Source organism: Melospiza georgiana, chromosome 2, assembly GCF_028018845.1.
Source record: "Melospiza georgiana isolate bMelGeo1 chromosome 2, bMelGeo1.pri, whole genome shotgun sequence".
Taxonomy (NCBI): Eukaryota; Metazoa; Chordata; class Aves; order Passeriformes; family Passerellidae; genus Melospiza; species Melospiza georgiana.
In genome coordinates this window covers 53,205,321-53,349,499 of record NC_080431.1, presented here as the reverse complement: position 1 = coordinate 53,349,499, position 144,179 = coordinate 53,205,321, and the positions used below count along the sequence as shown (strand labels likewise).

The following is a 144,179-nucleotide window of genomic DNA, read 5'->3' as shown; positions in this document are numbered from 1 at the left end:
TGAAATATTGGATACCCTCCTCTGTTGATGTTGAAGCCAATCTAGTTTGTTGCCCTGCCCAGCTGATGGCAGACTCCCCTGACCTGAGCTCTTGCTCTAGTCTTGGTGCCTGTGTTGGGATTCTGCAAGCAGCCTGAATGGCTCTGACTGTATGTAAATGTAACCTGGCCCAGGATCGGTCTCAGCTTCTGAGCTCTCCTTACAAGACAGATGCTTCTTCTTCCATCTTGGTTACGTTTTCACTTCCACTTTTATGTGGTACCCTTTCCAGTGGTGACATTTGAATGCAACGTCTCTTTTGCCAGATTTCTAAAAGCAAGGAAAAATCAAAAAATGCCATATGGATTGACTGTGGTATCCACGCTAGAGAATGGATTTCTCCTGCTTTTTGCCTGTGGTTCATAGGTCATGTGAGTACACAATCACATCTGATTACTGTTTTCAAAGCAAAGCAAAAAATCTTGATGCCATTTACCTTTGTCCAATTGCATCCATAAAGCCTTAATCCATTTACTCCAACACATGATATTTATGTCTAAGCTGCAAGCATAGCAGTGTGTGTGTGTGTGTGTGTGTGTGCGTGTGTGTGCCAGTAGATAAGGGCATGTGTGTGTGAGAGAAACAGAAAGTCATGGGGAGCAAATGCAAAGCAGCTCAAACATATTATCAAGCAAGAAAGAAACCTCAAAGTATGTGCAGCAAATTCAGCAGAGACATTTATTGCTGTGAGTGGTCAGGGATGGAGAAGGCATGCCAGGAAAAGCACGTGTTTGGTAATCTGCGAGGGCCATGTCTGTGCTGCCCTGTGGATTGCAGCAGTGCTCTTGTCTCTGAGTCACGCAGCACATGGTGACTTGTGTCCATGTTACTGCAACTGGCACTGCCTGGGCACTCAGAAGACACACAGGGTGAGCTCAAGCTGTCCTACAACCCTTGGCTCTGCTCTACATGCCTTCCTAGAGCAATAGGTACCCCACACCTGCCTGCTCCAGACATGGCACAGCTCCACAGCAGCAATCCACTGGCTGTGATGCATCACCTACTCCTGTGTCTGCTGCCACTGCTCCTCCTGACTCCATGCTTTTCATTTGTGCTCCTGCTTTTTTTCTGGATCTGCAGAGAAAAAGGCCACATAAGCCACGTTCTTCTACAGGTATTATCCCTAGTGACAGCCTCATGTCAGACCTCCAGAACACGACCAACCACATCCAGCTGTAGTACCAGTTCATGGATACTAGAAAATCACTGATGGGTTGAGCTGGTAGATTAAACACTGATGGGATGGGCTTAGATCAACCAGCCTTGATGTGGCTGGTTTTGTCGGCATTTGTCTGTGAGCCACAGACAAATAGGCACATCTATCTTTAGTATCTACAAAATACTAAAGATATTTATTATTATCTTTATAATCTACAAGGATTATAAGGTCTATTACATCTACACTGCTCAGGAGACAGAACAAAGCTGCACCAAAAGAAACAACATCCACAGTTTACAACTGCATTTTAAAATACATTGCCTTGGTCTTTTTGAACTTAAGGCATCTTTACTCAACTCCTTATGCTGAGCTGCTGACCCAGTCCCTGGGATGGACCAGGAAAAGGCTCCTGAGCCTTTCTGGCCCAGACAAGGTTGCCCATTTTTCTCAGTTAATGTTCTGAGATATAATTTATTATTACTTTTTCACAAAAGCAAAGTTCACAGTAAAAATAAATTAGATGACACTGAGACTTCACAGTCACCAGTACTGTAATCAGAGGAACAACATAGATGAGTCCTTGAAGCATGAATTATGATTTGGCCATGATGGAGCTAAATAATGTGGATGATGATGATAACAATAATAACAATAAAAATATAATAAATTTATTTATTTTTGTTATCAATCACAACTATAAAATCTCAATGCCTAAAATATTTGAAAGGATATTGCAGGAGTTAGGGACAAATACAGCTGAATGTACCTTGTGACCCACTGATAGTCCCAGCTTGCAAGGTTCCACTGGATATAAATGCATTTGCCCTTTTCATGCTGCTCCCAATAATTACCAGCTGTGCTGTCATTTTGCCAGTGACATGTCCCTGCAGCATTTTTCAGAGGTAACAAGCCGAATATTTAGGTTCTCCATTCCTTTGATCTAATTTACGTGGTTTAAATTCAAATTTTGTTTCTGTATCTCTTCATGAAGCAATGTTTTTAAATCTGACATTAATACACATCTACAAACAGGCACTAAAATCATCAGTTCTCCCTAGCAAATCCTAGGCATTTTTTATAATAGTTCCACTTTTTATAATTTAATTTTGTCGTTAAGATTGTAGAAAGATTGACATTTCTCATTTAGTCAAAGGAAGCCCATTGCCTGAGGATAACTAGGAAGGATTTAAAATGAAAAAAGGTGATCTAAGTAAGGCATGAAGAAAAAACAAGGATGATGAAGGACTTAGTCTATTCTAATAGTAACAAACCCACTCATCTAGATTAAAATTTATTTCTTTGTCAAGGACCAACAACCAGGTTCAGCATCACTAAAGCCTTCAAAATAAGCTGTGAGGCAAAATTAGCAATGTACATCATACTGACTCTTGTCACATAGTTGCATTAAACTCACAATGCAACCAGAATAAATAATATAATTTATGGCAGCCGTTTGAAGTATTACTTGTTATTTTGGAGCTTGCTGTATTTTGGACAGGAGGGAGGGTTTCTATTACTTACACAGGCAGCAAAAGCTCAAACCCTCCTATTAATAGGCTTCATTTCTGTCTCATGACCACCCACTAACACTAAAGAACTGCAGTGTCTCTGACTGACTGTGTCAATTTTTCCCCGTGGCACTTCTGAGCAGAGAGCTACTTTGCTATTTAACCATTTCCATGATGAGCCTTATCAGACTCAGGTAGTCTGCTCTGATAATTGCACAATTATTTTACACCTGCCACCAGGTACCTTTGCAGGAAGGTAAGAAAAATAACAATTAAAAATGCTCTTAATATGGTTCCCCTGTGCTTTACAGGCAATCCATGTGCGTGAGAGAGATCGGACCATGACAACGCTTCTGGAGCACTTTGATTTCTACGTCATGCCTGTGATAAACGTGGATGGCTATGCGTACACATGGAGCCACCCCTCTGTATGTAGCCCTTTTTTGAAAGGTTGTTCAAGGTACTGATTTGCTACTTATGGGGATTATCATTGTGCATGGTTAGGGCATAGTTATCATCCTGAAACTGCACACCCCAAACTCTTCTTCTGTGCTTGGAATTTCTGCATCTTTCCCCACAGAAGGTTTGATTTATGCTCCTAAACTCACATGCCTGGCCAAACAGTATGTCTTCTGCCCTCCTTCCACAGTCCAAATTCCATTGAAATCAGAATGTGATCATTTCAGATCCTTCCCAACATTTCCTTTTATCACCCAGCCTTGCTGGCGAGCAGACTGGTTTTAGAATCTTCCTCGGTCCTCACTAGCACAGGACTGCAGAGGCCCACGTGGGAAGTCACACAACTAATCAGTGAGGTGGTGCATTGACTTTTCCAGCATTTTCCTCTGAACATGTGTTGTGTGTCTCTTTCCACAGAATCGACTGTGGAGGAAAAGCCGCTCCTCACATGGTAACAGCAAGTGCATCGGTACTGACATGAACAGGAATTTTGATGCACACTGGTGTGGTAGGACATCATTTTCTTCCTATTGTACCCCTGCCTCACTTTTGGCCATGAAAATTTTTGATTTTGAAAACCTTTTCATGTACTGTTCCATGAAGTTAGTACAAAGACAAATGCAGCTATCTGTTATGAACCAGTGACAACTTTCCCAGCTTTAGATAATTGTTTCTGGGACTCAGGATTTTTCATCCTCAGATGACACCATGGAATAACCTCTTCCCAGCCCAACAGAGCTCCTTGCATCACACCGTGACACACCTTGAGGAGGAGGCTGTTTGTAGGTAGAAAGAAAAAGAGAAGAGGTGGCCCTTGCCATGTCACCCAAGGCCTATTGCACCATCCAGCTGCTCCACTGTGGTGCACAAACTAATCAGCTCAGTCATCCTTCCATAATGCCTAGCTGACCAAGACTTTTTAGCCCTTTGTGATTCTTATGAAGATTATATCATATTTAATTACTGCAGGCACTTTAGTACTTGACAAGTTTTTTTCAGCCTGCAGAATAGCTGTCTTAAAATGTTACCCTATAGATCAGATCTAAGTTCACTCAGGGCTGACACTAAAGTCCTATAATGGATTTCAGTCATTGTAGCCCATTGCTAAACCATCCATGGCAGTTATATCAAGAAAAACGCACATTTTTTTCCCTAAAGATCCTGAGTGCTTCCAGAAAGTTATTTGGTCTTATTGTGAAGACAGAAGTGGTGAATCCTATTTGTCTTCTTGATAATTTGTTTCAGCGTCAATTTTTCTTAAAAATTTTCATTTTTATTTGTTTCTTCAGCTTCCCATTGGGAGTTTGCTTTCCCACAAGATTAAATAATCATGTAGAATTGCCTTTTTCTGTAGTATTCTAGATTTTAAGATGAGATCTCACAATCATGTGATCATTTTAAATGAAGCATATTCATCCTCTCCTCTAGGACTTCTTATCCAGTCATTGAATACTTTTTTTTTTTACATCTTCTTCTTGGTTGTTTGTAAGAGCACAATAGGTGAGAAATCCTGGAAGGCTTGCAGAGATTTCTACAAGCATGAGAGTTCTTTCCATAGCATGGTGGAATCCACGATTTCTTGTGTATTAGCACCTTACTCTGCTCTTTCATTTCATACTCTTGCAGTTTTCATGAACAGAAATGCAGAAGTGAAGAAGAAAAGGAGTAAAACTGTGCACTTTTATTTTTTTGGTTAAAGGTCCAGGAGCATCTCACTTTGAATGCCACGAGACATACTGTGGACCCTACCCAGAGTCTGAGCCTGAAGTGAAAGCAGTGGCTCGCTTTATCAGAGACCACAAGGACACCATTAAAGCCTACATCACCATGCACTCCTACTCCCAGCTGGTGCTGTTTCCATATTCTTACACTACGAACAAAAGCAAGGACCACGAAGAGCTGGTAAGTCCTCCCACCTCCTGAAGTTTCACACTTATTCCAGAACTATTCACCCAGCTTGGTCAGTCTTGTAATGAAGGAGTCACCGTGCTGGGAAGATCAAGAATTAGGAAATGACATTTTTCTTGATGTTCTTAACAAATTTTAAAAGTCTGGGCTGGTCTAGTAGTGTGCAAGTCAGCAAGCTGCTTCTGAAAGCTACAGAAAAATGAAAATATTTATTCCAGATTGATTATACATCAACAACACCTAAGATATTGATGGTGCTGCTAGAAGAGCAGAGTCCTGTTGTTCTGGACATCTTGAAAAGATATATATGTGCAAATTCTTCATTATGTTTTATGGTTTATATAAACTCTGAAATTAATTGGGAGTGTGACTCTCGAAAACACCTTTTACATACCTAAGCAATGAGGTATTCTGGTGGACACTGGCTACTTTTATTAAGGCTTTTGTTTAAGGGATATTTATACAAAATTACTGGTAGGATGGAAAATATATCCTGCATATGTAGAATTTTACTTTCTTGAGCCACCAAATGACACAGCACAAACTCTCATTGAAAACAGTGGAGTTCAAAACAGAACAGTTGCTCTTTCCCTGTAAAGCAGAGAGAGGTGCACTGATTCTGGGCATTTCAGTCTTCTTCATGGCTTAACAGTAGGGTTCTCACAATTAAAACATTTTCCTGACACATTTGTCAATATTACTTAAATAAAGAGTGACTTAAGTACTGTGGCAGAAAAGAAAAAATATGAGATGAATGAGAACAAATGGTTTGACAACAGTTTACTGCCAGAAGTGGGAATAAGGTCCCATCTATACTTTTTATCTGTCTACAGCAGAAATACAATCTGCAGCATGGGCATATGCTGAAAACTTTTACCACATTCAGTGGGTTTTCTGGAACCTTTTATATGATTATTTAACTAGTGTGAAATCCTGAGCACACTGTAAGTAAATTCTAACTGCGTACATTTTATCTATTGTCACACAGCCTTAAAGATAATAATGTTTTGTTTAATTTCAGGAAAGTCTGGCACAGAAAGCAGCTAAAGCTATAAAGAGGACAACTTGGAAAACTTACAGACCTGGTGCTGGTGCACAAACAATCTGTAAGTATGACTTTATGGCAATGAAAGTCATGACAATATATCCTCTCTAGGATCAGAAGACAGCTTTTGAACAGAAAAAGTTTTGCTTTCAGGCAATTTTTCTATTTTCCTTTCCTCACACAGATTTAGCTCCTGGAGGATCTGACGACTGGGCTTATGATCTTGGCATTAAATATTCTTTTACCTTTGAGCTTCGTGACACAGGAACTTACGGATTTTTGCTTCCTCCTCGAGAAATCAAGCCAACTTGCTTAGAGGCCCTTTCTGCTGTCAAAGAGATAGCTCAACACGTTCTACAAAATTTGTGATGTTGAATATAATTTATTCCAGCACGACTGCACTTAGTTACTCTCAAAAATGCAATAAAAAAAAAAAGCTTGCTCCTTTATTAAAATTATTTGTACATAGGCAAAACCCCAGAATGACTGCACCCCTTGTATTTTAGAACACATCAGTTTTTTTCAGCCATACTTATATACCTGTCTCTATAAGAGTAGCTCACTGCACCACAAGTATAAGAGAGTAGTGTAAGCGGGAAAAAGCACACATATCCCACTAGATGGTGGGAATTCCAGGTGAAAGGGTCTCTGACTCCCTCCACAGAAGAGATTGCCTCATTTAGGTCATTTGTGTTATTACAGGATTTGGTTACAACAGAACAGCCCCATTTGCACAGCAAGGTGGGGACACACGAGTGGCCAAACCAGCGAGCGGCAGTGCCCAGAGGCTGCTCCACTACAGCCGGCCCAGCCCTGCAGCCAAGCACTGGCCTGAAGACTCTGAAAAGTGGATTCAAACCAAAACTGGGCAGGTTTAGATTAAGAAAGAAGGAGTTTTTACAATAAAGGTGGCGTGGCACTGGCACAGGTTATCCAGAGGGGTGGTGGATGCCCCATCCCTGGAAATATTTATGGACAGGTTGGACGGGGCTCTGAGCAGCCTGTTCTAGTTGAAGATCAAGGAAACACAGATTCATTGAGGTTGGAAAAGACCTCAGAGACCATTATGTCCAAGCTACAATCCAACACCACCCTGTCAATTACACCAGGGCACTGAGTAGTGTGCAGTACACTCATGTACGTACATAAAATACAATACAATACATGTACAGTATTTCCTTAAACACCTCCTGCTACAGTGATTCCACCATCTCCCTAGGCATCCATTCCAATGTTTAACCATCCTTTCTGCGAAGAAATTTATTCGTAATGCGCCACTTGAATCTCTATTGGTGCAGCTTAATACCAGGCCTTCTCGTCTTGTTACTTGCTGCCAGGGAGAAGACCTGGCTAACTTTCCCTTCAGGCGGTGGTAGGGAGCGGTCAGGTCACCCCCGAGCCCCCTCCAGGCCGAGCACCGCGAGCTCCCTCAGCTCCTCCTCCCCTCACTCTGCCCCAGCGCCCCGCCCGCCCATTGCCCCCCCGGGGGCGGAGCCGGGAACCCGCCCCGCCCTCCCAAGATGGCGGCGCTGCCGCTTCCGCCCTTCTCGCCACCGCCCTCCCAGCTGCGACGTCACGGCCGTCGTCACCGCCGTCATCATCGGCGGCGGCGCGGGCGGCGCGAAGGCCGCCGGGAAGGGCGCGCGGAGGCGGTGGCGGCGGCGGCGCTCCCCCGACGGCTGTCCCGGCGCGCGGGGCGGGAGCGGCGGGTCCGCGGGGGCGCGCGCCGCTCCGCGCGCTCCTCCCCCTCCTGCCCGCGCCGCTCCGCGCTCAGGCCCGGGAGGACGGACCCCCCCCTCGCCCCCTCCCACCCTCTCCGCCCCGGGCGGCGGCGGAGGAGGCGGCGGGGAGCGGCGCGGCAGCGCAAGGAGCAGGTGAGTGCGGCGGGGCGGCCGCGGGCGCGGAGGGTGGGGCGGAGAGGCGGGGCGGGCCCCCCGCGTTCCCTTCCCCCCGCCCGGCCCCGGCCCGAGCCTGGGCCCCGACCCATGGCTGCCGGGCCTCGGGCGCGCTCGGCCTGCGGAGCCAGCGGCGGGGAAGGGCCGCGCTCTCGCCCGGCTTGGTGCGGGGCCGCGGGCGGACGCGGGGCTCCCCGAGGAGGGGCGGAGGGAACGCCCGGAGGCGCCGTCCCGCCGTGTGCCCGGGATGCCCTTCCGTCAGTCGGTGGTCGTGCTGGAGTCTGCTTCCCGTGTAGTCGGACATTCCCTGATCGTGGGGGGGTTTGGTTGAATTTTGGTTTTGTTTGGGTTTTTTTCTTCCACTTCAGTAGTGCTCTTCTCCCACTTTCTGGCAGTAAAATAGTTTCTGCTCTATGTGCTCAAGAGGGGCTACTGATTTCGCTTGTAGGAATTGACGCACCACCATCCTTTCAGGTAGCGCCTACAGCTGACTCCCATCCCTTCCAGAGCTCGTAGCCGGGCACGCTGGGTTAGTGTGTTGTGGGTGCCCTACTCAGGGCCTCGCCTTTGGCTTCTCGATGGGGTCTCGCTCCTCCATTGATTTCTTGTCAACCTTCTGCGAGAGTGCTTGAAGGTCAGGTGTTGGGCTCTCAGTGAGTTAGCAGCCAGCGCTTTGAGGGATCTTGGGCTGGTGATGGAACACTCACGGTTCCTCTGTGCACGTAGGGGACTCAGCCAATGCACCTGAGAACTGAAGAAGTGTGGCTTTATGTGGCTGTGCCCGAGATAACACACCCTGCTTCTCGGCGTGTGTGCTGAGAGTGACGGCACGGCAGTGTGCTGATCCAGCTCACAGATGGGAGGTGATGTCAGTTCACTAAGGCAGTGAGCTTGGTCCACTCCAGTCTTCACAGACTGTCTCTTAGTCTGGGGAAACATCTTCTTTGAGTGTGAAGACTTTGTTAGACAAGACAGGGAATACTCTGTATTTCCTGATACGGTACTGGGGCCCCATGTTTTTATTTGCCTGTGGAAAGCCAACCATGATTTTATACCTGTGCAAACATAATTAGCAGTTGCTTGTTGCTACTAATGGAGAATATCCTATGTGAGGTTAGAGGAATAGGTTCAGGTTACTGTGGTGATGGGTTACCAGCAAGGAGTTTTTCAATTTGGATTAGTTTATAGTTTTCTGTCAAACAGGCTTCTCTGTGTGAGTATTTGACTGCTCTTTTGGAAGGTTCATTATGAATGCATGTTACCATTTTTAGTAATATTTTTAGGTAGTAAACCCATGGAGCTTCTTCAAATATTGCTATTTTATTAGCGATGTGACACAGAAATGTTAACATGGTAATAGCGCCCGAAATATTTTCAGGTAAAAGCTCTTAATTTTAAAAAGTGCAGGGAACCATTCTCAAAGCTGTTATTTAGTTTTCAACACGTATTTAGTTTATCAAGGAGTGTTAATAATGAGTTTGTATCTGAATATCTATAGGACTGAAGTAATTTCACTTGTTATTTGAAATGGCATATTGTTTATCCCTTCACAGGTAGGATTTTCTGGAGTGATGTTGTGCATAGCTTGTGTGTGGTGTGGTGTGCATGTGCAGACATTGACATGCTTATGAGTGATGTCTTGGACTTCCTAAACAGATTTTTATCTCCTTAAATGTTTTCTTGGTTTTGAACTTTGCTTTTGTTCTGTTACATCTCAGTTTCAAGGTTTCCTGTAGAATCCTTCAGGATTCATTTTTTGGGGGGGCTGGATTAGGTTTTTCTAACAGAAAATGAGGTGTTTCAGATATCTCTTGATTATGACTTAAGTAGTATCACACTGATTTTGAAGAAAAATGTTAAGCATGCTTGACACCAAAATTTAAGAATGTTGGTAATAAAAATTACAGAATTTCAGTGAATGCTGTCAATTATATCATGCCTCATGGATTTCAGTTCATTGGTCAGTGCTCAATAGGTGCACTCTTCTCAAGTCTGTCACATTTTAGATGATTCATGTAAATAACACTGTGATATATTCTCCTTCAAGTGCTAGTGTAATTAATGTCATTAACAGATTGTGAAAGGTTCTGTTTTCAGTTTTTCTGCAACTGAAATAACTGGGAAAGTTATTTCTATTAAAGAATTACATAGATGCATCCGTGAATGAGTTATCCTAGTGTTATGGTATTTCTAATTTATTTTAATGGTTGTCATGGATCTTATTTATGCATGGAAAAGTGATAATTTACGGGTAAAATTTTAGGTATAGAATTTATTTTAAGAAAGATAAAGTTAACTTTGCTTAGTTTCAGAAACTTCATTCTGTTTTGGAAGTAGCAGAAAGTTCAGTGCCCCTAAGAGTCAGCAGTGCAATGTCATGTGCCCGAAATAGTGTATAATATTTTACTTAAAAATTTTTTAATTTTTTTTTTAAATCCTGGTAGTAATGATTTGAAATGTTGAGAGTGCTTAAGGCTCAGTCCACACTGGTGCTCACAGCTAATCCCACATTAGTGTTTGATAAGGAGATGGCAATTCAGAGGCACAGACGTGTGATGGGAAGTCCCTGCACTGGTCATCAGCGTGGGATTGATAGCAGGGCTGTGATCATCAGTGGCAAAACAGCACAAGGTGAAAATGCTTCAGAAGGGGAACCTATGTGGGATGTTCCATTTAAATTGTTCGTGGTTGTCCATAAATGTGCAGTCTGAGAAATTTGGAAATTAAACACATAATTTTTTCAACTTACAGTACTTGTTTATGAGCAAGGAACCTTCTCAGAAACAAAAAAACTGTCGTTATCCATCCGAGATTTTCAGTATTGTTTTAATAATCTCTCTATTTTTCCAACTCACTTGGTTCTCAAAGAATGAAAATGGGACTGACTGCGTTTGCAAGCACAGTCTCTGAAATGCATAGTTTGACAAAGTGAAATTCCTCAGTTTGCCTCAGAGTAATGTGTCGGGGCTCTAATCCTGCAGCCTTTGATAACATCTGTATTCACTGAGCAGTGGAATTGCAGTTCTTGTTACACGAGGGAGGCCCTCATGTGATAGCATGTGCATACAAAAAATAATATGCTGTGCACTCACAGCATGCTGGATTTGTTTCTTTAGAGTAATCTATCATGAAATACCTCTTCTGTTAATAAAGGATCTGTTGTTAATTGCAAACTGGTAGATATGGACCAGACTATGAGGTTAGAATTGACAGATTGCTACCCAAAATAGCACAGGCTTTTGTTTCTCATTTTTAGTTGTTTTGATTTTTTTAAATAGGGGGTTTTACAAACCTTAGAAGATTTAGGGTTGAATGGTATTCCTCCTAATTTCCATCTGCAAAAATGCAGGAAAAAAGGTGGTTGGAAAATTATCCGTTCAGTTAGGATGATGGTGCCTCTTCATCCTCTCCGTGTTTGTACTATCTTTTTAAGCCTAGTCATCATCATAACTTCCTATACAGGCTAATTCCAAAAAGGTACTAAATGCTGGGTAAAAATTAACATTTAAAGTGAAAGTTTTGCCTCTGTTTCTATGAGAACAAAAGTACATTGGAATTGAGGCAAAATTAATGTGATTTTTCTGTATGCTGCTACGATGTCAGTGTGTACTTGTGTATTAGACTCATCTGTCCTTCATGTGTTGAACCTTCTCCCAATGCCATTGCCAGTGTCATTTATCTAACTCTTTTAATTTCAGATATGGCTCTTTTAACTGTAAATATTGGATCCAAATTAGGCATTTGTTATATGATTGTCTTATTAAAAATGCTTTTGCATGTGTCAGTTGATTTTTATATCTTCTATTAAAAGAATGTGACTGCGTGAAGCTGTAGAAATTTAGTAGTTTTTTTCTGAGATTCTGTGAGAATCCTGAAATGGAAGGATGCTCAGCTAGGTGAGATGTGGTATTGTTTTGCTTTCTAACTTTAATGGTTTATCCTGTCAGACTTTTTAACTATTGCTGCACATTGAGCTGTCCACAATGACCCCTAATTATTTTTCTCAGAAGACTGGACTAATTTGGTCTCATCAACTATTTAGACAAAGTCATTTCTCCTTGTGTGCATTGCATTATATTTATTTGCATTTCATCTGCTGTTGTATTACTCAATTCTCTAACTCAGTTAGATCTTTCTGGAAATCTCTGTTCTCCACAGTTCTTACTAACCCAAATAATTTCATACTACTGGAAATTCTAATGTTTGACTGTCTGCTTCCACTAATTGATGTTAACCATTGTTTTTAATGTTTGGTATACACCGTATGGTTAACTTCTACCCTCCCTGAACATCTTGGTTAATGTCTTGATTATCTGAACCTTTTTTGTGAGATAAAATTCTTCAGATAATCAGAGGCTTGGAGAAGGAGTCAGTAGAGCAGAGGTCTACTGAGAAATCTGAAATACACAGTGTAAGCTTTCTTTCTTCCATTGTTTATAAAGGAGCTAAAGTGCTTCAAGAGCTTCAACACAGCATTCTGCTTGTAGAAAATGCACAGGTGTCAGACTCCTAGGGAAATCTTGTCATGGAAATAACTGTAGGGTTCAGATAATGAAGTGTCCACGTTTTGACATGATAATATTTTGTTTCTCTGAAATATAACCTTACTGTATGGAAACTGTGGGAACATACTGCTGATCAGATGGTGAAAATGTGTATTAATCCTCTCTGGTGGATGCTAGTTTAAACGTGTATTACTCTGGCTGTATGGATGCAGTTTGTCATTTGTAACCTGTTTGTGTATGAGGTAGTTGGTGTGTGTGCGTGTGTTCTAGATGTGGTGATGCGTGCAGCGCCTCGAAGCAGAAGGGTAGGAGAGTAGTGTTTGGCTAATAATGAGGGTGGTGGCACATTGCAGCACAACAAAGAGGTGTGCTTTTGAGCGGTATATAAATTGATGAGTACCTGGCAGATGTTCCTAAATCGATTTTATTTTTGTTTTCATCAAGTAGAATGTAAAGAATAGAGATTAGTTTTTGAGGCCCTTTTTGTACAATCTGTCTGTAGCGCTAAAAATATATGTTCCTTTTCTTTAAATATGGTTGGGTTTTTTTCACTATAACTCCTTCCTTTCTCAGGTAAGATAAATTGTGGCTTCTTGTTTATCAAAGTTATGTTGTATTTCCTTTAAAATCTGTTTTTCTTAATGAGGAGGAGCTACTTTTTGAGCAGATTAAGAAGTGCATCATCATTATGGAGTTGTCTTTTTGTTTTTTTCCTAAACTCATGTAATTCCAAATAGTTGTAGAAATCAGACTGACAACAAACACAGGCTGTGGATGATAGCAAGATGGCTTTCAGCAGGTTGTCATACACAACAAGGGGGGAAAAAATAAAACTCTCATTTTTCAAAATTTGTTTCAAAACTGGGAGGTGTTTTTAGTGGTTGAAATTGGTTTCTGAGAGGCTGGTGAAATAACATTAAAGGTTCTATTCACTTTAAGTCACTTGAGTTCGTGCACCAAAAATACACAACGAAAGAAAGCATCTGTCCTGTGTGGTGTTTGCTGCCTAAATGAATAACATGTCATATGATCTTTCCCAAGGGGAAGCTGAAGAATCCAAAGCAGGTCATGAAATGAAATGAAAAATTATCATTACTGGTGTTCAGCTGACTAGTTCAAGTCAGAAACATTCCGTGTTATTAGATACATTTCACTCATTTATGACTTCTTTTTCTTTCTTCATCACCTCTGCAGCAACTCTTGCAACGTATTTCATACTATTTTATTCATGTAAGTTCAGTGTCAAAGCCCCAAACTGAAGGATTTTACAGTTTTGCTTTTTTTTTTGGTTGAAGTAGTACAAAATGTCAAAAATTAGAAGGAAGGTCACAGTGGAAAATACCAAGACCATATCCGATAGCACATCCCGAAGACCCAGTGTGTTTGAAAGGCTTGGACCCAGCACTGGAAGTACTGCAGAGGTGAGTTGTAAAAGTGTTCTTCTTTTCCTCCCCACCCCAGCATCTTCTTTTCCAGGATTTATATGGTGGGAAAGAGTAGCTCACAAGCAGCAAAAACTCAGATGTTACTGAGGTTAAGTAAAGGTGAAAAGAACTCCTTAACATATGGATGTTGAACATGCCAATACAAGAATTTTCAAATAGCGTGTGTTGTGCCAGCTTCTGGATGGAGCAGTAGTACTGTGCATATTAATAGTGTTTCCACCAACCTAAATTTTTCTCTGCCAGACCTGATGCTCTTTGTTGATTATTTAAAAAAAAATCAATTATATTACTGATGGGCAGAAATTACAGCTAAATGGGACTTAATGTGGAGTCATTTGTTTGTTCTGCCACACTCACACCAATGGTATTTCCAGAAAGGAGTGTGAAATTCACCCAGTAATGTCTGTCTCTTAGACACAGTGCCGTAACTGGCTGAAGACTGGCAACTGCCTCTATGGGAACACATGTAGATTCGTACATGGCCCTTCACCACGAGGTAAAGGCTATAGCAGCAGTTATAGAAGGTAAATCAAGAACTCACTTTGAATTCTTCACATGCTGTAGGAAAATAGCTTTTGCAACTCTGTCTTTTGTTTTGTTGGTCTTTTTTTTTTTTTAAGTGAAATGCTGTGGTGTGCCTAATTGTGTGTTATATCAATAACCAATTGCCTTATGAAGCTGCTTAAAACAATTATTTTGGCAATGTGCAGGATTTTTGTGTGTATACAGCTTTAAAAAATGAATAGTCAACTGGATGCAAATTAACTATATATTACTTGAAATGGGAAGTTCAGGTACCTTAGTACTTATTTGTTTTGGCATAGTGTCGCTGCAGCTTTCTGGTATACTTTTCTGTCCTGTACTAAAATGCTGGTTTGCAATTACTTACAGCAGTGCTTACACTCACAGCCCTCCTGCCTTTGCTATGTTACATGATGAATGTCTATTGTTTCTCTCATGTTGTGAGAAGACACTTCTCTTCAAAACATGGCTTTGTGACTGTATCTATCAGATATTGGAAAATGTCCTGTAGGGGGAGATCAAAAAAGTTACCTAATTTTTCAAAAAAGAATATTTTTTGTTATATGTCTCTTCATATGTTTCTAAAATTTAATTGTTTTTTCAACTGTCCTTTGTGTGGTGTAACACCTAACTGAAGCCAAGTAAGGCAGCAAGCTTGTAGTGTTCTTTCTATAAAGGACAAAAAGATGAAAAGATGATTTTAGTTCTTTCTGTGAAGGCGTCACAATTTACAAACAGCTGTCCTTTATAATGCCAATATTACCTGTAGATTATGGATGGGCACACTGAAGCATTAAAGAGTAAAGCAACAAAAGGAAGGTTGGCCTGATGTTAGGGTTCTGTCTTTGGTTCTTTTTCCTATTCATGTGGCTTGCTCTTAGGATGATCTTGACTTTGCTTGTTTGATCTTCCATTGCTTCCAAGGTGCTAGCAGCTGGGATACGAAATGCATAATACTGAGTTTAATGTTTCTTTTGGTGTGTAAAAAATTTTACTGTGTTCTGTGCTGAATGTTCCAAATGAATAAAGTAAGCGATTTGCTGGTAGGGATTAAATTTTAAAACAGTTAAAATGTCACTTTCTCCTTGCTTTTAGTGTTTGGAACACTCAGTGTGTAGTTCTGCTTGGTCATTTGAAGAAAAGTGACATTTCTTTTAATGATTAAAGCTGTGTTTCTGCTTCACTGTCACCAGTGACATTTAAGAAAAACGTTGATTTCCTTCTTCCTATTGCTAACTTTTTTACTAGGACTATTTGAAAAGTCAAAGGACAAACCTTCCTGCTTATTTGCTTGGCATATTCAGCATTTAATAAAGATGTTCTTAAAAGTAAAAAGGGGGAGGAAGCCCCCCCCCCCCAACCAGACAAATGAAAGAGTTGTGCCTGTCTTCAAAATTTTCCACTAATAGCTCTTGGCCAGGCATAGAAAAAGCTGGTACATAATATATACATAATAAAATGGTGGCATTTTCATGCCATTTAACATTAGAGAGATTTTCACAAATGTTATCCAGGCATTTCAAATGCAATTTTATTGGCTTCAGGCAAGCCAAACTAATGCTGCTTCTGCATCAGTTCAGTTAAAGCAATATTCTTGTTCAAGTATCTGGGATAGCAAAGTGGCAGTGTGTCTGCCTGTGTTCAGTCAGCCTGCCAGGGAGCTCTCATCTGCTTTGCAAGGAGTTGGCTGGGACAGAGCATCTCTTGCTGCCTTTCTGTCTTCATACCTTCTGCCTCAAGTTCCATACCTGTATGCAGTCAGTCCTTTTGCTAATGGTTTTATCTGACCATAATGCCTCCCATAGTTCAAAACATGGGAGGAAAACTTGATTCTGAAGTATGAAAAGATTGATTTTAGCGCCAATGCTGCCTTTCACAGCATGAATTTTAATCTTGCTATAAAAATAAATCCTAACGTGTTTTTACATGAAGCATATCTGATGATAGTATTGAGAATTCAGTATTAGACTGCCAGTCTTCCCAACATCAGAATTTAGGTGAAGCTAAGAGCTGTGTGTAAACATGCTGTCCCATGAGGAATTTTGCTCTTTCTGCACTTGTAGATTGTTGGTTAGTTGCTTGGCAACTTCCTGGCTGGCTCCTTTATACGATTGTTGGGATCTATGCCATTGCTGGGCCCTTTTCTTAGTCTGACTGATCCTCTTTATTTGGGATCATCACACTGCTTTTAAAAACCAAACCAAGCCAGCAGTCATACTAGGAAAGAATGTATGGATTTTGAAAGTTTCAAATATGGGAAACTGGAAACAGAGCGGTGTTTCTTGAGCAGTCATAACGTGTACATAATACACAAATATTGTCATCTGCCTCTATGCACAAGTGTGCTCTCACACAGGCACACAGAAATATCTTCAGGTAGGTGTGTTGCAAGGTCTGCCTGTTGCTGGGTACCTGTTCCTGACACTGTAAGAAGTACAGGAGCAAATCAAGTCACTGTTACAAATGTGCATTTCCTAAATGCTGTTGAACATGGAGAACTGAACTGTTGCAGGAAGTAATGCTGTTTGAAATCACTTAACTACCTTAGAACTTGAAACGAGGAAATTCTTCATTTCAGGCCTTATGTAAAAGATAGGCCCAGCTCAAAATATTAGAAAGAAATTGCATAATGCCTTTTGTGTGAAAGGTTCTGTTTTCAGTTTTTCTGCAACTGAAAGTTGCAGTCTCGCTACATTGTCTTAAGCTGCAGAGATAATTTGTCATGAACTGTTGAAGCTCAACAGTGAGCAGGACCTGGAATAACCAAAGATCCCTTTTGGAGGGAGCTGGGGGAAAGTTATGTAGAATTGAGGCTGTGGCACACATAAAAGAAAATCAGCTAGTAGACCAGCTTGTTTTTCTGTGCATTCAGCCAAAGCATCTGAAAACAGTCATGGCTTCGTGAGTAATTATTTCTTAAAGTTTGACTAATTGTCAGTCTTATTTTATATTAGAGTTTTTGGAGGGTTATGATGTCTTTGGGGAAGGAGAGATAGGGTGATTACCATGACTTTCTGGTGTTCTCCTAAAGCTGAAAAAAGCTTACCCAGTGACAGCAAAACCAAAGAAAAAATTGTCCAGCAAACCCCAGCCCTGAATGTGTACCTTTTAACTTTGTGGGTTTTTTTCATAGCTTTTATAATATTTAAGTAGATTTGAATAATGCTTTAGCACAATACCTTTTTTTCGGCATGGGAGGGAAAAAAATTTTTTTAATTGGCGGTAAAATTGGATACTTTGTATCCAAGTGGTTTGGATACTTTGTTTTGTACCCCAGCTTGTAACTTTAAATAAAAGTGTTAAAATGTCAGATGTGACTCTCTAAGGTACATGAGCTGCACTCAGTGCATGTTCTCTTGCTTTCTCCTTCAGCTAATGGGATTTTTTCCTGAAGGTATTCCTCTTGAGGAACAATATTACAAATACATTATTGATAGTCGTTCTGCTCCTTAGCTTAATTTTCAGTTTCACTAATCCAAATCCTTTGCATTTGTGGCTTAAATATTATTAAAAATTAAGGTGTTGAATTACACTTTAATGCTGAAAGACAGTTTATTTGTTGAGATAGCTGATGGTTGGAATGCTTCGGAGAGTTTTGGTAATGCAAATAATTACCTTTTTAATATGGAGGGAGGGGAAAAATACTTTGAATCATAACCTTTACTAAATCCAGACACTTTAAGGATCATATAGCCATGCATGCAAAGAAAATAACTTATTTATATTTGTATGCTGGTTATTATTTGATCCTTGGTGATGAAAAAAAGCAGAGCGCTACTCTTCTGTACATTTCCTCTGATCTAGATTGACCTGTACTTACAATTTCATGGAGAATCAAATGCTATAAAAAATGAGAGCAGTCATTGATCTTTGTCTCTGTAGATCCTCGTACATTTAACCCTGTGATGCAGTTTAAAGAATTAAATCTAGGAAACAGTGCAGAGGAGGAAATGGAAAAAAATTACTTTTTCAAATATGTGCAGATTGAAAATGAAATGGTATTAAATTAAATTTTTGTATGCCTTGACTGTGAAACAGCCATCACAGAAGTACAAAACTCAGTATCAAGACAAATGTATATGAAGAGAAAATTTGTTTTCTTGAACTGAAAGGTATTCTGAAACAGTCCCTACATTTCCTTAGCTTAGGAATTTGTTTGAATCACAGAATGGTTTGGGTTGGAAGGGACCTTAAAGATCATCTGATTCCGACCCCCCTGCCATGGGCAGGGACACCTTCCACTCCACCAGGCTGCTCAGAGCCCCATCCAGCCTGGCCTGGAGCACTGCCAGGGATGGGGCATGCACAGCTTCTCTGGGCAACCTGTGCCAGTGCCTCAGCAATGCAATGGTTGTTCTCTTCTAACACATAAGGGGTGAATGAGCTCATGAATCCATACTAAAATTACAGTAGTGTAGGATGTTCCTCCTCCCACATCACAGTAATATCTTTTACAGAAACTATATCGTAAAGGTTCATGACTAGCAGAGTTCATCCAGTATTTTGTAATTAAATAATGAAATAGTTATTAGTGCAAGATGGAAAATGGAAGAGGCCTCCAGGAGTTCATTTCTGGTTCATGGTCCTGCAGCAATGTTTTCCTGTTTAGCAGCCTCACCTAGACCATGGGAGGATGGTGCTTAGGTTATCTCTGCTTGCAGACTTCATCCACATTCAGAGTTGTGCTTCTCTGTGACTTTCATTGCTAGTCTATAATAGTTTGATTCTGCATTAATTGTGATTTTACATGTATGTAATATATAGAGAGACACTTATATTTATGTAATATATATAAAAGTTGTTACAGCTTAGATTAAGGAGAAGGCTAAATCTTCAAGTATTTGGTAAGAGTGATTGTGAAGCACATCTGCATGATGGTCAGAAAAGGGCTATTCTGGATGGGAAGCTGATCTAGAGTAGTAACTGAGTAATGCCATATATACATAAAAATAATTTTTCTTCTTAGAGTCAAGTCTTCCTTGACTTTCTGAAAGGAAAGTTTTTATGATGCTTAAGCCCTTTAGAACGGAATATTTTCTTACTCATCAACCTTGCCTATGGGTGGGAGGTTTAGATTTTGCTGGATATACTAATAAAATACTAATTAAAAGACAGATAATACTCCTTTAAAAATAGTCCCATAGAACTGGTTATATTATGTTTCTGTATTATACAGGTCACCAGAAAGACCCACTGGAGATCTTCGGGAAAGAATGAAGAACAAACGTCAAGATGTTGAGGCAGAGCCACAGAAACGAAGTACAGAGGAATCATCCTCTCCTGTTAGGGTAAGAGTGGAGTTTGCAGAACTCCAGAATCCCTCAGTAACAATTGGGCAGTGTGTCCTAGAAACCTTATTGTTGTGACTTGTAATATTGAAAACGTTTTAAGGAACTGATCATTTTGTACATAGCATATCACATTTTTTGTTATGAAGTGTCTTAACAATTGTACTGTTTTGCAATTTTGTAGTGCTTCTGGTCTTTTGGTTCCCAAAGATTTTATAAACCCCACAGACATAAAATGTGTTATAAATACTGATAAACAGGTATTTAATAACAGTGCAGACTCTTTGATTATTACCAAGAAAGTATACTAACCATTGTTTCAGTTGTCCACTATTTCCCCCCCAAACACTTACTCATGCATCCTGATCTAAGCTGTTCACCCCAAATTTGCCTTTGATGAAACCATGCAGTTACGATTGTGCTGGTTCATTTTCCCTTCCCCCTCACACACTCATCAGTCACCCCAACTGCTTAATTAATGAATTTTGCAAAAAATTCATTATTGTTCTTATTTTGTAAGCATCTTTCTGCAACCCTGTGGCCCTCAAATATCAAAATTGAATTATTTTGAAATTGTGTTACCTGTTTCTAATGTTACAGAAAAATAAGGTTAGAGTTCGTAGTGTGACCCTGTACCTATGAAGCAGTAGCACCACTGTGTTCCTGCACCATGTTTAACATCGTCTTCATATGAATAATTTTTAAAAGGTTTTATTTGTAAAAATTAAGTTTTGCTTCTGCAGGTACTGACAATGTTCTATCATTTCCTCTTGATCTGTTCCTACTTGTTGTGTGAAATAAATCTTTTTATGTCAGCTGTAAATAAATCAGCAGCAGCTGCTATCATTAAATTTAACTGAATGGCTTACCTTCCAATCATGTTTTCAGTTGCTGTTAATTTTTGTAAACTCTCAATCTTTTTACTGAAATGTGTTTCTTTTATTTTCTAATAGTTTGAATAAACTGTTCAGTTATTGAGTACATGGTTGGTGGGAAAATTTTTTTTCCAACCGTCATTAAAAATTCGCTGTAACTTCTGTCCTGGTGCAACTCTAATTTTGATGTAATTCTTACTTTTGATTAGTTAACCTTGCTTTTTATAGTGTACTCTTAATGTAATAATAAAATACTCTTAAACAACTAAAACCCAAGTGAAAGTGAACTGGAAGCAAGAATCTAAATGAATTGGAGAATTAGTGTTAATGTATCAAAGAACTATTTATAGATTAAGCACACAGCAGAGTAAAAAATACTCTGCTTCAATCTCATAAAATGGAAGATTGAGGAAACAGCTGACCTTTTGTTTTAGTTCCATGGAGGCAACTCTCAAAATACAGGATATCAAAGAAAATATTCTGGAACAAATAGATGAAGAGGGACAGTCGTCAAGAGTTGCTTTGCAAAGAACCAGGATATCTAAAAGGACAGAAGACTCAAGTGGCTGAACTGCTAAGAGAAATCTTGCTCCATCGGTACAGCTGCTGTTACGGTGGAGATCTAATATGTTATGTTTGCATACTTTATTAAAAGTTACTTTTGGGGTAACAGCAGAGCTTGATAAGAAAACTTTGAAATAATGAAAAGTAGCTTGTCCCATAAGAAGTTTCATAATTTTGGTTAAAAATAAAAAAGACCAATCAGAAACATTTCTGCAGATGAAATCTGTGCTTCACCAGACTACTAGACTGAAACTTCGATGGAGAGTAGTGGTTAAGAGAGAACTGCCTCTCATAGGTCAGACCTGTTTTGAAACGAGACTTCTGAGGCATACGTATAGATAGTCAAAGAATAGAAGGTATAGTATTCTAGGTTTAGAAGCCAGCTAAGGGGAAAATTTTAGATTATTTGAAATTGAATTACACAGAATTCTATTGTAATTCATTTAAAGAACTATAATTTTAAAGAATGTAGAAAAGATTTGCACATTCCAAATGTCAGACTTTGCAGAAGATTTGAACACAGTACTTGGGATTACTGAAGTCTGAGGAATGCCATGGGGGTTGGGAAAGATAGTTTTTGGCAGAACAATGGCAGATGAAACTTGGTGTTGGCAAGTGCAAGGTCATGCACAATGAAGAAAGTATTTAAAACAAAAAATGAATGAATTTTTTAAAAGTAACTGAAACCACTCAATAGAAAAATAAGTTATTGTGGACAGCTCAATGAAACCATGTGTTCCAATTGAAGTCACAGTTGTAGAAGCAAACATTCAGGTATATAAAAATGGAATAGAAAATGATTGATAATATGCTGTAGAAATTCATGGTCCAGTTTTATTTGAAATGCTGTTTGGTTGTCATCACCTGTGTGCAAGAAAATACAGTCAAAGGTCTTCCTGAAGTGGGCAAAGAGGTGAAAAATAAACTGGAGAGAAGAAAGGACATGGAGTGAATGCATATAATGTATGTTTGAGAGAATGTGAGTTAGATGCGTCATATTCGTACTTTAACCCAGTAGAAAGGGTGGCAAATTTGAAAATGACAAGGGGAAATGCTGTTTATGTTATATATAATAATTCTGCCTGGTTGTCAGAAGATAGGCATGCAAAGCTGAATAGGTTCCACCAGAATCTAAGACAGTATAACTAGGATAAAATCTTTTCAGAAGAGATTTTTTTATTCTTTGGAGGCATAACTAGTGCAATCTGTATGTATTTAGGAAGAAACTTCCTATATTGGCAGTTTATACACTATATCCCTTTTTATTTCTTCATACTTTGTATTATTATTTGCAGAGATGATATGCTGTGTTATGTGGACACCTACATTAAACTCAGTTGTTTTTGTGTTTCTTGGATTTGTGTTTGGAATTACTTCAGCACTGTATGTTAGTGTATGAATCATTATACAAATAATTAGATGAGGTTCCTGCTGTTACTTCTTCAGTTGAAAATTTTTATTTTAAATTATGAGAAGACAGTTATGTTGGTGTGTATGAAGTCTTACCTAAAGTCTAAATGTGGAAGGTGTGTGTGATTTGGGAGAAACAGTGGGAGGAGCTTAATGTACATTTAGGAAGGTTTTTGTAAGGAATGTGTATCACTTGTTTCGTATCTGTGGATTTTATCACTGTAGCTTTTATTTCCATGGGAAATAGGACTCAGCATTGTCTTCCATCTCTGAAATGGGAACAAATACCACTTAATGTCAGGGGAACTTCAGATTCATTTACTTATGTGTTTCTGTAGCATGGTAGTAGTTTACACTATAAAGATATACCTGGAGCAAAGTAGTACTGTAGTACTAGCTTGCCCAAAAGGTTGTAGCTGTAATACATGTAGCTTACTGTAGGTTTAAAGGAATCTGTGCTTTGGAATTACTTTATTTTGCTGCTGCATGTATGTGTGCAACCTGATAAGGTTGAAACTGAGATTTCTGCAATGCAAGAATTGTAGGTTGTATCAGTTTTCTGTTCTTTCCATCGGTGTTGGCAAAGTAACACTTCTTGGCTAGAAGCATGTTTTACAGATTGGATGAGTCCTTTTGTACTTGGCCAGGCTTTTGTGGCAGTAGTGGAAAATTTATTCAAGTAGACATCAAGTCTTGTGCTGTAGAGGGCTGATCACATGGGACATAGAACTTCAACTTGAATAGACATTAAATAAAATCTCACAGAAATCAGCCATAATGTCATGAGTTTTTCCCTTTCTTGTGTGGCATCTCTCCTAAACATCAACGTATGAAACTGTAAACATCTATCCAACACCTGCTATGTTTAGCTGTGAGCATATACCTAAAAACAGCATAGACAAAGTCTACTAAATCATTTCCTCTTAAGACAAGCTACATTGTTTTTTAATAAATAAATATATAATTCTGTAAGTATAGTGGTTCTTGTCTAGTAAATGGCATTTCTTCAGAGTCTTCAGAGAAGTTGTTAACAAGAGTGAATATACAGCATCTTCAGGTACCAGTGACAGTCATGCTATTGGCCTTTAGGAACTTAACTTTATTCTTGGCTTGTTAGGGGAGGGACAAAAAAGATCTCTAAGTATATGAAGGAAATATTTAATTCCCATAGTATGAGGGAATCAAATGTGTTACAAGTGTAACAAGTAAAATAAAAGGAATATGTTGAAGACTTTTCAGTGAGAAAAATTAGGTATGTGTTCTAAACCATCATAACTTAAATTCTTGATTAGCATGCCCCAGGAAAAATATACTCAATTTCTAAACTGATATTCATTTTTCAAGGTGCAATGTTGTCAAAATCTTTTTTCTTGACAACTAAGCAACATTAGTGTGAAATACCATGCTTCCCCTATATTCAGTATTTCAGTTTGATAGCTGTTTTTGTTCTCAGTTCTTCTGTAGAAATACGATTGTGCCACTACTGAATCTTTCCACTGAAAGGATAAAATACAGGCTCTTGCAAGATGCTTGTATTGGCTTGTAAGTCTGAGGAGGTAGGCATGATACATACAGGTTGTGTAGTATTTTTAACATGGGTCATTAAATGGGACTTGAAGCACTGACTTGCTGCACGTTCTTTGATGACAAGGTATTTGATGAATTTTCTTTGGGAAATTTTTTTAAATTGGTGTAGAGACGTTGTCCTACTGTTCATATTTCACTTTGCTTGTAAGAGATAGTGTTGAATTAATAGAAGCTAGGATTCATATTTAAGAAATTAGGGTTTTGTTTATGTTATAGGGCGTAGTTGAAGTATGTAGAAGTATACAGCCCAATAGAACAGCTGTGGCCTTCATGGACGGTGGGCTAGAAAAATAAGAACAGTCTTACAAAAGAAAAGAATGGTTGCAGAGAAGACTTGTTATGCTTACATATTTTTAGATCTCATCAGAGTAATTTTCTTTTAAAGTAATTTGCTTTGGGGCATAGTAGAATTCTGGCCCAAAGACTGAATGTTTTTAGTACATGTTGAGACAATAGCTTAGTGGATATAGACTTGTCTGCAATTGCTGTCAGAAACCAGCATGACTCAGTAAGTTATGACCTTCTGCATAATTTTAGAGATTTACATCATTTAATTAGAGATAAGTTTTTAACATTGTTACTGAATATAAAGGAATAGTTGAATTTTACTCATTTTTGAGTGACTGACTGACTGCAATTTTATTTTGTTTCCTCAGTGTATTTCTAAGGTGATGTTAAGGTTTTAAATTAAATCAAGATTTAAGTACCAATAAGGAATAGCTAGTGAAATTCTCAAGCATCTCCTTTTCTTGATGTTTCTCCCACATACCAACATGAAAGAATCCTCAGAAAAACAAGAGGGCACTATGTGAGCTGAGAACAACAGGGCTGTGGGACAGATTTTGCTGTTCTGGTTTCCTATTTATTAAATTAACCTGAGATGCTTTAAGCTTGAATTTTCTTCTTTTGCTGGTAGTGAAGAAACTTTTTCCTGTGTTCGACCTGAGTCCAGGTGCATCACACAGAGAATGTTGCTTCAGCAGATGCAGAGGTGCAGCTGTGTAGCTGTACTGGAATTTAGCAGGGGCACAAGAGCATCACAGCATCAGTTGACTTGAAATTGTCTTTTTTCTTGTACAGATAGTCTCTGGCTTTCTTAGGTGTTCACAGGACATGGGAAATGGGTGCTACTGCATTAGTTAGACTTCTCTTGGAGACAGTGAAAGTCAAACACAAAGCTGTCAATGGAACTTCATTTGATTGTGTTGCTTTAGAATTTTTCCCCTTCTGCCAGCCAAGGGTGTCTGGGTTTATTTATTATCTCCTCCCCTTCCATATTCTTTATCCTCTGAAGAGTTAAATGGTTCCACTTCTGAGGCTCATCTGCCTTGAATGTAAATATTCTTATTTACGGCTGAGGATTCTTGCTCAGGCTGTTAAAAATATACTCTTAAAATGTTCATTAAACTTCTGGTCTTTAGAACTTAATCTCTTATTTTGGTGCCTATTTCTCTGATATGTGCTTGACTCTTGCTCTGCCTTTAAGCCCTCTTATTTTATGAATCCTTTCTTCTCTTTTCCTCATCTGCTATTTGCATTCTGATTATATGAAATTGCATTAGAACATGTAGCCTGTGGAGTCTCTGCTTGTTTAGGAGAGTATTTGTTCAACAGGCTAAAGGGAAAAATGCTTTTTGTGCTATGAAAAAAAAGCCCAAAATACCATGTAAAATACACCTGCTTCTTCAGGCTTCTTTTGAAATAAAGTTGTTTACTCTAATGCAGCATTTTTCCCTTTATAGAAAGAGTCCTCACGAGGAAGACATAGAGAAAAGGAGGATATCAAAATTACAAAGGAGCGAACGCCAGAAAGCGAAGAGGAAAATGGGGATTGGGAAACAAACAGAGAAGGTATGTATTGAACTGACAGTCCCCTGATGCCTCAGAGAACTGTGAGATTTCTGGGCTGTCTGTCAAGTGGAATGCTTCAAGATTTGGTTTCTAAGCAGAATACTTTGATGCAGTAACTGTTAATTTTTATTTTTTTTTGAGGAGAACTAACAAGTTACCTGAGTTGGACTGCTACAGTGGTTCAGTGGTTAAACCAACTAGCTTTAAAAACAGGCTTTTTTTGGTGTAGTCTACTCCATGGTTAATCTTTCACATTAAGGTCACTAGATAAATCCAAGTAGCATCTAAAGTAATTTTGGAACCTGTTAGTCTGAGAAGAAGGTGGAACTCCTTTGAATTCAAAAGTCAGCCATTTTTGTTGCATAATTTTTAATGGTGTAAGCTGTCATTAACGAGGTCTCCATTAGAATAACAACAGTTAAAGGTGGACATCAGTGAAATATTTATGTTTTAAAAATACTTGAAGAATGCTAAGTGTCTTGCATTACCTTTGTAGTAATTTCTGTATGAGTTGGTGGATGGGAGTTTTTGAATTTGGAGGACTTTTAGTACTTACTGAAAGTTTCATTGTTGCTGTGGGCACTTTTTTTCTCTCCTAAGTTTCACTTCTGTTAGAGTCCAGGTTGACCTGAATAGTGATGTTACAGGAACTTCTACTGAGCTGTGGTGTTTCTGTAGTTTTCTTACAATCTGTGTTTCAGAAGTAGTTACAACGTTGCAAGAAAAAAATGGGAATTCTGATCCCATCCGAGAGAATTCACATATAATAAATATATTTGCAATCAATTTCACCTTTTATGTAGTTCCTGTATGTAGGAAGGGAGTGAAAGCTAATAACTTTTTAATGAAGTCGTCTTTTCTCTGACATATATTTTCCCAAAATGCTTTATGGATATTAGACTTAAATATCCATAAACAAAATTAATATAACAGAGTGAATAAATTCAATTTTCAGTAAGATTTCAGTTGCCAGGTTGGAAGCTTAAGATATTACCTGTCCATGACTTAGTGAAAAAGTGTGAGAAATAACATTTCTTCTACTGTGAAAACCAAACAGTGATAATGTTGTAAAACCAGATGTAAACTCCCGAAGTGTATGTTCATCCAATGAAAGGGTTAATACATAACTCCTCTCTTATATTAAAATCAGTGTTTACATGTAATTAATTAAGTATATCAATTGTTTTGTAAGACACTGTATTAACTAAACCCCTCCAGTATCATGCATCATTATATGAATCCGTTTCATGTGAGTTCCCCGGTTATGTAGTGCTTTACATATTTTCACTCCCTGAGAAGACACACAGTTTTAATTTTCTTGTTATTTAAATATAAAGTGGTTTACTTTGTTTCCCTTGCTTCCTCGGATGAATGTCCATGAAAGAAGTTGAGGTGTTCTTTTTAATGAATTTTAAGAGTTGAACTTCAGGTTGTATGGAACTAACTGGAATTACTTCAGGATTGTACACAGAATTGGAGAAGAAATTTGGCATGAATGCCAAATTTCCTTGGTCCATTCATGCACTGCTTAAAAGTCATGGTGTAATATTTATGGTTGGCATCTAGTATGCTAAATGTTATTGTTGTATTTTTCATAAGAAATTGTCTACTAATCAATTTACTTTTTTTTTCTTCAAATAAAGACTCTGATAATGGAGATGTTAATTATGATTATGACCATGAGCTGTCTTTGGAAATGAAGCGCCAAAAGATTCAGAGAGAACTCATGAAATTGGAACAGGAAAACATGGAGAAACGAGAGGAAATAGTAATTAAAAAAGAGGTTTGTATTATGTAAATGTGAAATAAAAACAAATCATCAGCCACTTCATAGGCTTGTAATTGTTTCCCAGAAGACTTAGTTTTTGAGCTACAAATGCACAGTTGTGTTACATGATAGTAAATAACTGGCACCTATATAATTAGTATGTGACTTGAGTACTTGAAGTGAGTGTCTGATCAGTCATCCAGCACAGTAACCAAGTTTTCTCCTTTGTGAAGTCAGCTATTAAATGAGTAAGATTTAATGCATTTTAGTGATACAAAACTAGTAAGATCTGTAACAGAGAAGATAGAAAAAGGAAAACACAAGGCATTTCCTAATCTCGTTTTCCTGCTTGCCTTGTAGTAACAGAATAGAGTGACAGAGACAAAGCTGTAGCTGTTAGAAACTCTAAAATTTTGAGGAAGACTAAAAAAATCCTCTAAGGATGTCTTTCTTTTTCAGACAAATGTGAGTGTTAGTTGTGAGTATACTGATTTTAAACCTTAAGTTACAGTTTTTGCGATGTATTACAGAGTGCATCACCTTCTCTTCCTCCACACTTTGTATGTTGTCTTCCTTTTATGCTGTTCTCCACAAACAATGTGGTGAGGTTGAAGGAGAGATGTACATGGTTCTCATATTCTCTCACTTGCTGAATTTACATGTTTGACACACATATTGGCATGCAGTTACATTTTTGAGCATCGATATATTACTGGTTAATTATATTCTTTCCCTCAAGATTTCTCCAGAGGTGGTTAGATCTAAATTATCACCATCACCATCACCACGAAAGTCCAGCAAATCTCCAAAACGAAGATCCAGTCCCAAATCATCATCTTCAGCTAGTAAGAAAGACAAGAAAGCATCTACTGTCTCTTCACCACTTTTGGAGCAGCAGAGGTCAGTATATAGATGCATCTTGCAAGAGAATGAGAAGAGAACCACACTTCCATTTATTACTGGAGTTTTCATAAATAATGTTTTGCATTTTCCTTCCTTTCAGTGCCCCTGATTATATAAATTCAGGAGAAGATCTCTAAATTGTGCATTGTGAATCATCTTATGCAGATAATTGTCATATGGATGTAGTTTTCAGTTGATTATTTTCATGGTTTGCAAATAGATCTTTTCTCTGAATCTCCAGAATCTTTGTGAGACAATGAGAAAATACAAACCATTGAAAAGAGGAAAACACTTCTGTTTGAAATGCTGCAGCCTGTGAAGCAGCTTCTCTAAATGTTTAAATTTGACCAACTGCCCATTCTGTTGGTATTGCATGTTACTGTTCAAGATAAAATATGTGAATTTTAAGCAGGGAATTTCTGAGAATTCAGGAGAGAATAAGAAGTGAGGGATGTGGGGGGGGCAGGGAAGAATTAAGGATAAAATATGTAAAAATCAGAGGATTTTAACTGGCTGCAGTGCCACGAAAGTCAATCACCAAAGCTGCTTCTAAAGTTCTTGCTGGCCATAAGATATTTTGAATTGTTGTTTGCAGCTTTTAGATAGGAAAGAAATTACTGCAGCAGTATTAACCAGACACATCTGTGTTTGGGAAAATCCCCTGTTTAACCTATTTGTTAAAATCCCCTTTAAAGCAGGGACAGAATGACATTGTTTCTGCTGCAGGAATGGTATAGCATGTGCTGGTATACTACTGACCTATGCAGTGATACCTAGTTGATAGGATTTATCTTAGTGGTAAATTATGCAGAAAATACATAATGTTTCATATTGTGAGATGCATACTCAAGAATGTTTAGATGCTTCATCCTGTCTGGTAGTTAACATTAAATTGAAAACATAAGTAGTTCAAGTAATTTTGTGTGTGTCATTAGGATATTGCATTGCAGAAATGGGAATATAAACAAGGTACTGTATGGTTTTTGTGTTCTGATGTACACAGTTCATGTAAGGGCATTTTATCTTTGAAAACTGGTTCGCTCTGAATAGGAGCAATTCCTATTTTTGTTCACTTCCTTTGGAAGAAAAAGGCTATAAATCTAGGAGCTCAACATAAATTTTTACCATCTCTACTCACCTTTCTGTCAAGTACTGCTATTGAATGGTGCTTGCTAAGGGAGTTGGTAAATCCCATCCTACAAGCTTCAAGGCCTTTTATGTTATAACTTTCCTGTCAATGTCTGAGAAATTATTGTTTGAAATAGTTGTCAATTCTTCATTTTTATACCTCCCCCCCTCCCCGTTAATTTCTCTCTAGGAGTTCTAAAAGTACTCAGAGTAAAAAGAAAGGTCCTCGTACCCCTAGCCCTCCTCCTCCAGTACAAGAGGAAACTCCCCTGGGAAAAAAACACAAGGAAAAACATAAAGCAAAAGAACGTTCAGAAGAAAAGGCGAGGGACGTGAAAGAGAGAGGGCGTGACTTTGAAAGGCACAAGGAGAAAAAAGAGAAGCAGAGGTAAGTTATGTTGCATCATTAGCTTTTAACTCTAACCTTGCTTTTAAAATTAAATTCTATAGAACACTGAATAATAAGGGTGGTATTACCTACTTTGCCAACAACCTTTTCAGTCCTCAGTGAAGTATTTTCAGTATGTTATGTAGGTGGGTTGATAGACTATAACTAACAGATTGGTAGGTTTTAATTGCATTACTTAGTAAGTTTGTGAAATGCCTCTTTGAAAGCTTCATTATTTCTCAAGAGGTTGGATCTTCACCAGTGGAGCAGGTTGTTTGCCAAAATCTTTATTGAAGTCGTTCACTGGTCTGATTGCATGCTATTCTGAAATCTTAGAGGACTGATATCTTCACAAGTTGGCAGTGTGCATTTAAACTCTCCCTAATCTTCAGTAGGTTCAAGAATTTTTGAGGTTGTCAAAGACTAGTGACATTTTAGAATTGCTTCACTTTTGCATTTATACATATTTATATATTAAAAAATGGTGGAGTACTATGACTATTCTGTTATTTTCTGGAGCATACTTGTCCACTTAAGTTGAACAATACATGATCTGCATTTTTATGTCCTGAATTTTCCTGACGAAAGTAAGGTACATGTTGTGACGTTTACTTTGTAACTGGCATAGCAGATTAAGGATTGGAAGAGCAGTGAATCATGCATTTTTAATTGATTAAATAAATTCCACCATACTTACTTGAAAGTATTTTATTTCTCTCATGATTGCACACTCTCCATTACTGGAAGGAATTCACAAGCAATAGAAAGGAACATTCTAGATAGTGCTGAAAGCACCATGACAGTACTTGTACTATCATTGTACTATCACCAGATATTGCTGTGGTGACTACAGCCTTGTAGTATTCTGTTGGATTTTTGTCATTTTTTTCTCTGTTTTTCACTTTTGGATTTTTGTCATTTTTTTCTCCTACATGATAAAAATGAAGTTGAAATGTCAAATTTCTTTGAGGTATGGTCAGTGAAATAGTTGAAGGTTTTAATGGATTGCTTTCATTCACTTGCTGCTGGGATTAGCCTTTAAAAATATGTTTGAGCTTGGAGCTGCGTAAATGAAGTTCTTATATTACAGAAATTTTTTAATAAGGTAGCAAAATATTTCTCCATTGGTTAGAATTCTGATTTACCACCACATGAAATGTTAGGTAAAATTACAATAAGGGTTTTTTTTGTTTTACCATGTTCTAGTTTTTACAGTCCAGTGTAGCAAGAAATTTAGTGCATATCTTGCATTCTTGAGATTTGCTAGCTTAAGGTAATTTCATATGTGAAATCATAACAAATGACTGTATAACATATGGTAATTGATATGGTAATCACATGTTCTGTCTTGGAGGTGTCTGTAGTTTCTTAGAATTGTGCTAATGCCTCTTAGCCTGTTAAACAAGCTGCTGTTTGTGTTTCCCAGGGATCCGTCTGAAAGCTCCCGTCGACAGAAGCGTTCTCCCAGTCCTGCAGATCACTCTGGCAGTAATTCTTCCCCTTCCAGGGAGTACTCACCACCTGCAGCAAGGCGAAAGCAAACCTCCCGCGCTCCAGCCAAGTCAGCCACTCACAAACATAACTTCTCACCCTCGCGCAGGTGGGAGGTCAATTCTGTGGATTTTATTTCCTTTAATGCTTCTGGTTTGGAAACTTCCTCTCTTGGTTTGTCTACTTGTTTGTGAGTCTGTTGGGAATGTTTGTGCCTCAAACACTTAAGCTCTGAGACTTTTTTTTTCTTTGCAATGTTACTACACGGGGGGGTATCTGTCATGCATATGTTTTGCCTTCAGGTAGAACTTCAGAAGTCTGATATGAGATACAGTCAGTCTGTGAGCCTTTGGGAATTTTCTTCCTCCCTAACCTTCCCCTTTTTAAGAAGTGGAACGTGGAAAAATATTTTACCTTTGAGATTGGAAATGGGGGCAGAGTTTTTCTCTTCTAGAACGGGTAAAATGATACACAGGTCCTGGTTCTGCACCTCTTTCTTGAGAAGCAGGCACAACTGGCTAAACAATGCTGTACAAAGCTTCTTGCAGGAAGTTTTAGGGAAGGTATCATATCTGTTAGTTCTTGAGACTTTGAAAAATGTTTTACCATCCATTAAAAATGGAGTAGGCTCCTTATTTTGGCCTGAAAGAGTATAAGCTCAGGTTTAGGATGACAGTGCTAAATACTACTGTAGTCCCATGTATGTATAATGGAAAGCAAGGCATTCTTATTTTCTGCACCTCTGTTGAAGGGTGGGGGAGACGTCGTACATATTTCTGCATGCTGATTTATCAGAAGCAAAATAAAACCCATCCATTCAGCAATCCAAACAGTTGTAAGCAAACTGTTTGGCTCTTGTGGTGACTCCATTCAGCTGCAACAACATTGGATTGTTTTGTGGTAGATGTGACTGCTGGACATTTTTGCTATATTGGATTCTTCATAGGGAAGAGAGTTGTTCCTGGAGCAGTAGTAGGGAGTCTGCAAAACATCTCTTTTGTAGTCTTTTCCCTGTTTTTTAACTTACTCCAGTGTCCTGGTTTCAGCTGGGGTAGAGTTAACTTTCTTCCTAGTAGCTACTGCAATGCTGTGTTTTGGATTTAGCATGAGAACAAGACTGATAACACACTGATGTTTTAGTAATGATTACCACAGTTTCCCACAGCCTGCCATTGAGCAGGTGCACAAAATGCTGGGAGGGAGCATGGCCAGGACAGCTGACCTGAACTGGCTAAAAAGATATTCCATACCATGGAACATCATGTTCAGTGTATACACTAAGGGAGAACGCCAGGAGCATCCAATTGCTCCTCAGGGACAGGCTGGGCATCAGTTGAGGTGAGCAGATATGTTGTACATCACTGTTTGTCTTGGTTTTCTTCTTTTTCTCTCTCTTTTTGTTACCTCCCTTTTGATTGCTATTATTGTTACCATCATGGTTGTCTTTTACTTTATTTCAGTTTTTAAACTGTTCTTATCTCAACCCACAGGCCTTACTTTTTCCCCATTCTTCTCCCCACCCTGCTGAGGGTGGGTAAGGGAGTGAGCAAGCAGCTGTGTGGTACTTAGCTGCTGTCTAGGGTTAAAGCATGACATCCAGTATTTTGTTCATCACTGCCTGCTTGTATCAAATGTTGTGCAAGGGAATGTTAAGCGGGGAGGATAAATGGGCCTTCTGCTAGAAGCAGGGAAGGCTATTTGAAATATTTTACTCCATACCATTGAAAGCATTCCATGCAAGCCAATCTTGGTAACTCTGAGTCTCAAAAGAATGATTTCACAGGGAAAAATAAATGTAATCTTAATTTAAAGACAGTAAGTCATGAAAGTGTTTTGGATTCTGTCAGTCATATCTATCATTGACAGAATTTTACACTGACTACTTTGGAAGTTTTACTACTAATTCCAGGTTATCTGTTTCATTTGCATATGAATTGTCATCTTAGAGGCATGCAGGCTACTTGTTTCCTCAGGAACATTGAGATTTGTGATGATATGTTGTCCAGTGTGGCTTTATAACTCCCGCTCTTCTTTTTGTCAGCTCTGGAGTTTTGTGAAGTAGAAGGGAGTTGGAGTTAAAGACAGTATATATTTAATGAGAAAAGATATTTGCACGTTACTTTGGTGCTGATAAGGGGAAAAATACACCACTACTGAGCCTAAAGACTTGAAGTGTGTTTTTGCCTATGTTAGTCATATTATGAGGAAATTTTTTATAGTTGTGTAAATTATCTTTTGTTGGTGACAGAATTTCAAAGATCAGAAATATTTTGTGTATGTTTTCTTATTCTATCAGATGTGAGTTTTCCATGTTTGTGTAAATAGTCATGTTGGCTAACATTTTAAGTAGGTATGTGTATGGTTTTTCTGGACCTAAGAACTGTTTAAAGATCAGTCCTTACCATAAAATGTGTTTAGAAGTGTATAGGGAGAAGACACTTTTTTTGTAAAAAAAATTCAATGCTGTTGTAAACAAAAAATCTTAATTACATCTCATAAAAATGATCTGTGTAGTTTTATTATGAACTCCAAAAAACTATTTTATATTGAAGAAAAATTGGTTTTTGCTTGGGAATGGGAAAGAAGATACTGATGTTTTTTTCCTGACTCCTCCTTCCTTCCCCTACATTCTGGTAGCTATGTAATACAATTTGGATTGGAGAAATTTTTCCTGGGCATTAAATAAACAACTTTCATTTAAAGATAAGCCTATTTTGAAAACATATACTTGCCATCCTGGAGGGAAGCCAAGTTTGATGTTTTATAGAAACAGCATGTATTTTCAGCGGTCAGAGGGTAGAGAATACAAAAATTATTTTATTTGCTTTTTTGTATGGTATGTCAAGAACCATTTAAGTCAAATTATTATGCCTGTTTTAACTCTTCCTTGCAGGTCTGCTTCTCCATCAGGTCAGCACCATTCTCCCATATCCTCCAGACATCACTCCTCGTCCTCACAGTCAGGCTCCTCTGTTCAAAGACATTCTCCTTCCCCACACCGCAAAAGGACTCCTTCTCCATCCTATCAAAGGACAGCCTCCCCGCCTGCAAGGCGGTCATCTTCCCCCTACCCCCCACACTCTTCCTCTCCGCCTCAGAGGAAGCGCAGTCCTTCGAGACACCGCTCTCCTGCCAGAGACAAGGGAAGGCACGACCGCGATCGGACTTCACAGTCTCATGACAGGCGCCACGAGAGGCGGGACGGTATGAATGAAAATAGCACTTCAGGGTGGTTTTTGTTTGTTTGCAAATTGCATTTTGAAACTTGATTTTCAAATTGTGGCATTGTGTGCACCCATCCCAGTGGCTGGGAGTTGAAGAAAATACTGGCTGTGTTTACTCTGGCTGTGCTGGTGATGCTGTTTGCAGGTACTGTGTAATAATGTACCCCTGGCAGAACTGCTTATGTAGGCTCAGCTGATTGTAAAGGTGCTTGAAGGTATCTGTGTAGGTGTTCTGTGTGTAATGCAATGGCGGTGTCAGTACGAAAGTGATTTTCACAGCAGGCTACACCGAAGTAACTATTATTCTTTTCTGGGAGGTGCCCAAATCCAGTCCCCACTGATTGCTTTCTATTGTCTCTGTAATTGACATTAAGTGAGGTGTCTGCAAAGAAACAGTCATTCCCTCTGTTTGGGTAATATGAGATGAGCAAACATGCTGTTTGCCTCGAGAGACAGATTACAAAGAGTATGTATGTCAGCTGTGTTTTAGACTGGCTGTAAACTTACCTTTCTATTGCAGTAATATTATAAATACGTTGTAGAAAAAGCCCAAAACAAAACAGACCCCCAAACCCAAACCAACAGATTTCAACAGGGCACTGGGGCCTTACAAGTGGTCTAAATATAGCACAAATGTTTTGGGAGTGTGTGTGTGTGTGTGTGTACAAAATAAGAGGAATCCATGATCGGAGGAATAATGACCCTACCTTAAAATTTTTGAAATGCTCTTGCTCTTTGGTATGTTTGACATTTTTTTAATTATTCTTACTGTGTTTTGAATGGGTAAATATCTGTAGAGATTAATATTCAGAATAAGATCATTAAAATTTACTGAACGTATGATGGTTAACCCAGCATGATCTTGTCCTATTGATGTATTAATTTTGATTTGGTAAGTGTATTTTGAGTATGTTGTTTTAGTGTTCTTTGTGTGCTAAATACTTGCTTGCTCAGATTAAGCCAGGTATGTAACATTCTTTTGAACGTTTTACAGAAACAAGAGGGAAAAGAGAAAAAGAAAGAGAAACAAGAGATGATCGTGACTATGACCAAGAGCAGAGTACCTCCAGGGACCACAGGGATGACAGAGAGTCTCGTGATGGAAGAGACCGGAGGGACGCGAGAGACACCAGAGATCGGCGGGAGCCGCGGGAATCCAGAGATACTCGAGACTCCAGAGACACGCGGGATTATAGCAGGGACACCAAGGACAGCCGTGACCAGAGGGACTCGCGCTCCACGCGAGACTCCCATGACTACAGGGACAGAGAGAGTCGAGATGCCCATAAAAAGGATGACCAGTATCAGGATGACTTGCGTAGCTATGGGAGATCCCATGGCAGAGAGGAGAGCTCTCGTGCTGAAACAAGGAATGACTCCAGAAGTGACTCCAGAAATGAGAGCAGAAGTGATAGAATTGGCAGAAGTCGAGGCCGAGGTCCAGAATTATCTGACAAAGGTATTGTGTAATTTAAAAAATTCATGTGTCCCTATCATTGAAGACTGAGGATTTGCATTCATACTGCTTTGTTTGATATTTGATATGCAAGTACTGCCAAATAGTTCATGCTTTTAAAGCTGTGTTCAATTCTGTTGTCATTAAATTAAAACTGTTGTTGAAATTTATAGCACTTCTGTCTTCTCCATTCAATAAAGTGGCATAACATTGGTATTCTGCCATCCCATTTTAAAACAAAGCCTAACCCTTACATCACTCTGTTTAATGTTTCTGCAGCCCTAGGTTTTCCCATTGGCTACAAATACAAGATGCTGATCTGTAGTGGAAAATTCATAGGTGGTAGTGCATCTCAGAGCACTGGGCAGTAGGTTTCTTATGCTCTTTCAAAAACAACTGCATGGTGTGTGGTGCCTGGAAACCATTTCTCACACACACCCACCTCTCCCTGCTTCACCACCCTGCCCCATCTGCTTTCCAAAAAGTGTGACTTTATTCTTTAAAATGGTTTCTGAAGTCTGATGCATTAATAATAATAATTATAAAAAACAACAACTTTTAATAATCTATAATTTATTTTGCTTTTTCAGGCTTGTTGTAACATTTTCATTGGGGAAATTATGTGCAGTTTTTACAGGAGAATGATCACTGCTTTCTCTGCCTATTTTTTGCTGCACTATTAGCTTACAGCCTATTCAGAATAATTGTGAACTGGCTTTTGGACTGATCCTTCTAGTCAGGAGACCTCATACTATGACCAGGGCATGAGGATTCAGAAAGTCTTGATTTTGCAGTTTGCAAATAATAACTTTAAACAGTTAAAACATATGAAATTTGAGTTGTTGGCTAAGTAGAGTTTGATGTTAAAATCTTCAGCCCATGAACAGCTAATTTATTAGATGTTAGTACATCAGTATCAGTTGGTATAAAATATCAGTGGATTTCCTCACATGTGGAAGCTCATGTTTTGTGTTGCTCCATGTCCATTAGGAAGTCGGGGGACCAGAGGATCCCAAGCTGATGGTCACAGCAGTAGTGGGAACTACCACGACAGCTGGGAATCGAGGAGTAGCTATGCTGATCGGGATCGCTATGACAGTCGCGATCAAGCAAGGGACTCGTCCTTTGAGAGACGACACAGTGAACGGGATAGGCGTGACAACAGAGAAAGAGGTATTTTAATGCCTGGTTTTACTCATTCATGTATGAATGTGTGTGTTTCCCTCCTTTTTCTATCTTGTTCTGCCCCCATACCAATTCAGAAATAGCTCATCTGACACCACACACTGACACTACTCCTATCCTTTACATAAGATAACTTCTGTTGAAAGATCATTCATTGGCAGTGTATGCATGAATGCTGTCACCTTTTCTCCAGCCCTATGGCTAGGTTTTGGCATCTTCTGTGTTTATTCATCCAAGTATTATTAAAAAAACTAAACTTCAAGGGATCTCATTGTACAACTCCATTGCCTCCTCCTCCACTTCGTGGTTCACAAGCATGTTAAGCTTAGAGTCATGATTGCGTTTTGTTACTGATTCTGTTTGCCTGTATAGAAACATTATGTTTTTGTTCTGTAAATTGCTTGAGTGTGTTTTGGAGAAAGCCTAAACTAGAATGACAATTATGGACTACTTGCTACTAAAGTAAGTGACAGTTTAAATTTATGCTTAATTCAAATATTTATTGTCTGGGAAGTTGAATAGTGATGAGTGCTTTGCTATTGTCAATAATTATTAACTAAGCGTTGATACAGATACCAATGATCAGGAAAACAGCGTGCAAGACCAAGACTTATTTTGACATAGTATGCAAGATGTCAGACTTCTGTACCAGAAAGTGCACGGTGTTGGCTTGAAGGAGCTTAGGACCAGCTTACACTCTGGAATATATTTGTATTGCTCACCAATTAAGAGAACAGGAGGAGTTAGGGAAATGAAAATAGCGTGAAAATTGAAAGAGGAGCTGTGAAGACTAAACATGAAATTACAGTGGGTTATTTTCTGCCTTGAATTTTGATTTACAGGTGACAGATACATTCTAGCTGCTGTGTAATTTCAGTTTTTCAAAGAGCTATTTTGTATGCCACTTCAAAAGATACTTTTTAGCCTATTGAAACAGATCTGTTGTGGCTTGTTCCTGTGAAAGGCTCTGCTTCGGATTCTTTCTCATCTTCAAGGCAGGATTTCAAGAGACCTAAACTCCAGGCTTCCTTTTTCATGTCAGCTGAAAAATCCTGAAGACTGAACATGTCCTGGGGGTTGGCTTTTGCAGTCTGGCTTTCATCTTTTTCACCTCCCCAGCCCAAATAAATCATACAGATATATATAGTATAATTCTGTACTCTTCATATCTTAGCAGGTTTTTAATTTATTAAGAAAAACAGCAAACATCCACCCCAAAAAAAACCCAAAACAAAACCCCAAACCAACAGAAAAAAAAAGTTAGAAATAAAAGCATGCAATGACTACAAAATAAATTTCTAGGAGGGAAGTTGCTTTGAATGGGTTGTGTTTCCCTTTGGGGGGAAAAATAGAGAGCATAAATTCAAAATTTGTTGTCTTCTTCCTTAAAAACTGAGATCACTTTTTGTAGTAGTAAGTCCTCAGATTTACAATTCAAGACAGTTTCCCTAATTAGACTGCAGTTTTAGTGTCTGTCATTCTGAGAAAAATTGAGATATATTTTGATTCTGTGATATCCAAGGAGTATGATTTTTAAATGCAAGCTTGCAAATTTGAGCTGTCTTTATTCAACTAAGGCAAATATGCGAGTGTTTCAAACAACCACTGGAGCAGTACTTCAAAAAATGAAGTCACATAAGAAGTGCTGACTAGCTGCATTTAATTGTGTAATACACTTGCAGTGTTTGATTCACATAAGACTTTCATGTGGATGTTTTGTCACCAAAACTGACATAACAAATAGGAGTTGCAGAACTTCTTTATAAAAATCTAATACTTGGTATGCAGAGTAAATCATATTACAGTGCTGTAGGCCCCATTAAAACATGTGAAACCTGTTCACAGAACCGATTGCGTGGATTGATGGTTTAGCTTTTTAAAAAGGCAGAAATGTCACTCAGCTTTGCTTTTAATTTTATGTGGTAACAGGGGAGCACTAAATCATTGTTAATTCACTCAAGGATGAAAATTGATTAAACTGATGGAAATGCACGTTTTATTGATTTAGTTCTGTCCAAACTCTGCCCGCTCACGCCTAGTGGACATTGTCTCAATTTACAGCAAAGTGCACTCAGCCTCAGAGTAATGGACCGAGAAATACCAATCTCTGTTCATGCCCTTTTTTCCCTCTTTTGTGTTGTGTTCTTCTATATATGTTGTAGGAAAATAGTTGTATTGATTTGTTGTGGCTCAAATACTACTAATGTGAGCATAGAAATTGCTATGAAGTAGTCAAAACTTACAGAAATGCTCAAAAATATCCAAAATACCATGAAGAATACATAGATAAGGCTGTGGCAAATGAATACAATTGGACAAATCAGATTTCACTATCCTTCTGGATCAGTCATTTTCTACATGTTTAGTTTTCCCTCTGACTCTAATCCACTGTCTGAACAACAGGAAACTCAGATTCTAAACTGTAAGACTCTGCAATGAGCACAATTTAAAACTTCTGGCAGCTCTGCTTCCCCTATCTCATCCTTGCCTCTCCCTATCTTGTAGATTTGGTTGTGTGTTTCTGTGCAGGGATCTCGTCTGTGATGAGACAAGCCAATATTTCTAATTTTGCAGAAACTTTTATTCTGTGTTGTAAACAGCTTGAATCCTTGTAAAGTACTTGATTCCTAATAGATTTAGGAAGTAAAATCTTTGTACAGAAGTCTTAACATATCTTATGCATGCATTCCCTCTCAGCTTTTTAAGATTTTATACCAGATTTGGAATCACTGAGTAATGCTATAGTAATAGCTACATTGTGATGCATACATTTGTCTTTTGAAGCTATTCAGAAAAATCCAATAAAAAAGTAAAGATTTTTTGGCAACTTTCGGTTTAGTAGGCAAAGCCCTCTTCCTCAATGTTGAAAACTTCTTTCAAAATTAGTTCTGCTTTTTGTCTTCCTTCCTCCCCAAAGGGAATATTCAAGTTTCTGCAGGGAGTTGCTTTTCATTTAATGCAAACCAAGATCTAGATTGTCAAGACAAAGGCTCTTTTTTTATTAGTGCAGGGGAAGCTGTGTATATCTGTTCAGCACTTGGCAATCAAACCTGCTTGTGTTTGCAGATCAGAGAGCAAGCTCGCCGGTACGGCACCAAGGACGGAGTGACGATCTCGAGCGGGATGAGAGGAGAGAGGAGCGAAGGGTGGATCGCTCTGATGACAGAAGAGATGAAAGGGCCCGGGAGAGAGAGCGAGAGAGGGAGAGGGACCGAGAGAGAGAAAGAGAAAGAGACCGGGAAAGAGAGAGGGAGAAAGAAAGAGAGTTGGAACGAGATCGTGCTCGGGAACGGGAGAGGGACAGAGAGCGGGACAAAGACAGGGAGCGTGAGCGGGACCGAGACAGAGACCACGACAGGGAAAGGGAACGAGAGAGGGAGAGGGAGAAGGAGCGGGAGCGAGAGCGGGAGGAACGAGAAAGGGAGCGAGAACGAGAGCGAGATCGGGAGCGGGAGCGCGAAAGGGAGAGAGGTCGAGACAGAGACAAAGAGAGAGACCGCCAGAGAGACTGGGACGACAAAGAAAAAGGAAGGGAAGACCGCAGGGATAAGAGAGAAGATATTCGAGAAGAAAGAGGCTCAAGAGATGTCCACGAGGAAAGAAAATCCAAGTGAGTGAATCTAAATGTTACTTCAGTCAAAGAAAAAAAATGGTAGTCTTTTACTGCTGAATTTGGTAAGTTAGTAGGCAGGGGAGTATCTTAAGGAAGAAGACAACCTATTTATGCATAGGCTTGGTGTGGGACTGTCTCCCCTGCATCTGTGTGGCACATGCTGGTAGACCCCAAATTGGTACTATGCTGGTGAAGTTATTCCAGTGTTTTGTTAGTGCTGAATCATGGAACTGCTCATGAGCTAAGAGTTGAGTCTGACAATGTAATTTTCCCTTTTATGTATGCTTGCATTGTCTTGCCTTTAATAATACAGTCTCTAATGGAAACATAGTAGAAAACTGTAGTACATTATGAAGTCTGAAATTCAAATAGCAGCCATTTGGGTCAGGGTTTGTTGACTTTGTACTACCAAATTTCCAGCACTGGAAGGCTACCAGTGAAGGCATGAAAAATATCCTCAGTGTTGTCTTGTGCTTCCTTTAAGTGCATAGCTGTTACTTGGAATGGCAACTTAGGAAACTACAGAACTTCATGACATCTTTAAATGTCTTCTGTATGAGGTGCTTAGACTTCAGGAATTGTATTGATGATAAACTCAAAGCGTCCTAAAGAAATTTGATGGTTCATGTTCCTTTTGCAGGAAGCGTCACAGAAACGAAAGCAGTCCAAGTCCCCGTCAATCACCCAAACGTCGCCGTGATCATTCTCCTGATAGTGATGCCTACAACAGTGGAGATGATAAAAGTAAGTGGGAGTGAGCTCTCTCTGCAGCTGGGCACAGGTTATCCTCTGCCTATGGAAAATAACTTGCAATTTTAAACACATAAAACATGGGGAAAGTTTTATAACTGTTCTCCATATTTTTATGAGCACTACAATTTTTCTTCATCTTTATTTGTCATTTATCTTCATTTTGTCACTATGTGCTATGTCTACAAGGTGATAGTGGCTTCCACATCTTCTGTGTAAGGTGCATGTTTACCAAATTGGAAATTGTCTTTTGCTGCTGCAGCAGTAGAAAAACCTAAGAAATCTAACTGAAGTAATGGGCTATGTGTTTTAATGGATACTTATTTTTGGCATGCAGAAGACAGCAAATGCTCACATGTTCTTCCTACACAATAAAGGCTATGAAAAAATGTTCTTCTTAAAACAGGATGTTCTTTTTCTCATTTCCTTCTCATTTTGCAGATGAAAAGCACAGACTCCTGAGCCAGGTTGTGCGGCCACAGGAATCCCGGTCATTGAGCCCCTCTCACGTCACGGAGGAGCGGCAGAGTCGCTGGAAAGAAGAAGAGCGAAAATCGGACAGAAAGGAAAGTTCCCGACGCTATGAAGAGCCAGAGTTTAAAGAGAGAGTTTCTTCAGCAGATAAGCAAAGAGAGCAGCCAGATGCTTCAGAAGGTTCCCGGTCCAGGGTTCAGGAAAATCTTGGACACCGTCCTTCTGAAGAAAGAGATGCTTCTGATAGAATGCATGATGACAGCAAGAAGAAATCTAAGATACAGAAAAAGACCACAAAGAAGAAGAAAGACGATGACAGTGGGGTGGAAAGGTACACTAATGAACCAGCAACCGAGGAAAGCCAGGTCTTTTCCCCTAAGAAAGGTCAAAAAAGAAAAAATGTGGAGAAAAAACGGAAGAGATCCAAGGGTGATTCTGAAGTTTCTGACGAAGAAATTGTTCCACATCATAAAAAGAAAAAAGGCCCAAGAACCCCTCCTGTAACTAAAGAAGAACTGATTGAAGCACCACCTGAGAAAGCAGTGGCAGAAGCCCCCACGAAAAGAGAAGATACAACATTTAGTGACTGGTCAGATGAAGATGTTCCTGAACGTGGTGACATTGTTGTTCCAGAAAGAACCGCTGACGATTCCCACAGAAAAAATCACAGGACGAGGGTAGAAAAGGTGGAAGCCCCTCATGTTACTATAGAGGATGGAGCACACCGTAAGCCTGTGGACCAGAAGCGCAGCAGCAGCCTCGGCAGCAATCGGAGCCACGCCTCCAGCAGGCTCAGATCCCCCTCCAATGAGTCAGCGCATCGCAGTGGAGATGATCAGACTGCACGGAAGAGGATCCTGCACAGTAGCTCTAGGGACAGGGATAGGGACAGGGACAGGGAGAAGAAGAGCTTAGAAATCACTGAAAGGAAGTCCCGAATTGATCAGCTGAAACGAGGGGAGCCCAGTCGCAGCACATCTTCAGGTAATGAGTTATATTTTAGTGACACTGACCTATCATTCTGTGTCCAAGTCCCAAATTGTTCTTCATGGCTCTAATTAGTGTGATAGGAGAGGGAGGTCCTGTCTGCATTTCACTGTAAAACTAGAATGAATTAAGGTTTCTGCAAGTGTTAATATATTTGAAAAGCTGATTCTCAGTGGGCAGGATTACCATTTTGTTTACACCAAAACATTCAGTTGGATTTGGTTCATGCTGTCTGGGGAAGAAAGTAAATTGTAGGACAAAAAAACCTCACAGAGAAAATGCTTGTGCTAACAGAACATTGAGGTAATTTTATCATCTAAATAATGTTCTTCAATTCGTTATTAGGGTTAATTTTGGTATAGAAATTCCTGAAATTATGCAAAATTACGTACATATTTTATGGTTCCTGTTAGGCATACTTTTAATGCACATGGAAATCATCTTCATTGCAAATCAGAATTGTCACAATTTTTGTGTGTAGTTGCTGTGAAAAAAACAATAGGTAAAATATTTTAAAACTGAAACAGCATCAATACAAAAATATTTTCTTCTGAAAGCATTTTGGTTCTCTGTTCTTCTCATGGTTACATGCCTGAAATTATTTTTCTGAATTCATCATTTGTTAACTAAGGCATTTGTAACTTTTAAAAGACATGTTATAAAAATTTGGAAGTGGCAAAAGTTACTTTGTGTTTTTAAGTAAGGTTAAATCTTCTAAGGCAATGTGAAAGCATTGTTAATTTGATGATGCTTCTTTTGAGAAGTATATTTTCATTCCTGAATCTTTAAAATGCTTTGGTCTAGAAAAATGGTATTACGTTTTTGTGTCATAGTCATGCTTATATATATAATCTTTTATCCAGATCGTCAAGATTCAAGAAGCCACAGCTCAAGAAGAAGTTCCCCTGAGTCAGATCGTCAGGTTCATTCCAGATCTGGGTCCTTTGACAGCAGGGAAAGGCTCCAGGAGCGAGATCGACATGACCACGATCGGGAACGAGAGAGAGACAGGCGAGAGGGGAGGCAGAGGGACTGGGACCGAGATGTGGACAAGGACTGGCCGAGGAGCCGGGAGCGAGACAGACTCAGGGAGCGAGAGAGGGACAGGGAGAAAAGACGGGAGCTGGAGAGAGAGAGGGACCGGCAGCTGCCTGATCCTGCTGAAAGGGAGAGAGAGAGAACTCTTGACATCTCCTCTCAAAAGGAATCAACAAAGCACAGTGAAACAAAACTGGACAGAGATCACGAAAAGGAGTTTGATGGTGCTTGCCGGGACTCAGCGGCTTCAGAGAAGGAGAAAACAGACAAAGATTTAGGACCTTCACAAGGCTTTGAAGATGGAAATGAGGCCGAAAAGGTAGAGAGTCTAGAAGGTGAGCTATTCTGGGAAAGAACCTGGACTAACAAGTGTATTATTCTTTCTCTTTTAGCATAGTGCTAAGTAGAATAATTTTTTACGGAAAAGCTTATTGACTTCAGCTTCTCTGCTGTGGAAGCAGACAGTGAGAGAAATCTGATGAGCATCTTTCTTATTGTTAGTTATGTCAGTGCTGTTTCTTAATTTCTAGAGAAGTCTTGAGGCAAAGAAGCATAAATTATCCGAGCTAATTTCACAAAAATGCAATGATTCTGAATAAGCAGTTTACTAAAAGATAACACCAAAATTTAATTGCCTTGTTATATCATTTTAAGATCTATTTCTTATTTTGGGAGTGACAGGTAATGAGTGAAAAAGAAAGAATGTGGACTTGGAACTGTTTCTTAGGGGTTTTTTTCTGCCAGAGCCCAATTATCATAGAATTATTTGTCTGATTAGTAGGTGAAACATATGTATGACTTGGCACAATGGTCCCAAAATAACTTTCCTGAGGTAATCTTACAGATCTTTCCAGATCTAACCTTATCTGAGGTGATCTCAGTAATATCAGCTGAAAATGCAACTTTGTTTTACTGGCCCTAATGATACTGGGGTAAGTGTGCTTAGAAAGGGGCAAGCACTGACAAATTCCTAGCAGTTTGTTACTTGGATTAGAAGCTTGAGCTTTGCAAGAACAGAGAGTTGGGAAGTGCTTTTACATGAACAACATAAAAGAAAGAGTCTAAATCCAGAGTAAATGGTGTATGTTATGGTTATGCTCATTGTGTTTGCCGTTCTTAGTAAGAATTACCTGTAGTGTTCATTGTTGATTTGGGCAGTTAAATCAAATGCTGTCTCAAGAGCATGGTGAGGAATATTTAGTACTTAGGTCTTGTACCTGATTACTCACAAAGTGGTCTTTAGAGGTGAGAGATCCTGTTGGGAAAGTTTCATTTAAGGAGATTATCTTCCACTCCTTCCGGTGGAGTGGAAGCACTTGACAAAGATAGTATTTGAAATGAGCCTGGAAAAGCCTGATTTTGCTACAATAGACAGAATTAACTGTTTTTAAACTAGAGGAAAAGCATGGTGTGATAAATCTGAGGGTACCATGTAACTTGAGAAAAGAGGTCATGAAAGGCCATTCTTGGGTGCATGACTTGTTTCCAAGGGGGCATCTATAACCATATAGGCTGTGCATGTTAAATGTGTTCTTAGGTCTAGCCTTTCAGTTTTGTGATGTATGCTTTTGTCTGTTTTTCAAAGGTTATATTCTAAATTCTCTGCAGGTTATCATCTGTAGGGTGTTATGGTATATTTAGGATTTCTTATTTTTTTTTAGGAAAATCTATTTTGTAAAATATTAGATGGCATTCCATTTTATTAAAACATTGTATATAGCATGGTTATGATTTTCTAAGGTTTACTATACTTCATTATCTTCATTACTTTGTAACTCGTCTTTACATTGCTCCATTCAGTTGAGCTTTTAATGCAGAATTAATATATAAGTACAATTCCACATAAGAGTCATAAAAGATAGTCTAGAAATTATCAAATTTTTACTTGAAATTCAAAATACAAAATAATTTTTAAAAATTGCACATTGAGAACTATGAATTGTATTATTTTAAATTTCTTATTACAGTAAATTTTTGATGGGTCCAGGCACATAGCACTGGTGAGCTAGTGTATGTGGTATATCAGTGTGGATGCAGCAGATGGATCTTACAGGCAGTGAATATTTAAAGTTATAAGACACAAAATGAAATCTAGTGTGGATCACCTTATTCTCCTTTCTAAAAAGGAAAAACTTGTTAGAAAACTTATTAGATGGGCTGATTTTAGGAAGGTATGTGGTATTTACTTGGGCAAATTACTGTTGTATATTGTCTTAGCAAAATATTTCAGGATATTACTAAATTATCTTAATGTTTTGAACTTAATGTGTTTGCTTTAGGAGTGGGCTTAAACAATACCTAAGATGCTATATGCTTCCTCCAGAGCATTGCCAGATGGTCTGAGTAGTTTGTTTATGCTCTACTGGTTTGTCTTTTACTTGCTTTTTCCTTGCTGATTTTTAGGTTAGTTGAGGTTGCTATTTTTTTTTCCCTCACAAAAGCAAGCTGAAAATAACCCCAAAGAACAGGTGGGGAACTTAAACTGGAAGCAGTTTCACTCTGGCTGAGGGAGCTGGAGGGTATCAGAATAGTCATTCACAGAGGAGGATCCCTGTCAATTCTGTGCAGTTTGTGTGTCACAGCTCATTGTTAGTACCCATGTTGGAGAATCATAATAAAGCCTGAGTTTGGAGCAATGGAATTTTTAAGTGCTTGAGTCAGATCTTTCAGTCTTGGAGGTGAGAGGATGTCCCTTTTGTGAACTGCAGAATTCAGTGTTTGAGTGTCTTGTGTTCACAGGTCCTAAGAAATGTTTCCACATTAAGCACATGTATTTGTGTGTGCAGATAGTATGTGGATGGAAAGGAGGGTAATAACAACTAAAAGAAGTTTGACATGGCTTTCTAAAAGCTCTTCTTGTGACTGCTACAAAGAATCTAAAATTCTGTACATATTGTTTCATTCAGGATACCTGTTACCTTTTGTATTTTGGAGTTTTGTTACTTATTTTAGGGCCTTTGGACTGAATCCTGATTTTAGATTAATATGTTAAAGCATCTGAAAGACTTTGTGGCAGTAACTTAATTTTTTATAAACTATTTATTATTGTAAACTTCATGTCAGATATCAGATCATCAACATGTATGTTGTGAAAATGGCCTTCTGTGAGTAGTTTGACTAATACTGCACCAAAAAATTGACCAGTGTATGTAAAATTCAAACTGCTGCATTGTATATGGGAGGTATAACTTCACTGTTTCTCTGGGTTAATACCAGTTTTTATGTTGAATATACTTGTTCTTAAAAGCTAACAGTTAATTTTGCTAAGCCTTTTGTCTTCAGACAGTGTACAGCATGTTTAGAAAACAAATATGATTGCTTTAAGCTACAGTATGTATCTGTCTCTGCAGGAGGAGAGGATGAGGCAAAGACTAATGATGTGCAGTCACTGGGGTCTGGTGCTGGAGAATACGAGCCTATCAGTGACGATGAACTGGATGAAATTCTGGCAGGTGATGCTGAAAAGCGTGAGGATCAACAGGAGGATGAGAAGATGCCTGGTAAAAGTATATCAACCCCCTTTTGTGATTATTTGAATATAAAGATTAGATCCGTGTGCACATAATGCTGTTGTGATGTTGACAGTATTTCTGAATTAGGAGTGCAGTCTGTGAGCAGATTCTGTCTGTACTTGAATGCTTTCCAAGTGCATTGGGAAGAATGGAATTGCTTAATTGTCCTAAGTTCAATTGGGTAATCTGGGCTCTGTGAACTACCTTTCTGAGCATTTAATTTGAATCCATCTTAGCATGTTCAGTTGTACTGTGACTTTTCTGAATGCATAAAGAATATCTCCAAACCTGCTGGCTAAGCAGGATCTGAGCAACCTTTCACAAAGGGATTGCAATAAAAATAAATCAGAATACTAGGCATGGGTTGAATTTTTTTAAATCCATATAGCTTTTTATTTCTATTTCTTTTTGTATTTCTGCCATTTTCCACCCATCCAAGTGAGTTTTGACAATCTTACATGAAAGGTCCAAGAGGTCTGCAGAACACAGTTTGTCTAATATATATTGCTTTCAGGAGATAGCTGTGTGCACGCATGTGAAATTCATCAGCTGTAGTAAGGGGTGGTGATGTGATAACTCATTCTCTGTCAATGTTTTTGCAGATCCAGTGGATGTTATAGATGTAGACTGGTCCAGTCTTATGCCAAAGCAGCCAAAAGAACCACGTGAGCCTGGAGCTGCGCTCTTAAAATTCACACCAGGTGCTGTTATGTTGAGAGTTGGCATTTCCAAGCGATTGGCAGGACCAGAGCTCTTCACCAAAATAAAAGAGACATGCCAGAGAGTGTTGGAAAAACCTAAAGGTAACTTCTGCGGGGATTAAACTGTCTTTTTGGTGTAGTGAAAAAGTCCTTATGAAATATGTTGATTACTTTAGGTTTCAAAGACCACAGAAAGTGTATAATCAGTATTGTGTGAAAATTACAGAAATGTGATACAGCATCATGTTAGTCAGATTAGTGTTTTGATTTCAGCAATGGTGAGGAAGTCTAGACTGATAAACAAAACAAAATTGATTTTATCTTAGTAGAATATTCGTTTTGTGAGACCATTCATGCTTTCCTAGCCTACAGTGTATTAGCAGTTTCTTAGAGAGCTAAATATCTTTTCCAGTGAACTGTATTATTACATAGTAGTAGTATTTCAAAAAAGAAACAAGATTTCTTATTTTCATTCTAAGAATCCTTTCTAGAATTCATAGATAGGGGATTTGGATCAGAATGAAGGCACTAAGTTAAATATGTATATTATACCTCTACTAAAAGTGGGAAATACAATAATTTACAGGTTTGGAATTTGAACAAAATGTATGTCATAAGACAGGCATGACAAATGGCATAGGTATCAATTGTACTATTGCTGTTTATTACAGTTCTGAGTGTTAGCAGGGCGTTTCCATGAGAAGGAGTACTCATTTTTCTCTTTCACGTCTCAGAAACTAGTTGAGCTGCTTGCAACAACTTGCATGGCAGAATGGTTCTTCTGGGACTATGAAACATTTGCTTTCTATAAGACCTCTATGCAAATGGTTGCAGGATCTAAATGTTAGAAAATTGTGGCTTATAAATAATAGTATCTGTGGAGCTTATGTTTTAACTCAGTAAATTCCAGTTCTTAATTTGAAACAATGCCTTTCACTTTACATTATTCTTTGTGCAGTGGTCTTGTTCTGAGAACCTCACAGTCTCAGATAAGTAGGGTGCAGGGGGGGGAATATCCAAAACTTTTAGCTGTGCTGATCTCCATCTTAAGCCATTTAAATTACTTAACTGTATGAATTGTGAGCTATTACCCCTGCTTCTACATTTTTTTTTAATCAAATGAAACACTGAGTCTTCCTGAGCATACAAACTGATATAGTCAAGGTATGAACTGTGTCTCTCTCCCTGTGAGCTTTAATTTCACTGTATTCTTCAACAGTTCTTACCAGGGATTCCTTGCAACAGCAATTGCACTGCAGGATCACTCCACATGGCTGTTTGAAATGATTCCCGAATTGATCTCACCAACCTCTGCATGCTTCCCTAGAAATAAAGTCCTTAGTGATGATAGGAGGCTCTCCAGCACTGCCTTTGGACTGTCTTAAGTATACTTGGAGTCAGCAGAACTTTGCTCTGGAAGGATAGGGGATTTGGAGTGCCTCTCTTGATTTCCCTGTGGTGTGTGTGTGCAGTCTCACACATCAGAGTTTTACACTGCCAGTAGGCTTTCAAGTGTATGCACTTCCTCTGCAATCTGCCAGGTGAATGTTCTCTGTGCAGAGATTACACAGCCCCAGCACATGTAGTCTAAAGAAAGGCACAAATACAGTGCTCTGAAAACTGAATGAATCTGGGCTAGGTGTGCTCAGTGTAACAGTGCAAGTGTAGCATTTTCACACTAGACTTCATGATTGTATAGTTTGTCTCCCTGTCTTATTCCTGAGGTTGGTGTTTCCATCTTTGTTCTTGTTGAGGAATAAATTGAAATATTTCTCGTAATACTATTAAATGCAGAAAGTAGGGAAATGATGTCTTGTTTCAGGGCGTGCTTTTTAAATTATTTTTTCTTTGGAACCAAAAATCTGTAGTATGTGATGTGATGGTATTGAGATTTTTAGCTGACTTGCCGTCTATTATATGCAATTGTTCCTCTAAGGATAGGGCATGCTTACTTGCAAGATATGCTCAGCAAGCATCTGGCATCTGAGAAGACTCTGCAAGCTGTCCATGTTACCTTTGAAGTGGCCTTTTTGTGTCTTGTCATTTATTTCCATTTGTTGATTGTCCATTGAGGTTGTCTTTGACTTCAGAGCAGTTCTCTTTAACCTGCCCTTCATTTCATGTAACTTTCTTGTTTCTTTACACCTTGTTTAAAAACTACTGAGTTTCATCCATGTTCTAAGAGGTTTAAAAAAATGCATCTTTGCCCTCTTCTGTGTTCATGCTGCCAAGCTGCTGAAGCAGTCTTTGCTTTTGCCTTTTTTTTTTTTTGCTTTGCTGTATTTTCCCAGGGTTCTTCACATCGTGAGTGAGGTGTTAAATTCTCTGCTGAACACCCAGCTTTACTATATAGAGGCAGCTGGATTGGATCAGCCATGTATCTTTCCAGCTTTTTGTCTATTACATGACAGTCTTCCTATTTATTGTAAAAGGGCTATAAATCAAGGAGCTCTGGTCTAGCCCTGTGTGCTCTTTTAGTCTTTGCATTTCATAGAAACAGGCTTGTTGCAGGGCAAGATTCACCTCACAGCCATCTTTTCTAAAAGTGTTCTTTCTGCGCACTGTTTCTTCTGGTTGATGTGTTGAAGGACTGGTCCTGTCACCTTGAGTTCTGTTAAATGCTTTAGGTGAGCCAGTAGGAAGGGGTAGTCCATTGGCAGCTGCTGACTTGTTCTCCAGGTTCATCCACCACAAATGAAAAAATTATTCTAGATAGTTGTGTTTCACTTCTGCCTAGCCATACAAAAACAGTGTTGACACTAGCACAGTTACCTGATGTCTTGCAAAGTGAAACTTGGGCTACTTTATGATTAATACAAGTGGTAAGCAAACACCTTTTGTCCATCGCACGTCTTCTGTCCAAAGCTGTCACTTGACTTTTAGGCTTCCCAGTGATTGCTGTCTCAATATTGCTTTCCAGTGCTGAAACTAAATACAAGGCTATCCATCCTTCCTTTTCCATGGTGAAGGATTTATTAGTGTTATTTTATAAACTCAAATACTTTTTTTTACCAAACCTTGATATTGTTTAGAAGGCAGAAATACAAATAGTAAAAACGTTAAGAAAATTCATATGATTGTATGGTGCTGTTCAAAAATACCATGTGTACATTAATCTCTGCAAATCTCAATTCTTTCTAGATGCAGAAAACCTTTTTGAGCACGAACTGGGAGCACTGAACATGGCTGCACTTCGGCGGAAAGAAGAGAGAGCAGGTCTTCTCAGCAATCTGGGTCCGTGCTGCAAAGCACTCTGCTTCCGCAGGGATTCTGCAATTCGGAAGCAGCTCATGAAGAATGAAAAGGCAAGTGGTTTGCTGACAGTGCTGGGGCAAAGTGTGGGAACACAGATGCCCCTAAGCAGAGCTTTTCTCTGAGAGATAATTTTTGTGTGTGCTGTTCTGAAGGAGATCTAGTCCTTTAAATAATAAACTGACTTTTATTTAGAGAGGTTGCCAGGTATTTATTTTTTATATAAAATGAGAGCTTAATTTAAATTTGAGACTAGAGCTAGTTCCTGTTTCTTATCATTTTGGTGTTTAAATTCTGGAGATGCATTTTCTATATTTAGAGTATACATAATAAAAATAATTAGGCAAAATATTATTTCAAAGGTAACTGTTGAATGACTTTCTTGTTTAAGATTCCATGTGCTTTTATAAGAATTGTAAGAATCCAAGTTAAAACTAAAACTTCTGCAGTGGGTTTTATGATTTTGTATGCTAGTAGAAAAATCATTAATTCTCCAGGTCTTTTCTAGTGATATGATTAGTATGATTTAACCTGTAATTATTGAGAGTACTTGAGGTTAATTTCCCAGCTTGCATATTAAAAGACATTGTTTTCAGTTCTTCCTTTTTTAAAATTCCATTTCCAATTTCAACAGGGTGCAACAAAACAAACTTACACAAATTCTGCAGCAATGGACAGCGACTTGTTACGGTTGAGTCTACGGTTATTCAAACGAAAGACTGTGTGCCAGGTTCCTGGGCAGGAAAAGACAGAGGACAGCAAAATTCCACAGCCAGCTCTCCAGCAGGAAGTGTGTGTGACTTGAGAAAATGGCTGCAGTGGCACTTCCTTGATTTTGAGTTGATTTCTTGCTACCAGTGTTGGTGTTGCTGTTTAGAACTGGTGGTTGTAAAGCGGCTCTAGAAGATGAAAGGAAATATTCCATTTGTACACAGTTAAAAGTATTGGTTTTAGATGTGAATAGGAGTGAAAAATTGAGACTTCTGTGTGGAGGTCTTCGCAATTTTTGTAATATTGAACCTTACACTGTAACATAAACCTGTTTTATGGTGCATCAAGTGTAATAATGTGAAAATGTCTGGGTTTAGCAGTTTATAACATCAAATGATATTAAACTGAGGAAAACTGTCGGTGTCTCTTTTTCCTTATTATGAATGGGTATATCCACCACCACCTTGGTCCCTCAGTCCACTTCTGAAATTTGTTAAATAGCTTGAGTCTATTTGCCTTCTTTTTTCCAAATCCTCTTTCTTATAGTAGCCTCTGGTGTGGATTTGGATCAAACTCTAGCTCTTTTCCATCTTTAACGTAGGTTTTTAATGTAAAGGAAATTTCTTTTAATTCCTTCTGGACACAAAAACCTAGTCCAGTCAGTTAAGACTCCTTTTTTGTTGATTAAAGAGAAAGTTAAAAAAAAAATAAACAAAAAAAAAAAAAAAAAAAAGGCAAGCAAAAAAAAAAAGCTTGCAGAAATTATTTATGACCAGTTTTAGGTGTCTGTACTTATGGGACTAACTGCATTTTGGAAATGCTGCCTGCTTTCAAAGGGACTGACTGGTGCATATTGAAAAACATCTGAAGAGGAGCGCAGTCATTGGTCACAGCCAGCAGGGCTTTGTGTGGAAATTGCTTTTCAAATCTGATTTCCTTTTACAATAAGGTAACCCTACTTGGTTGGTCAAGGAAAGCCAGTTGATGTAATCTGCTTGGATTTCAGTAAAGTTTTTGTTACTGTCTCTCAAGTACCATTCTGGACAAAAGGGATCTCCGTGACACAGCTGGATAAGCACATCATGCGATAGGTGAGCAGCTGGCTCATGGATCAGGTACCCAGGGTTATAGTGAATGGGGTGACAGCAGAATGGTGACTGTCACTAGTGGGGCTCCATCCTCAGCCATGTGCTCTTCAACATCTTCATTAAGGGCTAACTAAGCTTCCCAGTGACACTAAGTTGGGAGGAACTCTTGATTCCCTGGAAGGCAAAGGGGCCCAGAAGAGAGACCTGGATAAATTAGAGATGGGCAATCACCACCCATGTGAAGTTCAACAAGAGCAAGTGCCAGATTCTGCACCTGGGATGGGACGGCCCTGGAAGTACAGACAGACTGGGGAATGAGAGGCTGGAAAGGAGCCCCATGGAAAGGGTCCTGGGGGCCCTGGTTGATGGCAGGTCAAGAGTGCCCTGGCAGCCAACCCTGTCCTGGGGTACATCAGGTACAGCATCACCAGCTGGACAAGGGAGGGGATTGTCCCTCTCTGCTCTGAGCTGGGGCGGCCTCACCTCGAGTGCTGGGGGCAGTTCTGGGTGCCACAATATTAGCAAGACATTCAACTATTAAAGAGTGTCTGAAATGAGGACAGTTAGGGAAGTGAAGGGCCCTAAGGGGGTGCCATAGGAGGAGCAGCTGAGGTCACTTTGTCCATTCAGCCTGGAGGAGAGCGGAGACATCGTTGTGGTTTTCAGCATCGTCAGAAGGGGAAGAGGAGGGGCAGGCACTGATCTCCTCTCTGGTGACCAGTAACAGGACCAGAGGAAACAGCATGAAGCTGAGATGGGAGGTTTAGGTTGGATGTCAGGAAAATATTCCTCACCCAGAGGGTGGTTGGGCACTGGAGCAGCTCTCTGGGGAAGTGGTCACAGCACCAAGCCTGACAGAGTTCAAGAAGCATTTGGACAAGGCTTTCAGGCATATGGTGTGATTCCTGGGGTGTTTTCTGCAGGGCCAGGAGTCTGACTTGGATGATTCCTGTAGGTTCCTTCAAACTCAAGACGTTCTGTGATGATTTTTGTATTCTGTTAATTATCAGGGCAGATCAATCCTATGCAGCAGCCTGAGGGTGTTTCGTTTTGTATGTTAGCTGTAGAGGCAGTGATCAATTATGTTTTTGCTGGTTATTAAGATTTCAGAGGCATGTTAGGAGCTTGTCAAGCCTGGGCTCAATTTTGTAAGAATTGTTTTATTACAAAAGGAGTGAGGGATCTTTGGATCATACCAGTAAGGTATCTTTAGGTAGTCTGTGTTGTCCTCCATATGAAACCAAGACTTCTAAAACCTCAGACTAAGTCTCTGTGTACACCTCTATACTTTTCCTGGCATTAAACTTGAACTGTTACTTTGAATTCTGCTCATAGAGAATCAAAAAAAAAAATCCATAGCTACACCTTGATACTGGATTTCTGCAGAGCAACTTGCTTTTGTTGTTCTCACACAGGTTGAAAATGAGTTATGAACCACTAAATTTTTTGACAAGTTTATATCAGTTTCTTATCCTTTTTCTCAACTTGAACCAGCACATTGTGGTGGGATGTTGAATGTGCTAACAGCAGGTCTGTCTCACATCTCTTGTGATTGCAGACAGTTGTATTGGCTTCAGGCAAAGGCCTGACTATGAACAGCAATGCAATTCAAGTACAGAGATTTCTTACTACCATGCTTTCTGTAACACCATGTGCCTGAATGTTCTTCCACTACATTTAAAGAATTGTTGAATATGACATGAGGAAGTTTCTAGTTCTGTTTTTAATTCTATTTTTTTGAGTGCCCACACAGCAGTGTATAGTATTCATATCAAATATAAATAATGTGAGAAATCACTGCCTTCTTTTTTTTTTATACTCTTACTAAATGACGTGATTCAGGCCAAACTTAATTTTATGTTTTTCACTTGCTGGGCATTCTTAGCTTGCTAACTATTATTTGCGATGTCATTGATGATTTTATATATGCTTATAAAAAATAACGTCTTAAATGCTATAGCACCTGAGCAAGAGTTAAACCAATTCTATTCAGCATTTAGATGTTCTCACCTGTTTTATAGCTATAGTAATGCTGCCATTAAGCTGAAAGTATCAGATCATTGCTACCAGTTATGTTAAAGCCTATTTTAACCTCTGTCTCTAAAAGACATAAAAATATTTGATAGCTAGAAACAGCCTTATCTAAGACTGCAGTACACAAAATAGATCAATGGTGTGGCATTTAATTACACTGTGCTTTAAACCATCTTCCTGTAAAACAGTCAAGGTGTATGTATACACTTAGTTTGGAGAAGAATATTTCACATTACCCTAGAAAATGCAAAATAAAGTAGGTCTGATGGCCTACTATGAGTATGTCCTGAAGTTATATGGTCCCATCAAATTCAGTGCTGACCTGTACCATCATTTGTTGGGATTATACAAAGAACAGTGCTGAAACTGCCTCTTACACACCTTCACTTTTATTCAATTTGCAACACTTGTAACTGAAAAAGTATGTTACAGTACTACAGGGAGAAAATGTGTTTTCCTGTGGGAAGCACTAAGATTTTTTTCAAGCATTTCCCTTCACCTGGCAGGAATTACTGTACAGGTAGAGCCCATTAAGTGTGAAGTTCCTGTGTATGAGTATTTTGGTCTCCATAATTTTAACTAAAAGTAATGTTTAGTTTGCAGGGAATGCAAGTTAAAAACTGTCATTGGATAGTTTTACAATAGCTTTAAGAAAAGGAGAATTGCCCACATCCTAATTTCAGAAAAGGGCATGAAACTTGTCTGAACTGCAGACCTTGCTTTAGGATCTCCCATCTTTGGACCTTCCACACCTTCCCTGTGTTGATCATCATTTCTGTGACGGGTCTTCTTGCATCTTTTCCTTCTTCCCATTTCTCTCCTAGCTTGATTTTGTGTGGAAAAAGAATGGGTGGAAGAAGTCCATTTCACATTTTGCAAGGCTTCAGGAGGATACAAGAGCCTGTAATGTGTCCGGCAGTGGGGCTAAATGCGTGCCTTGGGTGCCTCTTTGTGCTCTGGCTTCAAGTCTGAAAACATGGAGAAGCATCTCTCCCTACTCAGTTTCTTCTTTTAAGCTGTGGCAGCGACTTTAAAGCAGTCCCTGAACCAGATTAGAGATGTCTGCCCTCTCTGCTGCTAAGCCCATGCTGTGCCTAGTTGGATGATAAATTAGTTTTAAGCATCCCTGAGGTGCCACTGGCACGTGGTGCTGCAGAACAACGAGCTGTGCCTGTGCTGGTGCATGAACCAGGCTTTTGTCTCAGTGAAATGCTGGGCCCAGCTCCTGCAGCCAGAAAGGATTCAAAGGTAGAGCAGATTTTAGAGCCTCGAGACACAAATGGGACTGTGACCTGTATCTTGGGGTAGTGTCACATTCATTATCCCAAACAGTACTTTAGGGCTATTGCTGCTTCAACTAGTGAAGGGAGATAGGGATTTTGACAGTGGGCCATCTGCACAGTGTACTCAAAAGGCAGAGTTTTAACAATTTTGCTAGATTAAGGCTTTTATTTGAATTGCCTTGACACAGTTGTATTCTCCTGTAGGGATGCCCTTCAGCAGGGGACAGGCTGAGTGGAGCTGGACACAGCCTGTGTGTTCAATTCTAAATTTGCTACCAGCTAAAAGAGTTCAGGAACCTCTTGTTTTGCAGTAGCAGTCAAAGTCTGTTTTTCAAAGGGTCCTTTTACAAAGCAACTGTTTTTACTGCGCAAGTCTTTGTTTTAATGCCAATTGGAAGCCCAAAGTTCTAGTACCAAATGCTTGGTCTCGCTACACACATTGTAAAGTGAGTAAGGGATTGTGGGCAGTGTGGGTGTCCAAGGTGTTTTTGGATGCAATTTGGATTTGGATGCAATTGAGAATGGCAAATGAATTGTTAAAATAATAATAAAAAGCTCTAAGCAATGTGACCAAATGTCAAAATGTGAGGAGTTTCTTCAACAACTAGTCCCCAGAAAATTTGAAAATTGGTCCCATCAAACTCTGTAAAGTTTGATGGGACCAATTTAAGGAGACCAACCATGTGGGAGAGACAAGTACTAAAACAAATGCCCAGAGTCTTATGGAAGAAGACTGGTTTTGTACTGAACAGCCAGTATTGTTGCCTCTGCCCTATCAGCAGGGATCAATTGATGGAAGGGGGAAGATAAACATAAACATCTTCTGGAAAAGCTCAATTTCTTAATGTCAGTTTTCACTGCTGGGGGTGCATCTACCACAGGCTTGCTTTGTTTCATTGGTGATGGAGGTGAGGTACTACCTATAAAAATTGAAGTGTCAGAATACATGTGAGTACAAACTGCTGAGGCACAGAGCAATGTGCTGCCAGATTTTAAGTGTATATTCATTTGTGAAAGGGCTGTGATAGCTGCAAGCATGCAAATCCTAACCACGGGAAGACTGAAGCAAAGGATTTTGGATGAGGATTTTAAGAAAGCTCTCAGTTTTGAGTGGAATTGAAAATGTTCTTCTCATTGAGATAATGATTCAGTTCATTGTTTGGATATATTATGGGTATGAGGAGTGCTCGGGGCACTGCCTGGAAAGTACTTGAGGAAGGGAGTAACAGAAATGGGCCATATTTGAGTGAATTTGAGTGGCATAGGTTGTAGTTTTCAGCCCAGGAGCTTGGCTTTACAGTCCTAGAAGTTGGGAGCTCGTTCATCAGAATGAAGGAGCCAGAAGGATCTACGTGTGCTAGGTGAGTACATGAAGCACTGGTGAAATGGCTCTGGACACAGGCTGTGTGGCTGTAACATGATTCCAGATGGATGTTTCCAGCAGGAAAAAGAGTGGTTTTACTGCTCTCTGTAGAACCTGTGGATTCTCACCTGGTCTGCTTCCCTGTGCTTTCAGAAGCTGGATTCAACCTACAGACTCGAAGAGCTCTGAACATGAGGAGGAGCATGGAATATGAATTCTGTCTTCTGAAAAACTGAGAAATGGGGAGAAAAAACTGAAGGTCAGAAACAGAGCAGGTAGGGACCTACGGTCCTGATATGTATTTTTAAGATGGCTACTGAGATCTGAGTACGTGCCCACAAGATTTAACTTCTCTCTGATTTGCAGAGGTGCTTTGTGCCAGCACAAAACATACAGTTGGCTCTTAGACATTGTGCCTGCATCTGTGCCTTGCATGCTCACAGAAAATGTGCTAGCAAAAGGTTTCAGAGGACTTCTGAAACGTCTCACAAAAGGTTAGCAGGAAAAATTAGGGTATGGTGAGTGAAGAATAAAGAAATGACATGAATTTAAAATTAACAAGGAAACAGAAGGCAAAACAGAGTATTAACTGATCATGTCTCATCACAAACAGCTCACAGTGTGTGACCTGTACATTTGTGATTTGGGGAGAAGCTGACTGAGAAGCAAGATGAGAAAATTTGCAAATCACAATTGCAGCTGGAGGGAAACCCAAAGAGATGTGTTTGCTGCCGTGTGGCTTATTCATTTAGCTCATTTCAAGTCCTGCCAATCAGCATCAAGATGTCCAAAAGTGACTTTATTTGGTTTGCTCGGCATGGATTTGCTCACAGGAGTCTACAGGGATAGGTTCAGTGAGAAGCTGCTGGAATCTTCCCCCATACCTGGCAGATCCAATGCCAGCTGGCTCCAGGACAGACCCCCACAGGCCAAGGCTGAGCTCAGCAGTGACAGTGGTGGTGCCTCGGGGATAACACAGTTAGGAAGGGGAAAGAAAAAGCCTGGACCATTGTAGGTGGAGAGCGGAGTGAGAATATATGAGAGAACAGCCCTGCAGACAGCAAGGCCAGTGGAGAAGGGGAGGCAGGATCCAGGCATCAGAGCCGAGATTCCCCTGCAGCCCCTGGTGCAGAGCATGGGGAGGCAGCTGAGTGAATCCCTGCAGCCCATGGGTGTCCTTGGAAGCAGAGATCCACCTGCAGCATGCGGAAGAGCCCACACTAGAGCAAAGGGATGCCCAGAGGAGGCTGTGATCCTGTGGGCAGTGCATGCTGGAGCAGCCTCCTGGCAGCACCCGTGGTCCTGTGCAGAGAGGAGCCCACACTGGAACAGGCTTGCTTGCCTGCAGGACTTGTGACCCTGTGAGGACCCACCCTGGAGCAGTTCTTGAAGAACTGCAGCCCATGGGAAGTTCGCAGGTTGAAATTAATAGAGGACTGTCTTCCAGAGGAGGACCTCACACTGGAGCAGGTAAGAGTGTGAGTCCTTCTGAAAGAGGAAGCAGCAGCAGAAATGACAACTGATGAACTGACCACTGCCCCCATTCTCCATTCATTGGTGCCACTGAGGTGGGGGAGACAGGGTGTTCAAGACTAAAGTTAAGCCCAGGAAGAGGGGAAGAATGAAGGAAGGTTCTAAGGTTCTCTAAGGGTCTAAGACTTGGGGTTTATTTCTCATTGCTCTACTCTGATAAGTTAAATAAAATTTCTCAAGCTTGAGTCTGTTTTGCCCATGACAGTAATTGGTGAGTGATCTCTCTCTGTCCTTTTCTTGTCCCACAATCCTTTCATTATACCCACAATCCTTTCATTATATTTCCTCTCCCCTGCCCAGCTGAGGGAAGTGAATCCAGTGGCTTTGGTGGGCACCTGGTGTCCAGTCAGGGTCAACCCACCATATTGACATAACATTGAAGCAGAAAATTTAATCAATGTCTATACCTTGTAGTGCCATAAGTGTGTGGTATTGGTGCCAGAAGGAAACCTACTGTTCACAGGAAACTTCAATCTGACGTAGAGAGATATGTGTAAAGCCAAAAATAGAAGAATATACAGAAAAAAATTATGCATGCAGAGGTAGAAACTGCACAGTGAGTAGGTTTCTAATGTAAGAAAGCTTATTGCAAAGCAGGTGAGAACCTGGGAAAGGCATGTAAGATCTTATATCAAGGATATTAAAATTCTTGGGATTGTGCCCTTAGAAAGGAAAGGAGTAATAGATATTATTAAATTATGTGAAGTAGTGGTCCAGAAAAAGAAGCATGGAAGATAATTTTTTTCTGCTCCTTATGACAAAGCTCAGTCAATATTCAGTAAAATTGAAGACTGGCAGAACTGAACAATGAAATAGAAATTCTTGTTTTTCTCACAATGTCTAATTAGGTTTAGAGTTCAAGCTGTAGGACGTGGCAGAAGCTAAAACTTAACAAAATTTTCAAAATATTTAGGCATGCTGTGAGCATATACAGCTGTTTCTAGAAGGTAAACTAAGACTGTGTCTAAACCAGCTTCTATTACATGAACTTCTACACAGTGGGGAAGGCTGTCAGACATGGTGAGCTCGTGGTATCCAGCAGTTTGTTTCTGTGTGAGCAAGCTGTCCTAACTCCTGAAATGGGATAGCTGCCTGCTGGGAAAAGTCCCTGACCCAGCTCCAGATCACACAGAGCATTTGGTTGGGAAAAATTCATGTTGGGGCGAGCCAGGTTCCATCACACAGTCGCTCAGACTCAGTCACGTTCCTGCACTTGGGAACCATCCTGGGCATGTTTGAAACTTTCAGGGTATCATATGTGGGGCACGAACAGCTCATCTCTTGGAGACTGTAAGAGCTGCTGAGCAGCCTATGTCAGCCTGTGTCTAACTCTGGTAGAAATTAAGAGGCTCTGTCTGATGGTTTTTGAATTTCCCTTTGAGGTGTCTGGTTAGGACCACAGTAAGAGAGAGATAAATTGACAGATAACATGTCTGACTGTGACATTTTTCCTGCATGATCTGAATTTCAATTTTTTTTCTTTAGGGAACTGGCTTTTTTTGCCAGCTTATCCAAAAGCAAGTTGTGCAAATAATAAATGCACCGTTAAACCCACACTTAGCAGCAACTATTCTGTTCTCCACTCCCCCAAACAGTGGTACTCCTCTTTTAAAATCTCATCTGATACATGAACTGTCAAAACATAAATGGGCAACTGTGACTTTTCTACTGTCTGCTCTGGAATGATAGCAAAATCTATTTGGTATATTCATGCCTTTAATTTCCATTTTTATTGCTAAAATCTCACACACTTTTTTTTTCTTTCTTAGTGCACAAATTATGAATGTGGCCTTGCCTATTCATCAGTAGAATCTAAAGTGCATGCAGTGTGTGATGCACAATCCTGTCTTGTTGTTTGGTCTAGTTAATGCTGCACTCATAACTGCACATAAAAAATGGGAGTGCTGCCTGATGACAGCTTGGTGTAAATCATGGTATGCTCTGGCCACAGTGGAAGCATGGAACCTTAGCAGATCTGAAGCTTAAAACAAAAAAGAAGAGGGATAAACAGTGCTTTTAAAACATTTCTAAACCTGTGAAAAACAGAGTTGTGCTGCTGTTCTGTTTGTTGTACAGGTTTGAGTGGACACATGAGCCTTTTCCTGAACATAGTACCAATGGCATCACCATTTACACTGAAATGTCACCATGGGAGGGCTACGTAAACACAAGATCTGTTCGTAAGGAAATGCTCAAATTAGGGTCCCACTTTCAGCATCATTTGAGGAAAAGCAATTTAAGCCTCTTCGAATTCAGTAAGAATAAACCAGCCTGCTTTTGTTTAAATTGCTGGAGCCTATAACAAAATGTATTGGGTAGTTAATAAATAAGGCAACTGGATAGAGTTTGAGAGTCAGACTTTTTTTTTCTGGCAACAAGCATATATCAGTTCTAGGCTCAGCTCAACCATGCACATCTGGATAGAAAGGAAATATCACATTTATGTATGGGAGATTCAACTCTAATTTTCACCTGTATAAACCAATGTGAAGTGTGAAGAGAATGACATGATAAAATTGATGTACTACCGAAGTGATAAATCCAATATCTGGAAAGATGTTTTCCTTCCCTGCTTGCTTCTGAACCGTAGAAATTGGTTTTCAGCTCTTCACCCGAGAGCAGCAGAGGAAGATTTATCACGTGGGGCTATTTTTTTCTTTAGAAGTATTTTGTGTTGTTCTGAAAGCACCTAATCACCACAGTATTGATTTCTGTATCAAAAGGGAATATTAGTTAAAGAGCAGGAGTTTTCTTGGCTTTTGTCACTGATTGTTACTGGAATGCACATATATATTTTTACTACAGCTCCCAGAGGGTAATTTCTCTGATCTGGCCATGGAGTTACTGCCATCATGCTTGCGCCTGTGGGGTGCCCCCGCGGTGGTCTTGGTGCCGTGGAGGGGCCAGGGGTCAGTGTGCTGCTCCTGGCCATGCACAGCTCCAATGAGAAGCACCAACACGCTGGCCATGGCCCAGGGGGCTGTCACACCTCAGGCTGCCTGTGGGCAGAGGTATCCCAAGCATGTTTGCAATCAGCACCTTCAGGAGGATTTACGTGATGTCACTGTTTTAAAGCACGGCACAAAAGCACAAGGTCCACAGCTACAAAAGAAATATTTTATCTGCAGACAATAATCTGATAAATGCTGACACGGTCCCATAAAGGGATGGAGGAGAAATCAATGTAACCCTAAATTAATTTGGAGTGTTGGGTTTTTTTCCCTCTTGCTTTTTCAAGACTAGGGTAGCTTTGTGATTCATTGATCAAGAGCTGGGAAAGTTTCTTTCCAGACTTACAAAATTAAATTTCATGCTTCTTTTGACCTGGCTTAGTGGTGGACAGAGCAATATAAAGCCTGATCCCAATTATTTCTTAGCTGTCACCACTGGCCTGCTCCATCCCTCCAGTGCTGACATGTGCTGCTGCTTGTAGGCTGGCTGCTGCACAGAAGCTTGCTGGAAAAGGAGTCATGGAAGGGTTACTAGATGGCAATAGAAAGCTATTTTAAACAAAAAACATTCAAAAAGCCAGAAGAAGTCTTAGGTATGTCTTAAAATACATTGTAAAGAATATTGCAAAGACCGTTTTAGAGATATAGTAATCTTTAATATGGCTTTCCTTCTAATTGAGTCTTAGACTCCCACTGGTTAAATGACTGACTTTCTATCTACATGGTTAAGTGTACTTTTTTTTTCCAGATAAAAATTTATGAGCACTGCTTCTGTTACAAATCCTGAAGTACAATTTACACTGACAATAAAACCTTTAACAATTGCTAAAACAGTTAACCAGCACACTAGAACATTCCTCATCATGGATCTAGCCTTAGGAATTTAACTAACAAACATGTTATTAACCACTGATGAGGAGATGTTTGGAAAAGATCATTGCTTAATTAATCTTTGTACTGAGCTAATAAGAGTGTTAAATGGGCCTCTCTGTTGAACTGGGTTGTTAGTACAGATTGCAAGTTCCCTCAGGGGGAAATCCAAGGCCAATATGACATTATAGTTAGCCATCCAACAAAGAAGATATTTTAGGCATTAAAAATAACAAAGCCAAACATCTCCATTAATAATGTCATAAGGTTCAGTGGCTGTGGATGTACAACTGAGTGTGTGTGTGTGTGTGTGTGTGTATGAATTACTGTGCTCTTTCCTCTTCTGGTAAGAAAGCTTTGTCAAAAATCTTATTTAGATTCAGTGTTTTTCATCACTGTTATGTTGTGGCATAAATTAAACCTGTCACACTTATCTGAGGGAGGCAGGTTTCACTGATCAGGAAGGCAGAATCTGACACAAACTCTAATGTCATCTGCTCATCCTAAAAAGACAAACAAGATCAAAACTCCCTTCATATTAATGAACTGGATAAACCCTCTGCTTGAGACAATTTGATGCCACAGTAAAAGGCAGTGTGACCAGATTGCCCTTGTGCTTCACAGCATTTTTAGCAGTGAGTGCTCAGGTTTTAGCCATGGAGCAAGGTGCCCATGCTTAATATTAAACATTTGTTTTGGAAGGCATTATAATTCTCTGCACGAGAAGTTACCTACTGCCTTGAGCTCCCTTTTAACACACATGTTACATCTTTTGGGAGCAGAGAGAGTCCATAAAAAGAAAGGTTGGAAAGGAATAATTTGTCCTTGAATGTCTGGTGTTAGTAATTCAGAAAGGATATCAGTCTGTCACTAGAGTCCCTTCCCCACTCGGAGGTGTTGACTCTGTATGTGCCTGCATCCCATGATCTGAATATCCCATTCAGTGTGTGATTACATTTGTTTTGTATGAAATGATCTCAAAAATGGCTAGGCAGAAATTTTATAACATGAAAATGGCAGTATGACAAAAATGCATTCATGCATACCTGCATTTTTGATGCTTAGGTTTTATCTTGCCTGAATTCTCGCTGGCTTCATGTTTAACACACTGCACACACCCCCTTGGCAAAACCTGGGTGTGTCTAGGTGAGATCAGATCCTTGCATGCCTGACTCCTCTGTGACCAGCCTTTGACATCTCACAGGTTTCTTTCATGGTCTTTGGCTAGGCACACTTGAATACTGATAAGAGTCTTGCACTTCGGGAGTGTGGTCATAGCAGAGATCATCACTTAGTGGTCCATGGACTGGCTTCTCTGTGTTGTCTATGTGGTCTTTAATGCATCACATTGAAGCACCAAGGCAAAACCTTCTTGATTAGCACACCCTTGGAGACCTCTAAATATTGCCTCACTTCATTACTACTGCAAAATGATCAATATGCCTCACCAAAATTAACTGTACATTGGACATCTCCCTTGCCTGATTACTGTGCATATTTTATTCCTCAAGGATAATGGAGGCTTGTTCCCTGCCAAGATGTTATCCTGGTTGTAGGCACAGCTGCAGAGTCTCTCTGTGCCTGTGGTCTTTTTGGGAATGGGCCTTAGCTACTAATCAGAGGTAGTTTGTGCAAGTGCACATGATTTCTGTTTGGTTAGTTTGAGCTGAAATTCATAAATGGTGAGTGATTAGAATAACACACCCCTGTGCTTTTTTAAACATCAGGATGAGGGCTGTAATAACTCACTCCTGACTGTCTACAGCACGTGTTCACAAACCAGAGATGTTTTTCTACCCCTCATTTCATGCTGACCTTTTAATGCAGTAACCAAAGCTAATGTTGCACGTACAACATCATATTGGCTGCAGCGCAAACATTGGTTTTGTTACAAATAATTAGTATGGCCCTAGTCAGACATTTTCTCATTTATTATTTCCAGTTGCTTCATGGTTATTAAATGGCCACATTTCAAGTGTGGACAAGTGTCCATGATGATATACAGAGGTCTGTTAAGTGGAAAACTTAGAGGTGCCTTTGTATTACTCAGATCCCTGAGAAATGCTGCTGTGGTCATGCTGTCTTCAAAGATATATTTGACCTATCCTGGGTAAGCACTGCTAAAGGTTAGTATAAATATGCATGTTTTCTATGCTTATTAAGCCAAAGTCTACACATTAAGAGAACACAAGAGGAGTTTCCACTGGTCTCCCAACTAACACAGTAAATTGCTCATGCTGGATGCACCTGCCTGCCTCAGCTCCGCTCCATTCATCCATGCTGCTGTTTTTCCATACATGCATTCATAGAAATCCATTTGCATGGAAATACAGCTCACTAGTGAAGCCTTTGCATTGTAAATCCAGGTTTAATATTATCAGCAGCGCTGCTTCCTGCTGTGCATCAAGGTCCAGTGCTTCCCACTGTGCATCAAGGTCCAGTAAGCCACTCCTTCATGCTGTGGGCTGTGGGACCCCTTCCATGTCCTGTGTCTTCCAGTCTCTTGCTTTCCATTGCACCTTCTTCCATGAGAAATACCAGGTCCCTCTTTCTGCAGCAGAGGCCAGCTGAGCTGCTGCAGTAAGCACAGGAACCTTCTAGACGCAACACCACAAAATTGTCCAGGTGCTGTCCTCAGTAAAATCTCCTTATCAATGTTATTCTTGCAGGATCCTTTCTGTACACAAGGAGTTAGATCCCAAGGGAGTGTGAGCTTCAGTGTGGGGGTCAGTGACAAGGTCAGAGAGTGCAAAACCTTGTTCCTTCCCAGCTCACCACCACATCCAAACCTGGGATCCTAACCACTGTCAGCTGGGTCTGAGCTGTGACAGTGCTAGGGAAGAGAGGAAAGGAAAGATGAAAAGGAAAAGCAAGCGACAAAAGTACAAACAAATGTCTGGGGGGAAAAATATGCAAGAGTTAGAAAATTATAGAGCACGTATTGTGTGTAGTCATCGGGTAGTAAAAATCTCCACAAAGGAAAACAATTTGCTTTCCAGGACAGATCTATCTCCCAACAAATTCACGTTGGATTCAGGGACTTGTCTTTTACAAGATTCTTTTTAAGCAAAAAAATACTGTGTCTTTTTACCGATAAAAATCGGAAAGCCATGATCAGGAATCCAGCTGAGGATAATCTTCAACTCCAGCAGTCCTGTTTGTCCAGGACAGGTGTCCCCCTTTCCCTCTTTGCTTTCAGACCATGATATTTCATTTTCTCAGTTGCTCAGGACACTCTTGTTTCCAACCACAGCCAACCACTGCAGAGTGGTCCCCATCTCCCTTTTCCCTGTCCTGTTTGGGTATGTTCCCACCACTGCTCTGACCTTCAGAACTGAGGTATGAAGCATCCCTGCCTGATCCCCTGACACTAGCTGTGAGGCTGGGCAATAAAATGAGGAATTATCAGGCATTTACATTCTGAAGTTAATGATGAGGAGTGTGAGCCTTCTGAACATCTGTTTCCCCTGTTTTCAAGGGGGCCTTCAGTTTACTCCTGGTTCTCACCCACATGGCTGTTGCCAGTAATCCCCCCTGGGAAGGGCTGTGGAGTAAACTTCCTCTAAACTGTGGTGCATCTCAGTTTTGGAGATGTGATTGTGACAGCCATGAGGTTCAGGAAACAGCTGGAGATCCCTCTAGGGATGGTGAGAGAAGCACAGGGAGAGCTATGATGTCCTCAGGTCTGGAGCCAGACTCAGGGCTGCACAAATAGGAGATTGCTCTCCAGATGGTTGTGGTCTCTTCTCCAGGGCACCACTGTCCTGCCTCCTCAGCTGGGTCCTAGGCTGGGAACTGTTGCCCAGGGAGGAGCAAAGATCTGACCTGAAGGTGAGAGAAGAGCCAGAAACTTATGAAGTGTCAATTTCCAGAGGAAAAAGGAATAAGAGGGAAAACATAGTAGGACAAAAGCTCCAGAATTGCACGTGTTTGGAAAAGGAAGTAAGGAGAGATGGATGAAGGAAAACTCTGGGTAATGACCACTGTTTGGAAATGGACTTGATGGCCATAGGGGCAAAATGCTGTTCCCCAGTAAAACACAGGCAGGGGTGAAGCTACCCAAGAGCAGCCATCTCCTGATCCTGTGAGTGAAGAGGACAAATAGGGAGCCCTGGAACATGATCAGCATGTCAGAGCAAAATGCAGAATGGACTCTTTATGGAGTAAAATGTCTGAGTGGATTACAAAGGCAAATACAACAACAAGTCATCCTGGTGCCCCTGCCTTTGACTTTCAAAGCCCTATGAGGGCACGTTGTTCAGCTGTTACACCCCTCCCTGCTTCAGTGGCACTGGAAGTAACCTTCCCCTCCCAGAGTTCCTCACTTTATTGCCTTTAATGACCTCATGAAGGGTAATGAAGCATTTTAAGTTTTGTGTCAAGCTGACTGGTGTGGTGGGGGCGGGAAAGGCTTTGGGAAATTGGGTCAAGGCTTTGAGATGTCTTTGAGCAGGGGCCCGGGGTGGGAATGTGACATCCCAAGGCTCAGCCGTGGGGTCAGAATGCTGCTGCAGCAATTTCAGCTGAGAACTCCCTGCCCCATTCAATGCCAGCTCCACATCTTTTCCCAAATTTTCTTTAGTCTCTCTGTGACTTTCACATGGAAATTTTGGGCTTAGACGGTACAAGGGTGCGGGAGAGAGGAAGTATCCCCCAAGCCCCATACCTGCTGCCCGCCCACAGGAAGAGCCAGAGGCAAGTTTGAGCATTACCTCTTGTCAGAGGAGTTCTCCCATGCCAAAATCTAAGAACAATAAGAGCTGGGGACAGCTTTAAAAGCCTGATGTCAAAAGTGACTTTCATCACACTGCTTGCTGTCGTCCAAGCACTGCGATGCTGGTGCACTCTCCAAATTGGATCTGTGACAGCTGGATTCAGGGTGGAGGTGTGGGAAGCCTCTGTAGTTTACCAAATAACAGCGAGAGACAGGAAAATCAACATGTCACACCGTGTCTGCTAGCAGGCCGATGGACTTAACCAGCTCCATATATTTTAGCATTTGTGGTGAATTTGCTTTGCTTTTAAAAGCAGACAGACTTTCAGGCTTGCAGACATTTTGAGACTAAACACGCCACGCTACTCTGTCCTCCCCATCCTATGCTGAGATGTTTTTTTGACCTGCACAGATTGTCTGATGAGGATTTGGTTCCAAAATGCCGTCTCCAACATCCAATAGAATGTTGTAATAAAATGTTTGGGGTTTTTTGGCTGTTTCCCTTTTAAACAAGGTAACCAAGAAACCCCAACTTGCGCCCCAAAATGCTGATTGCATTAAGTAGTTCAGTCCATCAGGTTCCCAGTGACACTTTCTGTCTGTGAGTTTCAGATAAAGATGGGGAACTAAAGTAGCTTAGTGGATTAAAGGAATTGCCTTTCCCACCTAGACACCTTGGCTGGAATCCGATTTTCATGTAATTGCCCATTTGCTTCGGGGAAGGGAGGTGGGGACAGACCACGTGAATTTGTGTGGTCATCTGGCAGCCAGGGGTGGCAGCCAGGGCCATTGGGTCCCTGCCAGTTCCCCTACCAGATGCTCCCTCCATATGGGATTTCCCCACCACTGAAATTTTATTTATTTATTAGCTATTTCATCCCCTTTGGCATGAAATCACTACCCCTCACAGCAAATGTGGAGAAGCTTTTCCCAGTACAGAGTGCACTGTGACAAATTCTGCCAAATTCATGTTCATGGAGAGTAGTGCTCAGACAGAGGAGGTGCTAAATGGTTAACCTTTCCATCAGACCAGGGAGAGGCTTTGGCTGTGAAAGCACCAGTAATTTACCTTCCATTAAGATGCTGCAGCTTCTCCTCTATTTGAAGGCTGCAAGAAATTGTTTTCTAAATAACAAGACTTTCTCTGTAAAAAATATCATAGGTAATGGAAAGATTAAAACGGGGGTTGAGACACCACCAATCTATATATTCAATCAATGTCAGATTCTTTATGCAGTCACTCTCTGCTTCCTGGTACATGGCACTAGGACTGTACCAGAAAGCTCAGGAGAATTTCCAGGAATTGCTGCTATTTTAAATTTCTTTTTTAATTATTATTTTTAGTCCAGCTTTGAGGTCTAAAACAGAATAATTGAAAGTTGTCCAAATGACTGAGATCAGTGGAAAATCTTGCAGAGAACCCATTACTTTTGGTTTACAGTCCTAGGGTCACTTTCAAAGGAGCAACACAGCTCACGGGGCTGTTCCTTTCACTCTTCAGTGTGGCTGTAAGAAAAGTGAACTTTCTTAAAAGATATTTGTTTCTATGTTGAACTGAGGGTTCATCATTCCTTATACGCCAAGACATCCCAGAGCACCTGAGAAAATGTGCCCTGAAGAGCTGTCTCTTAATTGTTGTGTTCTCCAAGGTGGAACATCACCATTCTGTCTGGTAGCAGCACAGTGCAATTTTCATGAGTGTAAAATTTCTCCAAGATAGTCAGATTTTGATTAGGAAGAACAGAAGCAGCCAAGCTGAACCTGAACAGTCAATATCCCCATTTTGCAGACTTCCTTTTCCCCTATAGTATCTAGCAAAACAGTCTATGAAAGCAGTAGGGAAGAAGAAACCACTTCTTACCTCAGCAAGCAGAAGCTGGTTCCACTCTGCTGGCTGAGGCACAAGTGAAACACTGTGTATCATGGGAATGGTGCATCCACATGATGGAGAGAGACAGAAATACCACTTAATGTTGAATTAATCCAACACAATTTAATAATAAGGCACAAAGGATCAGAATTGTCATTTACCATGGGATTTAAAATGCTTTGTGTGTAAGCTGCCCATTTAAGCCCTCTTAATACAGTCTCCTGTTAGCATTTGCTGCACATCCCAGTTTTACTGCCCCTCACTTCTGGGCTTTTCCTGACCCAGCTTTCATCAAAATGTGATTCAAGCACAAAAATGGGTTGAAAGCTGCTGCAAGAGGGGCCCACTTCTCTCCTCTCTCAATATTTTCTGTAAGAGCCCAGAAGAAGGCAGACCTTGACATAGGACATGGTGTCATTGCCTCTTCCCTTTGCTGTGTGGTGTAACAGTTACTCCCTCTGGTGAGGATGCAGGAGGAAGCTTGCTCTGCAGCCCTAAACAAGGGAAAAGTTTTCCTTGATGCTGAATTGAGCAAATGGGATGGGAGATTGTTCTTGGGTACTACCTTCAGGGTTGATTCTAGGCTGCAGCCAGAGCTGATGGGATTCTTTTCCCCCTGGAATTAGGGACTTCTGTTGCCTGTGCTGATTTTCAAGTTTCTGCATGAGAAACCCATAGATTACAAAACAGAAACATTTGGGAGTTTCTTGACAATCAAAACTTTTCAGATCATGAAAAATCATTAAAATAATCATGTACTTGAAAACATGTATTGAGTGCAAATGCTGTTTTTCACAGGAAAACATCAGGGACAATTTTCTTCACCAGTCTGGCAGATCAAGTCACACATTAGCCTTAGCTCCTTTCTTACCCTGCTTCATTTCCAGATGTTTTGCCTCCTTCTGCCCAAGTGCAGAGGTGGTGCTGTGGTCAAAGGGTCAGTGCATGGTCAAAGAGTCCCTGGCTCAGCCCTGCAGAAGCCTGTCAGCATCATTTAAATGTCCTGGAGACCAGTGGAATTTCATGTCCTCTGGTGTCAGGGGAAAACCAACTAACAGATTTACTTCTGGAAGCAGGAGAAGGCTGGAGCTGGAAACGGGGAGTAGGGCACAGAAATGAGGGAAACTTCCAGGCCCTGCACAGGTTCTGCTGCAGGCAGCAATGGGCCACTCTACCCCTGTGTTGATCCATGAGGGACACTCTCATACTCAATGTCAAAACACCCCCCTGCCCTGTCACCTGTCACATAATGTTCCCTGAGATCCTCAGCTGAAATATCAATGTGCAATGACAATATTGCCAGGATACATTCATCTGCCTTACTCACACCAGATTAATAGCTAAAGAAATTCCTATTTACCCCAGTCAGCCACTGAATACAGTTTACTTAATTTACAACATTGAAATAACCTGGTGGTCCAGAGGGTTGAAAAGGAGCAGAAAGTATTTCCAAATTGATGCAGTGCCCTGAGGGCGCCTCTGCAGTAACAAAGTGCATCTCACAGATCTGACTGGGCTACAGCCCAGCAAAGTGAAGTGGAGTGGATCTGTCCCAGGTTACCTGCAAATGAGACTGACATTCTAACACAAATTCACCACCCATCAGGGCTCTGATGACATCAGTCACAAAGCCTTGGAAAACCATCTATAAGGACTTTCTCTTCTTCAGGAGAAATTAATTGATGAGATCTGCAAACAGTGGAAAATCAGATGTACAAGAAGCAAAAGTCATTTGAGCTCTTTTCTTTGCCCAAATTTCTCATGATGGAAACCCGTAATACTAGAAACAGCTGCTAAGTGTGAATTAATCAGGGTGCTGTGTTCCTCCTCCCCCACATTCCATGCCCTGGCCTTTGAGGCAGAGAAGCCCCTCTCACCCACGGATGTGGCCACAACCGGACAAGAGACAGGAGACAAGAGACAAGAGATCACCACTCCAGGACGGGGCAGCAGGAGATGAACGGGACTGTGATTGTGAAAAAGGCATGAGCGGGGAAAGGCTGGATTTCCCAGGGGCTTGAGGACCCATGTGTGGTCTGAACGCTCCTTCTGGTGAGAGTAGGGTGCCATGGGAACCTCCCACCCCTGCCTCACCCTGGAGCACGCAGATTCTATGCCAAATCTTGGCGTGGGGATGTGACCATGCTGTCCCCAAGCCCACACCTCTGCCCTCCTGCTGAAGGGCTCCAGCTCCAGGCAGGCTCAGCCAGGCACCAAAAGGCCAAGAGACACAGGGTGGCCAGGCCTCCCCAGTGGTGTATTGGGGGAACAAAAGTGTGCTTATTTTCTTTGCTCAAAGGAAATGTATGCAGGAGCCAAGATCACCAGAGGGGTGAGGTCCTCCTTCATGACTTCGTCCCACTTGTGCTTGTGCACTGGAACATCTCATCCTCAGCAGGCACAGCAGAAATGCAGACATGGTGGCAATGCTCAGGCTGCACACTGGATCAGGCACTGAATGATATTAGGATTTTTAAAAATTGAAAAATAAAAATTCAAGGAAAAAAAATTTCCAATCTGTACTTTGAGACTGCAATTTGTCCCAGCTCCTCCTTTCTTATGGTGGGCCATGGGCCAGGATGGGTGGTAGGTGTTCTTTGAGGCAGGATGACTCATCTTGGACTTTGAGTCAAAGCCACCATGCCAGAAGATTCTGCTTCAGGCCTTATCCTCCAGTTCTGCTATTTTGCATTTCAGATGCAGGGGCATGGTTTATAGCCCAATTCCAAAAAACAAAGACTTGGCATCTATTTTTTATGCTTTGTTAAGTAGCTGTTTGGATTTTTATGATTCAACTTATATTCATGGGGTTTTAGGTCGTGTGCAGCCATCCACCAGCAAGATTAAATAAAAAGTGGAGTCCCTTTATTGATTTGCTTTTGGTTAAAAACAAACATGTCATATATAATTGAGATGTACACTGCTTGTAGATAGTAGAGAAGACATTTATAAAGTCAGTGAAAGAAATAATTAAACTGAATATATCACAGCCACCTTTCTGAATCGTTCAAACAGGGAAGTTTACACCCCTAAAAGGCTGATACTCCTTCTGGCAAACTTTTAATACAATAATTTGGTTTGTACTTTAAATGCCTGGCATATTTTAACCTTGGAGATAAATGAATCTCAGTGAGACTGCTGAGTAATTAAGAAAAGTGTGTCTGATGGGCTTGCTTCATATGGAGAGGTGAAATAACACCGTGAGAGTCAGCTGATCATTTGATATCTTTACATTAACCAAAAAAAAAAAAAAGAAACAAGACAAACCCTGAGGCATGCCATTGTTATGCAGTGTGACAGGGATTGCTTTCAAACAAGTTGTATTTTCAGTGTTAGCTGTATCATGGTTTTTAAATTGCCATTTAAAATGTAAACCAATGAGCATTGTGGAAGGAAGTCCCCTGAGACCCCCTGAGCCGGAGCATGGCGGCCTCCAGGCCGGAGGTCAGGGCTCATCTGCTCACTGGGGCCTTCCTTGATTGAGGGCGACAGCTCAGGGGGAAAGTGGCAGTGCTGGAAGGGCTTGAGGAGGAGCAGTTTGGGGCCTGCTGGCTAATTATTGGCAAGAGATCTGCACGAGCTGTTTATTTTCCAGTAATAGGTCAAGATATAGTCAGGATGGTCTTGAGAACTTGCTTTAGGGTTTTGTGTTGAGCCATCTGGATGCTCAGTTTTACTGAGGGCTTAGACTCCTGGTAAGAAATGTCAAAAAGCAGCTGAAACCCTGAGCCCCCAAAGAAAGGAAATCAGGCTTTGAATTACTGCCTGAGTGTGGTGTGCCATGAGGATCAACACACACATTGTTAGTCCCAGTGCTCCTGCACACAAATCACACCAGGAAAGCTCCCTCAGCTATTCCCGCCAGCAGAGGGACGCTTCCACACCAAGACGTTTCACTCGAGGTAGTCGCTTTGCTGGGAAAACCTTGGAGAGCAGGCTCTGGGAATTTCCCCCCAGAGTAACGCAGAAAGCAGCAGGGTTATATCCCAGGCTGGAGCTTTCAGCCTTGGTCTCTGCTGGCTGCCCAAGGTCAGGCCCTGCTCGCCCCTCGGGAGCTGGCTGTGTCACAGCCAGGAACACGTGGTGTCAGCTGGGATTTGTGCTGACAATAGTGCTCTTGGTTTCAGGCAGCGTCCTCCAGCATGAAAAAGCATTCCAGGAAGGAGGTGGCTGTATCCCCAGGGATGATAACTGATCTCGTTGTGAAAAACATCAGTTGTTCTCTGGGAAACAGAGCCCCCATAAACACATTATGCAATTAGGGCCATTGCTCCTTAAAATTATTATTTTCCACTAAAAGATGTTATTATTGGTGGAGAAGTGGCTGCAGGAGCAGTCCACTTGACAATTGTGTCTGAGAGCATGGGGCAAAAGCACCTGTTTATTGACTATATAAATCAAATTAATTTAGTTACATTTACAAACGTGGGAAGAAAAGCAATAAGGTCTGTCATGTGGCTGTGCCCCAAAACAGGCAACTCTGTCAGTATTGAAACTGCTCTCCCCAGGGAAACCAGAAATGTGATGTGGCTGCAAGTATTCATTTGGTTGTTGTCATTTCCAGTGCTACATATTTTAAATTTACTTCAAGCTCTGTTGAAAGCCTATAATGGTGAGGAATTACCTGTCCAGAGGGACTCTGGGTGACATGCCCACCAGCACAAAGAGAAGTTGTGCTGTCTTGCTCCATGGAAATAGTGAATTAAGGGTTTATAACCAAGGTTAATAACATCAGATATATCTCCTTCTACCACACAAGGAAGGTGAATTATTTATAGGCAGAAGTCCTGCCCCCCCTAGTTGTCACCTTCTGCCCCTCTCCACTCCTTTACCAACATCCTTTGCCCTGTCCATGACTCCAGCCACACCTAAAACATGGCATTGCATTGCTCTTCCACCAGCGATGGAGTCAAAAAGAGGTCATATTTGGAAAATCCTCCCCAGCATTTCTTGCTGTGGTATTTGTCACGTTATCCAAGGCCAGATGGGCTGTGTGATGCAGAACCTGGACACCTCAGCCTGTGTCTGACTTGTGAGATGCTAATCCAGGGGCACAGGGAGACACAATCCCTGCAGAATGTAGCCCAGAGGGAGCTGGGGGGCTTTCACTGCCCTGGGCACCTGGCAATGGCAATCATTGCTCTGCTTCATCTCCACTTCATTCAGCATAATCACAAGGGTATATTGAGCTGAAGGACAGCCCCAGAATTTGTTTCAGGGAGGACTGAAATAGAGGGGAGCCACCTCATTTTTTTCCTCCTGAGGTTATCCTGAGGGTGAAATAAATAGTCTAAGAGTGAAGTTTTGCCATCAGATACCTGTCTACAAATGCCACTGGCGTCATGGGACCACCACATGTGAACATAGGAAGAGGATCTGTCCCTCCTTCTTCTTCAACATCTATTTTGTGCCCAGTTTCTGGGCAGATGGGTCCCTGCGCTATCTCTGACTTCGATAGCTTGACCTAAGCTGTGTGTGGGCTGGAAAAATGCCACCAGCTGCCAGGATGCCTTTGGTACTTGTGCAGATGTGAAAGGACAATTCCAAGCAAGCTGTTCCTGGGTGTAGCTCATGCAGGACGGGCGCCTCTGGTGGCATGCTGGGACACGGTAATCATCTTAACAGCACTTGGCACTGGATGCTGCCTCTCATCCTCATCGCTCCCAGTCTCTGTGCCATTAGCTAATTGAGCTTTGCAGCAGTGCCTCAGAAACACTGGCTTTGGCAGGCACATTTTTCAAATGACTAAATACAGATTTGGAAAGGCTACATGTGCATCTTGGCAAGTGGTCATCTGTGGGATCTGCGAGCCTTTAGCTGACAGGAGCTGGTGAGACCCTCAGAGAGTGAAGGTGGCCCCTGGTCTCACCAGGACTACAAGGGAAGATACTGCTGTAATCTGTCCCAGAAACTCTTATGAAAAGTGATTGGAAATTTAGAAAAGGGGTCAGAAATTCAGTCACTTGTCCAACCATTCCCAACTTGAATAATTTATCATTCTTGTGACCCAGAAGAGCAGGGACTTCATTTTGTGTTGTTGAGTCATTTGGATAAAAGCCCTCCACCTCTTCCTCCATGCCCTCCTCTTTGGTGGGGGAATCAGATTATACAGGAGCAGCAGTACCTGGTTTATCAGGGCTCCTCCGCAGTCCCAAAAATCTTCTCACCATTTGACATGAGCGCAGCGAGTCTGTCTCCTTCCTGCTACCTATCTGTTCTTTTGCACATCCCCATGCGTGTGCCTCTGTGTCTGTTCTAAAGCAGCTGGACTGAAAAAAGCCCACTGGGACTCTGGCAGGCTCCTAGGGAGGCCCCCAGCATCCTGATTGCACACCAGCACTGGAGCTGAGAGCACACTGAGGAGATTAAAGGGCAGCAGCACAGCTGCCACCAGCCTGAATTGCTGATTGCCACTTCCCCTGGCTTGTCACTGCTCTGGGAGCAAAGAGAGGGCAGAGACAGCCTCTCAGGCATGCCTCCCAGCCACAGGAAAGGTCCTCATCCCTTAAAACCTCCTCAGAGTCAGAGGCTGCCTCTGAAGAAGCTGTTGCTCACACTGTCAGCAGGAAAAGGAGTCTCCTCCATGCGTCATTTCTGGCTCCAGGAGCTTCTTCGCTCCATCGCCAGGCAGACACGGTCCCTCCAGCCAGCCGCTGTGGCCTGGGGCAGCAGAAGGCTCCGGTGGGCACTGTTAGGATGGCAATTGAAAGCAATAGGTCTTTATGGTAATTTGGGCACCAGGCAACCACTATGAATAGGAAATGATGGCAGTTACTTTATCGAGTAACAGCATGAAAATGTGAAGTGCCTTTATTGAGCTGCTGGCTTGCTGGTGAGAGTTAAAGGAGATGCTCTCTCGGGTATAACATTTGCAGAGAAGTGGCATGAGATACTGCCATAAACTCCTCCTTTAATAAGCGAGCAGGGGAAGGCAGAGAATACCTAATGCAGCTGTGTGAAAGGACAAAATTAAGACGGTAGAAGCAGCAACATTTTTCCCTCAGCAGCAGATGTACCCCAAGGAGAAATGAAGAATTTCCCTCTTGACCCAAGAACTAGAAAACTCATGTAGTGCTAATATTAATGTAGGAAGGATGGCTTTGAAAGGAATAAGAGAAAAACACATCTTGCCACATCAGTGCCCTCCAATACCAGGGAGAAATTTAAGTCTCTGCTGAAGGGAAGATTAGCAGGGAAGAGACCAGCTCAGCAGCTGTGCAGTGACAATGCTCTGCAGGTGGCCAGGGGGTACAGAAATGACTTTTGCTCTGTGACAGATGGGGGAGACCTGGCCCAAGGGTGTAAAAAAATGGCAGCGTGCATCCCCAGTTATTCCAATGATGGTGTTGGATTGCAGCCTTGCAAGGCAGCTCTGAGGGCAATGACCATGCACGGTTGAAGGTGAGCTGCCCAGAGGAAGCAGAAAGGCAGCACTCAGGAAACACTGGGGAAAATGTCAGAATTGCAAAATTGGTTACAGTTCAGCAAATTCTGTTTTCTCACAAGTTTTGAAAGATCGTCTGTGGCATTTATCACTGATATCTTAAATGGCATGTTATTTAACTAATTTTGATAGTTCTTGCCCAATGAAAACTGTTCTTCTGAGAAAATAAAAATTGTTGAGACATTTAGCTTAAAGCATGTGTTCAGTTCCAGTGCAGCTATTGCCTATATCAATGAATGTAGTCAAAATGGATTTCTGAAAACTTATTTGGCAAAATAATTCACCGCAGATAAAGAATTTTGGTAGAGGAAACAACTTCTGACAACACTTTGCTTTTGAAAAAAGACAGATGATTATTAAACAAGAGAAAAAAATCTGCTTATATTCTCACGTCTCATCACTGTAGTCGCCCAATAAGATGAGAGGAGGGAGTACCTCCCTGCATTTTTGGGAGAGGTCTGTGATTCTCCTCCATGCCCACAGGCAGCTCTGGCTTCCTTGTAGCTGCACTGGTGTTAAACCGGCCCTGCAAGCAAAGTGGAGGTGTGGAATGGAGACCCCGAGGAGTGGACAGGTCATGCTTGTAACCAGAGCACCATGATGTCTCTTTGCTTCTGTACTCATTGGGGGTGAGAAGCAGATGAGGTTCGAGAAGAGAGGAGAAAGGGAAGGAAGAGGAGGAAAAAGAAGTAGAGAAAATACACAGAGAAGCTGCAAGAATGACCTGACCTTGGGCAAGAAAGGTGCTTTGCGAAGCAAACACTACCTGTCTATTGTGTTTGGTGGAGGAGGTTTGGGGCAATAACTGGGTCTTCACATGCAGAAAATCTGTGATGGCAGAGACTGCCCCAGCTCAGTGAGGTAAAGCACAATGACCTTTTGGAGTCAGAAGATAATGTAGAAAAATAATTCAGACTGAAAATTTGATAAAAAATGGCAGTGGTGAAGATACATAATCTTTGGAAGAACTTAGCAAGAGATGCCACTGGTCTCCTTCATGGGAATCTTCAAAGCCAGACATTTTGGAAAGAATGGGCTCCAATCAAAGCACAAAGCAGCCAGTGTGAAGTGACACATGCTTTACAGGGGCCAGGCTGGAGGGCTGCAACTCTTGTTCCAGTTGTAAAAGTTGCTGCTGCTTGTAAAAGGCTCTGATTCCTTATGTACGTGTCCTCCAATGCCCCAAGATGACAGCTGTAGGTGCTTCGGGAATGCTAGGAGAATGGACAGCAGGTGGTGATCCTTGTCCACAAGTCAACTCAACGTGCCATCTCCTGCTGTCACTGCAGGGGACAGGGTGCTGGGCTGGAGGAGTCATTGCACTGGCCTAGTGAGACTTTTTGTATGTTCTTGCCTAAAAGACAACACAGGAAAATGATAACAGTGCAAAAACCTCTCCTCAAAACCTGCTGTGAGGGCCAGGAGAGCACATGAAGCTTTGTACATTGCTTGGATCCAAAGGATGCAGAAAACTGCCCGATGTCCCAGCCAGGTGGCAAGTCCTCTGGCTCCTTTCTCAGGGAAATACAAAGTGTGAAGCCAGAGGACGTCCTGCATCAGCCAGCCTTGCCAGAAATCCTACCAGCACTCAGAAACATGGGCAGGCTGCTGAAGGGCCTGAATGGACACTCCTGATACCCCCAAGCAGCATCTTCTCTCCTTTTTTGGGACAAAGACTAGTGTTGGTAATGTGGCAGGTTAGGTTTCCCCTATGGCTGTTGAAGAGAGAAGGCAGCATGCAGGAAGGTGACTCCCAAAAGTGCCCAGTCAGAAAAACAAACAAATCTGGTTGAAACCCAAAATCTCATGTTGGGTTTGGATGGAGCAGCCCATCTCCCAGGCCATCATCCTGCCAAGTCACACAGTGCCTGGACACCTGAGGTTTCCCAGGAGGATTCTGCTCTCACCTTGGCAGCTCAGACTGAAAAACTGGACAGCTATTGCTTTTGTGCCTGGCTGATCCTATTACCCTGCAAACCTGAGGCAGCTGCAGCAGCAGATCAGTGCTTGGAGCATTATAATCCCGTGCATGTTACAGTGATGCCACTTGAGCTGCTAATTTGGCAAAATCTAGATCCTAATGGAGGTTTAGCTCATGGACTTCTGCCACCTCCCACTTGTCTGCTACGGAATTAACTATCTTGGAAGTAACAGCTGCAGTCACCAGAAATTTGCAGCCAGCAGTGAAATGGGGTTCACCAAGCACCCCTTGCAGGTGAACACATTTTCCTCTCTCCAGCTGCATTCATACAGCTAAATAATGGCATTAAGGAATGTCACACTGCTCCATGCTGTGAGGCCAGGTGGGGCAGCAGACCTTGGATTCCCAAGCCTGGGTGAGACCACCATGAGCTCAAATTAATGGAGTTATGCTGGTCCGGAGCCTCTGTATGTGAAAGCAGAAGAAAGAGCTGGATCCACACCCACATGCCAGATGATGCTGCTGATTTTTGTTTGCAAGAGAAGTTGCTTGCACAGCCAGCTGCTGTGTCTTAGTGGATGCTGGGTACCTCATCAAGCAAGTGCTAAAAGTGTTGAAATGCAGTAAGCAGGTGCTGTGTGACAATCTTTGGACAAAATATGGGCAGTAAAATATTTTCCAGATGTGCCATCACGAATGTAAGCTCATGCACTGAGCACAAGTTACCTTCAGATGCACTGAATGCTCATTTTCATCCTTCCCCACAAATATTGGTGGCAGACAGATGCTCCTCAGAAAGTCACATGTAGCAAGTATGATGGACACAGATGCACACAGGGATTTGGACACTGCAAAGGTCCCTCACCCATCCTTGAACGTGGTCTTTTGTTTGGAGAACAACAATCCTTTTTGTATACCAGCCCAGAGGCACTAACACATTTTCAGGTTGAAGATGATTCTATGTGCCTGTGGGATTAGGGATACTTCTTCTTGGAGGGCAGCTGGGTCTCAAGGGGGACGGATCACAGAATTCCCAGAGCTCTGAGATTAGCAGGACTGCAGGGATGGGGGGATCCATCTCTGTTGCCCATGGATATAGTGGTGCTCCCCAAGTCTCGGCATTTAGTCAGTAGTCAAACAGAAATGATCTCCACTGGAATAACCAGTGTAAATAGCAAGGACCTTTAGCTCATTTATGGCTTTGATGGCAGAATATTTGCACTGGTAACTTGCAGACTGAAATTTCCTGGTTCGAGATTTGTGCAGCTACTAACTACAAATCAGGAAAAAAACAAATAATAACTTGCTGGAGGCTCACTCACAGTTACTTTGGGAACAGAGAGAGAAAGAATACGTTTTTAGGCAAATCGATTCACTCACTTGTCCTCAAGTCTGTCTGAAAATATTCTCAAAGTGTCACTCAGCACTGCAAAAATGATCTCTTGTTCTCATTTACAACCAAATGCTAGGAACTGAGGGATACATATTCCTCCCATCCTTAGCGGTTTTTGGGGGTTGTGTAGTCAGCTGTTCCAGCATTCACAATTTGCACTTATTTATCCACTGATGTCTTTTTCTTTTTTTTTTTTTTTTTTTTTATGCACAGCCTCTGCAGTCTGGCAGAGGCAGGATTGCAGTATCGATTTAGGAAGAGGCAGTTGTGACAATACAGTCCCAGGCTAATTCCCGTGCTGTATGGGGGCTGCTCTGTCCGCAGCAGCAGCCTCACCCCCAGCATGGGGCTCACTTTTAAAAAGCAGGAAAAAAAAGAAAGAAAAGCTACTTTTCTCTGTTCTGCTTTGAAGGGAAAAAGGACTACCAAGGCTAAATAATCCATCTGAGTACTTAGCTAGCAAGCCTAAATAGTACCCTGATAGGAAGTTCTGGCAGAGAGCTAATTAAATTAACTCTCTTTGATTTATTAACAAGCAGAGCAACACATCACACAGGATTGTCCCATGAAATTAATGTGCTTTCTGCTTCCCTCAGCTGCTTCAGCTCAGTCACCTCCCAGAAAACCCAGTTACAGGGACTCAAGTTTAATGAGACTCAATGGCTCGAGAAGGATCCCTGCCCACCAGCAGAGATACGCACTGGCAATAATACCTAAAAGCATGTTTATTTTCGTTGCACTTCCCTAATTCCTTTTTAATGCCTAGGACTATCTAATGGCTAATTCGTAATTTCCTGCTCACTGATATGCAGATGAATGACAAGGAAAAGCCTTCTGCATGTTTAATTATTCTGTTGATTTGAAAGCCACTTTTCCCTCAGCGCAAGTTTCTCTCTGTGTGCGATGCTCTCATGCATCACATATTTCATAATTTTTAGAAGCGTGCTCTGTGCCTTTTTATGCTCCCATAGTTCCAGCATCCAGTAATTACCATGTTTTGTGTCCAACAGACCTGATCCACCAGCAAGTGTAAATCAGGGAAACATTGCTGTCTCTAAATGGAGTTATTCCAAGTTACTCCAGACCTGAGACCTGACCTCTCCTCTTTTCAATGATGGAGAAAATGTTATTTGTGTGCTGGGACTCTTGTGAAGTAGCAGGATATAAAATTTAGAAAACTTCAGAGCAGTGAAAATCCAAATTGAAGCCTGTGAATGCACAGACAGTAAGAATCTATTTATGTAGCAAGCTCTACTTCTGCTTAACCCCTGCAAGGAGCTGTAACTCTCTTTGCATATTTGATTTTTCTCCCTCAGTAAAACATTGTCTGCTTAACCTATTTTTGCTACTTTGCAACAGTTTCACTGGAGGGGTTTTTCCCTGCGCCTTACATTTAGCTTTGCTATCTGAGCCCTCCTTTGTTAAATTAAGGCAATTAATAAATGGAGATGTTAAGCAATCAATTTTGCCTGCATATCTCCACAGCCTTACGTATGACTGGCTGTAATCACAAGATAAATGCAATGTGCTGATGTATGGTAATGTTCAATAATACATTCTCCACCAGGCTCAATTCATCAGGGAGTTTCTGGAGGGGAGGCATTTGTTATTGGCTGTCTCCGGACCTCAAGGATAACATTCCTGTCCTTTCCATTGGCCGCCCCGCTGCTGCAAGCCTCTTCCCGTCTTATTTTGATGATGAACATGAAGGCATGCTAAGCTGTGCCGGAGAGCAGCTCTCGCCGACTGCGCTCCCACCCCGGGCTCGAGGGCTCCAGAGCTCCCCGGCTGCTTCCCCTGCCCACTGCCAGCAGCAGCAGCAGCAGCAGCAGCAGCAGCAGAGCAGGAGCAGCAGCAGCAGCAACGCCAAAAGTTGTGATGCTTTTCTTCACCCAGTGCTTTGGGGCTGTGTTAGATCTTATTCACCTGCGGTTTCAGCACTACAAGGCAAAGAGGGTTTTCTCAGCTGCCGGGCAACTTGTCTGCGTCGTCAACCCAACACACAGCCTCAAGGTGAGTTAAAATTTTATTTTCTCTTCTAACATCTCCTCGTCCTCTCCACCGCCGTCACCCGTGATTCTCCACACGGAATGAAACTGTGCTCTGGCAGCAAGGGGAGAGTGCTGTTAACACATTGCAGCCGTGGCACAGAGGATGTTTGCATTGTCTGCATGCATGATTCCCTTAGGAGCAAAGGAGAAGGAACCCACTGCTCCGAGCCACCGTGGGAAGCCGCGGCTCCCCCTCCCCAAAGTTTCCTCCTGCATTTCGCCCACACGATGAGCGTGCATGTTGCAAGCGTTTAGTAAAAATTATTGGAAAAGTTAGTTGGATGAATTAACATCCCTTTGTAGTGGAAGGATGCTGTGTGGTCTCGCAGGCTGACACCCCAGCACAGAGGGATGCTGCCAGGCTGTGGGGAGCAGGAAAAGGGGGAGGCAGGAGAGGGATCTCCGCTGCTGCCGCTTGCACAGGAAAACCGGCTGTTTCTGTCTCCTGGGGGGAGCTGGAGACATTCCTCTGGCGCTGAAACTGTCCTTAAGCTGTTTGCAAGGTGAATCTATTTTAGGAAGGAGGATACATTTGCTTTAACGCAAAACTATTTATAGTCCCCATAAAAGCATTTCTTTTACTTGCACGGTTCTGAATTTTCACTGACAAAGTGTCAACAGCTCCATCTATACTGGAGCCTTCATGTTTGTAGTAGAGAAGGAGCAGCAGGGGGAGAAAGCAATCAGGAGGCTTTAATTACTTTATCACACTGGTGAATGACCAACTTTAATGAAGTGGCTTCTGCTTTGTGAGAAGTCCTTCCTGACCTGACTCTTGAGGTTGCTCCGCTATCCTGGTGCAAGCTTAGAAATTAATTTAATTCAGGACAACTTATTTTTTGGCACTGCAAGGGTCCCTGTGAGGTACTTGGAGGGGTTGTAGGAAGAATGTTTCCCGAGTTCCTGGTCACTGGGACGTCCATTGATAGGGTAAATCCCTCTTCAGAATAGCATCACCTCACAAAAAAAAAAAAAAAAAAAAAAAAAAAAAAAAAAAAAAAAAAAAAAAAGAAAGAGCATGTTGAGCATGTTCCCACAGTCATCTTTCCCGTCTCAGGCTGTGCTAAGGCAGAAGGAGATTGTTTCTAGCAGGGTGCCGGCTCCGGGAGGGTTTTCCCGCAAGGCTGCGCTCTGAGCGCTGCCGACTGGGGCAGGCACTGAACTGCCGGGGTGCGGGCTCGGCTCTGCCGGCACCGCGCTCCTCGCAAGATAAGCTAAAAACACACAGCCTGTCATTAGCTGAAAGCGTCTGGTTGTCTGAATGGGTCAAAGAAATAGCTGCGTTCCTAAGTGCACAGGGAGATTGTGTCAGTGAATTCTTCTGTGCTCAACCCTTTTATGTGACTATCTCCTGCTACCTTCATCTATCATTTTAAGTTTATTTTTTTTTTTAAAGTGAGCAGAAAAAAAAGGCTCTCAACACACAACAGGTCCCAACACAATTTCAGTGCCACTGGAACTGTCTGATAAGGTCCCATAAACACATAGGGGGGTGACTATTGCTTCACTCTTACCTAAGACTAGACCCAAGTTTATCATTTCAGGTCCTGCTGAGTTGCAGGTTTGCTATGGTAGGAGCTGCAGCTGTGTCAAACATATATGGCACTTCATTTTACTAAAATCCCCCGCGGCCAAGCTTCTCACTGCTCAGACTGAAAGCCCCACAGAAAGATGAACAATCTCAGTCCTGCTGTGGCAGCCTTGGAATGCAGGCATTGGAAGCAAATTCTCTTGGAAACAGGCTGCTCTAGGAAAAGGTCTGGTGTGTCTGAGTAAAGCCCCAGTAAGAATTGTCATAACTGGGGTGGGAATTGCTCCCCTGATAGGGCTGCATTGGGAACCCAAAGGCACAGGAGCCTGTTGAGACACCATTCAGATGAGCAAGCTGATGAGAAACCCTCTGCTGTGATCAGCCCCTCTGACTGTAGAGTGAAACGTGCTGTGCAAGTGCTCCAGGTTACCCAGGTCACAACCACCCACATAAATACGGTGGGCTTTAGCCCTGATGTGCCCCCGAGGTGTTCAGCTTCCCTCCAGCTGTGTAAGGAATGCATCACCCCTTTGTGGCAGCATCCAGAGGAGATGTGGGGATCAGGTCCCTCTGTGCCCAGCGTGACACAAGCAGTTGCTCACCCACAGCAGCCTGTGGACCAACTGGAAGCAAGGCACCTTGCCCAAAGCCTGGTGTCAGACTGAAGCCAGGTGAACCTGCTTCTCAGGGTGCCCATTTCTCCCCCAGGGATGCACAGGGAGCTGTTGTTCCTCTTAAAAGGCATCTAAGGGACCATGAAATGTGAAAGGGCCAAAGTTATTTTTCTGTGGTGATTTACAGTATTATGGCTATGATGTTTCTTAGTCCATTATTTCTAGCTGGGTCTTTTCAACTGTAACATTTTGTTGACAGCCCCCAAATCTATCTTAACAATTGACAAGTGGAGTGAAAACTGTATTAAGGTTCGTGGTCGATGAATACAAACCTGCTAGGAAACAAGGGCTGGGAGCAATGTCATTTCTCTCCTTTTTCTTCAAGACTTAAATGTTTGTGCTTACTCCAAAATCATAAGCCCTTTGCAAAGGGATTATTTTATTCTGTATCTCCACAGTGCTGGTGCAAGGCAACTCCTGGCTGATTGGTGCAAATGATGAATGACAGGCATCACACTCTGGTGTGATTATGCACATTGACATCCTTCACACGGGCCAGGTCTTCAATCAGTGCCACTACACATAACTTCATTAAAGTCAATTGCTGCAGGACCTCCATTTTCACTCCTTCCACCCAAGGGAGTGCTCAGGGATGTAGTGGGACTCAGCCCACACAGGAGGATCTGTAGCTGGTGATCACATATGTGTGTCAGAGATGTGGCATCTCAGAAAGCACTCAGTGAGCAGCAGAGGAGCCCTGGTGCCCTCCAGGGAAGGTTGCACCAGCTTCTGCTTTCACAGACCCACAGCCAGGCCAAGGGGGCACTGCTGTAAAGTTATGCCAGAATGCTGCCACCATCATCACAGCCTGGACCTCTGACAATGACCAGAGCTGTCACTTGCCTCTTCTTTTAGGAGAGATCCAGAGGTTGGTAGAGAAGCACACACTTAGAGAGAAATCCATGTATTTCTTCCCACTGAAAGGCTCATTAATTGGGAAGGCTTATGAACATTTCTGTGTTTCCTAAAGGGCAAGATGGTAAAAGTGTCAGTGCAGACACCTCTATTGATCTGCTGCTATTTTTCCTGCACTCAACAGGCAGACATGGGTGACTCTAAGAAAGAAAGACAATTTTGCAACTGTCCCCCTCTGTTTTGTTGGTTTGGCAGGAGTATGAATGGGAGGGAGTGTTTGTTTTGGAACCTTTGTCCTTCTTGCCACTTTCTGCTCTTTGTCCTCCTACAAAGCTTTCCCAGACATAGCAGCATCTCACAGCACAGTGCTATACTGGGATCAAAATTCACTTGCCAAGCAGAGAAAACCACTTACTTACCACACTTATATAGGTCACCTTCCTCCTCAATCATATTGTATCCATTACTTTGTGACCTGCCTTCTTTCAACCATGTGGTCAGCCTGACATCTTCCCTTGGAGAGGCAGAGCTGGGCAACAGAGCTCTTGAGCCAAGTGGCTGCTCCCTCCAAAGCCATACCAAATGTAGGAGCAACACAGATGCAGGGAAAGTTTAAAGGTTCTCCATTCACATGGAAGAAATGGGCAGGGTTTTCTGATCCTGCAGAGGTGAGGCCCAGTGAATTCCTGTCCATTTGCCCCCTGTCAATAACAATTCTCCCCAGAACAGCAGACTGGAAAGAAGGTGAAGTTGGGGGGGTATCCTCACTCCTTAGCATCAGTCCCAGTCCCAATAGCCAGGCAGGGGACAGCAGTGCAATCACATTCCAGACAGGTGCTGGTGCTTCATGACATGCTGCATATGGCTGAGTAAAACAGATCTTCTTCGTTCAAGGTGATCTTCTTCGTTTCAAGTGAAAACTGCTTTTTTAAATTAAAAAGTGTATTTGCCTTATTCTTGTAAAAAACATCAATCTCCACCTCTGTAGCACTTCAAGGAACTTGTTGAATTACAAAAAAAAAATTATTCAAAAAAAGTCATAAAATAGTTCAATCTTAATATTTTAAAAGGGTTGTAACATGGTTTATGGGTCTGGGCTGTCTTTCACTAGTTTTTAAAGCAACAAGAAAATCTGCTCTGACTTAGGGAAGGGATTTGAATCCTGTTATAACAGTTTGGCTCTGCACCCAGTAGCCAGCCAAATAGCATTGTAATCCACTTTATCCTCAAGGAGTATTAAAGTGCTAGGGTGCATTACACCCCCGTGAGATCTATTTACTGGTGCAAGGGAGGAGAGCAGCTATGAAACCTGCTGCTAACAACACCCAGATGCCACTGTCTCAGCCCAGACAACCTCAAATCTCCCATGCAGGGCTGTGATTTGGGGACAAAGTGGCATTTGGCCCCAGTGTCCAGCAGGATTGTGACAGCTGCAGTGAGAGAATCTGCAAAATGCTCTGCTGCCTGCAAACCTGGGCTGGTGGCATGGTGCCTGTTTCCCACCCCAGCTGTGGGCTAGGGCTGTGTGAGCAATGGGCACCTCAGGTTTGAAATCCTTCTGTAGGGATGTGGATAGCAGCAGGCAGGGCTTTGTCAGCCCTGCCTCTGTTTGAAGGAATCCCAGCTGACCTGGTGGCCCCAGGAGGCTCGGTCTGTCCTGAGATGTGACTTTAAGGATGCCCTGCAGACAGGAGGCACAGCAAGCCCAGGCAGCTCTCCCTGGGGGCTCTCCATTCTCTGCCGCCTCCTGGCCCCAGAGCCCCCCTCTCCAGCAGCCATTAACCTTTATCCTGCAGATCCATCCACCTGCAGTGCCGTGGGTATGGCAAAGGGCAGCGCGGCACTCACTGCAAGGCCCTGCAAGCAGGACTGCTCTGCACAGAGTAACAGCCACGGTGTCTCTGGGAACAGGGAGGGAAAGAGCCCCCACCTCAGAAGTTTCTGTACTCATAGGCTCAGGCTTCCTTCTCCTCACCTCCCAGCCCAGAAAGTCAATTACCACCGCTAACTGGCCCTGTGTGTTCTGCTACATCTCTGGAGGGGGATCGAGTGGGCAAGCACTGAGTCCTTTCCTACCCACATTTGATTTTGAGAGTGAATTTGAGGCAGTAGCACAAGGGTAATGGTTTTAAACTGAAGGAGGATCGATTTGGATTAGATATAACGAAGAAGTTCTTTATGATAAGGATGGTGAAACACTGGCAGCTTTCCCAGAGTGGTGGTTTATGCCCTGTACCTGAAAACATTCAAGGTCAGGCTGGACAGGGCTCTGAGCAGCCTGATCTCATTGGAGATGTCCCAACTCATTGCAGAACTAGAACTGAACTAGATGGCCTTTAAAGGTCTCTTCCAACTCAAAATATTCCAGTATTCTCTGATTCTATATTAAACCTGACCTGGTTGCAGGACATTTGAAGTCAAATGTTATGAATGGAAGACAGTGCTGTTATTTTAATATTAGAGAAATGTCTCTCCCCTTGACAGGTGTTTGACAGCAGGGTGAGGAGTAGCCATCAGACACAGCCACATATTACTTTGTAATCCACCCACTCTGATATGGCTCAGGAATATCAGGAATTTCTCAGTGCAGCCCTTTGGGTTAGACACAATAGCCCAGGTAACTCTCTCAGGAGAAATACTGTCCCAAAGGAATTGCTGTGACTAACACAGAGGGTGCAGAGGAAAAAGGAGTGCTTTAATACAAGGCTTGATTACATGAAATCAGTGGCAAGGTCTCAGTCTGCTTCCCAGCAGATCAAAGGCACACTGAATATGGTCCTGCAAGTCTCTGCAGGTGCTATAATGTCCTCAGTCAGGTTCCCAGACATCATGAATTTTGCCTCAAAGTCAGAATTTACAGAGTATAATTTTTGTTTAAACCATTAAGATTCTCACCTTGTAGCAAAGAACTCCCAGCATATGTAGCTGGGTGACATTTGAAACCTTCATTTTTTTCTCAGTAAGAACTGGAGGTTCTTAAGTAATGCAAGAAATTGAGTCTAAAGGTAGCACATTGGATCCCAAGAGCTCTGGTAAAATGAGGGAGAGGAGCTGCTGTGTCTGTGCCCTGCCTTCCTGGGACTTTGGTGCTTCCTATGCTGTTTAAAAGCCCATAATTCTTGTTCTGCCTGGCTCAGAGCTGAGACTTTGTGTCTCTTTTGGCACCCCCAAAGTCTTCCCCCTACAGCCGGAAATTGGCTCAAGAGAGGAAAACTGAACTGAGTGCTCAAGAGAGGAAAACTGAATCCTGCAATAATTTCACAGCGTGGCAGTGGGGGAAGGACAGTCTTTGTGCAGCTTTACTGGGAACTGGAATGGGGGAGTGAGGAGCAAGGGAGGGCGCAGCCATGCTCTCCTGGCTGCATGGGGCCTGCTGCTCCCCTGGCATGGTGACCATGGGAGCAATGACCCTGATGGGCTGCCCTTGGCACCTCTTGCGGCATTGGCACAGGATGGCACAGAGCCATGGTTCTCTTTGGAGCCCCTGGAGGTGGGTGTCAGGCAGCACAGGAGCCACCAAAAAGGAGGGAATTCCTTTGGAGAGCCTCCAAAGGTTTAGAGCCTCCAATTCCAAGGTTTGGGCAATACACTGGGCCTGACTTGGCTGTGAGTTTTGCAGCAGAACTGAGCAGAGCTGAGCCACTTCAGCTTCTGATGGAGCTGGGGAAAGCTGCTTGTGTCTAGCTGAACATGACAGCAACTTCCCAGCCCACCTCTGTATGCATGTGGTGTGTTTGGATATAAAAACCTTGGATGTTCAGTCATTAAACACCTTATCAGACCACATTCTTTTTCTTTCTTTCCATATCTTGCCTCTTTTTGTTAAGTATCTTTTATTCTCTGCTCTTGTTCTTTTTCATGCTTCCCATTCCCTGCTGTACCAAAGCCTTAAAGCAAAAGATTCTCCTCAGATTCTCTGTCATTCAAAAACCTAATTTGGGGCTTTTCTTGCTGCTGGTGAAAGGGAAGCGTCACTAACTTCACTGCAACTTTGGATGTCTTACTTTCCTCCAAGCTGTTTCAGAAGAAATCACAATAATTCAACTCTTGATGTCACCAATTTCGCTATTGACAGCTGAAGTTTCACTTTAACATGATCACAGGCAAGACCAGGAGAGCTGCAAAAAGCAGTGAGACATTGTGTCACCAGCTGTGGATGCAGCTGGCAAGGAAGCCAAGGGCTTTGCATGCCTGCAAAACTTAATTGCCATCCTGAGCTGGCCTGGAGCTTGAGCAAGCAGGTCCACGTGAAGGAGCCACAGCCCTTGCTGTCCACCCAGCACAGTGAGACATGGAAATGATCCCACCAGCTCCCCAAAGAGAATATCTGCCCTCTGCTTTGGTGTGGCGAAGCAAATCCCCTTCCAGCAGAGATTTCAGCTGGTGGTTTTGTGTGCACGCCGCCAAAGCAGACACTCGTCCCTTCTGCTTCCACGCTGCAAGGACGAGCAGCTGGGCAGGGAAGTGGCTCAGCTGTTTTTCAGAACCTCACACAAAGCTCTTACCCCTTGGGATTATTTATGGCTGTGCTGAATGGAAAAATTTCTCTTGTGCATGGAGACTTCCTGAAAATTGCTCTGGGTGACCTGCTGCTAATAACCACCTGCAATGCTTCTGCTCAGCTCTCCCACAGCATTCTCCAAAGAGGGAAGAGGGGAAGAGCATCTTGGCACTGCCAATAAATTTCCTGACACGTGTGCAGTGTACAATCTGAAGTACTTTTATTTATTTAGAGGCATTTCTGAGCATCTTATATAACATTAATGGATTTATCTTTAGCTCTCCCCTTTTGTCTCAGCAATACCATGAAAGCATCACTGGAGGAGAAGAGCAGAGACTTCTGAGTACTTTGTGTGTTTATTTTGGTGTTCTTTTTTTAAAAGACAGAAATGTTTGAAACAACTTTGGGAAGAAATTAACCACATATTTCCATACCAGATGCAGTGCTTTCAGTTCTAATCTTCTCTTCCAGAGCAATTTCATTCTGAACTGATCCAAACTGAAACCCTTTTTCACTTCCAGATTAGCCTCCTCAGTAAAAAATAAATCATTCAAACAGCCTTAGTATTTTACACATGGAAATATTAGGGTTCAGAGTAGCTGATGAAGTGCCCATCAGCTCCTAGTAAATACATAGCTGAGAAGAGACACGAGTCCTTGTGAATATTTTAAACACAAGATCACACACTCTTTCACATCAAATGCCAGCAGAAATGTAAAGAGAAACAGAGAAATGGAGCATAAATAAGACAGAAAAATATTAAATTGGTAACATCTCCTTGTGCAGAGCACAAATGCTATAGATGAGCAAGGAGGCAGATGCTACAGAGCAGAAAACCACATCAGCAGAGGATGAAAATGTTCTTCCACTCCTGGAAACCACCATGTGGAAAATAAGCAAAGCAATAAGCCTAAAAATGGAGTAAATAACCACCACACAGGGATTACACAGGGCAGCTGGGGTGAGGGGGTGGTTACAGTCACCTCCAGGCTTTGTGAAAATGAGAGGCTGAAATGGGAACAGCAGGAAGGTGGCAAGCATGGTGATTGTGGCAGTACCCCAGCCTCAGCAGGAGTGCTCAGGGGCTCAGGGTCAAGCACATGCACAGATGGAAAAATATGGATGTTTTGCAGGATCAGACACCCAGACGTGCTTGTTCTGAAAATTATCAAACTCAATCCAGCAAAGTACCATATGAAAAACCTGCTGAAGTTCAACAGACTTACCCACCTCTTTTCAAGGGTTCAGGGCATAATGAATACACCCTGCTCCTCAGCAGGGATGTCTGAGTGCTGCACTGCAATGTCTGCTCAGCTGAGGACACCTGGCTGCACGCAGGGAGGTGCTCTCTATGCTGGTTGGACTCCCTGTATGGAAAGGCACACCACAGGCCAGGGGAGTCCAGGCTTCGCTTGTAAAAGGAGGGCAGTACTGTGAGCTCCCTGCTTTTCCTGCCTGAGAGCTGAGGTTCTCTCTGTGGTGCAACATTCTTAGGAGTCCAGGATCAGACACATTCTTTGTTCTCAAAGAAAGACTGCTTTTCTTGCCACCAACAATCAAGGAAGCTCGAAGACTACCTTGGCATGGATATGTCATTTTTGTCTAGCTGAAGTTAAATTAAATGAACCCCTCTGGTACCCTACAGTTCCTTTAACTCATGCAAAAGGAAAACCAAGCAGGATAGTGGTCTCCTTAAGACACATCCAAAACTTTGGGCATAGTAACACCAAATATTATGTTCACTGTTTAACACAGGTTCAGGTAAGACATCTTCCTTTCCACGCCAGAAAAGAAAGCTTTTAGGGAGATTTCAGATACAGCAAAAAAAGGTCTGGCAACATAACTGCATGCTGGAGCTTTCAATTTATTTCTACTACAAGAAACTCATCACCAGGAAAAAAGTAGGGGATTACTTTTTGAACTAGTTGACGACAGAGAATTTCAGGCAGAGTGAGTGAATAAAGCATGGATTTTAGTACCTTTTCCAAGTAAGAGAGAGGGACAAAGGGCACCTACATGGTAAATAAGCTGAACATGAGCCAGCAGTGTACCCTTGGGGCACAGACCAGCCTCATCCTGAGCTGTGTAAGCAGGACTGTAAACCAGCTGCCGTGCAATTTCTGAGATTGCATCCCCAACTGCCCAGAACTCCTTTCCTACCCAAAGTGTTCTGACCCTGCAATACTCTATAAAAACAGAACTTGGTGCTAACAATGTTAACAATGTTAGTAAAATATGAGTTAGAGTTAATACAGGATAAAAACTAAATTGGGAGTTTTTTCAAAGAACTCGGATTTAAAGCAGGATTGAATACAAAATTAAATAATTTAGAAGTTTTCTTCAAGAAAGTATCCATTAATCTGAATAAAAAGACTTGAACTTGAGGCAGGTGCAGCAGTGTAAGGGTGTTGAGAGCAATCTTTGAACTTTTGCCTCAACAATAACCAAAGTCATATCATAAAACCCTATCAGAAAAGAATAAAGAAGGCAGACAGAAAGTCTTGAGGGATGCACTTGGGAATCCAAGGTGCAGCACAGGAGACGGACACCAGTGAAAAAGTGTGGAGCTACAAGTATCTGGTAATTTAAAATCATCCAAAATGCGAATCCTCATGGTGGTCCAAAGCCCAGAGACATCACCAGCTAATTAAATCAGTCTGGACTGGAAAGGAGGTCACTGTGGCAGATGAGGGATGGCAAAAGACAGTAAGACATACTCCAGAATATGCTCTGGGACAAGCACCCTCACTTGTAATCACAAGGAATGCTAAATAAATTCTGACAATGAGAAGACAGATTGTTCAATATCTACCAGAAAAGACTTTGTACCATGGCACAAGTGTAAACATGCTCCTAAAGAGTGCTGAGTGGAGAAAATAATGTGGAGCAAGTCACACGGAGAAAATAATCCACTTGGACAAATCTTCCTCTCATTCTCCTTGTGGGATGGCTTCCAGCAGAAAGAAAATTCCTGGGCTTATTCAATTAACTGCTTCATGATTACTTTCCCCCTATGGTAGAATCCCTGATGCTTCAGACCTGCTTTTGGATGTGCAAGCTGTGTTAATTTGCTGTGCAAAGAGGCACAAAGCAGAGAGGTTACTTAGGTAGTGCAATTTCTGTTCCCTGCCTGGATTCTGGGTCTGCTCACAGGCTCAAAGGAGTCTGTTTCTGTTTGTCTTTGATCACTGAAAGCCGGAGGTGCAGCACAGATTTTGGTGACTTAGGATGAGATAGTATCACTAGCAATGAGGAAATGCTGATTTTCCCAGTCTTTTTAGGCCAGCTCATGTTTTGCGGTATGCAAGTCTGTGGGTGACCTGTGTTTTGTTGGGGGGCTTTATGAGAGGGAAATATTGCCATTCCCCATGACTTTGTTGGTTCCTTAAAGGCTGTTGTAGCTCTGCTGCAGCGGCAGCAGAGGGGGAAACAAAGCTAGGTCCTCAGGCCAGCTCCAACTCATTTCACAGGCTTTTGTGGGACTATTAAAATAGTTTGCATTTGTATGTAGACTAGACAGACAGCTGAAATGCTGCCTTGGCAGTGGCTGTGTTGGTCCTGGAATCAGGAATGTCCTAGCCCACCACAGCAAAGTTCGCCATAAGGTGTCTGACAGGAGCCCAAGACGCAGGTCCTTCAAAAATGTTTTGTTTCAGGTTTGTTGGCTTGGGAGATAGGTTCACATCTTATTTTCTCTTCTCACACTCTTAGGAAGCAGCTGTGATGTGGTCAGGGTATTGTGCGGCTCATTCAGTTTCCTCTCTGTCATCATTCTGGCAAAAACTTTTTGTGAAAGTCTTTGCCCCTGTTGAGCCAAGCAGTGTCCCATATAAATATTTCCCTCAACACATTAACTCAAGAAGGTTAAACTTCTCATTATTTGTGCTTCAGGGAGTGGTTGAAAATACAAGTTTTTCATAGCCACATGCCAACCCCAGCAGAGTGCAAACTCAAAAAAGGCAGCAATGCAGCAGGAGCACATTCCTTACAAATAGGTACGTGTCTGCCTGCAGATAATTCATAGCTGTGCCCAGGTCAAGATTTAAACTGTGTCAGGAAAACAGATGCAAATGCTTGCAATAATTCACCATTCAGTAATTCACCCCAAACAGCCAAACTGGAACCCTTTGTCCAATTACTGTTCCTGCATGGAATCTCAAGGGTCTAAATCACATGGGAAATGATACAGCTTTAAAAGAAAATTAAACTTTTACTGAGTCTCTTTTGCCATAGAAAATGTTTTGAAAAAGAAACTTTCGAAAAATAAACTTTCAAAAAAGAAACTCAAAAATATTAAAGTTGGGAATAATTGCACAAACACAACCACTGGATTGTAAATAACTGATTATAAAGACTGAATTTTGTTTCAGGCTGTTGGTAAAAGATGAAGGCACTATCAGAAAACAGATCTGAAAGCAGCTTAATCTCCAGAAGCTTCACAAGGCAACTGGAGATAATTTATACTTGCAGCTAAACAAGAGCTTACTGGTATCTCTTAATAATTTTTAAGCTTTTAATGATTTTTTAATAATAAACCAGTGATTAGAAAAGAACATCCCAGTTCACAGATAAATCCAGGCTGTGTCTGGATATTTTGCTTATTTGTTGCTTTAACTAAAGCAACTTCAGTTTGCCAGCGGCCAAAGAACAGCCAGTAGCAAGAGAACTCAGTCTGATGGAGCAGATGTTGGGAAAGGGAAAACCTTTTCATTGCTCACTCAGAGGGAAAATCTGCCAAAAGCAGCCTTTCAGCAGTTTTTGTAATAGTAACTTTTGCTTCTTGGCTTTTAGAAGAAATTTGCAGATCAAGTAGCTTTTTAGGGGCTTGGCTTTTTTTGTGGAAAAGGACCTTGAGGCTCTCTACAGGCAAGTGGCGCAGTGGGTTGCAGCCTCCTTAGTCCTGGATGACCCAAAATTACAGCTCAGGAAGACCTATGCCACCCGGTATTGCAAATAGCTGAGTGTTAAAAGCTGAACAAAAATCTACCCTCTGTGGCCAAGAAGTCCTACAATTTAGGTCTGGGTTTTGTGGGTAATTTGTTTCCCTGGTGAGGATCAACCCTACCTCTTGGTGATGCTCACCAAGATTTCCCCAAGGCCCATCCATTTGTTCCTGAGTTCATGGGCAAAATCAGGTTACAGGAAACAGTGACAGAGTCTGCTGTGCTTTCCTCTGCACCCAGAACTGCCTTTCCCCCCCATGCACAAACAGAGCCTTTGGGCACACCAACAGCCCTGGCAGGCTGTCTCCTGCCCCTCTAGGTCTTGGAGCCAAGTTGCAAGAATAGATGGAGCAGAGGTGCAGCAGAGGCTGGATAGGAGCCAGGCTGAGCCCAGGGGATAAATAGATGCATCAGGTGGGTGCTGTGTCTGAACTAACAAGCCCTGCAGGAGACAAGATCTGTTCAATAGCATCCTGACAAGGCCTTGTGGTCTATCTGCCTCCAAACCTGACAGGCCATGCCATGGGCACTCCATCACATTGCTGGAGCTGCAAGAGCCATCATCTAGCTGGGATGCTCTGCAGGAATCTGTGTCTTTGGTTTGTGTCTCTATAAATTAACGAGGCACAATATTCCCTGACATCAGTTAAGTGGTTTGGGGTGGAGGCCAAAATAGTTAAATCACCTGTGTAGGTTACCTTTCATTGTGTGTGCAATGGGCCCATCTGCAAAACCGATGCTGTTGCCATAAATACTGTGAAGTTGCCAATCTTTTTGGTGTCAGTAAGGCCAAAGGATGTGCTCCACTGATCTCATCACTGTAAACAGGTAAGAAACAAAATGAGGATGCTGAAGCTTAACTGCAGCCATCTAAGTTGATAATTTTTTTGTTTTTACTTTAATCCCTTAATGATTATTACAATGTAAGTAGAAAATATAAAGCATTTTGGGAGCATTAAGTAATACTAGGAGGGCTCATTAATCCACGGTTAACATGCAGCCACCCCTGAGAAGGGAAGGAGCAATCATGCCGCCTCAGCACTGCGCAGTGTGCTATCGCTGCCCGGCTTCAGGAGGGAGGCAGAGGATGGAGGATGCCCCCTCAGCCTGGCACTGTGAGAGGAGGCACAGCTGGACAGAAAACGAGGGTCTGAGGTAGACACCACAAGGCACACATACCTCCCCAACCTCCCTTGTTGTTGTGCATTGGGATTTGGGGCAGATCTGTGTCAAAACCCGACTCTTTCTCCTAACAAAAACAGCAAAGGTGGCACCTTTTACTTTCAGCTTCCAACCTTCTTCTTTCATCTTCCAGCCACCTAGATCACAGATGAAAGATTGTGCTTTGGAAAAGCATGCTTCAGTGCAGCAACCTCTGTGTTTTTCCCTGGGAAAAGGCAAGACCCCGGGGAGCTCAGTCATCTAGGCTTCACCACACCAATGACTTGATAAAAAAATAAATGTGTGGAAGTATTCACCACCCTTATTTTCACCAATAAACAAAAAAGGTCTTCATCATGTTGGGTTTTTGTGGTGGTTCCCTGTGCACAACAATGATAAAACTGCATCTCATTCAATCCTAAGTATCATGAGTTGCCAGACCTGAAGAAAAATCTGTATCTGCAGTGCAGCCACCCAGTCTCTGAGCTTTAATTATGAAAAAGGGAGTTAATTCTCATACAATATGTCCAAATATCAAATGGAAAAAAACCCCAACTTGTCAGATCAGTGATCTTCAGGAAGTTCTTAACTGGCAGAAATTTCAGATGCGTACTGTGCACTGCCTTAGGACAGGGCCAAACAAGAATGGAAGGACATATCAGGCCATGGGAGATGTCTATGTACTACAGTGTCAAAAGCAAGATCTTCCTTTGTCTTGCCAGGGAACTTAATTTTCCTGATACCTATCACCACAGCAAATGAGTAGGGAGGCTGTTGCAGTTCCATATGATTTTTTTTTTCATGCATTATCTTCACTCTCAGTGTGCAAGGTAAGGCTAAGGCTGACTGGGATTCAATACAGTGTCATGGCCAAATCTCCACATGGGAGGTGGTTGCCCTGGCCCTAAAGCAAAGAGAGGTGCAAGAGCAGGAAGCCTTTTGTTTTGATAGGTTTACCCTTCACATCCTGTCCCTAAGGTGAGAAAGGAAATAAATTCACGTGCTCAAGGGGTAAATCCTTCTCTGGACAAAGCCAGCAGGGGTTCAGGGCTCCCTGATATCTCAAGCCTGCAGCTGTGCCTGTGGCTCACACATGGGTGCTCCCCATGGTGTAAGTGGCCTGTGGTGTTCTGCAGTGCTGTCTACCACCCCAGACTTCATGGCCAGGGAACAGGGAGTGTGAGCAGGTCATCTCCAAGATATAACAGCTTGCTGCAGGTCAGCCCCCTCCCTGCTCTGTGCTGCCCTGGTCACTAATGTGGGAGTGTCCTTGTCTGCCATGCCTACACTAACCCAGGAGATGTGCCCAGGGAACCAATGAATGCCATACCTTTATGTGATGCTCCTGATTTTCCAGAACTTTATCTAAGCATAACCTATTGGTGTTATTTAATTACCATAAAGCAGCTGCATTATAGCATCCAAAATATATCTATTTGCCCTAATTTTGCAGTATGGCAGTTAACTACCAACAAATGATTTAAAACATATTTACAGAGGGAAATGTCGGAGATGCATTATTTTTTCATGCCCAGTAAATGCACTCACAATAACCAATTTGGTATTTAATTAACTCGCTTATGAGCTCACCTTTGAGAAATATTATTTGAGAGAACATTTGGCTAGGATGCTTAGGCAGGCTCTCAGAGGGAGAATGCACCAGCTGCAGGTCAGCAACAATTTTTTGCTTTATTATGTCAGGGTGTTTTGCTGTTTGTATGGGCTTAATGTAGTTCTGGCCTTCACATCATTTCAAAGTTAAACTATTAGACATGCAGAAAATCAATATGTAACAGAAGATGTTCATTAAGAGAGCCTTAAATCAACTCTTCTGTAGACAGAGCAGGTACCAAAAGCTTTCATAAAGCTGCTGGCCTGTCGTGATCAGAGGAGAGGAGATGGTTACCATGAACAGCACATTTCTGTGTTTCAGAACTGGGGTTAAGTAATACATACACACTAACAAACATTAATTAGGAAGGGAATTTGCACCCATCATGACCTAGCAACAGTGTCCTTCTAGTGTTCCTTCTGCTGTAACTCCCAGATGAGATGGAAATTGCACAACTTAAATGGCTCTTCCATTTCTGCTCCTATTTGAAATTTCACTGACATAACACAGGGTGAAGCTCTGGTAAGGGTACAGAAATTTTCTTGCAGACTTAAATTCGCATCCTTTAAAGCTAGAAGAGGATCTTATGGCAACCTAACCAGGCTAGCTGCACAAATCCAAAACCAAGATCCTTTCTCAGGAGCTCAAGGCCATAATTTCAGTTCCCAGATGTCTTTTAGAAAGTCCTCTGGTTTGAACACAATGACTTTAGTCAATAGAGATCACATGTCTATGGGCAAAATATGATATTTTTAGAAATTGTACTGTCAGCAGAAAAAAAAAGGATACATTTGATTACCTTGGAAGGCTTTGGCAAGGCTGGGAAGGCATTGTTCACTGTTTTCTTCTCCCTGAATGTTACCAAAATAGCAGCAAGGTTTGTATCAATTTGGTATGTCTTTGCCGTAGGTTTACATTTGCTTGGTGTTTACTGCATCAGCCTGCTCCCTCCACAGCCCCTTTTCCCTGTGCTCTTCTCCCTACCAGCTTCTGCAGGTGCAGATACAGCTCATCTTGACTGCTGGATCAGCACTTTCTGCCCTTTGAGGCTTTGTGAAAGTCACCCCAGCTTGCAAACCTCCTGGCTGATGCTTCAGCACTCTGTAAAACCAGCGAAGTCTGCACACACCACCTACCCCAGAGCAGAGCCCCAGCTCTCCCCACTGCTTTCCCAGGTAGCTGCAGATTTCTGCCCCCGCCCCATCTTGCTGGATTGCTCCTTTACTTTTCCCCCAGTCAGCTCCTGACCCATCCAGCTGGCTTCCCCATCCAGGAGAGGGCAGAGAGCATTCTCCCTGCAGAGCATCTGCTCCTGCAGGCTCCTGGTCACCCCATATCATGGGGATCAGCTGTGGGCTTTCTGCTCCCTTTGCCCTGGCCTACCAGCCTGGCAGAATTAAAATGCCTTAATTCTACTTCTCTGCTAATTAAGTATTGAATCTCCTGTTTCAGGGGACTGGTACTGGTTATTCTTGTACCTTTTTTTTTTTTTACCTGCAGTATAGAGTCTGTGGCTCATTGATCTGGAAAATATCGTGCTTGTCTTTGGCAAATAGCTTGGCTTCCATAAAATGTCCCTCAAGTAGAAACTCCCAGACACCTTAGAAATATTGTCACCTGGATTTTAGAGGAGGAAAAACCAAGGCCTTTCTGAGGTTAAGGCAAGATCTGTGACACAGAAAAGAGAAAACTCCTGTCTCTTTTTATTAAGATGTTCGCAATAATTTTGTGGAATGAGAGATGAAATCTCCTCTGAAGTCAGAAAGTCTCACGGGCTCAGCACTTAGAGGTTCACACCTCCCATTAGCTGAAAGAAGGGGGTTTTTTTGTAGCTGATCAAAATACATTTGATGTTGAAGTTACAGAAAGCCATTAATTATTCTGGTTTTGGAGATAATCAATCCAGGCACCTGTTCATACAACAAACAGCAATACAGTGCTAAAAAAAGAAGAAAAGTAAATGTAAGCTGATAGCATTTATAGTGAGGAAAAGGTGTCCTTTGAAGGACAAACACTATTCTTTATCTCACCCCAAAGTCCATGGGCTTTGTGAGAACATCCCAGCTCTTGTCAGGGTTGTTTTCCTAGCACAAACAATCTAGAAAATAAGAATGTTACTTTCAAGTCTGTGCTGCATCATCTCAAGATTGTACTAAACTTGTTATACAAAATAGGAAAAAAAGAAGACACTGTTGAGTGCCTGAGGGCAAAAGTGTAAATTTCATGCAAGATGCCTCTGTTTGTCCTCAAGGGCAGTGCTTGGGCAGTGCCTGTGGGATGCTGCCTTCCTGATGTGCCTCTGCTGCTGCTCATGCAGGGACACCTACAGCAAATGCCTTCTGCTGATTATTTAAGAGGAAGAGAGAAGTTTTGATTGAATTAGGTCTGTGGTAGAATTTACTTAGGATTAAATGGCAGCAAAGTTTTATGTTCCTTTTGAACAACTGGGAGAATGTTGTGCCCATTTCCTAGAGGTTTTATCCACTTTTGAATCAGAACTGGAGAATGAGCAGTTCAAGGGGAAGATGCTTTCAAAATGTAGGGACTGGGTTTTGCTCTCTCCCCTATGGATGGGCAGGTAACAATCCCAAGGCATGAGAGGTGCATGGCAGCAGCTCTGGAGCTCAGCCTGGCTCTTTGGCCATTTTGCAAACTGAGCTCCCTGGAGAGCAACAGGGTAATTGTCCTGGAAGCAAACAAATCTGCATTTTTCTCATCACCCAAATTCACAGAAATGTTGATGATACTGCAAGGCTTGTACTTTTCTCCTGTCTTTTTCTTGTTCTTACTATAGCCAAGTGGTGTGCTGTTAATGGGCATGCATCAAACTGCTTGAGACAGCATGTTCAGCACTGAGAGCAGGAAATAATCATTTCAGGGCCACTGCTAAGAAAACCTGTTGAAGTGTCTGGGGGCAGAGTGAATATCTAGTACTTGGGGATTAATTATCTGGAATTTAATGAGGCCAAAAGCTAGGTAGCAATTAAATGTCTGTAGATGGTGAGAGTAGTTTCATAAAAGACTTCAGTGGTGAGGCTGGCTTAAATAGATTTTGCTCTCCCATCTCAGGCTGTTACCAGTATTACTGGCTTTAGGGATGTGCTGTGAACCAGATTGCTGAAGGGATCTGCATTGCAAACTCTTTTGGGGGATTATATGTGAGGTGTGACATTTCAAAATTACACTTAGGTTTCTGCCAAATTGGAGGAAAGAAGATGTGTGTGTGTGTGCAGCACATATGCCCTTCTACACATCAACATAAATGTGTTGCAGAAGTGATGTTTGCACAGTATCAACATCTAAGACTGGTGGATTATGTATAAATAAAAGAGGGATGGGAAGTAACCTGTTTCCTGCAGTTAAATACAAATTACTTCTTTAGCTGGTTGGGGTTAGCTCTTGCCACAGCAATTTCACCTTGGAGAGATGTAGCTAGGGTGGTGCAAAAAGAGCCAGGGGGCGAGCTGATTGTTCAGGTGTGTGGATGATCAGGAGTTTTATTTTCATAAGTACACATATGCATAAAAAGACAATGGTTTTAAACAGTAAATTATACTTTGATAAGTCAGCAGGAAGTCCTATTTTCTTTCTAAGTTATGTTAAGGTTGGGGTCAGTCTCTCAGGTAACAAGAAACAGAACAAGAAGAAATGCCTTCAGGTTGTGTAAGGGTAGGTTTAGATTGGATAGCAGGAAGAATTTCTGCCCTCAAAAGATAGCCAAAGATTGGAACAGGCTGGCCAGGGAAGTGGTTGGGTCACCATCTCTGCAGGTATTTAAAAGAGATGTAGATATGGTGTTTCGGGATGTGCTTTCGTGATGGTCTTGGCAGTGCTGGGTTAATGGCTGGACTTGATCTTAAAAGTCTTTTCCAGTTTGAACAATCCTGTGATTCTAAGAAATACGTGAACAGTTCCCATCTACTGTTTTTAAGAAAAACATGTTGGACAGTAAAACTCCTGACCGTTGCATGACCCACCATACAGGTATCCATGTGACATTAGCCAAAATCCAGTCCTGTTCTCTGCTTCATCCAGTCCAGTTTTTCTGCAGAGTGCATGTTTCCCTCTGAGTACTATAACAATATCACTTCAGTTGTTGCTGTTGTAGCAAGCAGATCAGACACGCTCCCTGGCATCTCCCTACAACATATTAATTCTGATTATGTAAAATATTACAGCAATTATTGCATCAAGCAAGAGGCAGACAACAGGATTAAAACACTATGGCATGACATGTATAATATGAAATTATAGACACATTACTTGACTAGGTATTATATTAGTTTGCATATGGGACCTAGGAAAAGACTTGCAGCATCAAAGATCATTTTATTTTTAATTCAAGAATCAGAATATAGTCACTCTGGGCTTGAGCAGAGCCTTTTCTTGCCACTTATAAAAAGACTGATGGTTTTCTTACAGCCATGAACCAGCTCTCCATCACATATTTTGTTTTTTAAAGCTGTAATGAGATCAGATATAGCTCAGCTTTCCTTAACTCTCCACGGGCTTGTATCAACGCAGATGTTCATTAAGAAGAGATAATGGTTTAAAAGCTCTAATTTTGTTACCCTCTCTGCCATCTAAACTGATCCTAATGTGATTAGGAAAGTCCTTTCTTACTTAGGCAGGGTCAATTTGTCTCTGAGGAGGTAGGGAAAGGAGACATTGAGGGTGCCAGTGCTGGCTCCGTGCTCAGAAATGTTATTGTGGCGGCGAGCAGACTTGTTAATGCTGTGTCCTTCATCACATCCTCAGGCAGGGGAGGGCAGCCCACTTTAGTCTTTCCTTATTTGTCTGCATTTATCTGGAAGCAATGGGCTGCCACATTGCCACAAGTGCACTTTACACAAAAAGAGGCTCCCAAACCTGGTCACTGAGGCTGCACCCATCACATCTGATTTATCTCAGCTTCACCTCAGTGGAGGACCACAAGAAACCCAGTGAACTGAGAGCAAGCTGCAGAAGTGATGGCACAACAGGTTTGGTTGCCAGAGCTCCTAAACATTTTGTGTCACATGGAACCAGACAAGAAGTTAAAGCAGTAATAAGGAAGTTTAGCCTAAGTTCAGAGAACATCAGGGTGCTCCCACACCCTGTGTGAAATAATAATAGCAACTGAAAAAGGAAAAGTTCTAAAGATATGTTGGTGCAGTGTTGGGCAATGGGACAAGATTTGGCTGCAAGTACAGGGAATGTCATGGGCAGCAAGTTGTAGGCTGGACACTCATTATGGTCTGTGGGGTCATGCGAGTTTCAGAGACACAGAGCGGGGAAGGAACAGCAGGGGTGAAGGGCAGAGCAGTAGGATGAAGCCCATCAGAGGAGATACACATGACATAAGCAATGCTGAAAGTGCCTGTGGTCAGGCCACATCTGCTCTGTTTTGGAACAGCCTCACACCAGGGATGTGTATGGCAAGGTTACAGAGCTGATCACTTCTCTTCAGCTGCATTCACCTACAGCAGGCCTCGGTGGAGAGAAACACCACTAAGCTTTCCTGTGTGCACTCTTATCTGGCCCTGGGGTGTAAATTACCACTTCCCTCCTCTGTATTTCCCCATCAGATGTCACAAACAAACTAATTTCAAAAGATGGTGTTAGTCTGTTCCTACTGCAGTTGCTCTACCTCTGGCTTCTTTTGCCCTTTGTGGTAAGTTAACTCTGTCCAGCAACTAAGTACCTACAACCTGCTTGCTCACTCCTCACTAGCAGGATGGGGGAAAGAAACAGAGTGCGAAAAACTCAGATCTTAAGAGAAAGATAAGAGAAAAAAGAGAGAAAACAAAGAACATGTGACGCAAATACAGTCATTTGCCACCTCCCACCAGCAGACCAGTGTCCAGCCAGTCTCCAAGCAAAAACTACTTTGAAAAGAATACCCTCTGCCCAATTTATTAATCAATATGACATTCCAGAATATACATTTGATCAGCTGGGCCATCTGTCCTGGCTATGTTCCTTCCAAAGTTCTCAACCAACCCAAATAAACTTGTTGGGGAGAACGAGAGTGATAAACACAAACCTTGATGTGGTGCAAGAATTTCTCAGCAATAACTAAAATGTTTGTGCTTGACCAACACTGATTTGTGTTCAAATCACAGATTTGTTGATCACAAGGTTAAAGTCCAGAGCCTCTGTGAAGAAAGTTAATTCTATCCAAGTTGGACCCACTACTCCTTATTTGATTTCATTCCACACGCTCAGTGATTCCTCCCTTCTTGCACACTGTCCTTTTCTGGTGTCAAATATAAAGGAATGTTTGACTAAATGGACAGCCCCATTTTACCCAGTGGAGGGAAATAGGCATGCCTAGAGCAGATGCAAAAGCAGATCACAAGGTGAGCCCATGCTGTTCCCTCTGACTGTTGGGAGATCCTGTATTGACTAGGTAATAGCAGATGCCTGTGAAGCTCAGATGTTAGGAAGGTGACTCAAACTTCTTGCCTTTGAACCCTTTCAGTGATCTCAAAACTCTGAGACACAGAACAAAAATCTTTAACCAGATTTCTCTTTTTGACATCATAGACACTAGTCCAGCAGACTGTCACTTTCCACTTATCCAAATGGTTCATATCTCCAAAAAGTGTTTGCTGTGGCTCTTACTAAAATCTGAATTGTTGCCCTTCAGAAGAGTCCACACCATGATATACTACATACATCATTTTCTACTTGTGTACAGGTGAAATACAACTTTGGCTGGTTTTTTTACCCATATGCCTTTGTGGTAAACTTCAACACTGACAAATAACAGTGAAAGTATTTCATGCTCTTTAGCTGGAGAGATGGCAACAACTCAGAGGGAGAACAAGAACAAAGAAGGTGGATTTCCTTCTATTGGCATGCTGGCTTTGTGTGCTGTGGAGAGGAAACAGCAACCCTCCTTTTCTAGGTCACTTTGTTGAGGCACCTTTTGCTATGCACAAAGAGATTCTGTAAGCAGGATATCCACAACTTTGAAGTATAACACAGTCATTTATTGGTTGAAACAGACAAAGGATCTCTGGGATGTAATGTGTTGCCAGACTAAGCACTAGGATGCTCAGTGCCTCCATCAGACACCTGAAGAGTCCTTGCTGGGCAAGTAGTCAGCCACCAGGCCAGGAGGTTTTGCACTTGTTACATATTCTCAGTGCTGCTGAGTTTCCAGTCTCCAAATCTCTTTGTTGCCATTGAGGATTTTATCTATTATTTTATCTATTTATTATTCCCAAGCTGGTATTTTTCTTCTTGAATCCTGTAGTTGCTACTGTGCACCTGTCCCTACAGAGCAGAGTAACTCTCTGTAATCAATACACTGAGATATCCCAGGTTTTCAGTGGTCCCCCAGTAAATAGGGGGTGGATAAGTTCCCATGAGGGATGCTGACTTAGCCAGTGTGGGAGGAAATTGTGCTATTTCCTTTACCTGTTCCTGAACATGACCTGCTGGGGATTCAGGGCAGGATCCAGCTCATAAAATACAATTAGATGCTATTTGGTCTCTGACTCCAAAAGACTCACCTGATCACTTGGAGTTATTAAGAATCTCTGTACACCAAAGCTGCCACTGAAAATGTGTAAATGTGCCCAGTGTGCCTCTTTGCCCTGGGCTGATGTCCTCAGACCATCTCACTCAGCTCTGCATCTCCCACTTGTACTCCTGGGTGCAAAACCAGATAGTCCCATGCTCCCCAATGGACTAGATCTTGCATTTAATTTGTGGGTGTTTCCAACACACACAGACAGTGTAGGGGACAGGAGAAGACACAGCTCCCTAGGAGCAGCTTTCAGACTATGTTTCATCCATTGTTTACAGAGCAACTCAACAAGTAGAAGCCTTTTCCAGAAGGGAGGGAGCTGCAATCTGCTGCTTCCCACAGGAGTGCCCTAGTGGTGGAACAGATTGAAGCAGGGATCACCTTCCACTCTTTCTGTTGAAGCAAGGTCACCATGCAGGCAAAAACACAAGCATCTTGGAACAGGAAAAATATGATTCAATATGTCTCTTATGGAAACAGTGAACCACAACCTGGTTTTTCTCTCTCCTGTAAAACACAATCCACAGAAACTAGGGCTCAGTCCTAAATTTATCTTCCTTCACGTCAGCACACAAAGGCTGTGAAAGCCTCTGCTGTCCCCATGTCTTCCTGCTCCTGGCAGCTCAGCTCTGTGGAATGGCTGCAGTGGAGCTACCCTGGCTTTGTTCCACTAAGAATTTGGGTTTACAGCAATTCACCCCTTCTGCACAGTGCTTTTTCGAGGAACCTGTTATGCTCAAAGCTGGAAAAAAAACTAATAGCAGAAATAATGAGGGTGGCACAACATAAAGCAGCCAAGTGAGAAATGTCCCACTCCAGTGCAAACGAGGCTCATTCTGGCCACTCAGCACCTGCTCTTCTCCCTGGAGCCGCAGCTCCGCTACCAGCGACGTCCACAGAACCTTGAGGTGCTTCCACTCAATCATGACCTGCCCACAGCTGAGCCTGTTCAGCTGAATGTGACCCCTCACCAGGTGTCTGTAGTTGTGTGCATGGGATTCAGATATATAACGAGAAGCCAAGTTTACCTGAGATACCCTTGCTCCAGAGTGTCAACATCAGGGAACAAAGGACATTAAAGGAAATAGTGCACTCCTATGACTACAGTATACACTTAAAATTAATTCCCTGTAGCTGAAACTGATGGTTCACATAAATTTCACTCTGCTTTTAAGCTAGGACATAACCTCTGCTTAATTGATATTTGTGGCTGAAGATGAAGAAATCAATTTGGCACATTTAAGGAGACTTTAGGTTTTTTGCATAGAAAGTCTTTCCCTGTTAAATGAGTTTGTCTTTTTATAAGCTCACTTTGTGAAACAGAAGATAAACCTTTAATAGTTACATGCATAGATGTAGCTTTTCTTGGTAGGTTTGGAAAGCAAAACACTTTCTGGATGCACCCTTTCCATCAAATGCCTGTGCATGTGTAAAACTTGCACAGTTAGTTCCCATTCTTTCCCTCACTGCCTCACTACCTTAAGGCAAGATGTCCCTTTGTAATTGTTTATCACACAATCAAGTCCTACAGAGATACCTGCTGAAATGGGGGTGTGACACTTCCATTCCTGTTTTATTGTTCTTTAACCATTGCCCACCCAGTAACATCCTCAGATTCAGGTGAAAGTGAAAAAATTAGGTGGGAAAGATCATTTTAACATCAAGCCTGCAGTGTGGGAATATCAGCATTAAAAAATACAACATGTGAGAAAGCTCAGCCCCATTTCTGACTGACTGGATTTGGGATGTTAGCAATGCATGCTCACAAGCACGCCCTCCCTTAAAGCTCTGAATCAAGCAAGTGGAAGAGCAAGGAGTGTGTGCTAGATTTTGAAATGAGCTTGTACAGCAGGTTTGGAGCATGGTTATCATGCCTTGTTACACACACTGCCTCATGTCCTACAATTTATGAGCTAAGTATTTCTAATACAGCAACCACATTGATTTCAAGGGCGGTTTGCAAAATGGTGTGACTCTGCAGCTGACAGGGAAGGTAAAACCTGAATGCCCTCATATAGACAGAGAAGGGCTGCAGTATGGCTGAGGAGTTGAAATCAGTCCAAAAGCTGCTGACAAAATGTGCACTTGAAGAAGAGAGGCTCTTTACAAAGTGCCTTATGAAAACAAACACGTACCTGACATGTGGCTGCATCTTGACATAAGATGCCAAAAGAAAAAGCCTTTCACAGGAAAGTGCTTATTATTTTCACTTTCAAATGACCAAGTGCTTAGGAAAGGTGTCAAAAGAAGTCCCTGAAGGCTGTCAGTCTCTGTGCAGCCATTAACCTTCAAGGGCTTGAGAATCAGGACACCATGTCCCCTGATGTGGATTTTTACCTCTTGCCTGCACATGCTGAGCCACCTCTGGGTGCGGGAAATTCAGATGTATGGGTCAAGATGGATGGGTCAAGAAGAGAAAGACTCAAAGGGCTTGAAGGTTACCAGGGAGCTCAGAGGCAGGAGCTAGGTGGGATTCATCTCACCTTAGTGTAAGAACTGAAAACCTGATATTTGCATCTGAGTGCAGCTTAGTCACCCTCAACTCCCTTTACAGGCAGTGGAGAGAAATAGCCAAGTGAAACAGAATCTGGGCAATGCCACACCAAACTGGGAAGTCATTTTAGCTGTAGCTCTGCCACCCTAAGGCTACAGATGATTTACCTCAATCCTGATGCTATTTTATGGATTCTTTACTAAATTTTCCACCTGCATACCTGTGTATGTTCTGCAGCAAGAAACTCCAGCAAAAGGGCATTTGCAAGTCAGTTTAGGTTAACACTGCTGTCACTGATTTTCATTTTCACATGTGACTGGTAAGAAAGAGTTGTAGATAACCTTGCTCCCTGCTTTAATGCAAAGAATTTTTCTTAACACTCTTTTTAACCTCAGTTTCTCATCCTGAAACATTCACTCTCCACTCATCTTCTACCAGGGTGACCGTAACGTCCACCACTTGGAGTGGTGACTATGCCTTGCCTTTTCTCTTCTTTCTTGTACCATCCTTTCGACTTCACTGCCTGAGTTACATCACTTGAAAAATAGTAGCCAGCCATCACTGTCACCTGGTCTTGGCACCTTTCTAAGTACAAAGGAAATTAGATATTGAGTAGTAATAAGTGAAAATGATACAAGGATCACTATGGCAGATCATGAAGTACTGGGGGGCCTTGAATTACAAGTGTTTTTTCCTTAAACCATTCTAATCTCACAAGACCATCTATGTACTCTATACCCAAGGGCACTACCAGGCCCACAGCATTTAACACAGCACCAAGTCTTCTCCACAGTCTATTAACTTGGATATTCTCTGGCTGGTTCAAGCCACAGCTGTTGCAGACCTTGTACAACTCTGCTGCTGATGATTGCCATTCTGGTAAAAGGAAGAAAGCAGCATGGGCCTGCTCCTCCATTTACTTAATGTATCCTCACTAGCATTGCCCTCTAATATATCTGTTACCAATCAATACTTAATACAATTTTAGCAAATGGTACTGGAGCAAGCCCAAAAGCTAAAGCAGATCTTCATGTAAAACAGGCAGCAGTAATAAATGGGGAGAAAGCTCATGTGGAAAGCAAAGTAGAGATGGTACTTTCTGTGTCTGCAGACTTACCCTTTGACAGAGCGTGGACAGAGCTCTGGGAGTGAAAGGCAATGGGACAGTTTTCCATCTTAGGACCGGAACAAAAAAGAATAAGAAGTCAACTAAAGACTAACTATTAGTTAAGTGGCAGGCAATTATTAGAATTTTCTTTCCTTCAGTCCATGAGACAAGGCCAGGGCACTGTGTCATGCAATTGGGAAAGGTTGGAGGGTCAGGGTAGGTTGCAAGGAGGAGAGCAATGTGGCTGGATCAGGGAAGGCTGACCCAGGGTGCAGCTGGAGCACAGCTCAGACCAGGATGGGTGTTGTGTGCTGAGCCGCTTGTGATGGCCCCACAATCTGTCTGGGGGCAGGAGGGGCTGAGAAGAAGCCAAGCCTGTGTGTCTTGAGTTTGAAACTCTGCGGAATTTTGCCTAGTTAGGTTATCCATGACATTCTTCAATATTTCCCCTAAAACTTGGAAGCTATTGGTTTCCCTGCACTGAGGATGCTTTTGAAGGAGACTGGCAGCAGAGACTGCTTTTCAATCAGCACCAGACTAAGAACACAGGAATCTGTCACAGTGGCTGCTGTTGGGAGCAAGCTGTCCTGTGCACTTACCTCCTTTTGATCCAAAACCTCTTTGGTGGGCAGTTTAGCTGCAGGCAATAGCAGAGGGAAAAGAGCCAAGAAAGTACATGGCTTAACTGCTCCTTTGTCTGTATGAACTCCAGCATGTGGCAGTTGGATTGCACTTCCAGTAGCCATGGGAGGAAGCCTGTGTGAGTGGAAAGTCCTACTAGCCTCAAAAAATTTGGGCCCACAGCTCAAGGTCCTGATGTCACTGAGCTTTTCCTGCATATAATTCTAGAAAGAGCCTCTGGTAAAAATGCAGTGTTCATCTCATCATCAATTCATTTTTTTGCCATAGCCCTGCTAGGCTCTTAATTTCTTGTGTTAAAACAACAAATGAGATGACCCGACTGCAATCTCTAATAGGTATCATGGGTCAGTAATCATTCATTTGTTATAGTGCCTCTCACCCGAAGGACAGAGATGAAAATTTGTCCTCCTAATGGCAAGAGCTGTAAATTAGTTTTATTTCACTGCTAAATCTGGCTGCCTGAAAATTAGGATGACCAGTCCTTAGCTGGGAAGAAAATGTGTCAGCTCAAGGGATTTTCTGCATTAGGCAAATAGGCAGCTCATAATCACCCATTAAACAGTCACAGTGGCTGTGTCCTGACACCCTTGCTGCTCAGAGTCTGAGTGACTGCTGATACACTGAACACGGTGAAACTTTGCAAGCCTGGTGCCCACTTCTGGGCCAGTGACCACTTCCACTTCTAGCTTAGCAAGAGAAGTGAACATCTCCTCCAGGTGCTCATGGTAATTTCATCTTTCAGGAAGATAGACATGTTCAAGACAGGGATGATGAATTTCTCTGTGAAGGTACATCTTATCTCTGTTATTAAGGGAACTTCAGATGAGCAGGTCAGATTTGAACATGTTTATCTTTTAGACATATGCATTTAGATGAGACAAATCCCACCTCAAATTTAGCCTTTTGTTTGTCACAGGTGTTTCCCTCAGCTGAATATTGTTATCTTTATCATTGGAGTATTTGCAAAAGTATTTAGTGGGTCTAAAAGATGTTATTCTGAATTAGCATGGACTCACTGTGAAGTTGGAATTTAAAGGGTAAGCCATCTCTGCATACTTATAGGGTGCAAAAGAGGGAAATGAAGGGATTTAAAAACAGATGGAAGCTCTGTTGACGGGGGCATGAAGGTGCCTAACAGCCTTCACCAAGCAAGTAGCTGCTGGTGGTGTTGTAGAAACAATTGAGTGGCTCCTCCTGGGAGTGTGGGTGTCCCTCTAGCAGTCACTTCACACATTATTCATGCTTTTGGCAAGACAGACTGCACAAGACACCACGCAGCCATTCCTGCTTGTTAAGCCTGATCCCAGAGGGCTGCCCAGAGCTCTCCCAGCCCAGTCTGGAACCAGCAGGGATACACTGCTCACCCTGACTGATGCAGTTCCTGCAGCAAAGCCACGCTGTTCACTGCAGGGTCACATCCCAGCAGGCTGCAGGGATGGCAGCAGACATCTCAGTGGCCTGAGGCCACCCTCAGAGGGCAGAGAGGCTGTTGTTTACACTGTAAGAGGTGGGAAGCAGTTGTTCCCTCTGTCCCATCCCTGAGAATCCCTGCTTCTTCTGTGCAGCCCTTTGGGAAGAAGGAGAGAAGTTTATCCTAGGAAAGAAAGGCAGAAATACTTTCAATGTGATTAAATGAGTGGTCTGTCATCTTGTTCAATAATGTGTCACACAGAAAGCTCTCTATAGAAAGCTGAAAATAAATTTTAAAAATCTACCCCACTGTCAAATCCTCAAAACCCGTAAGTGTATTGGAATAGTTGTAAAATTATTCACTTTTATGATGTGCAAGTTATAGAATATTGTACAGCCAGACAAGTTTGTAAGAACAGTTATTAAGCTGCCAGCCTGGGGAGGACCTGGCTGAAGTTAAACATAAAACCTTGCCACAAGACAAGTGAGGGTGTGACAGCAGATATTAAAGAGTGAGAATGGCTTTGAATAAGAAATGTGGTCCTCTGCCTCCTTTTCCTGGTGCTCCACGTGCACCTATTTCCTATAGGAAATTTCCTACTTCCACTGAAATAGGAAATTTTAGAATGGAGAACCAGACAGACCAGAGCTGATAGAAAGAGCCTGTAGTGCTGCAGCCAGAGCTGCATAGTCTATGCTAATGGATTTCTGACTTTAAAAATAACTAGACTCTAGGGACTGCAGCTCTGCTGGGTAATGGGTCTCTAACATCTCATTGTGCCTGTTTTCCCCATCAACAACCTCATCATTCCCTGGTGAAATCCAAGCAGTCAGCCTCACCTCTAGGCTTGGTAAAATCATGGAGCAGATCCTCCTGGAAGATGTCAAAACACGTGGAAGATAGGGATGTGATTAGAGACTGCATACATGGCTTCACCAAAGACAAGTCATGCCTGACAGCTTTCTTCAATGGAGCGGCTGCATCAGCAGACAAGGGAAGAGCTACAATTGCCATCGACTTCAGCTTCTCTAAGGGTTTTGATACGATCCCCTACAATATCCTTACCTCTAGGCTGGAGAGAGGTATGGGTTTGATGAATGAAGAATTGACTGTATGGCAGCATCCAAAGAGTAACAGCCAATGGCCCAATATCCAAGTGGAAACCAGTAATGACTGGTGTGTCCCACAAGGGTCCCATACTGGGACCAATACTCTTTAATGTCCTCACCAGTGACACAGGCAGTGGGATCAGTGCACCCTCAGCAGGTTTGCAGATGACATCGAGCTGAGTGCTGCAGCTGATTCACTTGAGGGAAGGGATGTCATCCAAAGGGACCTTGACAGGCATGAGGAGCAGGGCCCTGTGAATCTCATGAAGTTCAAGTGCAAAACCCTGCAGCTGGGTCAGGTATCAGTCCAGGCTGAGTGATGGATGGATTTGGAGAGTCCTGTGGAAAAGGACTCAGGAGTACCTGTCTACATAAAATCACATGACTCCATAATATGCACTTGCAGCCTGGAAAGCCAACCATTTCCTGGTCTGTATAAATACAAACATGACCAGCCGGTCAGAAGGGGGGATTCTGCCTGTCTCCTCCACTCTTGTGAGACCCTACCCAGAATACTGCATCCAGCTCTAGGGATTCCCAGCACAAGAAGGATGTGAACCTGTTGGAGCAGATCCAAAGGGTCATGAAGGTGATCAGAGGCTGGAGCAATTCTCCTATAAAGACAGGCTGAAAGAGGTGGGGTTGGACAAGAGAATGCTCCAAGGACATCAGATTGCAGCTTTTCAGTTTATAAAGGGGACTGATAAAAAAGATGGAGAGACATTTTTTACCAGGGCCTGTAGTAACAGGGCAAGAAGTAACAGTTTCAAACTGAAGGAAGGCAAGATTAGAAAAGACGTAATGAATAAAATCTTTACTGTGAGGATAGTGAGATGGGGGAACAGGTTGCCCAGAGAAGCTGTGGATGCCCCATCCCTGGAATTATTGACAGCCAGTTTGGGAAACCTGGTCTAGTGATAGATGTCACTGTCCACAGCAGGGCACTGGGACTAGGAGATCTGCAAAGGTCCCTTCTACCCCAAACCTTCTGTGGCTCAGTGGGGCTGCACTCCCTCTTGCTGTTGGCACACGAGGTCAGAAGGCAGGTGCCAGCAGGTTGGAGATGCCAGGGGATTCTCCCCCAAAACAGCAGAGCTGTAGGAGGCACAGCACAGAGACTGGCTGGCTCAGCCTCTCCTGGATATGATAGAGAGTAGCCTTCTGTAAGCAAGAATTTTAACTTAGAAGATTGCTGTGGATTTTGGTTTTCATTTTTTTGTTAGTTTTTTTTTTAACAAAACCTTTAAATTTTCATTCTATTAATAGAAATGGAACATTGTCTTCTCAGGCTAAGCTGAACCTCCCTTTCTGTCTTTCTTTCTACCTGCATCCTCCCCACATGAAGAAAACTTCTAGAAGAACTATTCTTTGAGAATTTGAGGGGGAGGATGAAGAAGAAACAGGCTATGATTTGCACAAAATTAAAAGAATATTTGAGACACAAGACAAATGTTCCCAGAGAAATGCCCCTTTCCTTACTGCAAAGAATATGCCAATGAAGCATTTGCATACATTACACCAACTAAATTAATTTACCCAGACTTGCTGTTTGCTTTTCATGCCCAAAGCTAAAAGCTCACATGGATTTTCTCGGTTGTTTTGTGGTTTTTTTTCCCCTTTCTTAAGCCTGACTACACAAACTCAAGACACGCTTTCATCTGACATTGGAATGAGGATGAATTTTGGGTTGCCTTGTAACAGGGAGACTTTTCTTTCAGTGCCAGACTTACATTGCAAGGTACCCAGAGCAAGGGCAAGCTGAAAGTCACTTGTGGAGATGTGCAGGGGAATGGAGAGATACTCTGAGCTAGAAACAATTTATTTTCCCCTCTTCTGTAACCTGAGCATGACCCCCACCACACCAGGCCATTGTGGGTGGGTTTGGGGTGCCCATTGCTTGCTGGTATCAGCAATGCCTCAGCAAGATGGAGACAGACATGACTTTAAGACACTCTTTATTTCCTCAGAAACAGCTCTCAGGAGAAAGTCTTAACTAAAAATGTCAAGTGTTTTATGGCTCATACCTTGCTCAGTGGCTGCTACAGAGGTGTAGGCATAGGCAGAGCCTATGAGACGGGACAGGGAGGCAGGGTTGGCAGCACTGAGAGCCCTGGGTTCCCTCCTCACTACACCTCCCTGGCCCCATCCTACTGTCTGCACTCCACTGTGACCAGTCTGGCACAGGCTTAGCTGCACATTGCCCTGTGACAGTTGTCAGAGCAATGTGACATAGACCACAGAGCAAATCCTTGGCCAGGAGGAGTGAATAGATGGGATTGGAGGGGTGCATAGATGGGATTGGAGACACTGGCCCCACCAAGAAAGGCTGTGGGCTTGTTCAACAACACCACCCCATCCCTTCCCTCCTTCCAGCAGACCAGTAATGTTTGTGCCATCCTTTGGCACTCCTGGGGTGCATCTCTGAAAGAGCAGTTAATGGATTTACATGTCATATAATTATGATAGCTGGAGATTGTCTGATGGAAGGGGAGAAATTCAATTGTCTCAGGGTGGATTTGGTCTAATTATCTCAGATGACACCAGCAAATCTGCTTCTCTTGGAGACACGCTGTTACTGTAGTAACTTATAATGAATATCAGATGATGAGTAATTTAGAGGCAGTCTGAACTGCTAAGTTTATGAGCACAGTGGGCAATCATTTCTTCTTTCTTTCTTTTTTTTTAAATTCTTTTCCATATTAATTTCTTTTTCAGTGTGAATGTAAACCACAAAATCAACAGGTCAGATATTAGGGCTCTTGTGAACTCTGTCTTTCCTATCAGTCAGAGCAGATGCAGCTCGGAAGCGCTTTATCACTTTGCTTTTAATTAAAGCCTATAATGGTTTTGCATTTTGTGAACAGGCTTTATCCAAAATACAAAGTGGATAAAGGATGAAGCAAATCTTATGATAACTCTGCATTTTTGATTATCTCTATTGTACATATGCAGACTGCTTGTTCCCTCACCCAGAGCCAGGATCAGCAGTGTCTCATGAGCAAGCTGCTGATAAACAATGGATGCACCCTGCCCTTGTGGAGAAAAAGCTGATAGGGTGTGCCTTGGCTTCTGATACTTGCCTTGTGTGGCCAAAGGGGATGGCATTAGGAGACATTAGCCTTGCTTAAATCAAGGCATAAAATCTTCTAGTCCAAAGAATGGCATTAGGAGACATCACCCTTGCTTAAATCAAGGCATAAAATCTTCTAGTCCAAAGAGAAGCTGGTAAATGTCTGCACACCCCAGAGCATCAGCAGTTGCAATGCAGCATCAGATACACTTTGCTATGGTTTGCTGTCACTGCACTGCACCCAGCCAAAAAATGCAGCAGAGGGAATACAAGTTGCAAATCAGGTCCCAAGGGCATGTCCCACCCTCCAGCCTAGCTCTTTATTTTGAGTAGCAAATAACTGCCAGATGTTCCACAGGAGCTGCCCACGCACACGGTTTTGCTTGCATCTAATCAGTCTATTTTATCTCTCAAAGAGAGCATGGAAAGTGATCCCAGGTGAGATCCATCAAACACAGCAGTTAAATCAGGATCGTTTTCCTGGCTGTCCATGACCCTGCTGCGGCTTTGGCTGAGGGTCAGCAGGGTGGTGCATCTCCCCTCAGTTTGAAGCACAGGAAGTTTTGGTGCCCATCTGGGCTTGGAAGGGCTCATCAAACTTAGGTTTGAAGTGAGAGAGCTGGAGAGCATGACCCTGTTCCATCCTACCCCTGTCAAGATGGGTCTCTCTCAGAAAGCATCTATGGGCTGAAATGCTTTAGTGTGGATTCCATTTATATGTCATTATAATTACATTGTTTTCAATATATTGAAGAAGGTTGAGTTTGTTGAAGTTTTTTGCTTGCACTTCAAGAGTGTGTGACAGTTAATGCTGAAAAAAAAAGATTTTTGAAAAGAAAGCAAGGAGATTTAATTTGAGAATAACATCTTTCTTTTCACCTGGGATACATTTAAAATAATGAATCAGAGATTTGCTAGATCTACCACAAAATCAATCGGTTTTTTTCCAAAATACTTCTGTATATATTTGAATTCTTCTCATATTTGGGGTTGTCTGATAGAGAGAAGTGTGTGGTACACCATGGGCATGTACTAAAGCTGCATTTTCTCTGCATAGTCAGAGGTGTGTAATTAGCATGAGGACAGCCATTAACACATCCCGTATGCTGTGTCACCAAGTCATGCCTGATTATGTTGCAAAGTGAGATTAGTAAAATGAGCTTGAAGTTGTCCTCTCACTGCCATTTGATAGTAGGGAAAACAAATCCTTCCACTGCCAAAGCTGCAACCAATATTCAATACTTAAGAAATTCAACTGATGCATTCCTAATGAACAGGATTTTGTGTAATTAAAATTTTAAATAAATCCCCAACATGATCTCTGGCTCGGATTTCCTAATTTCAGATATGAAAGTACAGCTTTTGACAAAATAGGTTGAGGGGGTTGGGGGTTTTTTTCTTCTCTTTTCTTTCATCTGAAAGACTTAAAAAATCTCATCAGCATATTTGAAAAGAGCAGAAGATAAATTAAATGAAGACCAGGATTAAAAGACTCACTGCTTTCTTCATGTCACCTTTATAGTTCTTTTGAGCTTCTGTCCTTGTGAGGTGGGTGTAAGTAACGTGGAGGTGGATGTTAGTGGGTGGCAAAGCTTTTATGAGGCAGAAAGAAACTGAGGATTAGAAAATTACTGGAGGCAGTTTCCATACAGATGAGAAGAAGCAGTCAATCCCTGAGAAGCCAAGAAATAGGAGGAAGACAGTAATAAAACTGAATAAGTGGCACATTTCACAGGGAAAGAAAATGCCAATTTGTTTCAGCAGAAACCCTAAAAGTTGCCGTGGTTGCTGAAAGTTGCTGAAGACCCTGGAAGCTGCTCTCTCAGAGCAACCTCACAGCTGCAGGCCCAGGTCCCTCTTAGTCTGCAGAAATCTTCAGGTCAATGTCAAAAATCCCCTGAGTTTTCCCTGCTCATTTCCAGCTGCTTACACACCTACAGGGTGACTGCCTCTCCTGTTGTCCCTTGTCACAGGCAGGTTGGTGGGGTTGTAACAGGGGATGTGAGCACAGCCCCTCTCAGTTCCTGGCTCCCCCACAAAGGTTGCAGCTGCCATGAACATGTACAGCTCCTACCAGCTCTCCTGTAATCCAGCCAGGAAAGCTGAAGAAGAAAGAGTTTGGGTACATGGAAGGAGAGGTTTCTTCTTGGGAGGAGGATTAGTTTGCAATGTCTCAGAGTGTGCTAAGGTTGGGCTGGGGTAGAGAGGGAGCACTGTCTTCTGCTTTGGCCTGGGTGGCACGTGTGGTGGCTTTGTTTTTACCTTTGCAGTTTTCTGTGTGGCCCTGCTGAGAAGTCCCACCATGGACGCCTTCAGACCACACCACTGACTGCCCCAGGCAAAGAGCCCAGAGAATGGGTGAATTGATGAGTGTTTGCAAAGTGTGTGTGACCACTGGAGAAAACGCAGTTGCATGGGTGTGAAGGGTCTGGAAAAAGATGATTATTTGCAGCACCTGCTTTCCTGTCAGAAACACTTATTTACTGGGCAGGGAACCAGTCCCTGTCCTCCCTCCTTGGGATGTTCTCAGCACGCATTGGCACTGTTCACAGGCATGTGAAAGGCTGATTTTTGCACATTATGTGCATTACAGCTAGTAAAAGTATGAATGAGCATGCAGATTTCCAGTATAACACTGAGGAATGTTGGAAAGTGCTGAAAGGTGGCACTTTAACCTTTACTCTGAAGACCTGAGTAGTGTTTATTCTACTACAATGTGGTGATGCTACTCACCCTCCTTATAGTCCAGGTCAGCAGTGTCCAGGCCCTCTCCCATGGGACAGGAGCACTGCTTTCAACTCTCCCTCACCCTGTGGGATTTATCTTGAGCCAATTAACTGTCTTTAAGTCAGAACTTCAATGGCAAGACATTTAGCTGCTCAGGGCAGCAGCTGCACTTGCTCTCCCTGCTGAAGCTGTGCCAATGTGCAGCAGAGAAGCACGGCTTGAGAGATGGTGGTGTATCCAGTGCCTGAACCAACCAGGGCCATGAACTCAGCCAGCAGAGGTGCAGTGTGGGTTGCTGCCTCTGTTTCCACTATTTTCACCGTAGCTGATCTAAAGACTTCACTAGCTCAAGTAAAAAAGGTCCCTCAGAGCATGAGGAGCAATAGCAAAGCCCTTTCTCCAGGGTTGGTGCCTCAGGTTTGCAGCTGCAGACTCAGAGATTTGTTTGTGTATTCTTTACCTCTTGGAGGTCTTTAACTCTTGCATCTACCTTTCATCCTCCCCCTGAATTTTCTATCAAGTCATTGGAGTTGTAATGATGGTAGGGAGACACAGATTTACACCCTCATGTGAGCAGGCATCCATTTCTCTCTCCATGGGCTGCATTACCTCCAGCACAGCAGGAGAGCACATTGTGGTACACATCTTTCCTGACTAAAATTGAATTGTCCTTCTGTTTCGTGTCTAGAAACCAGTTAAACCTCTGTGAGTCTGTGCTGAGGATGGGTTTGGTCCTGTCTGCATGTAGAGAGGGTGTCCAGAGGGATGTTCCTTCAGCACCACTTGGAATCAAGTGAATTGCACTCCAGGACTCTTCATGGGCTGTGAAAAGAGCTGACAGTCTTCAGAGTTAGGGACTTACCCCTCAAATATCAAAGATAGAACAAATGTGTCACACCTAAAGCAATTTGTTGCATTTTTAGCAGAAACCCTGTGTCGTAGTCCAAATCTAGTAATGGTTTGGTTGGGGGATTTTTTTCCATAAGAAAAGCACCATGTGCTTATAAATTGGCCTTTGCCAAGTTACTTGGTCTTGAAAAGAACTGCTCTGTAATAAGCTGCATCATTAAAAAGAAATTTTTCTGTGAGCAGCAGAGCCTGGTTTCCTGCGGTTTGGTGCCTCATGGTGGGATTATGTTGCATCTAATGAGGAGCACTCTGGCTGAAGCCTTTTCTCCTGTTCATAAAGACACTGTCTCATGTGAGTTCTCTGGTGTCTATAATCCATTTGGGATCAAACTGCCATTGTTTAGGCTCTCTCCTGTCTGTCAATGTAATTCTGCCCACGTGGCCAGCTGTTCCTCCCTGGAGACATGAAAGGGTCATGCTGCTCTACCCTGATGCCTCTTCTCTCAGAAATGGTTGAAAATTAAAGCATTTGAGAATTCCATCCCACAGTTCAATTTGACTGAAATTGGCCAACAGGCTAAAAGATAATTGAGAATAATACTGGACTGATACAATAATATAATAAATCTAATTTTATTAGGTGATTGGGCAATAAATGGTAGAAAGTAAATACTGGAGCAGATTAAACATGGAAAAACTGTTCATAAATATTTATTCAAGCATTTAAATACACTCAAGGTGACCATTTTTTCCCTGTTTTGCATTTCAATTCCCAGCCATATGAATGACCAACAAGAGCACAAACACCCTAACAGTTACACTCACACCTCAAAAGTAAATGTAAAATAATATTTTTCTCTGAGACTTTTTTTAAAACGTGGCAGAGAATTATTAAACATTTCTTTCTAAATACTACAGATTCAAAAATTTGAAACAGGATTGTAACAAGCAATTCAGAAGCCAGATTTTGAAAATGGTTCTTACCAAGCCAAAGAATAAAAATAGATCACGTGGTTTGTACTGAGTTTTGAGAATTTTCAATAAACCTGAAATGAACAAAGTTAGACCAGGAATCTTTTGTTGAAATGGTTCATAGAAATATTTCAGAAATGTGAGTTGTGAAAAGGAATTCATAATTATGCACACACACAAAAATTCACAAGTTTAGGAAAGAAGAAAGATATATTGTATAAGTTGCTGATTGTAATTTATTTTTCCAGTTCCTGAGCCATAGACACATGTTTGTCATAATAAGATTTTTGAAGACCTTTGTATTTTCTTACCTTGGATGCAGTTTAGATGGATGAGCTACCATTGTTCACTGTGTTTCTCAAATTAGAAGAATGCATTTCTAAATTCAATTTCATCCTCAGTGGAAATGGTTTCTCTCACTCTGGTAATCTTTGGAGAAGAATTATACATAGTCTATAAAGCTTCAAATTTCAAAACCTAATTTTAAATGTTAGTCAAGAGGTTAATTTAAGATTCATCTTCCAAAAAGGGAGTTAAATAAAACTGATAGAAGGCTGGAACTTGTCAAGTGGTTGAGAGGTTTATCAGCATGTGAGTATGAGTTCATTAGTTTTAATTAGTATAATCACTAATTTTGCATTAACAGTTTGGCGAGAGAAAGTAATTGCACACACCCACTGTATTAGATTGGGAGATTAGAATTCATTTTATGAGGCAATTAGCATTTCAGGAATTTTTTTTTAAAAGGCTTTTATGATCTGCCATTGCAGTAGCCTCCTTCACCAAAGAGTTTTAAATTAACCATAACTTTCATCCTAATGGGATGCAAAAATTAATGTAGAATTAAGTGTGAACTAGTAATCCCACTGCGATAAGCAGGCAGCTAAAGCCACAAACCTTGATTAGTTTATAATGACCTGTTTTATTTCCCAGACAATGATAGCCATTTATCTGTCCTCAATTCATTATCTTCTCGAAAAGTTTATATTCTTGAATTTTATACAGCAAAACAAATAAAATATGAGGAAGCGAAAAGTAGAACAGTACTACTGAAGTAATAATTGTCAAAAGAAAAAACTGCCAGCTTCAATGGCAAAGCTTTATTTGTCAATTATTTTTCATATCAAAAGCCAGAAGAAGAAGAAACCACTTCCTTTGGCATCCAGTGCCTTGGGAAGAGCCATGAATTGCACAGCAACAGCAATCACAACCCTGCTCCATCCATCATAACCTTTGGCAGCTACTGACACAATGAGAACAGATGGAATTGTCATCCTGGTTGGCAAGGAAGTCCTGGTCATCTGAGATTTAGGAGAGTTTACCCAAGAGATTGCCTTCCAAAACATCCTGTAAAGAAATGAGCAAGTTCTGGTGGGCAAAACTACTTACAGCAAGGCTGTAATGAAAGCTTTCATGGTATCCATAACAAGACAAGACAACACACCCTTTGCAGCAAATCTACCATCCATTTTATTGGGATTATGCTTGCCCCTGGATAAAACAAACCTCTGCTCAAAAATCCCAAATCTGCTATGATTTGGACGGGGCATAGAGGAGAACAACTGTTAAATGTTAGGACTATAATGTAGTTCATGCAATTTTGGGTACATATATTAAAATAAGGGGATGTGGGACACTATTTAGGGAATTACATTAATCTTCCTAGAACACATGTTAAAGCAAAATGTACGTATATATGTACGTACTGCTGTAAGGGACATTAACGGATGTGAGAGATGTACCTTTATAAAAGGAGTTCAGAGAGAAAAAAATGTTTAAACAGCTAAAATTTAGGCACAGCAAGAGATACTGGATCTCAGTCTCTCTGGCATCAGCTGGCGTCACCTTTAGAAGCTGAACTACTCCAGCTAAGGTCTGAATTCTGCACTCTAAGGGCTGCCTCAGTCTACAGGCTGCAGAGGCAGCCCCAGGTAACCAGGTTTCTGTCTTGGGTGGGTGAAGTAAATGCTTAAAATTGGGTTAGATGAATCATGACCAGCATGCCTGTGCCTTAGGGTTTGTCTGTGCACACAGTTATTGTAGAGAGACATTACTCTTCCCAAATAGCATCACATGTGAATACACTTTTGGCTGAGTAAGACTTATTTCTCTTCGACAACATCCTCTTGAGAGAGTCAGAATAGGTTGCTTTTTAGTCCTCACGTGGAATTCTTCTGCAAGAGCTGCTGCCTTTTTAGCGAGCTGCCCTACCTTAATACAAATTTACTTTAGTATAAAAATGCCCTAAATCTGCCATCCAATCACCTTTGAGAGCAATTTAAGATTTACGGTAGTAAGAGCATCAATTAGGCACAAATACATTGACCAAAAAAACAGTGACCAAAAAAATACAATAAAAACTGACATTTATTTCACAAATTATGGGCGTAATAAAGCCTATTGTTTCAGGGAAAATGCCTGTATTTGCCCGTATGTTTCATTAAAGAATAATAATGCCATACATATTTCATTCCCTAGTTCTGAGCAGCAAAACTCTTAACTATATAAAATGCCCCATGCTGTCCTTGCTTTGTTGGGTTGTTTTTTCTTTTTAATCAGATTTTTCCCCCTGAATTAATGAAATTGCTCTTTAAGCACATACATCATTTTCATTTGAAGTCACTTATCATGGCTCAAACAGTTTGTCTGTTCTCCTGGAGAACAAGGCAACTGCCATCTCCCTGTGCTGTGCAGATCCAGGTCAGGACTGCCTCTGATCCCCAGTGTGCTGACTTCTCTGTACCCCCAATGGTGCTGCCTTAGGTGGAGTATGGGTGACTGATGTCTGTGAGGTCTGCACCTAGCACATCTGCACTGCTTTCTGGTCCGCTTGCTCTCACATTTAATTTCTCTCTTCCCGCAGTATGCACCGACCCGCTGTGCAGCCGTGCAGGCGTCCACGGAGCAAGGCATCCTTCCTCCCTGCCATCACCACGAAGCGGTGCACGACCCTCAGCTGGTCCCCTGCACGTGCCCGCTCTTCTCCTGCCCGTGGGAAGGGCATCTGGAGGTGGTGGTGTCCCACCTGAGGCAGACCCACCGCATCAGCATCCTTCAGGGCGCGGAGATTGTCTTCCTGGCCACGGACATGCACCTGCCCGCGCCCACGGACTGGATCATCATGCACTCTTGCCTTGGCCACCAGTTTCTGCTGGTCCTCAGGAAGCAGGAGAAGCACGAGGGCCACCCCCAGTTCTTTGCCACGATGATGCTGATCGGCACGCCCACCCAGGCCAACAACTTCACCTACAGGCTGGAGCTCAACAGGAACCAGAGGCGCCTCAAGTGGGAGGCGACGCCCAGGTCGATCCTGGAGTGCGTTGACTCTGTCATTTCGGACGGGGATTGCCTCGTGCTGAACACTTCCCTGGCTCAACTCTTTTCTGACAACGGAAGCCTAGCGATAGGAATCGCCATAACCACCAGCAAAGTTCACAGCTCCGAAGCTGAAATGTGATGGGGAGGAGGAAGAGGAGGAGGAACCACAGCAACAACTATGGTGCTCTAGCTGCCTTCTGAGAGCCAGAACTCGCGGACTTTTTATGGGGGGGGGTCTTGGGTCTTTTATGGTATTTAGTACTTGTCCACAGTGGGCATTATGTAAACATCCCGTGGTTACGGTCCCTGTGTCATGTATTTACCGTTTTGCTAATACAATTTTATGAGAAATTTTAAAGAGGCTAATCAATTTATTGTCGCCCTCCAGCAGCCCTGGAAACAACACTTGTTAGTGACAAGTGCACCCAGGGAGACTGGCAGAAACCTTTGGTCTGACCATGTTATGCAAATATGTTTCCTTCATTGCCTGCCTAAGGGACCAAAGGCACCTGTGCCTGATGAAAGGTCAAGTATTCCACTAGGGGACAAGAGCACCCAGGTTTCCATATCAGCTATAGTGATTTAGCTCCTGTATTTTGGGCACAGCCAAGCCCTGGGGGAGCTGGCAGTTTCAGAGCTCCCTTCAGCTTCTGAGGAAACAACTTTCTCACTCAAACAGTGAAAACTTAGAAGAAAAAGTCACCTCCTCTGCTGAGCAGAGGGCTTGGAAGCCTCATCTTGCATTAAACTGGGAATGGCAGCTAGTGGTTGGGTGCTGTGAGCGTGGTTAAATCTCACTCTTGTATCATAAACATCAGGGAGACATTGCTACATGGTCTGGCCATAGGGTGGATATAACCATACCCAGCCATTGGGGCACTCATCTTTTTAGCTGCTGTTTCCTTAAGCATTCAAAAAGAGATTTTCAGAAAATAAAGCATAGAAGGGTCTTAAGCTGGGTACTGATCTTGCTACTGAATTCTGTGCCAGTTGGACCCTCAGTTTGTGCTGCTAAATTTTGATGCACCGCAATATAGATAGGACAGCTATTTGCAAATTGGCTACAAGATTTGACAGGCACTCCTTTGAAAAAAAAACTCAACTTTTTTTGCCTTGCATACATTTTGTGGGGTGGTGGTGAGGGGCGTCTGTCACTTTCTTCTCCTGAGGCTATTTCACAAACAGTGATGGTCACAAAAAGACACGGACTACTCTAAGAGCTTCTCCCTTGGGTGGTTCCTTGGGGAGAGTTGGAGGCAGGTGGTGGCCATCTCCTGTCACTCATTCCCATCTGCAGTCAGGCCTGCTTCCTCCACAGCCAACAGCAGCAGTGAAATCCCACTGCAGTAGGTGACGTGTGGAAGGAGGGGGCTCAGCAGATAGTGTGACACATGAGAAGCATGGGAAAGTGTCTTTTCCTGTTTTCCCTTCTGCCTGTGTGTGGCTGTGGTCTGGCTGCTCCTGAATGCTTTTTCAAGAAACATCTGGTGGGTTGGGCCAGTTAGTAGCTAGAGACTGAGACTCATAGTTTGAGCCCCTTGGAAAACCAAGGAAGGGGGGGAAACAGTCTAAGAGCAGTCCTTCAGTGTTTCAAAATGCATCTCACTCTAGCTCTGGGTAGGCAAAAACACTGATGCTGATCTCTCCCACCCGTTGCTCTCCTGAGGATTACTATAAATGATGCATGAAGTAAAATGAATTGTAGTTTTCCTGAGATGAATGCCATGCAGGTAAATGACTTCTGAGGCATAGATGCACCTCACCTCCCTACCTGGATTTTCACAGCAGGTCAGAGAAGGGTGAGGGTCTCTTCAACAGGCTGCTCAAGCTGAAGTCTGAGGAAGTCTCAGTCTCTGCAAGAAGGCACTGGAGCACAGCTTCCTGGCTCTCCCATCTCTGAATTTAGGGAGCCAAGGGTGGCACACTGATTTGCAGAGCCTCACTGGAACAGGCAGGCTTCAGAGTGGCTGGCTTTTTCCCTGCGGTGTTAAATATTCAGGAACAGCAAATGCTGCCCTTTCCCTAAATGATAGCAATAAATAAATCATTGGTGTTTTTGTGGACTGAAACTGGCTTCTCCAGCTCCTCTAACAATTGTTCTGCTGCTGAATTAAAACAAAGCAAAGGCAATAAAACCTCAATAAAACCAGTTCCTCTAGTTTAAATTTCCTGAGCTCTTTGTACTGTGGGGTAGAGACCAAATCCAATGATGCTTTTGTTGCCTGACCACAAGTTCTAGGGTGAGAGATATTATTTAGTTATTCATTTTTTTAGTCTATTTACTTCTTGTTAGTTGGCACATTTTTTTCTTGAAATATCGACTGAAGTGTAGATATTTTGGGGCATAGTCCTTGCCAAAGGACCAGTGTATTTCTGGCAGGATGAGTGTCACAGCATCAGCTTTCTGGAACGGGTATCTCCATCTCTTGCCAGCCCCCTAGTTTTGAAGGAGGGATAGCAGAAATGTGACTTTCTCAACGTAACCTTCCACACACCCCATGTGTTCTTCTCCCAGAGCTTTCTAGTGACCACACCAACAGTTCAGCTTTTCCATTTTTTTTTCAGTCTTCTCCCCTCATCTGATAGCTGCCTTTCTCAGCACATTTTCAAGCCCTCAACTGTGGTTTCACCCTGTGACTTGCAGAGCCCATGGTACTTCTTGCCTTCTCACATTTGTACCTGTTGGATGCCATTGTTTAAATTGTTCTCACTGCTTTCTGAACCAAGTAACATCCTTTATCAGTTTTCTCCACATCTGCAAAGAGCCAGCTCTGGCACGGATTTCAGAAATTCAGATACATTGGAGTACTGATGAAAATCTGTCCAGTGTGACTCTCAGTAAAGAAAAGGAAGATGTATTTTGGGGAGAAATGAGATATGGTTGCCTAAATCCAGCTTTCATAAGTGTCTCAACAAGAAGTGCAAATGTTTTAAGGTATATTTAAGGACTTTCTACCATAGAAGATATTCTAATTCTGTCGTAATTCAAAGCCTATGAGCAACCTTATACTGCCATAAAGCAAAGGTGAAGCAAATATTCCACATGGTAGGACATAAATCCTAAAATACTAGCAAGTAGGATCAACAATGAAATTCAATTTGCAAGCATTCTTCTAGTGCTCATGGTATAGCACTTTTTACAGCTCTGCTTATGGTTGAAAGGTAGCTGAATCTTGACTTCTAAAATTTGATCTGAAATCAGGGCTTCTAAAACTAACTGCAAACTCGAATATTTTACATCTTTACAATGTATTAAATCTGAATTCCTGCCTTCCTGTGAAGAACACAGCCTTACATCTCTTTGAAGTAAGAAGTATCCTTCATGGGGTACAGGAGAAAATGAAGTCTTTCAAAATTGCTATGCAGCTATTGCAAAATTCTGTTTTCCCAACTACCTGGGAGTGGTGTTCCCTCTTTGTTTTGGTGGGGTTTCAGTTGTCTTTTGGTTTTCTACATAGACAAAATATTGGCTTTGGGTTTGTGGTTTTATTTATAGGATTTTTATATATCTCTGTTCACAGATGGATTTTCTTGTGCTTAGTTTAGTAAATTGCAACAATAATTTCATCAGGCTGAGACAGATGGATTGCTACCAGACCCACTAGAAAACCTACTTTGGTTCATCTGCACTATCCATCAGACACCATGTGAATGTAAATGTCAGATCTGCAGTAAAGCAGCATTAGTGCTTTCAGCTCAATCCCATTATGAATTAAGCTCACATCATATATCCATGACTCCTTATAAATCAGCTGAAGCATCCTGAGTCTCATCATCTTGAAGATGACAGAGGATCTTGCTGAGCCAGTGCTGGCTGTAGGGCTTGTTGAGAAGTAGGGCAGTAGTCCTCTTCCCACTGGACTTGGTATCACACCCTCTGTTTGATACCATCCTTATGAATACAGGTAAACTACTGAAGGAACAAGAGGTGGTAAATTTTGGACAAGTTAGGGTTATAGCTGGATAAATAAATAAATTGCTGGATGCTACTGGATGGCTCTCTCTTTTGTGCATCAGAGGAGCAAAATCCAATTGACAGTACTGTAGTACAGGTGATTTATCTGTTTTTCTAGCCCAACACACACCTGACAAACACTTCAATTAGAGAAGAGTCTGTCAGAACAGACTCAGATGTGCTTCTTCTGCAATTGAATCAGAAACAGCTTCTCACATGGAAGAGCTGCAGATTTTGAACTGTTCAGACACAAGCATAAGTTTTCAAATTTTTTTTTGAGTTCAATAAAGTCTGCCTGCTCACACCATCAAAGTGAAGGGCGGAAAACAAAGATTGCCATGTGTCACCACCAGAACTCTTCACACATAAATATGATTCACCTTCTGCAGAGATGAGCCTGCAGAAACAGAGAGGGTTTCACAGCAGGGTAGCACAGGGCAGACCTGCAGGCTCCAGAGGCGTGCACAGAGAGCAGAGGGCAGAGCTCATCCTCCAGACAGAAACTACTCAGCAGGAACCCTCGGAGTGCGGTCACAGAGGGGCTGCCAGGAAAGAGATTGGATCTCCTGGGAGTTAAGGCTCTGTGTAGAGAGGTTTCTCTTCTCATCAGCACCTTCCACCTGACCACAGGGTCTCCACTCTCCTGGGAACCTTGTCTCTGGAGCAGTGCAGGTGATCAGGTCAGCTGGGTCTGCATGTGAGGGGTCCTGCACAAGGATGCTGCATCGTGAGTGCAAACACCCAGCCCCAGTCCTGCCCGGCTCCTTTGGGATTGGAATCACTACCTGCAGCTGGTAGTGATTCCTGCAGGTCCTGACACCTGACAGTTCTGCTGTCTTTCACCTGCATAGCTCCCACCAGGGCAGTAAAGTACTTGCTGAAAACCACACAAAAAATCTTTGGTAGAACATCACATTAAACGTCTACCTCGTACCCCTGGCTAGGACTACAGTCATTCTTTCTCTCTCCACACAGGCAATAGACTTGTGAATAGTTTTCTTATCTCCCTTTGGGCTCTGCCACTCCAGAAAATACATGTGAAAGATTAGGAGGCAGTGATAATCTTCAAGAGAATAATGAGGACTAACTTTCATTGCAAAGATGGCTCTTCTCACAGTACTTTCACAAAAGTACTTTCTTGGATGCCAAGCTCCAAGAAAGAAACTAACAAACTCTAGTGGAAGCAAATAGGAAACACCAATTGCAAAGCCTGCTGTCCTTCAACCAGAATGAGCTTTATGTCTTCCAGGTAGGGAAAATCCCCCTGAGACATTGCCTATCTGAATACATCACTTAATCTTGTGGAAAGCTCCAGGACAGAGAGGTTCTTCCTGTTAGAAATTGCATCAAGTAACCTTATTGAAGATAAATGGCTTTGAACTTTCATAGCAACAGTGATGAAGTGCTTCAACATCCATGCAGCACAGACTGAAAATTCAGAGCTTTTAGACAAAGAAATAAACTTATTCAAATGCAAATGTGAGATTTAGGGCAGAGTTTCCAGGTGATCATAAAAGCACTCTTCTTATTGCTGAGACTGGATGTCTGCATAGCAAGAGATATCTCGCTGCCAGCCAGGTCTTATTGGCTTGAATTCAGGAAAAACTCAGATATTCTTTGTTTCTCCGCTAAGTGAGACCACTTAAAGAAGTAAAGCAAACACTGTAATGCATGAAACAAGTTGGAAAGGATCTTTGTTTTCAGATCAGACTGCCTGGCGAGCAGACTGTGGGGAAGGGACTACATCTCCCACCTGTTCAAGGTGAATCCAGACTGGCAAGCAGAGTCTATGTAGAAATTCTCTTCATGTTGCAATCTCTGCTTCAGCCACTGAAGATAACAGCTGCCAAGCAGCTGGCTTGAAGACTTCAATGATTCTGAGACTGTTCTCTAAATTCCTGCTAAGATCGACTTTTAGGCTGAGATGGCATCAGGGCACGAGACAGGAAGGCTCCACAGAGGTTCTGCAGGGCTTCTCAGAGAGAGTGCATGGAAGGGATGCAGGCAAGCCCTACATCTCTGCCTGTGCCTTTCACAGCAGGACCACTGGGTACACCCACAGGGATCCATCTGGGTCTTTCCTAACATACTGTGGCAAATAGCTGGGCCACAAAACTGGATGCTACCATTCCAGAGTGGTTCAGTTTAACAGCAGCCAAAAGCAATGTGAGTTCCTCTCTTAGCTTTGAGAATTAAAACAGCATCTGGCACATCAGAAACATTTGGCCCATTCTTATGACCATCAGATATTTCCTGTTTCAGGATAGAGGCTCCTCTCGGCTTGTGACAGTGACAGTAGAACACAAAACATGGCTGGATGCTGCTGCAACTTCCACAGTACAGTTCTGATCCAGAGAGAGATCCCTGGGAGCTACAGTAACACAAATGAATAATTGTATAATATACTAACATAAAATAATAACACAGTGAGGGCTGATAACATCTTTAAAAGTAGCAGCTGATATTGAAAGGGGTCATTACCTAAAGTGAGCTTCAGGAGAGGCCTGATTGAGATGTGCAGGGAGATATCCAGAAGAGTGACAGTCTCAGGACAATTCTGATTACTCAAAGAGATGCTGAACAAAAAAAATCACCTACAAGAGTCCTAAGGGAAACAGAAATATATTGCTGTTGCCTCTGGGCAGCAGTTTCTTGTGGCATGTGTCCTTGGAAAAAGAATTCTAGTAGGCAGAGAGGGTTGAACTTCAGCATGCCACAGCTACTGCACTGTCACTTGTAGAGTTTTCACTGAGAAATACTTAATCAGAACTGCAAAAAAAAGGAGAGTATAAATATCCACTGGATGGTGTGACCAGTGTGAGAGCTGCCAAGGAGATTTATCCAGCTTCCTCTGGGTAAGCCTCCACACAGTTCTTCTGCTGGATTGGCAGAAGACAGGGACAGCCCCAGGTATGAGGAGGACTGGCTGGATTCCTGGCAGACTGTAAATTGTTGCTGCAATTGCACAGTGACTGTGTGTGATAAACTCCCACGCTGAAAACCAGTGAAGATTAAGCCTGGACCCTCCAGCAGTGTGTGTCTGCACTGGCTGATGCTGACAGCCAGGCTGTGGATGATGGCAAACTCATTGGCCTTACAGCCTATATGCAGGACTAACACGTGTTGGTGGTTGTGTACGCACTGAAAAGTCATGTTGAAAAAGGATTTCTGCATGAGGTATGTCCTTAGTATGTGAGGGCAAGCATGTACTCATACTGTCTGTGATGGATCACACCTCACCGTGCCTCCTGATTGCTCTTCTCTCTGCTGGAAACGTGGATGAACCAGAGCTGAATCACAAGCCATGGAGATCTCCAGGCACTGAGGCCTGCAATGAACACCACAAGGATGTTCATCCTGGAGGGCCCATGGCTGTGCACAGAGAGAAACACCGAAGAGCACTGACTCAAATACGGAGAAATCTTTGTATGTGAGCCATAACATCACATTTCCACATATCAGAGGATTTATTTCTGCAAAACACACTCATCCTCACTCAATTGCAACCTAAGTGAAAGCCCTGCTGTGACTAATGAAGTTTCCATATGCAGTGGTGGTTGCACTTTCCATTCAGCCTGGAAGGCTGGCAGGTGAGATGGGCTCTCAGTTCCACAGTAACATGACTTTCCTCTACAGGGACAGTGTAGCTCTTCTCTAGACTTAGTGATACTCCCCTAGTGCAGACTTGCTGCAGAAACCCCTCAGCACCATCTGGCCAAGAGATCAGAATGATCCATCCCAGCCCCAGAGCTGTAAAGCTGTTATTTCACACTGCATTTGCTGTGGGGTTATTTTTTGATCTGACCACAGCAAAAGCATCAGAACCCACCCTGTCATAACAGTCCCACCACTTGGCCAGGTTGAGGCACTTGCTCAGCCATGGTGGGTCAGCTGCCCATTCTGGAGCTGAACTAACCCTGCACATGACACCCATCTACAAGGCTGATATGCTGTCTAACAAAACAAACCCCATTCTCCTCTCCTGTTTGCACTGAGTAGACACAACAGCCAGTTCTAGAGATGGGTCTGAACCATCATAGTTTAGGTAGAAGCTAATATGCAGGTGAAAATTGACAGTGGAACTAATGATAGCAAACTTTAATTTGGATGCAAGGGCTAGTGAACTTCATGAGCAGCTCAAAACAAGAGTGGGAAATGCTGATACTGATTATGGTAAATGGGGATTATGGTAATGCATCCAAATGCAAAGGTGACAGGAAAAAGACACTCCTAGGTCAAGAGGTTTTTCTGTAGCAACCTTTAGTTTTGATGTTAATGCCCTGGCAGAAGGCTGACATGGCTTGGCTTTTAGACCAGTCAGGTTGGGCAGCAGCCAAGAACAGCTTTTATTCATTACATGTAAACTGAGCAAATTGCTCAGGGAAGGGAGTCAATAAACATGGAGTCTCGTGGCACAGTTTTCCCAGAGTGACCTTTCAAAGCATAATTGCATGTTGAAAGGCTCAATGGGAGTTGTCTCTGATCAGCAAAGCACTAATCAAACTGGGCTGGGGATTTACCTGTACTCAAGTGGGGTGTGTTAGAAAAGGGCTGCGTAGTTAGACACTGCTTTTGGCTAGGTCCCATGTGAGGCTGTGATCGGGGCAGCTTCAAACATCTTTGGCCTAAGGCTCTCTGGGAAAAGGAAGAAATAATAGTGGTGATTCTGGGAAGGATCTTCATTATCGCTAAAATCCCTATGGCTTACTGCTCTCTTCTCATCCAGTGGTGATAACCACACTCAGATCACTTCATCTAGGAGAGATTTTGATTGTGTTCATGGAAGTGCATGACCGATCCTCAGTCCCTTGGACCACAGCCTTCAGGCTGCTCCTCCAGCTCAGTGTCATGAGCCATGGGGTCACCATTCAAAAGAAGAGCTATCCCCTCATTGCCCCACCTCCAGGCTTCTTCCCTAGAAAGCAGCCTTGCCCCCAGCCCGAACACCCCACAAAACTATCCTTGTTCTTCCACAGGTAACAATCTCATCCCCTTACAATGCTTGAAGGCCCTCTCTTTAATTCCTTTAAAATGAACATTTTCCAGCTGAAAAAGTGAACCTGAGCCACCTTTGTATTATGTCAACATAATTGCACAAGTATTCATATCCCCAGAGGGGTAGGCAATCCTGGGCTTCTCCTCAGCCTTGTCTCAGATGCCACATGCCATAATACAGTGTCACTTCCCAGGACAGACACATTGAACCCTAAGGCAAACTAGCTCAAGGCATCACAAATCACACAGCAGTCAGAAAACCAGCCAGAGGCTGAGCGGCATCCTTCCAGCTCCAGTGAGTTAATAGAGGCATCAAGGAGTGCATCAAGGAGTGCTCAGAGCTGGGCTGGCAAGGTGAGCACCCCTGGAGCTCAGCAGAGGACTATGGAGGAGAGGGTTTCCTGGAGGATGATTACTGGATTATTAATGACAGTTCAGGTCACTTAGTCCAAACGCTTAAATTATCCTCTGAGACTCTGAGGTGTGTCCATCTGTGAGCACCAATGACAGAATTGCAAAAGCCCATTTCCTCTTTTAAAATTCAAGCAGTTCCCTTGTGCTACTATGTCAAGAAAACGAATCCTTTGAGAAATTGAAACTGTTCTGTTTTTTAGATAGACAGTGCAAGGCCGATCCTTACAGAACCATAGAATTGTTTAGGTTGGAAAATACCTCTGAGATCATTGAGCCCTGCCATTAACACAGCATTGATAAGACCATCTCTAAACCTCAGTGCTACATCTCAAATCTTTTAAATACCTCCAGGGATAGGAACTCAATTACTTCCAAAATGGGCAGCCTATTCCCCAATGCTTTACCACCCTTTCCATGAAGAAGTTCTTCCTGATGTCCAACTTGAACTTCCCCTGGTGCAGCTTGAGGCTTTGTGCTCTCATCCTGTCCCTGGTTGCCTGGAAGAAGAGATCAACCCCACCTGGCTCCACCCTCCTTTCAGGCAGCTGTAGGAGTCGTAAGGTCCCGCCTGAGCCTCCTTTACTCCAGGCTAAACTCCCCCAGCTCCCTCAGCTGCTCCTCAATGGACTTGTGCTCCAGACCATTCCCCAGCTCCGTTGCCCTTCTCTGGACATGCTCCAGCACCTGGGAGTCCTTACAGTAAGGGGCTCAGAACTAAACACAGGATTTGAGATATGGCCTCACCAGTGCCCTTGGAAGCAGGAGAATAATCACTGTCCCGATCCTGCTGGCCACACTATTGCTGATACAGGCCAGGATGCCACTGGTCAAGCACAGACTTGATGACAAATAACCTGCTAGAACTCAGGTAACATATGCCAGACTGAAATTTAAGTGAAGAAAATAGCATAGGAATAGTTTACTTACTGCACAAATCCTAAGCAGTGTTTTTCTCCCTCTACACGTATTTTGACACATATTTGTATTTGCTGTCATTCATGTGCCACTGTCTCCCCAAATATTTGACTTTGTCTCAACATGTTACATTTCATGAAGTATTCTAATTGAACATGCAATGAATGGTACCTCAGGGAGAATTTCCTAATCTGAACCAATATAATCTTCTAGAAATCCTCATGATGATGTATAACATGAAAGAGCAGCAATAAACCTTTCTATGGATATCTGTAAAACATTTCACAATGTGTGCCATGCAAATCCTATTTGACATTCTCAGCTTGTATCATCTGCTTGCGTTGGAGGGCTACTTTCATGAGGAGGGTGGTGCATCATGAGACAGTTAAAATGAAATACGAGGGGGAAGAGAAAAATTGCCAAAATGCACTGCCTGCTAAAGCTTGTCTTACAATTTGTTTGCTACATTTAATCTTCTCAGTCCCAATTGCTTTGAAAATAAAAGTGTCACAATCACCAAAGGCAAAACAGAGGTCCCTGTACTTCTGCTTGGGCTGTCGCTCATGAGCTGGATTTAGGACCATCAATTTGTGGCAGGAGCTTGAGAATCCGCATAGGAATCAGAGTTTTGGACTTGTGTCTAGCCCAAAGCTGGTCAGGCGAAGAAGCAAAGAAAGGGACTCTTGGCATTTTCTAATCTTTCTTTTATTTCATTAAATGGAAACAACATGAATCCACTCCTCATTTCTTGCAGGCTTTGGGCATCGGTTTTTGTCTGTTTGGTTTTTTTTTTCTTCTGGACAGTTAACAAGGAATATACTTTAATATTACCACATGAGTTATCAAAGACCTTCACAGATTAATTACTTAATTTCAGGTTGGTTATTTGCAAGATCGGATTTGGGTAGGATCTCTAACCCTATTGCCTGTCAATTCCTTTTAACATCACTTTTTTTCTTTGCCTTCTTATTGCCAAAACCTGTTTCAGGTTCTTATGAAGCTTGATAGGAATTGCCTTGAAAATTCAGCTGAGTGATCAAAACTGACCAGACATGCAACATGAATATTCATGGTTTATTGAAGCAACCTCCACCTCAGAGCAGGATACCTTCAGCTGACCTGTTGTCTCTTATACAAATTACTGCCTCATTACCATTCATTCCTCTGGAACTCAGCTGCAAGGGACAGCGAGCTCGTGTTAAATAATTCAGAAAAAGAGTGGAAGAGAACTGGTCCAGAGTGAGCCACCTGAAATTTCCTGCTGTATCTGCAAATGGAAGTGGACTTCAAGGGACTACAAGAACCAGCTTCTCCTATTGGAAGTGGAGCATGGGTGTTAACCCCCTTTGATTTTAGACAAGCGGAAGATAAGTGCCTGCATTTGCTCAGGTGACCTATAGTTTCTCTTGTGCAGGGTGGAGGTAGGGCACTTGGAGGATGTGATACATTTCAGGTATTTAGACATCAACTTCGGGAGGCAAGGAATAAAATCCTTATATTGTTCACATCAACCTCCACTCTTCTGGGGCTCAAATCTCCATGAAAACCAGCCTGAAACCTACCCCAGACACCACAGGCTAGGAGCAAAGGGTACTTTGTGCTTGCACTCCTCTCAGATGTTAAAATTTCTGAGGAAGGTTATTTATTTACCAGCTGGCAATAACAAAACATTGCCAAAGGAGCACCCTGGGGTGTGGGTTAGCACTGGGATTCAGTTCAGCAGCAAACAGAGAATTGATTTTCACTGTCCTCATTTCTCTGGCCTGCCAGAGCAATCCTATCCTTTCTTTCACAAAGGTTCAAACAGGAGAGCTCCACCACTTTCAAGAGTAACAACTTTTTTCACAGCAGACACATAAAAAATTGCTGATGATGGAGGAAGGAGATGTGAGAGGTGATTTTCCTCCATTTACCCGTGAACAAACACACTGGTGGTTGCAGAGCAGACCCTGATTTGCAGAGAAGTGAATTGTGCCTTAAAACCCCAGGCAGGAAGGGGCAGAGTGCCTTTTGTGAACCAAAATGGTGTTTGGGGAAGGCATTGTGGTAACTCCTTTAATACAGCCAGATTTCATGTGCAGCAAGAAGAGACACTAAAAATAGAGCAAGATGCTAATGAGGGCCTGGCGCACACCATCTGCACAATGAGATGATGATTCTTTTTGAAAATGCAATAATTTAAGGGGTTGTTTCATTTTGTTTCTTTCTGCTGCTGCAAAATGTTCAGAAACATGAGGCTGTTTGGGTCTTCATTTTTTTCTCCTTAATCTTAGGAAAATGAAATTGTAATGGACAAAGAAGAAAACAACTCAAAGCAAGAGTTGCTTTATTTTTCCCGAGGCTGCTCACATGTGATCAGCAAACAAAGTGGGTCAGAGCAGGCTTTCATAACACTTCAGGTAGATTTCCACACAGCCCAAGATGGGGGTTCAGAATATTTTTTACAAAGAGGGACTTTGACTCTTTTCCCAATTTGTTGCCTCTGTTGCAGGCACCACTGGGAGCTCCCTGTCTTCAGCTTGGTCATCTCTACACCCAAAGCCCACCAGGCATCTCAGGTCAGCCTGGGACACTTGCTTTTGGGGCACACCACCGATTCCTTGGCTGCCCCTTTGGCTCTTACACAGACTTTCCTTGGGGATGGACACCCCACCACCCTGGGAGGAAGCCAAGCCACAGGGAAGGACTTGCTGATGTATGTTAGGATCACAGGCACAGCAGAACCCAAATCCAGGATGGGATGGAGCTGCTGGTGGTGAAGCTGAGCCACCCCCAACTCTGGTGCACCCAGGCAAATTTGCCCAATGGTTTGGGCATGATAAGGACATTGAACAATGCAGGCCTGTGTAAACTACACCTCTGAAGGAAACCTGTCTGAAAATCTCAGCAGGAAAATAAGTGCTCAGGAAACATCTTTTTTTTTTTTCTTCCCATCAAAGAGAGCCAAGTAGCTGCCTATTAGCAGTCTATGTTGGCGGACCATAAATGCATGGAGCAGATCAGGAACTATTTTCTGTGCTTTCTGGCACAGGCACACTCATCTCACACTCACTCATCTTCCTTATTTGTAGGAATAATTGCTACTCTGGGAGGGAGCAAAACAGGTATTGTCTCTTAATGCTCCCATTAAACAGAGCACACAGATGGTAATTAATACATCATAGCATGGCTAAATTGTAAGGAGAAATTGCTGCAAGAAGAAGTCACCCCAATAACAGCAGGATTCAGATTAGTGTTCATTTCAAGTTCAACTGCTTCTTCATTCCTTGAAGAGCTAGGGACCAGTTATTCCACATTGTGGAAGATTTATTTGTCTGCTTTCATGAGTTTTGTGTCACAATGGAGCTTTGTTATCTTTAATAGATTCATGTACTCCTTCCCTTGTGCTTTGTCAAATAATAATACTTACAAGGCAATAAAAGGGAAAAGAAAGCACAAAGTAACGAACCACCCCCTGTACCATAAGTCCTGGGTAGTGAACGTGTGTGTGTATTTGTGTGTTTATTTTTGTGTGTGTAGGAGAGGGGCTGTTTATTGCACCGACCGGCGCAGAATTAAATAATATATGTACCATCTACATGCAAATGTATCCTTCATTTAGGTAATAAACTGCACCCCTGTATAATTCACCCGAACAAAAGAGCTGTGAGGACACCGCCACTAATCTTCAAAAATCAACTGTGCCTTTTCAAAAGGGATTTTTGTCTTTCTGTGAATTGATCAAACTTGACAAGTAATTTCAACCTAATGTTCACGGCTACCCTCCTCTCTCCTCACCATCTGTAGGTGAGAAATCCTATTTTCTGGAAGTGACAGGGTAATGCAGGAGGCTGCAGACATCTGTAAAAAAAAAAAAAAGGAATTGCTTTTCCCAGAGCTACAGGCACACCAAGGGTGGATTCAGAAAGGATATGAGTGGTTTCTAACAAATAATAAATTCTTTATGCCTGCAACTGCCCATATGGAGTCACGTATTTTAAGTCACTAAGTTTAATGAGAGTATCTGAGAGATTGAAATGTCTCTGTATTTAAAATACTATTGTAGAAATGCTTTACTGGAATAGTCTTGCTCTTGTTAACAAATAAAGACTCTCAGAAGAAATTAATTCTGCAAACTTATTGCATCAATGAAAACTGCATTATAGGCAAAGAGACTGAATGCAAACTCAATTTGCTTTCAAATTTGTTTATAAAAATATCAGTTCTTTGACTGAACACTGAGCAGTCCCACATCAAGCAGTAGAGGTGAAGTAGAAAAAAGGTCAGTTATCGTGCCAGCAGGATCACAGACATGACTCAGATTAATCCAAAAAAATTACAAGGGAATTTTGTGCAAATTTTGGTGTTTTCTCACAGGAAGTACAATACCAGATTTGGGGCAATTTGGGCCATATAAAGACACTTCAGGGAATACAGCACAGCCCCCATGTGCCAGTGGATGGAGATTCTTGTATCCCTAGACCAAGAGTATCCAACCTCAAACATAAGCACATCTCTGTGTGACCCATATAAATACACCAATACTGGGGGAGTAATTATTTTCTTTTGCTATGCACATGCTTGCTCCCTTTCTGGATCACTGCTGCTCCCAAGAAATTGTTCAGGACTATTTTCCCTAGCAAGTAAGAGGTTTTCATGCCATATATCAGATGTCCTCACACCCAGCCCAAAGTGAAAATGTCTTTTATTGACCATGCCTCAATCTAGATAACTGGAGCCATGAATTTCCTCAGCTGCTGGGTCCTGCTGCATGTGCCTTGCCTCCAAGAACCTAAAGGCAGGCTCTTCTCACACAGACACATTCCCTGCATCCTCCTTTCTTCAACCCTCTTCTGGGGATGACCCATGGCTTTTATAGACAGTTACAATACAGCTGGAATCGATTGGTCCTTTAATTAAAACACCATTGGCTAATCAAGAAACCACTGCTTGGTAAACAAATCTCCATAACACATTCCACATGTTCACAGCAACAGTTGCAGCAAGTTAAGAATTGTTTCTCATTCTTTTCTCTGATCTTCTCACAGGCTTTCCCCAGAAAGGAAAGTTTTCCATTGCTCTCTGCAGCTGGAGAGCTCCTGCCACAGGGATGTTTAGTGGCATCTTTGGGACAGCCCTGCCATGCATAAGCTCTGGAGCAGGAGGAGGTGAAGTGGTGACCAGCAGAGGGGAGATAAGGCTCAAGGCCAGCTGAAGGTCGGGTTAAAGCACCTGGCTGGGCAAGGCACAGGGGGTGGATGGAGGGTGGCAATGCACTTTGGTGTCACAATAACTTTTGAAGTTCTGAAATCTGCTTTAATTTCCCCATTAGAGGAAATCCCATAGCTTCTGATGGTTTTCACAGAAGAGGATTATGTCAAGGGAGATTGAAAAGGTCCCTTGGAAGATTGAAAAGGTCAGGCTTTTCAGGTCTTTCTGCATTTCTGCCTCTTTGTTTCCCTCCCTCAAGGATTTAACCAGATGGTCCACCTCAAACTTCACTAAAACAGAATGGGGAAACAGAGTCAAAATCAATACATGATCACAAAATGTCTTCTTCAGGAAAAAAGTAATTGAACCTAGTAAAGAATACATTTTTTGATTAAAAAGAAAGAAATCTCTGCTTCTAGCCTAAATGTATTTTCCCAGCCATCCCAGCTGAAAGAAAAATTAAACTTCTCTCTGTTGTCAGGTAGCTGGACACTGTGGTAGCTCCTCAACCAAATACAATTATCATCCTCGCAAGGGCTGGTCATTGCTGGGCAATGCAGGTCATTGGGTTTTCTGATTGCACAATGAAGAGCTGATCCCCTAGATTTGCCCTGTGAGGGTGCTGGCAGCAGTGAAGTCAGTAGGACGGGGGCAGCCTGGCCATGCAAAGACAGAGATGAGATTGGGTTTGGTCACAGAACTCAGCAGAATGGATTTCTGAGGCAGTAAAAGGCAGGTATGTTTGTTTCTGCTTCAATAAAGGAGATGAGATTTCATTTTCATTTTGTGTAAATAAATAGCCGTTTGCCAAAATACATTGGCCTATACTGACAACATTATTATTGCACATAAAACAGATCAAAGCATTTATAATAATTCAGTCCTGAAGATTACTAATATTTTTTCCTTCTAAACCCTTGGTCTTCCTGAGGTTGTGGGTTTAAACCCACTGTGAGGTCAGAGAGACAGACTCTCCTCTCCTCTCCTCTCCTCTCCTCTCCTCTCCTCTCCTCTCCTCTCCTCTCCTCTCCTCTCCTCTCCTCTCCTCTCCTCTCCTCTCCTCTCCTCTCCTCTCCTCTCCTCTCCTCTCCTCTCCTCTCCTCTCCTCTCCATCAATCATCCATCAAATTAGGCAGGACTGGACCTGCTGTTCTCACCACTAGCAGAAAAGGTTTATTAAGTTTTCCAGATCGTTTGGGTCACTGAAGGGAGGAGGGCAAGAGCTCAATGCCAACAAAACCTTCATTTTTCTCTGAAAGGAGAGGCAGCAGGCTAAGTTACTGCCAATTTTCACAAAGCCATAAAAGTCCAGCAGTATCACTAAGATAGGATTCAGTCCACGGCTCCTCATTATTCAAAGGGATGGGAGGATATGGAGACGCCAGAGTAATCTGGGGCAGACAATGAAAGTTGTCAAGTCTCCTCTGATTAAAGCTGCAAATCCTAGCACCCTAACCCTAATCCTCTCCTGTGGAAAGGGGAGATTAGTTTGGGTCCCGAGAAAAGATAACTCTATCTTTTCCTGAAGTTACATGTTAAAATTCAATCTTCTCTCAGGAGATGGCAGGCATGGATATTGCTTTTTTGCTCCCCATAATTAGAAAACCATAAGAAAGCAAACACTGCTGCTTGCACAGTGACTGGTATAGCAGAGCTCTCTGCTCTCTGATTGCTTCATTAGCACCCCAAGACTACCAACACCACCAGGGAGGCCAGCCATAAGGATCTTTTTCCAGCCCTTGGGGGTTACATGATGTTTTGTAAGACACTGAATCAATCCATAAACTTTTGTTTCCATGTACACAGGAGTGAATCATCAGGAAATGCACATGCTGTCAGGGAGAATGCCAGCATGCCAGGGCACTTCAGCCCCTCTGCTCCTTGGTTCTCTAGTCATTAGGAGCAATTTTTCAGTGGGATTATATTCTGCATCATCTGCATAACCAGGGGTGATCCTGACGTCTCTGAGGCTCCCAATTCAGCCAAATCCTAATATCCCTAAAAGCTGCCTTTAATGTCAGCAGGACAGGCTGGCTGTGGAGGCAGCTTCCTCAGCAGCCCTCTGAAAGGATGCAATTATGTGTTGTGTAACAAGGAGCTCACAAGCCGTGGCAGAGCCTGAAATGGCCAGTGTCCTGTGAGGACAGGGACAGCCCCACAGCACAGCTGGCACCCAGTGGGGTGAGCATCCAGAAGAGGCTCAGTGCTGGTACATGGTGAAACACTCCCTTCTCTGGTGTCCTCCTCCATCCTTAGTGAGAGCCCTGTGCATCCTCTGCTGGCTGACACCTTGACAGGTGTGCAAGGCAAATAACAGGGAAGGACCACACGGAGCAGAGGGGCTTTTTCCAGCTCCCACTGGTGTAAACACCTTCTCCTCACAGCATGGCACATCCTTGACCAATTTCCTTCTCTCCGTTTTTCAAGCCACTGTGCCCACCAGTGCCTCCACATGGGGCTGCTAGGTTTCAGCAGGAAAAAGTCAGTTTTGGAATATAAGGTGGAGCAGAGAAACCCACCTGGAGAAGTGTAGCCACCACAGAGCAGGGGACTGTCACTGTAGGGGTCAGCAAGGCCTGCTAAGGAGCCCCAGAATGAGTCTCTGCCTGTGAACAAACCCTTCACAAAGCCTGGGGAAGATGACAGAGTAGCAGCCTGCATTGATGTGACACTTTTTTTGTTAGCCCAGCTGTGACTGTGCTCAAATAGTGACAATAATAAGCCTCTGCATCTTGGATTCCAAACCAAACACAGATGAAACCTTTGTGATCAACTGGAAACCCTGCTGATGTCTTTAAAACATGTCCATGGGAGGACTACAAAGCATTAGCAGTAATATTTATTTTTCACAGTGTAACTGTGTTTTGAGAAGAGGAGGGCAATGCTCATTAGCAGCACAAATGTACCAACCTGTATTTTCAGGCTATTAATGTGGTGGCTAGAGTTAATGGAATGAGATGGAATGAGATGCTTTTAAAAGTATGGGATTTAGCACAGTCAGGGAAAAAAATCATAGGCATTAAGGAAATTTAATGAGAAAATCAGCTTGCAGTAATTTTACAGGCAATGATTATTTCCTTGGTTTGACTACCCGGAATAGCTTTGTCTTTGGTATGATGCACTTGCAAGGTGTGCACATGAGGGCCATGAATGATGCATTACAGGCCACAGCTATGACTGTCCTGGAAAAGAAACAGGGTTTGATGTACAGAAGATTGTGTGCCTGGATGAAAGGCTAAAGCCTGACCACCCCCTTTCCACCAAAGAGCAAGGGAGGGGTCTTGGACCTGCGTTGTCCATTGACTGCTAGTGGCACATCATATGACAATTCAGTTATTTCAATATTTGGAATCACCTACTCTTCTCCTTTGGAGCTGGAGCCAAGGCTCTTGGCACAGGTAGTGCCTTCCAACAGCATTGTGCTCCTAATTAGGCACCCAGTATAAACCCAGTAATACACAGGATTTTATCGCTACACTTGACACACATACTCATGCCCACCTTACAGAGGTTTTCTCTTTGCTAGGAAGTGACCAGAGCTTTCACCCCCCTCTGGGGCTGATGGACATCACAGCTGTCCATCAGTGAAGCTGATCTGGAGGGACTGAGTGGTGCTAATTGGGCTGAAAGGGCCAGGGATTTATTTCACCTACCTTGGGGTGCAGTGAGAGAGCAGTGCTCTCTCTGGGCTCACTTTAACTGTCTGTAGGGAGAAATGGGTGCATTTAGCATCTGTCCCACCTGACTGTTTTTGGACCTCTGCACTAGGAGAGGCCTTGCACATTGAAGGTGCTTGTTTGCTTTCGCTGGAGATACCACTGACCATATCTGAATTTAAAACCTCCACAGGAAACTTCCCATTTGAATGCACACAGAGTTGGTCAGTCCTCCCAAGAGTCTCCTGTAGTGAAGCTGGGGTAAAGATCCACATCTCTCTTCTCTGCTGAGGGCACCAGAAATTCCCAGGGGCCCAAGGAAACAGCAAGAGAGATGATGTTTCATGAACAGATCCTGATGGTTTCTATTCTACAGTTCCAAGTGAGGTTGCTTGAGCATGCTTTATAACACCCTATAGGTACAGAGGATCAGGCAGGAGAATGCCTCCCTTGTCCCACAGAGCCAGCATCACCACCATCCTCTGCTTGGAACACATCTTGCTAACCTCGCATGACTGAAAATGTATGGGGGCAGCATGGTTAAATCTGTGTGAATCTTAAGGGACATAGCCTCAAAGAGACACTTAGTGCTGTTCCTGGAGTCTGACATCTAGAATATCCTCTCACCCTTCTACAGCTCTGTGCTAGTTATGGAGAGAGAACATCTTTCATAAGGCAATATTGGCTCTGGTCCCTCATAAAGAGCTGGATCATGGTAGTTAGCCAAGGAAGAAACTCCTGGTAACAGAGATTTAAACTGCTGGTGCCGTCCACTACAGGTCCAAAATTCATAAGTTTTTGGGAAAGGAAGGAAAAAATCTCCTTCCTTCCTTGACAAAATTAAGGTCCATTTGATTTCACTCAGTACTCTGGCACTGAGCTCAAAACTTCTTGCTGAGCTGAGGCATGCACTTTAGAACATCCAATTGCTTTCCAAGGTCACCAGCAAGAAAATAAGACTGAAGGCATCCAGGAGGATTGTCACTTATGGTGCCCTTTTTCTGAGTACTGGTCATGCTTTGCATAGAAAGAAAACTTCAGCCCTGTCAGACTGAAATGATTTGTTAATTTATGCTCAGGGTTCTGCCTCCACATTCACTGCTCACTCAGACGAACAGTGTGAGAGCCTCCACTGTGGGAGCTGTGTGCTTTGACAGGCTAAAGTCCGGGAAATGTTATTACCCGAGCTTTTCTTCTTTTTTTCTTTTTTCTATTTTTTATGATTTCTTTCTTTGTTTATTTGTTTTGTTCTGGATTTAAAAGGATTAAAGTGAAAACTCAGAGCCAAACCTTCATGCCTGAACTTCAGTGGCTGTAATATAGCAAGGTAGCTCTGACCATTTCAAAACTGTATGAAACCCATGAAATCAAGTGGACACCTGTAACACTCAGAAGTCACTGG

At 42.3% G+C, this 144,179-nt stretch overlaps 3 protein-coding genes across 5 annotated transcripts in view; all 3 read left to right on the top strand.

Annotated features, from left to right (window-relative positions):
- The window catches only part of CPB2 (carboxypeptidase B2), a 13,080-nt gene extending 6,513 nt beyond the window's left edge, over positions 1 to 6,567 (top strand). The window contains exons 6-11 of the mRNA XM_058045816.1: positions 306 to 410; positions 3,018 to 3,134; positions 3,583 to 3,673; positions 4,865 to 5,067; positions 6,095 to 6,179; positions 6,303 to 6,567. Of these exons, the coding sequence (XP_057901799.1) occupies positions 306 to 410; positions 3,018 to 3,134; positions 3,583 to 3,673; positions 4,865 to 5,067; positions 6,095 to 6,179; positions 6,303 to 6,487 (786 nt within the window). The 3' untranslated portion in view covers positions 6,488 to 6,567. The remainder of the gene's footprint in view (positions 1 to 305; positions 411 to 3,017; positions 3,135 to 3,582; positions 3,674 to 4,864; positions 5,068 to 6,094; positions 6,180 to 6,302) is intronic.
- Positions 6,568 to 7,900: 1,333 nt separating this feature from the next.
- Positions 7,901 to 53,057, top strand: ZC3H13 (zinc finger CCCH-type containing 13). Of its 3 annotated transcripts, none has more exons than XM_058044560.1 (20): positions 7,901 to 7,992; positions 13,817 to 13,939; positions 14,378 to 14,487; positions 19,662 to 19,773; positions 25,952 to 26,060; positions 27,704 to 27,843; positions 28,568 to 28,728; positions 30,050 to 30,247; positions 31,674 to 31,847; positions 34,632 to 34,942; positions 35,957 to 36,421; positions 37,409 to 37,591; positions 40,670 to 41,213; positions 41,857 to 41,960; positions 42,408 to 43,424; positions 44,291 to 44,800; positions 47,816 to 47,965; positions 48,580 to 48,780; positions 51,820 to 51,983; positions 52,565 to 53,057. In XM_058044560.1, exons 2-20 carry the CDS (start codon positions 13,823 to 13,825, stop codon positions 52,733 to 52,735), a joined length of 4,941 nt encoding a protein of 1,646 aa, XP_057900543.1. In that variant the 5' UTR covers positions 7,901 to 7,992; positions 13,817 to 13,822; the 3' UTR covers positions 52,736 to 53,057. The 3 variants fall into 3 exon arrangements, with proteins under 3 accessions (XP_057900543.1, XP_057900526.1, XP_057900534.1); XM_058044543.1 differs by having other exon boundaries at positions 47,816 to 47,971; XM_058044551.1 differs by having other exon boundaries at positions 7,922 to 7,992; positions 13,814 to 13,939; positions 47,816 to 47,971.
- A 29,551-nt stretch (positions 53,058 to 82,608) lies between these two features.
- Positions 82,609 to 124,400, top strand: SIAH3 (siah E3 ubiquitin protein ligase family member 3). The gene is made up of 2 exons (XM_058018327.1): positions 82,609 to 83,118; positions 123,198 to 124,400. The coding sequence occupies exons 1-2, from the start codon at positions 82,984 to 82,986 to the stop codon at positions 123,789 to 123,791; spliced, it is 729 nt and encodes a 242-aa protein (XP_057874310.1). The 5' UTR covers positions 82,609 to 82,983; the 3' UTR covers positions 123,792 to 124,400.
- Positions 124,401 to 144,179: the final 19,779 nt, after the last annotated feature.

Excerpts from the sequence above, each read along its gene's own strand:
- SIAH3 (XM_058018327.1), top strand. The coding sequence starts at position 82,984 with ATGCTTTTCTTCACCCAGTGCTTTGGGGCTGTGTTAGATCTTATTCAC. Across the intron at positions 83,119-123,197 it reads ACCCAACACACAGCCTCAAG|TATGCACCGACCCGCTGTGC; the intron begins GTGAGTTAAAAT and ends CTCTTCCCGCAG.
- ZC3H13 (XM_058044543.1), top strand. The coding sequence starts at position 13,823 with ATGTCAAAAATTAGAAGGAAGGTCACAGTGGAAAATACCAAGACCATA. Across the intron at positions 41,961-42,407 it reads CAACAGTGGAGATGATAAAA|ATGAAAAGCACAGACTCCTG; the intron begins GTAAGTGGGAGT and ends CTCATTTTGCAG. Across the intron at positions 48,781-51,819 it reads AGTGTTGGAAAAACCTAAAG|ATGCAGAAAACCTTTTTGAG; the intron begins GTAACTTCTGCG and ends AATTCTTTCTAG.